The sequence below is a fragment of the Watersipora subatra genome, chromosome 11 (assembly GCF_963576615.1).
Source record: "Watersipora subatra chromosome 11, tzWatSuba1.1, whole genome shotgun sequence".
NCBI lineage: Eukaryota > Metazoa > Bryozoa > Gymnolaemata > Cheilostomatida > Watersiporidae > Watersipora > Watersipora subatra.
The window spans coordinates 30,665,664-30,809,842 of NC_088718.1; the positions used below are offsets into that span (position 1 = coordinate 30,665,664).

Sequence of the window (144,179 nt, forward strand, 5' to 3'; positions counted from 1 at the left end):
ATGGTCAAAATCGCAGTTTGAATATGTTGTGATCACTGTTGTGAATGTTGTTTATAGTGAGCATCTAATTGTGAATAATATGTAGTGCTCCACATGAACTTAGATATCCTTGATAAGTTTCTTCATTGTTTGCAAAATGCAAACTGCAAAAGTACTACGATGCCATTTGTGATTGAAAAAAGTCCAAAAATGTTCATTTGTATTCAATGTTAATGTTTCAAAAATGATCAGGCTGAATGTTTGGCCCTCACACATTTTCATTTTGTACCAAATCTGGCCATTTTTGCAAAAAGTTTGGACACCCCTGATGTAGAGGGTTTGTCTTTCGGAAGCACCTGTCGATCAAAGTCAGGAATCTTTTTTCTATGTTAGTTTTCACATTTGAATCAAATGGTGGGTTATATCATGTTATGGTTCGTTGTCTAGTTTGTCTTTTTCTTTTGTTAGCTGAGGTTGTATTTTCAAAAGTATGTGGTTGTATCCGCTGTTTATCAGGTGTGTCTGGTATGGTTGTAATGCCCTGTCAAAAATCTGTTTGCTAGAAGAAAGTCGGTTCAGTCTTTTATTAATGTTAAGTAGTAAGTTGTTAATTATGCAAAGGGGGTGGTTGCTCAGTCTATGTACATATAAAATAGTATTGTTAAGTTTGGTGCATGGGCCGTACGAGCCTTTGGCTAAGTCAAAAGTCAAGTCTAAAAAGTTGACAATTTGCATGTTAGCTTCGATTGTTATTTTCAAATTGTTAGCTTTAAATATATTGCAAATCGTCATTTTCATGTTTTCAACATATTTAGGTCGCTGTGTTGTTGCATATTGCCAGACCGTGATCACGGTAGAGTCCAGTATTACTTTTTAGTTTGTCTGGTAGTAGAGATACGATGTAAGTCCCCAAATGTTCACAAGTCTCGGCCCCGTCAAATCTACCCGTCGTCACGTCGAACCTGTTGGCAGAGTCCTTTTTAATTGTTGTTTTTTGTTATGGCTGAGATGAGAATTTTGTGTGTGCATTATTATATGTTGTTTATCATTGCTGATTTTGGCGTAATTTGAGGCAAAAGTTGGTGCGTTTTGTAGAAGTTCTGGTGTTATAGATGGGTAGAAGTCACAAACGTCGAAAATAACGGGGTGTTTGTGTTTATTTTTAATGTCTTTAAATCAGCTGGTAACTTCTGTCGTGTTTCGACATAAAGTTGCTTTTGTTTTAGATCGCAAAGAAAGGGTTATAATAGCTAGTATTTGTTTACTTATTTTTCCAATTTTGCCATTTGTTGGGTTTATAAGTCTATAAGCGGGGTTGTTGGGAAAGTTGGGTTCATGGCCTTTCAATGTTATAAATGCTTCTTTTGTTGCAGTCTGTTCAATTCTGTCATCAAGGTGTAATTTGCGCGCAATTTGTTGGCCAGTCAACCCTATTGATTCAATGCTGTCCGTTGTAGTTTTTTTTGTAATTTATGGTAATGTTATCTAGTAGTTTTTTGTAAAAGTCAGGTGTTAGTTTGTAGTAATTAGTGGTTTTGTCGGCTTTGACAGGTATGTTGTTGTCTTTATTTATTGCTTCTAAATCATTCTTCAGTTTCTCCTGAAAATGGTTTGTAGTGCTTTGAAATTCTAAATTTTGTATAACTTTAATAAGTTCTAACTCAAACTGTGTCATTTCTTTTACGGTTGGAGACAATAACTTCAATCTTGACTGGACTATACTAAAACACGCTAAATCCTACAGCAACTTAATTGAAAGGCGCAATTTACGTATTTCTGAAAAAATATTACATTATTAAAAAACCTGACATGTCAACACTTAATAAAAGAACAGAAATTGCTTCATCCCGTCCTTATTCTAAGAGTTATTTTCTCTGCAATTTTAGTAACAAGTTAATCAGAGCGCGGCAAAATCCACCAATCACGTAAAAGAGTGGGATGTTTGAAAAGTCATCATCTTGTTCCAGTTGAAGTCTACAGCCTGAGGAATACGCTAGCATGAAACTGTAAGTAGCTAAAAAAAGAAAAGTGAACTATTTAATTTTTTAATTTATACCGCTCCATCCTATGTTGAGCACTCTGATTTTAGTTCTAAGTATGATACATTTCAAAAAATATATATATATATACATAAAAGAATTGGGGTTTATATATAAAAATTATGGTCACGTTGTCTATAAAAGTTTTCAAAGTTTCTTGAGCTGGTCTAAAATAGACATAAAAAGTGTGTAAAGTTTCATGTGAAAACAATCTTTAAAAACAAGATCTAGACTCGCCCCTCCAGTAATACCAGAAATGGAGGGCTTTGAGAAAAGTCTAGGAGACCTAATAGGTGAACTCAAATTTAGACCAACCTATAATCACTCACAACAAAAGTTAAATGAAGAGATTGCTTATATACGATCATCAGACAAATTACTAATGAAAGCTGACAAAACGACCAACTTTTACAAATTAAATCACGAACAATATGATAGACTTTTCAATAAACAGATCACCGAAGATTACAAAAAAGCCACGGATAATACAACAAATGAGATCAACCTGCGCGCTAAAGATATAACCAGCAAGCTAAATATAGAAGACCGAGTTGCCAAGCTATTAGAAAAACCAGCTTACATTACCTTAAAAGACCATAAAAACAATTTCCTAAACAACCCTACCTGCCGACTCATGAACCCGACCAAACAAGAAATAGGAAAAATTAGTAAATTACTACTGGATAACATTATCTGCCAAGTAAAGATAGGAATCGATGCTAACCTGTGGCAGAACACTATTTCAATACTACAGTAGTTTAATAACATCAACAACAAGAAAGATCAGAGTTTTGTGATGTTTGACGTGGTGGAATTTTATCCATCGATTACTAAAGAACTGTTTGTAGCAGCATGAGACTTTGCGTGCTAATATACAGCCATCTCTCTATCTATCTAGCCATCTATCTATTTTAGCTGAGTGAAACAGTAGTTTAACTGCTATGTTCATACTGTATCTGAAGATTGTTTTTACAATGAAACTTTGAATAATACACTTTTATCAAACTTTCACACTTTTTATATCTATTTTATATATATATACACATACATGTATATATAATATATATACTTTTATATATCTACCTTTCAGATTTCTTGGAGGTGGAGCATCTAAGCAAATCAGACTCAGTCACAGTAATAAAAGCATGTAAAAAGACCTTCTCCAGATATGGAACACCACATCAGGTTCAGTCAGACAATGGACCTCAATTCACGTTGGGAGAGTTTGCTTCTTTTAGTCAAGAGTGGGGTGTCATTCACGCAATCAGTTCCCCAGGTCATCAACAATCGAATGGCAAGGCCAAATCAACAGTCAAGATAGTTGAAAGGCTGATGAGAAGACCTCAAGACCCTTACCTGGCACTACTAGAGTACACACACCAATGTTTAGCAGTTATGTCAACATCACCAGTTGAGGATGCTGGGCTGATCTACAAGGTTTATACTACCAACAGGAGTTGACAATGAGAACAGGGAGAAAAATGAAACAGTGCTCTACGACAAACGGAAAAAGAAAAGTTAGTTACCCAAACAAGTCATGACAAAGGAGTCAAAGACCTACACACCTTAAATCTTGGTGATACAGTACTACTGAAGGACTTCCAGGCCTCCAATTGGTGTCATAGAAGGATACTGGACCAGCTATCAGACAGATTATATACTGTCTGGAATGAGAATACAGACGCCATAGTTCGTAGAAATAGACTGGACCTCAAACCAGCCTTACTAGTTCTGAGATACCGGCCATCATGGCACCCATACCAGATGAGTTGATCCCTGCTACAGATGAGGAGCCAGTAGTGACACATGTACCAGCATCTGGTGACACGAGTAGCACAGTAGAAGTTATGCCAGTCGCATGCCCCAGAACACAACCAGTTAGCGAATCCAAACCCCCCCCCCCCCTCCGCAGACTCAAAGACTTTGATATGACTCACAACAACTAGACACACATATTTCAGCACAGACTGGCTTGGGGCCCACTGGTCCTTGAGGGCAGCTAATCCACACTCAACGGTTATGTATTTGTATAAACCGTATGTTGTTTATTATAGTTTTTAGTTGACTAGCTATGTGTCTCATTTTGGTTTGTTCTGAAAAAGCATGGAAACTAACGAGACCGAAATACATTGTTGAGTTTGCTTTTAACCAAAATACAAACCGATGTTAATTGTTGCATAACATCACATCAACGGCCCTGCAGAACAGCCCAAGAGATCAGGAGCAGCCACACAAAAGCAGCCACACAAAAAGACATTATATACTTTCAATTGACATTCTTTATTTCTACTCACAAACTCATTTAGTTGGTTAGTACAAATCCACTTAATAAAAATGTTTGATGTTGATGATATATAAATACTATGCGTATTCGTTGTCTGTGCGATTGTACCTTTTCATTTGTGATGGAAACGCGCGTTGCCATCTCCTTTTCTTTGGTGTCATTTGGAGTTGTATTCTCTTTTTCCTTTATGTAATCACGCCCCTAGAGGAGGCTGGCCTTTGCCACCTTATTTACATATTCGGTTGTATTTAAGGCAGAGCCTCGGCTCATTTAGATCGTTCAATACATGCTTTGCATTTGGACCCATACTCTTCTGTTACCTTGCGCAATAACAGAATCACACTGAGCACTTACTTTACTCCAAGCCTCAGTCTACGGACTGTGCTTTGGGAGTAGAGCTATAGAAACACTGTCGACCCCGTCGACATCAGGTCGACCTTGTCGAACGAGTATAATATCACTCAGGGAGCAATTCCTGGTGTAAGGTGGTTGAGGTAGACCGGTGGTGTAAGTCCACCTAGTCGCCTCCGCATATTGGTCACGGGCAACCCTTACACGGCCCCTGTGGAGAGTGAATGCAGACCGGTAGAGTAAGCCGACCCAGGTCGCCTCTACGTGTTGGTCGCAGGATCCAACACACTGGTGGCAGCGGTGGGATTTGACCACGGACTTCTAAGATAAACCTTGTAACCATGCCAAGCAGCCGACGGAGTGCTACCAGAGATCTGGCTGAGGCAGAGTTACACCAGGTCGACCAGATTGGTCAACTAACAGAGGCTATTACTAGAGCCTTACGAATACCCAGGAAGGAAGCTAGCTTCAAGCCTCCGAAGTTCGATGGGAGTGAAGATGTAGAGTTATTCATCTTCCAGTTCGAAGAGGTTGCGGAAGCTAATGAGTGGAGTGAGAAGGCCACTCTCCTCCACCTGCGTGAGACACTGAAGGATGGAGCCAGAAGCTGTAGTCGAGGGAACTCACCTGCCTCCATCTTCTCGGCTTTACACACAAAGTACGGGCTCTCCCCGAGAGAGGCTAAGAGTAGGCTCCACCTCAAGAGGGAACCAAAGACGAGCCTCCAAGAACATGCCACAGAAATGGAGCGTCTGGTGAAGATAGCGTACGCTGACCTTCCAGACTCCTACCAGTCCAGTATGGCCATGGATGCGTTTTCTCTGACCCTGGGAAACACGCCCCTCCAACGCCATCTGTTAGCAATGAAGGCCCAGAGCTTGTAGGAAGCAGTGCAGGCAGGGAATGAGTTCCTGCAAATCCAGCCCACTCTTCCTCGGCCTGGTGCCCGACCCCTAATAATGACGGTGGAGGAGGAGGAGGCTACCCCCGCTACAGTCGCCCCCGTCCATTCGGATCCCCCATCAGCCACCCTGAATGACGTCCTGATGGCTATAAAAGGATTAGCGGATGGACTAAGGGAAGGAAAGCTGTTGGGACAACGGGGAGTGGAGAAAAGGGGACCAAATTGTTGGGGTTGCGGCCAGACAGGGCACACCCAACGCCGGTGCCCCCAAGCCTCCCAAGGACAACCGCCTCAAGTCACGAGGTCTGGAAACGGTTACCATCCACAGCAGTAGGGGGAAGTACTGACTGTGGATCGAATATACCCCTGCAAGGCCAGTGGCAACGGCCACGACGGACTAGGCGACACAGGCTCCCCCCTGCTCGCCACCGGTCCCCTTGCATAACCAGTATCAACCCTTACCTGAGTGTGCAGGTCTCCCACCCTCAGAAGCCAAGGACGAAACGTACGTCTGGCCAAAGCCGTCTCGGCCTTCCAAAAAAGGCCCCCAGAGGATGAGCAAAGCCAGACGAACTCACGGAGACGAATCATGGAAGCCGCATAATAGCAGCTATTTCTTGCCAGGTCGCATCGGAGGTCAGCCCGTCCAGTTTCTCGTGGACACCGGATGCACCTCTAATTTGTTGGGACGACATGTCTTTGAGCGATTACCTAAAGATGTCAAAAGCAAATTAGAGGTTCGGGAGGACTATGGACGGATGGCAGATGGTACCCGGCTGCAGTTTCACGGACTCATCACTCTCCCGGTCAGAGTCAGGAGTGTCCAGGTTACTGTATCTGTCGTGGTGTGTGCCTTGAAGGAGGACGCCATCCTGGGCATGCTCTTCTTGGTCGACCACCACTGTGAGATGAACTTTCAGCAACCCACGTTGGTGTTAAATGGACAGAAGTTGACTTGCACTGACCGAGAGGGTCGACCTCTGACAAGCAGAGTTCAAATAATGCGAGCCACAACGCTTCCTCCTCGAACCGAGGTCCTGGTTGCCGGACGTCTCACGTCCTCATCCTATCAACCAGTCGGGTTAATCGAGGGAATAAGAAACGGGTATATGGTGGCCGCCAGCCTACACCAACCCGGTGAGAAGGGGAGAGTGGCCATCCGCTGTATGAACCCCACCGACCATCCCGTCAGTGTGACGGCAGGAACGGTCGTGGGACAATACACTGGAGTCGGGCCGGATGAAATAGGGGTCCCCTGGACAGCGAAGGGAGAAGCCGAGATTTCCAAAGAAACTCCCCCTCCTGTTTCCAACGTACCTCCCCACATGCTGGACTTGCTCCAACAGGCGGCACCACATTGCTCGTCCCCTACCGAGCACCGAAGGATGGAAGACCTTTTGGTCCGTTATGCGGATGTATTCAGCCAAGGAAGCGAGGACATGGGGCGTACCACCCTGGTACAACACGAGATCCCCCTCCTTCCAGAGGCACAACCCATCCGTCAACACCCATACCGTGTAGGACACGAGAAAGAAGCCGAAATCGAACGACAGGTTTCGGCCCTGGAAAAGCAAGGCATGATTGAGCCCGCTCACGGGGCCTGGAGCTCTCCGGTGGTCTTGGTGAGGAAGAAGGACGGGGCGTGGCGATTGTGTGTAGACTATAGAAAACTTAATAGTGTCACTCGCCAGGACGCCTACCCCCTCCCCCGGATTGACGAGAGTTTGGACGCCTTGTCCGGCAGTAGGTTTTTCAGTACCTTGGACATGATGAGCGGATACTGGCAGGTACCCCTCTCCGCCGAGGCCCAGGAGCGGTCGGCGTTCACCACACGCAGTGGGTTATGGAGGTGGAAGGTGCTCCCCTTTGGACTGACCTCCGCCCCGGCTACCTTCCAGCGGCTAATGGAGCGCGTCCTCCAAGGGCTACATTGGAAAACCTTGCTGCTGTACCTGGACGACATCATCGTCATGTCAGCAGACTTCTCTAGTCATGTCACTAGGCTGGCAGAGGTGTTGGAGCGATTGAGACAGGCCGGGCTGAAGCTAAAGCCCTCTAAATGCAGTTTGTTCCAGACCCAAGTCAAGTACCTGGGCCACATAGTCAGCGACACGGGAGTGGCTACCGACCCTGAGAAGATTCAGGCCATCAGTGGATGGGCAGCACCCCAGGACGTGACGCAGTTAAGGTCATACTTGGGTACCACTGGGTACTATCACCGATACGTACCTGACTACGCCTCGATCGCCAAACCTCTCACCTTGTTGACAAGCGAAGGGGTCCCCAGTAAGTGGGAAGAAGAGGAACAGGAAGCTTTCCTTAGGCTCAAATGGTCGCTGACACACGCTCCAGTACTGGCATATCCCGATCCCTCCTTGCCCTATGTGCTAGATACCGACGCTAGTAACGTAGGGACCGGGGCTGTGTTATCCCAGGTCCAGCAAGGCAAGGAGCGACCCATAGCCTACTATAGCAAGACCCTCTCCTCCGCCGAACGCAATTACTGCGTAACTAGAAGAGAGTTGCTGGCAGTTGTGCTGGCTGTCCTATATGGCAGAGAGTTTACCATCCGGACCGATCATGCCTCCTTGGTTTGGTTGCACCGGAGGAAGGAACCCTCTTGCCAAGTGGCCCGGTGGCTGGAGAGCCTGGCCGAGCACAAGTACCGAATTATCTATCGAAAAGGCGATAAGCACGGTAACGCCGATGGATTGTGTCGACGACAGTGCGTCGACTGCCGGCAGTGTGCGGCCATTGAGAAGCGGGATCAGGGGCCAACGAGGTCACAAGTGTGTGACTCTCTAGTAACCCCAGGGACAAATTGGGAAACTGCTGTGCCAGTGGACCAGGTTCCAGTACAGCGACCAAGAGGTACAGGAACATCCAGTCCCAACATCCGCCAGTTGGATGAAGATGAATGGCCTCGACTACCCGGCAGCGGACATGCCTCAGGGCCCAGCCTCCCGACTCCCACACCAGCCAGTCCAGTCCCAGTACGGCTGCCGGGCGGTGCGGGGTCACCAGGAGTGTTGGACGACCCTCCCAGAAGGCTTCAGGATCCTCGGTTACGGGCCATCAAGATGGCAGGTGAAACCGGAGTCGTTGAGGGAGCTGGTGAAAGCACGGTCCCAAAGGTCCCAGAACGGTTGACAGTGGTGCAGACTTCGCTGGATGAAGTACGGGCATCACAACAGAGAGCCGCTACCGACCTAGGGACCATTTACCGGGCCGTCAGGAACCGGAGGAGAATAGAAGAGGCCGTGCTGCAAGTAGGCAGCCCCGAGCTGCAGCGATTGGCCCGGATGTTCCACCAGCTCCAGCTCGACGAGTCAGGTGTATTGACCCTTCGTCTCACTCAGAATGGGCGAGAAAGGGTGGTGGTGGTATGCCCGCAAACGCTGAGACAGGAAATCCTGTGGAAAGCCCACGAGCAAACGCACTGCAGTGTGGAGAAGACCTTGAAACGCGTCCAATTGGACTGGTATTGGCCGGGTATGGCTGGAGATATCCGGAGGGCAGTTCTCTCTTGTGAAGTTTGCCAGAGGGCCAAAACAGGAAAAGGCCGGACCTCCGGGAACAGACAACGGCTGTACACCGGGAGGCCATGGCAACGCCTAGCCGTAGACTTGGTGGGACCCCTACCTCAGACCCCTCGAGGAAATAGCTGGGTGTTGGTGCTCACTGACCATTTCACTCGGTGGTCAGATGCTTTAGCCATCCCCGACGCTACGGCCCCAACGGTAGCTCAGGTCCTGGACGAGAGAATATTTAGCTACTTCGGTCTGCCCGAAGTTATCCACACCGACTAGGGGAGCCAATTCGAGTCCTCTTTATTCCAAGAGCTATGTGACTTGTGGGGAGTCGATAAATCTAGGACCACTCCGTACCACCCCGAAGGGAATGGTGTGGTTGAAAGAAATAATCGTGTATTGGGTGACTCCCTACGAGCTCTCTTACTGGGCAGAGGACAGGAAGATTGGGATCAGTTACTGCCACAAATCATGCGGACGCTGCGAGGGTTACCGCACTCCGCCACTAAGGAAACACCCAATTACCTGATGTTGGGTCGAGAGCTACGTCTTCCTGACCAGTTGCTGTATGGAAACAGGCTGGAATCATTTACAAGCATACACGAGTATGTCCAGACTGTCCACGACCGGTTGATGCAAGCCCACACTCTCCTCCGAGATAGACAGAAGGAAATTGTGTCAACCGATGTGAGAGAGCCTCCGCTATTCAATGAGGGTGACCTCGTGTGGTTACTAAGCAAGCGGCGGAGAAGAGGGGAAAATCCGAAACTAGCGGCCAAGTATGTGGGACCCTATCGCGTACTAAGGAGTCACGAAAATCATACTTACGAAATAGAAAGGTATGGACAGCGATCCATTCAAGCTGAAGGAAGGTTAAGACTCTGTCGCCCCAGTCCGGTGCAACAAGGACGAGCCCCAGTTGAAGTCGAGCCTGCCCGACGTCCTAACATGAGAGGTCAACCCCGAAGACGAGTCTCACGAGGAAACCATAATCCGGATGCCGCTATTCTAGAACCACTCCTGCCTAGCCGACTAACGGAGCTACCAATACCCCAGTCGCCGGGAAGATTGGAAGCACTTCGGTTTCCCGGCGAAGATTCCTTGGTCTCTCCAGGGGAACGCAACCCTAACTCGATGGCTGACCCCGACCCTGGCGGCGAATTGACAACCGAGGAGGAAAGAACCACGGGAAATATAGGAGCCCAGGCTAGTAATACCGGGGCTGGGAATGCATCACGGCCCCAACGAATAAGAAGGCCTCCCGCGTATTTGGCCGACTATGATACCAGCGCCGTCCAATCGGGAGAAGCCATCAGAGTTCAAGGTCAGAAGGCGGCCATCTTGGGCCCCAGACAGAGCGCGCTCATTGCTTGCTGTCAACTCGAAGCGCACGCACCTATATCTCTTCTAAACATGGAAATTACTAAAGAGACAGTAAAGAGGGCTTCACCGATCATCGGAGCCTTGCCCTTATTGTCCGAAGTGACGACCATTCCACTGGAGCTCCACCCAGCCCCTGACGAGACCCTGGACGACTCGGAGACGGACTCATTGAAGGAGAATCACTCTCCACACTCCCCACTGCCGACAAAATGGATCTCGGAGGATACGGCTAAGAAAATCTCAAAAAATGTCAACAGCTATTATCTACCCCTCGACGGCGCAGAATACATATAGCTCAACATTTCACCCGATTCTTCTGTAAATGTGGGAGAAATTCCACGTCCAGAGACACTATTACGAAGCATCAGTCTCGAATTAAAGATGCGGAGACACGAAAAGCTCACGGCGGAAAGGGCATCACCATCTATGAAGTCGACCGCGCTAGCTACCCAGCATGGAGCCAGAAGGTCCAACTGACTAATCCCCCGACATTCGAAAAGCCCACACCCTACGGGCCAGTTAAAGCCAAGCCGCCTATGCGAAGAGGGCCCCAGGCACCCTTTCCCTCTCCCCCGAAGAAGAAGTGGTGCAGTCCGCCCAAGATAGAACGGCTGATTCCAGCTTCCAGAAAATTAACCACGATAGGCAGCGTCCAGAGCCGACTGGGGGACATTCGACCCCGAGTCACGGTGGACGTCCTGCGGGAAGAGGCCTCCAACCTCCGACGGACGGCTCGTCGTCTGGAGGACCTGGCGAACCGCATGTCGACCCCATAGAAGATACGAACGACATTGTTTATCCTTATTTCTCTTGGTATGTTTTAGTTAATTGGTGTCTCTCATATTATTATATTTTTCTTGTTTTTGTATGTTGTAGCTAGTTGGCGTTCTCTTACATTACTTTTATTTTTTTTCTTTTCTTTTGGTTTTATATAGCCGATGGTCGTCTATAGGGGCGGCGTGTGTGATGGAAACGCGCGTTGCCATCTCCTTTTCTTTGGTGTCATTTGGAGTTGTATTCTCTTTTTTCTTTATGTAATCACGCCCCTAGAGGAGGCTGGCCTTTGCCACCTTATTTACATATTCGGTTGTATTTAAGGCAGAGCCTCGGCTCATTTAGATCGTTCAATACATGCTTTGCATTTGGACCCACACTCTTCTGTTACCTTGCGCAATAACAGAATCACACTGAGCACTTACTTTACTCCAAGCCTCAGTCTACGGACTGTGCTTTGGGAGTAGAGCTATAGAAACACTGTCGACCCCGTCGACCTCAGGTCGACCTTGTCGAACGAGTATAATATCACTCAGGGAGCAATTCCTGGTGTAAGGTGGTTGAGGTAGACCGGTGGTGTAAGTCGACCTAGTCGCCTCCGCGTGTTGGTCACGGGCAACCCTTAGTAAGCCGACCCAGGTCGCCTCTACGTGTTGGTCGCAGGATCCAACACACATTACATACCATAATAAACACCGGGCCGGCCTCTTGCAACAGCGTGGTCTCGGTCATAAAACATAATATTATCTTTACCACATTACTAAATCATAGTTTGTAACTCCTACTGAAAACATGAAAAACCACAACATGCTTGGTTACGCTTAGCTATAAAGTTACTTTGTAACGCTACGAATTTCTACATTCGTAAATTGGAGCTATGATACTGCCAATGTATTACATGTAGGCCTATATCTAAAATTGAAGTAAGGTCGTGATGGAAATTGTTGTTCGATGTATAATGTAGAACCATATTTCTGAACACTACTCCGCTTTACTTAGTTTCGTTGACGTTTATCTTCTTATGACCGACTCTAGCCCCAGACGACGTCCGATTTGCCTCCACTAACTACACTCGTGTTGCGATTGTCGCGCAAATACATTATAGGTAATGTATTGAATTAGTCGAAGCAAGTTTACCGGGAAATCTTTGACGCGTAGACTATGTAGTCAACATCATCGATTATTACCGCTTCATCGATTTCCATAAAGCAAATCATATTATCAATGGTTACTTTTTATGGCTTTATGATTTTAGTTTGGTGTTAAGCGCTAAGGCTGTCTAATTCTTCTTCCGACCAATGACCACAGCGTTGCTGTGGTTAAATGATTATAAACATTCGGCGCTTGGCAGTCGAAAGGGTGTCTGTCGGAAGCACTTCGCTACAACCGTTTTAAAGCATGTTCTGATTTCGCGTACGTTTGGTGCGATGACATAAACTACCGTGGTTGTGGTCAAGATATAGTTGGAAAGGTTTTGACCCAATTTTAGTAGTATTTTGGGTAATAAAGATGGTTACCACAAATTACTGTCAAAATCTAGTAACCACGTTTCAGATCCTATTATGTAAGTACATATCGCCTAATAGAACGCTGTCACAAATAATTTTTTAATTGTGACAAATAATTGTTGCTTCAAAACTAGTTCAAACAGGCTCCAATGATTAGTTTCAACGTAAGATGATAATTTAATGACATATTTCAAATGCAAAGCTTTTTATGTCCTAAAAAGGTGATAAGGCATATCGAACAGGAGGATGCTTACATTGTTCTGTAAGATTTTACACTGGTCGTAATTTGGCTAGCTTTATCGAGCTACTTTGACATTTGAGTGCAAACGTCTTAAATTGTTTAGTTCATTCAGCTTACTGTGCAATTTGAGCATATTTTGCACTTCTAGTCGCGAAGTTTATTTACGCATTACTCTTTTAGGTGTTGGAACTTTTCTGACCGTGGAAGTTGCTTGCCAAGGTAGGTGCCAACAATTTAAAAGTGCATGCTTTATTTAAGATTATTTTTTTAATATCTGCATATTTATGGATTAGTATATTTCATTTATTTATTTCGGAGGCTTTATTCATGCCTTATTGGTTCATTTAGCTATTCTATTTAATGGACAATGTTGGTATTGCTTGTACGAGTAGCAAATGAGAGGTATAATTTTGAAAAAAATACTTTTTTATACAATACTTGTATCATGGTTTTTTCTCTGCTTTTGGTTAGCCTTAAAAACTAACCACTAACAAACTACATATATTCACTTCTATTCAACTGTCTATGGCTAAGGCTTAATAAGCCCTAGCCCTAGGCTTGAAATGTTTTTTAAATATATGCTTCAAATGGTAGGCCACTCCGTCTGTAACAGTTAAAACTTGTATCAACATCACTTGGTGATAATTCTATGACTTATCCGTCTCATAGCGTTCTGCAGCAGCGTTTGATTCTCTAGTACTTTACAGCTAATACTTATAATAGTCATAATAATGGAATACCTTGTTACACCAATTATGTTTTTGCCAGGTGTATCATCGATAAGGTGTAATATTGGAACTGGTAACCTCTGCTCTACTAGTGGCCAGATTTATCCTGACACAAATACCTCTGTATTTCCGTTCCAATGGAGTGTCGCTCAGGGAAGCACTCCTACCCTGAATACCGGTCCTGATAAGGACCAGGATACCGGCACATCAGCTGGTTACTTTCTGTTTGTTGAAGCAACAGCGCAAGTAAGGACGATAATTCCGGTTCAACTATATAAGTAGATGTATTATGTACTATTTGTCTACATACTCCGAAGACACTCTTCATAGGAGTGCTTAACCCTTTAAAGTTTAACTGCAGACAGTTTTCTATACAGTAGCAGAAGATCATATGTAACCAGTTTCATTTTTTCACACTAATGTTTATGAATTAACAAACTGCAGAGATGCTCAACTTGTTTACTTACATACTCTTGTTTCTCAATATCGATTTCGATACCTTGCGACCCTTTCTCAGTATTTTAATCTAAAATTTTGAAATTAATTAGCTTTTATTATTTAAAAGCATGAAAACACTGTGAAATATCTGGCTAAAATAAAATTTCAGTAAATGCTAGTAGCGTGAACAACAATATTGTTTAAATGGATCAAGTTTTGACGGGTTGCGGCAAATTAGGAAATTATTTTAGATTTTGTTGTAATCTCAGGGTTAACTCATCGGATGAACTTAGACTAACATCCTGCTCAAATCACTAACTTATTTTACTAAAAGTGTTTCAAGTTACTAATATTGTCGGTGCTTTTACTACTTATGCCAGCTTTATAGTTGGAGAGCATCTGTGGTCTAGAAGGCCTGACCTAAAAACAACAGGTTTGAATTTTGATTTCTCAAAAATGACTTTTTTGGCTTTCAGCCAATTCCCGTGGTTACAGGAATGACACCCAATCTTAAATAATGCTCTATGCGACTGGACATGTCTCCAGTTGTTGAGATACCCTTGCTACTGGCCTCAGACATGTCTAGCCATGATCACAGAGCCATTGTTTGTACAATAATAGCTCTTAAAAACGCGCACAGCCTCAGCTTGCAGTCAGCTAAGCAGACATCATACTGATCTTCTAGAGTTTAAAGTAGTGCATAGAGACCACTCCTATCTCCATAAAGGTTTCGATTTCACCTTGACTTCATCCCTCTGATCAGAGAAATCAACAAAAATACCTCTATTTGTTGCACTGATGTGATATACGTGTATGCGTATTTTAGCAAGTCAATGATAAGGCGCGGATGTACACAGACAACCTCCGACCCGGTCGATACTCGATCGAGTTTTGGTTTCATGCCCGAGGCGATGGCATCGGAGGTCTCAATGTCTACACCAGGAAGGCTGACTCACAGTTCAATCGACTCATTTGGTATTACAGCAAACGGTTTAACGGTTCAGCCACTGAATGGACCTCAGCTTCCGTTGAAGTCAATCAGCAAACGACCTTTCAGGTGTGTAAGGTTTTTTTTACTTATGTTTATGTCAGCACATCCACTAATAAACATGGCGCCTACGTTCAGTTGGACTAGTAAACATTATCTATTAGCTATTTAAGTTTATTACTAGACAAAGCAAGTCACTAACTCAAACGCATGCAGCTGCCATTGATGTCTTTACTAACTGCTAGTATATCGCTCAGTAGTTAAACTCTAGTCATTAGATGCTGGTGCTTTGTACCACAATAATGAGAATAATATAATGAGAAACTACTTTTCAAAAGGTTTGCTACAATTGCATGCAGGCAGTTTGAAGATTTTTGAATGCAACGTCTGATCGGTTCATAAGAATGCGTCTTATACAATCCGGATAGTCTGATGAACTAATTTTTTTAAATTGGCTCTTTTTCAGTAAAATTCATTTTGTAGTTGTTTTCGCAGTTACAGTTTTATGGGATTTTCACTGAATTTAAATACGCGTCTAGTGTGCAGCGTCAATCATGGCTGATACATGCTTCTACATCATCACAATGTTTCCATGATGGGGTTAATCTGCAAGTTTGAGTCATCATCAAGCTGGAAACTATCAAAAATTCCCAAGTCAATCGAGTTTTGTTATTCCCAAATTTTTTATCGAATATTTCATACTTGCGAAAGTTGAAAACGACACTTAGGAATGATGTGCAAGAAACTGCCACGCATGCTGTTCCACACTTCAGTTAATCATAATTCAAAAGTGTACCGCTAAACGAGACAGGATTTTGTCGCTATGGTCTCTGGGATACAACGCCTCATATTTTTTAACCAACTCGCATCCCACGAATATCAACTGAAATACTTATCGAACAATCTGCGTCAAACCTACTAGGAAAACATAGCATATATTTTACTAAACCACTTGTCTTGCATTACCTGCGATAATAAATAAACTTCTTTGTGCAAAGCTCAAACTGGCCAAGTTTGAAAGAACTTTGGGCTTTAACGGATTTGTGAACTGTTAAATAGAATCTGCTTGAAATTGATGTACAATAGTTCATGATTCGTCTGAACATGTCGCAGCAGCCAGCTTGCTGAAAATGCTTGACCTTGTGAAGTTATTGCATAATCTTGCGGACCTACATCAAGTCTGATCTATTTCTTGGGGAAAATTATAGATCCTATTGGAAAACTGCTGTTTCCTGTTACAATAAAATTTAGTCGGCTCGCTGAAAACTTAGAAAACCTGATGTTGTTTGCGTGTTTGCACTGAAGTTCCATCCATCTACTTGTAGTACCGTCTAATAGTATATCCAACGACTATTAGACGGTACTACATGTCCTACTATAATATTCAATTCTACCATCCAACTAAACCTTTTCCAGTATCCATGAATGTATATATACTCCTGACCATAGGGCTCGTTAGCTATAGTTTGAATGTATGTATATACTCCGGACCATGACAGGGCTCGTTAGCTATAGTTGGGCTATAGTTGCGGTGTAGTATACTTTTAATTTTGTTAGGGAGATAGAATAATAAATGTTGTTGCTTCTTCCCTCATCATTCCCACTTTCTTTCATTCCCACATCCCTTAGCTTCAGAGTCCCTGGTTGGTTGTAAGGAATGTGCATTAGTTTATAATGCCACTTACCTAGTATCTATGTAACAATGACAACACAAGAAATCAGCGAGTCAAACCGGATACTTACTTAATCGGAAACAGCGGTTTTCCAATAGGATGTATAATTTTCCATTACTTGGACTGGCCTGACATTGGCATACTGATTAAACCGTGATCATATGCCATAGTGTTTTTATTAATTAGTAATTCCTTGTTGGTATGCTTTGTCTGCAAACGCTTTGCTACACTTGCAAGTCTCAAGTACAAGTATATTCTTGCATACAAATATACTTGTATACACTTGCATACAAGTATATTCTGCACTGCATTGCGGTGAATCCAAATCAATTCAGCGAGGTTTACCATCTCTAAAGATGTCACAGTTTAAACCATAACTTTCAATTTCTCTTAAGTTTTTAAAAAAAACCTGCATTTAGGCACACGTAGGTTATATAATTTGTATTTCGTTGCCTTACTGGTGGCGTGATTCCTAACACGAAGCCCTTCTCACGCTGTGTGCAATATTCTTGGAATCAAATTTGCCTGTAAAACTGTTTTGCATAAAGCTATTCAAGCGTTTGTCACCTAGCGACGCTGTGGTAGGGATCACAGGCTTTTGTTTTTACATAATGGGCTACATAATGTAATGTTGACCCTGAAAGCTAGACACATAACCTAAGTCATTATGTGATATGATGTTAGGATAGCTTTAGTCAGCACTACTTTGTCCTCCTTTTATCATTCATCATCATTCTAATTAACTCTGCTTTCTTTGCTCAGTGCCAATTTTACGCTGATGAAAATTTTATTTTTCAATGTTCGGAGAATAGCTATGTTATAATCAGTTACAATCTATAGAATCAGTTAACCAATTCCCGAGATGATAGCCGTTTTTTGGTAACATCTCCTATTTATTTAACGAACTCATTATTATATATGGACAGAACTTAATCGCGGTTAAAACGCTCGGAAGAAAAATATGCGCGAAATGATATCACTAGTTGCTATTATTGATCTAGCTTAATGGCAGCATTTAAGTTGCAGCGTTATGCGTCTATTCTGTTGGTCTGTTTGCTACTATAGTCATCATAGTTGCACTTTTACTTGATTTGGTCGATTTAATCATGATCAAGCTTTGTCCATTTTAATCTCTATGAATCTCGGCGCTCAGATCACCTAAAACAACAAACAAAATTGCACGGAATAGAAAAATATTTACAATTTCTAATAAAATCTACGAGAATTCGATGTGTTTACATCATTATGTGGCACCCTTGTCATGCATGTATGTATCATTCTGGTCTTCATTACCATGAGCTAAGTGGGTAGGCCTAGGGGCGGATTTACTATGGTGCATAGGGCGCAAATGCAACACCCTAAATATGGCAAAAGATAGAAAAAAGTTTTATTATCCATCAAGAATTGAGTGAATAGCATTTCATTTCACTGAGAACTTGCATTGGGAGGAAATAGTAGGGCTCGTTATAACGATCAAGTTTTAATAATCTTGACCTGAATCTGTTTAGTTTATATACAAATGAGGGTGGTCCCAATAGACACTCCCAATTGAGCCACAACTTTTGTGAAAGAAGTACTACAAGCAATTTTAAAAGCAAAATGTCTCAGAAGAAAGGCCAAAAACGAACTTTGGATCATTTCTTTCAACAACAAAACAATTCTAAAAAGTATGCCCTACTATGTCTGTTTTATAAGAGCATCGTTGTGTAGCTAATACTACAAAACATTTTTCATGGTGGTTTGCAGAAATGATAGCTTATTTCTGCAAAGCCAAACCAAATGGCTGTTGAGGTTTTGTGAGATATATTGCGCAAATTATGCACCACACACTTTTATTTTCCTGGATCCGCCCCTGACTTGCATGCTAGCAGTTGGCCTGGCCTACTGCTAGCCGCAAGTCAGCATTTGTTAACTAGTGTAATATTCCGTTTCCACAACCAACAAGTTCATGAATTGTCAGCCATGGGTTACGAAAGTAGTAAATTTTGAAAAAAAGGCTTTTATTGCATATAAAGTTTTGCTCTTGTCAAGATAATTGCTCTATTATTGAATATCTTGATATGATAACTCCAACAGATCAAATATTATTTTTTGTGATTTCCAAACTGAGTGTATCAGAGCGTACAATAGCGATGTCTGTGTGAAATATTTAATGTTCTGCTTTTTGCGTAAAAAACGATAATATGGATATATTGTTTGATTTGTATTGCTAGATGCTCATTTAAATAACCATTAAGATCTCTTTGTCATCATAATTTTGACTTTCATTTAGCAAATGTCTTATAACTACAGGTTTTGTGTGGCCGCGTATTATTCTCATAAGCTAATTCCAGACAATACTTTAATTAATGGAAACTGACTAGTCGAGCTCCTTGTGGGTTTCTTTTTGCAGCATCAGTATAATTAGTCGGCTGTTATGAGACTATTTTGTCAATGAAACTACTGATACTATACTCAATAAAGTAAAGGTATATTTTATGCTGTCTGTGATATGTTAAAATGACTCACTTGTTTGAAAGCCTCCCTGATTGCTTCTCTTCTTGCTAAGTTATCGTTTCTCTTTTTCAAATCATAAGGCAAATCATGCGTTGTCATTACAATGTATGTATTCATTATAGCTCAATTAACATAAGAATAAAATAAAAATTGACTTTGGCACTATTATAAGCTCACTGGTAGAGCATGACCGAAAAATGTATTGTTTTGCAATTATTTTTGTGAATAGGTATCTGTAAAGAGATATTCAGTGCTATTATTCTTTCATGAAGCTGTTCAGGCGGCATCATGAAACTTTATTTGAGCAGCAACTGTGTAAAGCACGGCCTTACACAGGCTATTGTAATGTAATACTGGTCGTTGCTAATCATGAATAAGCCACTATACAGAGTTTATATAATGGCTGACTAATGCTGAATAAACAGTTATGTGTATATAAAAGAGTCTATCGAGGCTGATCGTTACCCTGTACACCCTGGTACTTGGATACATATTGCTGCAATGAATAAATTTATGTTTTCATGTAGTTAGGACATAGTAATGTGTTCAGTCAACAAGGGAAAACCATGGGAGATAGGACAGGTATATCTTTGGTGGCGATTAGTTTACAGCTTTTGTTAAAGGAAACTCTAGCCCAGCGCTTCCCTATTCCTTTTCATTGCTGAACCCTCTACCGCTGACAAGAGCAATTTCGCACCCCCTTGTTTTGAATGAAACGAATAAGGCTCAAAATATATTAGAAAACAGATGTATTCGGAATATATGAAAGCATATTATTGAAAGGTCATTCAGAGGTCAATCTGGTCGACTCGCATCTAGTTTTAGCGGAAACACATTCCATTCAATTTCTGTGACTATTAGCTAAATTGTTCTGTTTGCAATGTGTTTCCTTTGTCTTCTCTCAGAATGGTTTACTGGCTCACTCATTTCAGACTAGCTTCATCCGACTATCGATTATTTCTAATTAATAAAATCATAGGAGCAGATAAAGAAGAGCTTGAAAATGTCTGCGTTTTAATGCAATAAGTTAAATTTTTTTATGTAACAGTAAAAAATATTATATCATTGCATTTATAATGATATATTTGGTTTACACACTTTTGCTTGAAACTTCAGTCACTTAGATAGTGAATGTTTCCAGCGCATTAGTATGTGCAGATTATAAACCCTTTCACGGTGGTTAACTAAATGCTTAAATGTCTATTCATTGCGTCTATGACAAATTAATATTGAACGCACTTTGTGCTGAAGGAATTATTTATTTGAAGAGCACAAACAATGAGTCATTTTCAAGAAGAGCGTTTTCATGTCTCTTGGTTCCTGAGTGAGGGTGCACCAGGGTTAGGGAGTTATGCAGCATGATAAACTTATTCAAGTTTAAGCCATTCTAAGGTTTTCGCCCATATCAAAACTGTCATATTCTGAAGGAGGTGTCCTTTGATATGACTACTATGTATTCCATTTAGGTTGTTCCACATCTAAAAAATCTAATGATAAATACTTTAAAAAATTACATATAATATATGTAATTTTATAACATATTTTGTAAAATATATAACAATATTATTGTTAAAATAAATACATTATATAAAACTGTAAACAACTGACTGTAAAAAGCCAATGTGCTTGTAAGAAATTAAATTAAAAAAGCTTTTAGTCAATAAAAAGATTTTTTTATTGTCGCTTTTCCACAAACCGTCCGAGGCCTAACCTTGGCGATACCGGAGATAGAGGGTGTCTAAATAGAGTGGTGATGGAGATATAGAGCTCGACTAACTCAAGAGGGTGTCTAAATAGAGTGGTGATGGAGATATAGAGCTCGACTAACTCAAACTGTGTCAACTTGAACTTAACGTAACTTGTTTATATTTGCATATTTAGAGTTGTTTCAATTTTTCAATTAATTTATGATTTATTTTCATCAACCATAGTAATTAAACAGAAGAAAAAACAAGCTGGAAGAGCGATGTGAAGCCCATAATACGCATTAGCATAGCTAGTTGTGGCGTCGGCTTGTCGTCATCGCGTAATCAAGGTCAATTTTTATGAGTAATTAGGTTTTATTCACTTGTTAAAAGATGTAGTTTAAGTTTTTTTTGAAACTGGCTACTTTCTGTTTTTTATAGTATTAGGGTGTTGGTTCCAAAAATGGTCTGTTGGTAATCCACCTTGTGATGGCCTGTTGGTAATCCACCCTGTAATGGTCTGTTGGTAATCCACCCTGCGATGGCCTGTTGGTAATCCACCATGTGATGGCCTGTTGGTAATCCACCCTGTAATGGTCTGTTGGTAATCCACCCTGCGATGGCCTGTTGGTAATCCACCATGTGATGGCCTGTTGGTAATCCACCATGTGATGGCCTGTTGGTAATCCACCCTGCGGCGGCCTGTTGGTAATCCACCCTGCGATGGCCTGTTGGTAATCCACCATGTGATGGCCTGTTGGTAATCCACCATGTGATGGCCTGTTGGTAATCCACCCTGCGGCGGCCTGTTGGTAATCCACCCTGCGATGGCCTGCACGGGAAGAAGATTGTGGGAGATTTAGACAGAAATTTTGTCTTTGATTATCATTTTTAGCCTCAACACTTTTGGACTTGATTTTGTTTCTCCGTTATAATAATGCCTTCATAAATCGTTAAAAAAGCATTTAAAAGATTTTGTCTATAATTTTTTTCAGTTCTAAAAAAAGCATAGCTTTTTTTACCAGATGCAGACTTTCATTAGTGTTCATGTGATTTTTGGTTTCAAATCAGAAGGTATGAAGGACTGCTTAAATTTATTTGAACACCATAAAGCCAAACTATGTGAACGAGAACCGTGTACATATGTACCTTTTGGATAAAACTGTGATGTTTTGCGAGTTTCTAAATGTAGGTTGGATATTACTTTGGCTTTGAAGAGGAACAAAAGATTTTTAAATTTTAGATTGTACGTTAGGAAATTAATACGTTGAGGTGATCAGGAGAGAGAGTTCAGCTGCGCTGGGACCGGCCCATTTTATTTGTTTAGATAATTATTAATTATTATTAGATGTTATTAAAAATCATTATTAGCTATCCAGAATTATTTGCATTAGAGAATAACTCTGGGTAGTTGAAGCATGTAGTAGATTTATTTCATTGCATATATAATTCAGTTTTAAAAAAAAATATTGTAGAGATTTGAAAACCAAAAGCCCCATTTTCGTTCAACAGCTTTAAATGTTGCAGCTGCAATCCAAGGCATGTACACCTTTTGCAGGTACTGTTTGATGGTTGGAGAGGTGAGAATGTGTTTAGCGACATAGCCTTGGATGCTATATATATCAACCGTCTGGGTGGAGCTGTCACGGAAGCAGCACCTGAGAACTTTGGTCTTCCAATCGCTTGCGCTTTCGAGGTATGCAGCATGAACTCTCCTTATTAACCACATTTATCTACAGGGTCATTAAGAAAAACATTATAAATATTCCAAGATTTGTTTATGCTATTCTAGTATGCAATGTTCAATGACTAACCAGGAGGGAATATAAAATGGTGGTTTCATAACCTCAAATAGTTCTATTAGGAGTTGTTGTTCCTTCCATTTAGTACTCGTTAAACAAATGCCCAGCATTACACGAGTAATATAGTAAATACCTAATGAATTTGAGTAACTTACCTTGAAAGCTAGATCTTTCCTAGAATCTTTACGGGAACAAAACCCGAGTTTTGGGCCAGCTTAAGAATTGTTCCATGTAAAGGTCAACAGTACTAGTTGTCAACTCCAAACAAGCTCTTCAAGTGCAAGCATCTTAACTGATTAATGACGGCTTACCCAATGAATATGTTGTATTCCTTCTAGTTTTTTGGTTAGGTTTGTTGCCCCTGGATCTGGATGTCCTGAGGTCAAATCTAGTGTCAAGCCAATTTTTCATGCTAGATTTCAATTCCTATATCTAAACACAGGGTTTAACCAAATGACAAACATCAAGACTCATATATATCGGAACTGGTTTTTCTTTTTTTTGAGATAATTTTAGAGCAAAAGACACTTTCTTAGCTGAGTCATTGATGGGCACGCATCAGAGTATTGGTGGCTGATTCTTGGGACACGTTGCTGCAGATTTATTTTGTTGATGCTGTTTGTGTTCAACTACCTACATTACATGTTTGCATTTTAGCATTAAGCTCAAACTATGTTGAAATTGTTTCAATTCCATTAAATTTTTTGATGGTCAGATTTATGTCATAGTTGAAATCTTTGAGTGAAAGATTTTATCCGTTAAATACATCTGGTATTTCACAGAACATACATCAAATGTAAAGCTTTTTAGAAACTAAATTCTTTCTAAATTAAGATATGATGGATCAGTATTTTGAACATTAAAAGAAAGTAAATGTATTTTTTTATAAAATTAATTACTTTGGCTGACTGAGATGATGAGATAATAAATGGTTTTACACTGCTTTTTGGGACAATTTACTTGATATCATGATCAGGCATCATGATCATTTGCTCACCGATTTTGTTAATCCTTCACAGGTCGGAAACTGTGGACTAGTCGATTTTTACTACAGTAGCCAATTCAACTGGCAGCGCCAGACAAGTGGTCGTCCTACTCCCAACACTGGACCTAGTATAGACCACACATTCGGGACCAATCAAGGCTATTGGTTGCTTATGTCAGCGATGAAGGCACCAACACCCAGGGTTTGTCAAAGCATTACTAAGTTATCTAGTTAGGAGTATCCTGTCATAGGCAGGTCCTCGTGGCAAGATCCTCTCCAATTGCTCGGATTAGACATCTCGTCAGTTTTTTGGGAGAATAGTGAGGTAGTTTCCTGTTGCCTGTTTTTATGGTGTAGCACAGAGGCAGTTAATGTTGGATGCCTACCCTAACAACACCAGCTGTTCTTGTCTGACTTAAACCAACTGATCAGCGACCTAAAGCGTCCAACCAGTGAACTGAGGCGGCTCCTCAAGCTATCTGTAAAGTTCTACTAGTACTCCGTCAGTACGGTGCCCCATGATAGATTATTATCTGTAATAGCTATGCGCACAATTATTCCACAGTGCTGAAAGGTGGTTGTGTGGTGCAGATGGTAATGCGCCTGGCTACTAGGTCGAATGTCCGAGTTCAAATCATGAGTGATGCTATCTTTTTCCCCTACATAAAACCGTAGCTACTGACGAACATGGTTCTTATAGTGAAGATTATGGTGGCTAAAAGTAAGGCCGCCATTGTGATGCTGCACTACTAGAATATCATGTGTAAATATTAATCACTAAAGGTAATTAGTGAAACTATTGGTTGCAGTAAGGTGCTGATGGGAATAAGGATTATTGTTCTTAAATTACGCTTGTCTCATTTATTTTTTGTATCTTATAGATAGTTCCAAGTTTTTAAATGGCTTATTTATAATTGATTATTAAAAGTAATCAAATAGACTCTCATAGCAATTGCGATACTTGTGGTGATTTGTTTAAAAATTATCTGATAATGCGCATGGGTTCTATACATAGAATTCTGCTGGCATCTTTTCTAAGTATTTGATGTTGGGGAAAGCATTTGCTTCATGGGCTATAAAACAGAGGTCACAAAAGCATTATAATATGTTGTAGCTTCACATTTCATGCTGTAGGTCAGATTTCAATGCATATCAAGCTGTGTCTGTTTTATTGCATTCTTCTCATATGCCAATCTGTAAAATTTGAGTAATGTTGTTAAAGGAATGTTTTGTTGAGTTTTTCGTAGTTAAGGCGGATGGTGTCTTCACACCTTCATTGATTTTAGGCTAACATGAGGGCTGTCATAGGAACCACTCGCTTCTGGTCGACCTGCGGTTGCTTTTACCTCGATTTCTACTACTACTTCTATGGATCGTCTCTGAATAGACTGGAGGTTGGTCAGGACTTTATGAATATGTGCAGAGTTTTGAGCTTGCTTTCTTTCTCACATCGCCATATTTTAGTCTTGACTAAAATATAGTCTTGACTAAACTTGACTAAAAAAGTTGCATTGAAATGCAACTTTTTTGTAACAATCCTATGAAAATAGGAGAGCCTGTGAGTCCCCCTCCTTTTCATCTCCAGTAATCTTGCGCATCAGGTAGGCAATACAGTAGACATTCCTTTAGCATAAACCTTTAACAGAGTTTCCACTTAAAGTAAAGAGTTTGTGGAAAGTTTTGTTTCTTAATAAGTTAAAAAATTCTAAATTTTAACCGTCAAGTCGGGCAAGTTATCAAATTCGATTTTAATGATAAAAATATTTTGTTTAGCCTTAAAAATATTGTTTTCTTTTATCATACCATGCTTTTCGGACTATTAGCCGCTACTTTTTTCTGATGATTTGAGCCATGCGGCTTATATCAGGGTGTGGCTATTCTGCAGCTTTTTCTTTCATCGCCAGGGCGCATTAATCAGAATCTCCGGCTAGTACGCCTCTAGCGGTGAAAGAAAATGGGAAACAGTGCCTAATGGTACTGTTCCGTTAGGCACTAGATTAAAAAGCGTCGATTAATACGAAACTGTGCCGTTAGGCACTGTTCCGTTTTAAACAGGAAAGTTGCTGCCGTGTTGTAAAGCACTGTCCTGAGTTCTGGGACCTATCCAAAGGTGCAGCCTATGTATTGTTTGATTATCATTTTTTGGAAAATAAAGCATATGCGGCTTATATAGGGGTGCGGTTTATAGTTCAAAAAGTACAGTACTTTGAGAGAATAGGATATATAGTGGTATCTCTATTATTTTTACAAGTACCTCGGCAGTTCTCTGGTAGTACCTTGGCAGTACCCTGGTTGTACCCTGGTAGTACCCTGGTAGTCTGGTAAGCTGTGAGAGATCATCATGTGTGCTGATAAAGCACAGAGAATAAGTATGTGCACAATTATTCAGAAATATCTAACAACAGTCGATTAGTCTGGATTTTAAAGTGTAGGAGCGAGGCTTGTACAACGCGACTTTGACTTTCAAGTCTTTATAACAGTTAAGTCTTTGCTCAGTGTAGGTTTCTATTTTACATAGAAACTATCTGGTTTTACTCCAGATACCTGTAGTTTTCTACTCACATAGTTTTCATCTGATAAAGGTTTCCATTCAGCATAGTTTTTACTCCGAATAGGTTTTTACCCAGTATAGGTTTTTTGCGGTATAGGCTTTTGCTTCATATACAGCCATAGCCAAAAATACTAACATCCCCCTTCCCCCTCCTCCATCATTCTGTGACATCAATTGAGTTTGGGCTCTTTTACCTCCACTCCGTGCCACCCAGACCATACGATATATCAAATGACTCCTCACAAGATTTTCTCATGATCATGGCAGAAATCTATAAATGTTTAATACTTTTGTCAATGGAAGCCCTAAATCTTTAAGTCTGATGCTAAAATTCTAAATTCAAATCAGTTTGTGCCGATGGAAGGGAAATAAAAGGTTGACTTTCAAACGAACTCTCGATTAAATGGACAACTTTTAGTGTGAAAAAATGACTGTCGGAGAGAGACATCCAGGTCAGTACTAGAGAGAATCTACACAGGCGTATGTAGAGCGAGTACCTTCATTATCATAGCGCTGTGTGTAAATGCTGCCTAGAATCAGTGACTGTGGCAGCATCTCTTGTTTTATTAAATGTGTTATAAATACATTCAGAAATTCTAATGCATTATTTTTTCAGGTTTGGATGGAAGGGTATGACACGCCACACCTTGTAATACAGCATGGGTCAGAGGACCAATGGAAACACATGAGACGTACCTACCATGCTGACGAGCCCACTGAGGTATGTTATTTAAAGGCCACATTAGACATCATGATCATAGATAACAAGGTTTGAAATGAGTATATCACAAGCTATGTAAAAACCTTTCTTTCTTTGTTGTAAATGCTATTTCCTTGTGAAATTTTAACACTCTATCAAGTTATTCCATGGATGTGTGTTACATCAAGCAGTTGGTGAATTCTTTACGTGTACAAACAACTGCCATAATTTCACAATTGTTCATCGTAGATTAACCATGAAACCACCGTAAGAATAGAATGCAGTCGACCCACATTAGGATGAACTAATATAGGTGGTGGGTGGTCAGATTTAGACGATTGTTTGGTTAAAACCAATATGCCTTTATATAGGTCTACATATACTGGAAAGAGTTACATATAAGGCCTTGTATAAATAGAACTATGTGCTGTGCACTATGCTATACTGTATCTATTTTAAATATTTTTGTAGCCTAGGAAAAAAATTACAGCCTAAATAAAAAATTAAATTAATTTTCTTTACTTTATGGTGATGGCTTCACAAAAACATTTTAAAAATTGAAGTATAAATTGTGTCTAAACACCAAAATTTTCGCTCAAAACGCAATATATAATACTTTGTATAATCAGAAATTTCTGCAAGATTACTTAGCTCTTGAAATGTCTAAAAAGCAATGAAGGTTAGACAACTCCTGTAATGGCAAATCTGTTACAAAAATTCCTGTTTACGTAACATATTACAACTGTTTTGTTTTACATGTTATAAAGTAAGTTACTGGTTTAAACTTATTCAAATTATGTTATTGTTTTCTTATAGATTTATAAATCATAAAATTATATTTCACCATCATGAAAGTCAAATAGCGCACAAATGATATGATTAAAAAAAAACGTATTCTAGTCTTGCGAATGATTTATATACACGCCTTCGAAGGACCATGATTTTGCACATTTAATAATTCTCTAATTCTTTTTAATAAAGAACATTATAAACTGATATCAATTGTTTGATCGTAACTGCACTTTGATTGCAACTGCTATGCTCAAAATTGTACATCTTAACCGATAGCCTAGCTTATGGATCCATTGCAATGAGGGTCAACTACATACGTTGTCATCAAATGCATTTGCTGACTTTTATTTACTGTCTTAAATGTTAGCTCTGCCCACTGGCAGCACCTGCTTCACACCAAACTACATCATAGTTTGTTATCTGTTTTGGGTACCTGTAACTAACATATGAGCTATCTGTAACTAACATCTGAGCTATCTGTAACTAACATATGAGCTATCTGTAACTAACTTGAGCCAACCTCATGTGATGAGCAGAACAGAAATACATTTTACATATTTTTTTCTCTATTACCTACGTTGGTGTTATAGGTGGACAATTGCTGATAATTTTGAGGTATTATCACACAATATAACAGTAAATACACTAGTAGTAGTATTGTTATTATTACTGTTATCTACCAATATATAATAGGATGCTATAGTTTACTATTTGCTATATAACATCCATAGTATCCACAATTAACATAATGTGTCGCTTTGTCTTTTCTCTTCAGATCTTATTCGCTTTTAGTTTGTCTGTAAATGGTCAGCCATTTTAAACCTCTCCGTGTTGGAGCATTTACAAATTCAGTTTGTGTTGACTTATTCTATGACTGCTCCTAGCTCATGCCATATTGATTCAAGTGTCCTTTGCTCAGCAAATTATGTTAGTTGAGGTATTTTGTAACTTCCTTCAAGTGCATGACAAATGTTTGTCAAACTATTATAATCATTGATCACAATGTCGTTTGTTTGCTTTTAATTTATATCAAGGCTGGTTGGCTCTCTGTCTTGTATGAAGATTATATACAGCTTATGTACTGGGTGCCATTTGTATTGCTATGCGGCGTTGCTTAGTGACCCCGTCTATATGTTACATGGAATTAGATTATTCGAGCTATATCTAGACATTCGTACAACGATTTCTCATCAAGATTTTAATTATATTTTCATAAATTATTTTATATATTTTTCATGTACATCACACTGATAGGTTTATTTTTATAGGGATCCAGCAGTCTCAACCATCCAATCACTAAAAATCACTAAACATAAAAACTAACCATAATCACTAAACATAATCACTAAACTAAAAATCAATAAATAATTTGCTCCTGTTTTATTAGTAGTTATCAATTGGTATGCAAGTAGAAACACTGGCTTTTATGGTTGCCTCTGTAGAGGGATTTTATTTATTAACTCTGAAGAGACTAAAACATTAAGTTATCTATATATAAATCTCAGAGTTTGTGTAGATGTATGTCCTTCGGTATGTCCAGCTACAGCTATTAAAATCTTTGAATGAAGAATCCGTGTCGCCGAAGATTTGATCTTGAAACCTAAAATTCTCCAGCCAAATCCCTTACCAATTTAGCTACGTGATATTGATGGATTCAATGGGCGATATATGTCACTATGTGGGTGAAAATGTGTTACCGCTCTCCGTTACGGCCGAACATAATTCTTGCTCTCCAGTGAGAGCAAGTAGTTAGCTCTTATTAGTAAGCTTACTCAAATTAACCAATGACAATGTGACAGGCTAATGACTAGTGGCAGGCAATTACATTACTTCTCATTGTTTATAAGCTGATTTTTAATACCCATGCAACGTCAGGCATTCTGCTAGTTACTACTATATTTCAAATCTAGTAACTGAATCAATAGTTGTGTAGCTCCATACTTGTTTGATTTACTTATGATGTGAAGAGACACAGTGCGGACACGCTCTTTTAGAAGTGCCTGTCATGTTGCAATAAACCATTGTTTTTATTCCGGTATGTTAATAGCATATTTTGCTAAAGCTTGAAAGGAAAACCGAGCACACATTATCACGGTACTGTACATATTTACCTTCTAGGCTTGGTTACACACGTGCCATTAACTTCACGAGTTAAATCCTATGCAGCATTAAAAGAAAATTACGTTATTTTTATTCATCTCTTTGATACTTTATTAAGACACAAATAACTTTAAAAATGACTAAACTCCATCCGTGACAATATTACATCTCGTTTACAGACTGAGAGAATGTCGGAGATTTTTAGATTGACTGAAAATATCTTTTGAGGTATGGTTACATCGCAGCCGAACCACTCTTAACGGTTGAAATGTCTAAAGCTTTGTGTGCTCCTGAGCTCGCTTTTTAGGACAACTTATGCCTGTCAAATCAAGTATTACAATATTTAAGCGAATGTCAGTTGTGTGTGAGTGATTCAAAACACACAACTGAAATTGCGTAACAATATAAGAAACTGAAAAAAACAATAGAAAGCAATAGAAAAATAGAAAGAAAACAATAAAAAAATACCAAGAAAATTTTTCATTTACTCATGTCTGTGGAGCCACCTCTTCCAGAATTCTGGTTCAGCATTTCTAGGATTTTCTGGAATGTTCAAATTAGAGGTTATTTCAAACACTTTTTCAACTCATGTAGTTTGGCATAAATTTTAGGCTTTATCCGCTCCATTCCAAAAGTTTACATTCACATTACGACGAGCATGCCAGAATCCACACGTGAACAGTTTGAATATTAGCTTGAGAAATTTACTTTGCTTCTACTCGACAGGTAAAACTCAGTCATAGCGACTGTGAAGTGGATCGTTGAGACCTAGTAGGGCTCTTGTTGGACTTTGTTTGCTTTGGTTGCTTATAGTAACAGACACTCTTTTGAGACATCTAATTGACTGCGCACACATATATTGGGAGTTGAACTGTTCTCAATATGGTACGGGATGTTGTCTGTTTGTTTTAGCTCCTGATCATTGGCTATACTCTTGAGTCAGAGTTTGGAGATATCGCCATCGATGACTTGTCCATAGAGGCTTGCAATGAATGCCCAAGTATGTAAAAATTTCATGCCTGCAACTATCAAGTTACAGAATACTTCTGTGTGCAGATGAAATGTTGGTCTCTACAATTTAGTCTACTGTCATCAGTCTTGGAAATAAGATTTTTTAATGTGGTTTTATTGCCTTGTTTAATTAATGCTCATCTGCTCTGTTTCAGATTTATGCTAGTATGCCATACTTTTGTTAGATGAATAGTGACAAAGTACTAACACAACTAATATTCTATAAGACAATATTATTCACGGAGTTATATTTCGCTAAAGTTGTCTTCTCATTTCTTTTCACGGACTATTTTATTTGCAGGGGAACACATACCCTAATAAATTAATCCGTGAATTCAGCTAGCAATAGAGTGCAACACCTTCACAGGCGTATAACTTTATGTATGACTTTTTATTCTATAGGTAGTAGTATCTGCAAATCATATGCATACCACTTCTAAATCAAAATCATCAATATCAGTGTCATCAACTTCAGTATTTGATGTTGTTGGAGGCGATTTCACAGTGAAAAACTGCTAGAGCGACTTTCGACGACTTTGAATTCTGAAGAAATTGTGGTCACAATTTCTTCAAAAATGATTGAAGGTTGTCAACAACCTTCAATAATATTGCAGAGAATTGTGATGCATTGGCAATGGGCGCAATTCTATCTCTCGACATTGACTCAAAAAAGGTTGGAACTCAGCTATTTTTACTGACAACGCCTGGCGACTGGTTTTTATTTTTATGCAATAGTTATTCTCCACTTTTTCTTTAAGGAAAAAGCTAATAAATCTGAATATCCACGGTTTTAGCCATTCACAGAATTTTTCGCCCGTGATTTCGCGAATTTTCAAATCTATCGATTGAGATCATCCTGTAAAGGAGTTTCACGCATAATAATTTCTATCTATGTTCTTAGAGAAGGTTGATGCTGAACAGGATTCCTAGGAAAGGTTTCACTTGCTAGCTGTTATCAACTGCATACAAGGTTTTAAGGCCATTTCAAGCTCACTTATTGGCTATTTTATGAATATCGCTCACAATTTTATGCTGTACAAAACCACAAAGGAAACCTCATAACTTGTAGTTTGTAGTTGTCCTCTCTCCAATCTTCTTTTTAACTGAGAACAATTTCTTTTTCGTACTCAGTAACTAACTTCCGTGAATTTATTGTTTTAAACATCCACTTCTGTCTAACAAAACCTTTTTATATGTGTTCATGTGATCGCCGATGATGGTATGCCGTGCTCTTCCACTCTGCTTTGCTGTCTGACACGTGTGATGTGTACTGCTTTTTAGACCTTCCATCTACTACCTCTAGTACATCCACTAGTACATCCACTAGTACATCCACTAGTACATCCACCACTACTACCACACCAAGTAAGTGTGTCTGGCTGTCATATAACTTCTGTCACTTGAGTGAAGTTTTGGTTACCTTTTTGTTGCTTGTTTTTAAATATTTTAAAGGTTGACTCGCAACAAAATTTACATTAAAGTTATTTGGTATCAAAAGATTCACCATGTCTTACTCTGCTGTGTTGTAGGTGCAAAATATGGGGAATTGTGATTACAAGATCTTATAAGCTAAAAACGAACAGTTAATTGCACCCATCACGCAAACGCCGTAGTTTGGAATCTCTTTATTTTGACGACGTGCTCAACTCGCCGCGGTTATTGTTTTGACAAGTGATATTATCACGTGAAATGAAAGGCCAATAAAAGGCTCAATATAAAATATTTTGTAGCACTAGTTTATGAAAAACACTTTGGGTTGTACCGAAAAGACATTGTCAAATATAGATGCTCTCTACTTTACAGTTTCGCTAAAGTTTGGTCTAATCATCTAGTCGTAATCTGATCATGTGACCCATACTTTCTGCCAAATAGCGGGAACAATTTCTGCAGCATTTTTCGACTATCATATCATAGGTGACCAACAGGCTTGTCGTGTTTATCAGAGGATGATATGCACTCCTTCGAGCTAAGGTTAAAAAATTAAACAAAATTTCACAGTAGGTTTTGAGATATCAGTGCTTAAAGTGACAGCATTACAATGATGATAAAACATATGGGTAAGAACAATAGACATGGTTTTCTTGAATGCGTGAATACATTTGTGAAAATATTTCAACGAATGAAGTTGCATGAAAGTGTAAAAGAAGCCATCGTGTTCAACTATGTCCCATTTCAGCCGTTTTGGGAGGGATACCAACCTTCGGCGTTTTCTTGATGGCTGCGATTAACTGTTCGTCTCTTTAACTTTTAAGAGCTTGTAATCACATTTCTACATATTTTGCATCTACAATACAGCAGAGTAAGACATGGTGAATCTGTCGATACCAAATAAATGTAATGGGAATTTTGTTGCAAGTCAACCTTTAAATATTAATTTGTGGTCATTCACAGCCTCACGCTAAACCCTCTCAAATGATTTTATTTGACAATTGCATAACAGACTAACAGACATAGAACTCACCTCTCTGTAGCTGTTCCTTTAAACGGTTTATAAAAAGTATCATTGATTTTTTAGTACACTAAAAAGAATGAAACTTTCAAAGTTGTACTTTTATGTAAATAACTATTGTGAATAGTTGCTGAAACATGTTATATATGGGCAAACATATATTAATGATCACGCTTAAGTTACAGAAATCCATTGTTACCAGCCTTTTGTGTTTTAGTGTATTTGATAATGCTTTAATCCTTTTGCTCCATTTTTAGACTTGGCACCCGTTTTTATCACTCGTTCATTTTACTAAAGTTAGCTTTGCTCTAACGAACTGCTTGTCAGTTTGCTTGTTTGAAGGAATGCGTTTGTATTTGTTTATGTTTAGCTACATCTACTAGCACCTCAACTAGTACATCCACTAGTACATCCACTAGCACCTCAACTAGTACATCCACTAGTACATCCACTAGTACTAGCACTACCCCTGCTGCCACCACTACTATAACTCCTACTACCCCTTTGTCCACCGCAATCGCAGGTATGCCCAGTGTGGTGAACTTTCTGTTTTATGTCACGATTATCTTCACTTCTATTGTTGTCCCGTTTTAAATGTATTAATTGTTTTGTCATTGGCCGGAAGAGCACTAACATATTGCTTTAATGTGTGTGACAATTTAACATTCACGGATGTTCCAAACCTTCCAGACATTTTTGAATTGTTCTCTATAAATTTACGACGTAAAAACATCCTGTCGAGGAATATCAATCTAAATTTTTCTGAGCTAAGACAAAATTGCTAGTTACAAAAACAGAATGTAGTAGGAAGCATCTAACATGGTTCCTTTCAAGTCTTATTATTCACTCTCTTTTCATGAGGTTAATTCGCAAGTTTGCCCCATCCACATGACGTAAACAGGAAATGGCAAAAACCCCGCAAGTCAAGTGAATTATGTTACTGGAAACAATAACATAACAGAGCTTGGTTAGATGGAAACAGCGCTTCCGAACGATGCACCAACAAATGCCGCATAAGCGATTTGATTTTAAACATTTTACACGTTTTGGTCGTTCTTATTTTGAAAGTGTGCTGCTAAGTGAGACAGGAGTGCGCCATTGTGACCTCTGATGTAGAATTTCTTATCTTCTTTAACAAAGCATTCACGTTAAGCCGTGGCATGCGAATGTTCATTAAAACATTTATTGCATAGTTACTCAACGTGCGCACAACTCCAAATCTATATAATCCGCGCAGTGAAAACATAGTGATTGTATTTGTTGGTCAGTAACAAGTTAGCACCTTTAGCATAGTTGCCATAGAATAGTAATAAACCAGATGGGTGCAAGGCAGCTAGTTGTTTGCTATCTGCGCTGTTTGCTTTCTGTTCATTATTAGCACGCCTGAGTCGGTGATTTATATCACCGACTCCCGAATCACTGATATTCATCAATGTTAGTTTCGCCAGTAACTGCTAATTTCTCATCTCACTGTAATGTCAATTAAGGATTGTTCACGCTATATCTCAGTATGTCTGTGTTAATCCCACAATACTTCGCTGATCGTCTGTAATAACACTGTTCACGCTATCACACGCCTATCCGCGGTTACATCGGCGAATAGTCTGCAGTTAAGTGTTTTCATCATACAATGTGGTCAACGAAACGATGAATTCTAGTCCCGCAGGAACTTTCACTAAATAAAATATAGATCTTGCAATCCGCTACAGCCAATCATCATTACTGAAGTGATGAACATTGCGCAATCTGTTGTGGATGCCCAGCGGGCTATCAGGAAAGTTTGCCAGCTGCAATTTTTCCCAATGTATCCACAATATCTGGTTCACGCTGCACATAGTCTAAGAATACTTGCTGAGAGGACAACTCCAACATACGGCGATTAAGTTTGAACCAGCTTTTTTTGCTCTAACATTCTTAATAAAGCATTGTTAAATGTTGTTATAAGGACTCCAGCAGAGGTTAATAATTTCTGTTTTGTTTTATCATTTTTCAGTTCATAAACGTCATTGTTAACAATTGATTAAAACATTTGCGCAGGATCTTCTTGATATTTTGTGTATCACGAAATATCTTTACGTTTGATAATCATTATTAATATACTTGATTCTAGAGCAAGCATGTAAGTATAAAATTTTAAACCAATGATCTAATTTTCTCGATGTCTGTTGCTGTCTGTATTTATGTTTATGTCCGTATTTATTTGCTGTGAATCCTTGTTCTTCTCTATTTGACTTCTGATGACATATCCCGCAACCGCTTTTTTATTTCTAAGCAAGTTTATTTTGTATTTTAATTTGAACATGTATTCTACAGTTTTCATCAGCAAAAACCGAGACTTAATGATGTAAACGTTTTCTAACAAGAATTTGTTTAATTTGAATTTGTTTTTGTCTGTGAAAGTTTTACAAGGTGTGAATTTGGCTGTGTGAGCGCTTAATAACCCTAAATACTTTTAGTAGTTGGTGAGATGTCTGTCTAGCTTGTTTGAATGTTGATAACGCTGTCTTGTAGCTACTACTTCCACAACCACACTGCCTCCTGCTACACAACCTCCATCCACCACAACCACTACTAGTAGTAAGTGATTTACTGTCCCTCTCGCATTCTTAGCTATCTTGTTTCTCTTAGTTGTTCATCCACTAGGTTCCTTTAGTGTGCAAAGTTGAATTATCAGTAGCCACCATGGAGAAAGCAGTCTAAAGACCAGAGTACGGTTGAGGTAGAATGGAGAGGCACTGCAAATTGCTAGAGCTGCCGCCTGCCTTGAGCCCACTGCAAAACACACTGCTGCAAAAGCAGCATTTATGCATACAAATTCTTATTAAATTTTGATATTTATTGTTCATTTTAGCAAACGTTTTCAGACATTTCAAAACCAATTCTTACTTTGAGTTGAGTATTGTGATTCTGCAGGGACTTGACTTTTTCTACAATGCGGATGACTTTCTTTCATCGCGTTTTGAATTTTATCTTAAAACTTACTTAGAACTAATGAATAACCACGACATGTAGTAGATGTAGATATCAGGCACCTTTGAGCATTCATCTCTGCGTCTGCCCCAGCATTCAGTGTCTGTGGGTGCTTCTACAAAACTCACTCGATATTTCTCCAACACACTTCAATTTCTTTTGCAAAAAATTGCCGTAACAAAACTAGCTTTACCTAACAATTTAATATTATATTTGTATTATTTGGTTTTAGGCGGTCAAAATTTAAGAAAGTTTGTTTTTCTCGCAACTATTTGCGAGACATGTACATTTAAGGATCATTTTAGTTGCACTGGATCCAGTAGTTTTGAACCTCGGCGAACAATTTCCCTGTTAAAGTAACCAATCAAAGATATTCCTGCACAATGAGAGGGAATATAATGCAACTGAAGTATCAAAATACAATATAAATGTGATGCATGCTGATGTGTCTGAGATATGCATACCATTTTCTTTTGGGTTAATTTGCATATCTACAGACAAGTAGTTCTTGATTTCTTTTTAATTTACCGTCTTTTTTGCTAAAATTTCACACCTCACGCTCAATTTTTCGATTAAGCTTTGACTTGTTGACGTTTTAAACTCTATCCACCACATTTTCTTAGCCGTCAGCAATTCTCCGAAAAAGCCAGCATAATTATTCATTCTCCGCACATGTCCTTGTTTTATATTTAAACACGTGAAATGGGCAGCGGTAACATCGCTGATATAGCTTTGATCTGCTTGCTGTTTCTAAGGGTTGCAGTGAGGTAATCAGATACCCGCTACTCTGTGTCTGTTATTCATGCGCCTCGACATGCAAACATAACAGCATTTTTATTACTTGATTTGCTGTTTGTACCGTTGTTTGTTGAAGTGTCTTCATATGCCAATCTGTCAATTGTAGTGAGAAGGAAGGTAAAAGCGCTATGCTCTGGGCAAATGTAGCTAAGCTTACATTAAAGGTGCTTTCTAATTCCCTATTTGTGGGGGGTAGGCCTATGCATAAAGGGTGTGCATATGAGGTGAGGTATGCATCGAAGGCATGCTCAGGGTATATCCATATGAGGTACAAGTAGAAGGTATCCGTAGGGGATATGCATGAGGTATGAGTAGAAGGCATCTATAGGGGATATGCAGTTGTTCAATCTCATACCCGTCAATAATAGAAGAGCTACAGTAGCTTTTTGCGGTACACAGCAGTACATGATAACAAAGCTGAAATGGTAACGGAGCTGGAAATAGATTTGGTTTCGTAACAATGAATAAGCGCATGTGTCACGTGTGTCATGGCCTAAGATCTATATGAGGACTTTTGATATTTCAAGGCTATTGGAATTGGTTATGCTAAAAAACCTTTTTAGACTCTTTTAAAGGTCGTTGATAAGTTGATTACTGCGCTGGTGATATATCGTTAGAAGGGTCATGTCTCAGCGACATGTAATAGGTTTGTGGTGCTGGACAAATTCTTATAGCGTAGCCTAATCTATGAAAGATATGTTTTTCGACAATTCGTTGCTCATATTCCTCTAGAGTGTGAGTTGGGAATCAGAAAGCACCTTAAGATATGCATATGTTTAGGCTAGATTAAGCTTTGTTGCTGCGGGCTTGCCTATTCGGTCATGACTGCATCGTGACCTCTACGGTGATATCATGAAGAACTGATGAAGCATGGCTTTTTGAATTTGGTAGATTAAACCATTTTGTTTTCACATTTCACACGATTAATATGAAAAAAATTAAGATAGTTTTTGTTACTGTTACAGCCTTTCACAAAGATACCCGCAATGGTTGATCACTGACAAACACATTGCTATGCCTAATATATATGTCTGAAAGAGAGTTTTATCGCTAAATAAATTTTTTTTTACAAAAATTTTAATCTAGTGACCTTCATGAAAATATCAAAACTAAATACAAATATTATTAAGCTGATGGCAGTTTTCCAGTCGCACCCCGACTTCCAATCACTTCAATTCATAAATTTTTTGACCAAAAATCGACTAAACAAATAACAACAATAACGGAAATATTGTTCATTAAATATAAAGCACTTTGCAGTGTCTGAAGTTTCTCAAAACATTGCAGTCTGGTAAACGAGTACACAGTTTAGTTACGCAGCTAAAAAAAGTTCAATCCTTCTTTTCTAGTTTTAATTCCGGGATTCTAAGAAGACTTGTAAATAGCTGTGATGAAAAAGAAAAGATAACTCTCCTCTTTGTATTGAAACAACGAATGTAAACAAATGTTGAACCGATCTGTTTAAATGAATAAAACTGTCCCGTAGCAAATGCGACGCGTTAAGGGATAGTGATGCGAATGAAATAAGTCTGAAGCTAATATGAATCACTGGTCTCGCTAATTAATGATGAAAATTACAGAAAATTTGACTCGAAAACCAAAAATATGTAAGTTATGTTAATTCCAAATTCACAATGGGTATGCTAGACTAGCTGTGTGTTTATGTCATGACCTCCCTCTTCGCACTGTCCGTCTGCCTATTTATTATTAGTATACATGTTTATTCTTCTTCTTATGTATCGTAGTTTTTAACATTTGATTTTTTACTGTTTTATGCAACAGATTTGTGTTAATGTTATACATGATTACTTGAAATATTTAGTATTCACATTTTTAAACTGAAATGAATCAAATGATACACTGTGTATCGAATGTGTATAAGAATATTTGTTCCAGCCTGCTGCGGTTTTGACTAAGCAAATATTGTCAGGGTTTTACCTTGTGTCAAGGTTGAACAATACTGTATAGGATACTCGATAGACATCTTATTAGAATATAAGCACTATTGTTGCATTTCGCTAGCATCTATTAGTCTTACTCTTGGGTGTTGTGCGTTTCTTTCCATAAGCTAATCCGATGCTGTCATTCTGTTATGACTATTGTAGCCTCCACTACCAGCACCTCTACTACCACCCCAGCATCCACAACACCTGTCCGTAAGTAGCAGCTCATCTCTGCTTCTCATTGTCTATAGAAGTTCAATATCTGAAACAAACTAGCGGAATGTCCGGCGTTGCACGGGTATTAAAAATCAGCTTATAAATGATGAGAGGTAATGTAGTTGCCCGCCACATGCTATTAGCCTGGCACATTGCCAATGGCTAATTTGAGTAAGCTTACTAATAATAGCTTTACTATTTGCTCTCACGATTGAGCATGTATAAAATTATGCTACCGCTCTTCATGACGTTGCCCTGTAATGGACAGCGATAGCGTATTTGCACCCTAATGAATCCGTCAAGCTCGTGTGGCTTAATTGGTAAGGGATTGGGGTGGTGAACGGATGGGTTCGAGACTATATCTTCTATGATACATATTCTTTATTCCAAGATTTTAATAGTTGTAGCCGTATAAACACACAGATAGACAAACTTTAAGAAATATATATATATAGATTTTTAAATATTCTTACAGTTTATTGTATAGTCGCTTGTCAAAATCTGCAGAGTGTGTTTAACCTTAGTTGACGGTTCTGATAAATTTGTGTAATGCATTATAATGTTCTTTACTATGATAAGAGCCATGTCTGTTTGTCCTATGCCACGTTTAGAGGTTAGGAAAAAAGATTGCATTACATGGGAATGGAACTCAGACATTCGGCCTAAAAGTCATGCATGCTACCATCTGGGCCGCTTGACCACCTTGCTGCATTTAAGAACAATTGTGCACATACTTATTACACCTGACGATTTCTCACGGTGTACTAGAATAGTATTAATAATAATAGTTGATAACTTTTTGAGCTCGCATTGCTTCCTAGCGAAGGAGGTGTGGTGGTAGAACATTAACAATTTTGCAAAAGAATAACGTGCCAATTCTTGTATTTACGTGAAAACCAATTATACATGTAGATACACTTTGTCTTCCCTGGTTTGATCTCTGTACAATGAACTGTTGAAGTGTCAGTAAGGGATTAGTAAGGGATTAGCAGCAGCTCCTCTTATATAAGGGGTTAGTGGTGACAATTTAAAGGGTTGGTCTGAGTTTAAGTGCAGCTAAAAATCTGTGGCTTTGCGTGTGCTGGTTGTTTTTTAAATGAGTTGACTAAAAACAGAATTACAAATATCAAACTTAGTAACTTTTGCCTTCCTGCTATAGCAGTAGTAAATTACTTGTACGCTCTGAGTCTCGTGTGCCGCGAGAGATCATCATGTGTAATAACTGTGGGCACAAATATTCTTCAGTGTGGAAATGTGGGTGAGTGGTGCAGATGATAGCATGCTTAGCTATGAAACTGAATATCAAGGTTTGATTCCTGTGTAGTGCAATCTTTTTTCTATCACTCTAACCATGGCTACGTATGGGCATGGCTCTTATTATTGGATAGATTGATAGGTAGTGGCTTATTATAGACATCAATTATTTGATTGTTGTGATAAATGTGGGTTATACATTATTATAATAATAGCATCTATATTATAATAATAATATTTATAACAATCATCATCAGCGGTAGTTTTGGAACTCGCATTGCTTCATAGCGTTATTAAAGGAAGTGGGACAAAAACATCTACAATTTTTATTATAGACTTCAAATACTTGACAGTAGAAATTTAAAGAGTTGAAGTCTGATAAACAAAGCCCACAATTATATCAGATGCTAAAGCTCCTTTTTAGTACTCAGCTAATAGTTTAGAGGAACCACTGATCATAATAACTATGTAATGATATTTAAAGATGAACTTACCCAACATTTTAGTAGGTTGTATCAGAAAGTATCGGTATTTTTTATCATTTGTGATTGTTTTTGATGTTTGAGGTGATTCGACTGCCAGGATGTTTTAATATTAAAATATGTTTCAAGAAGAAAAATACGTGTGAAATGACGTCACTAGTTGTTATTGTTGCTATAGTTGATATCGGCTATTGCGTTCAAACTAGAGTTGCCCCGATTTTGGAATCGGTATCGGTGCCCATATGGGTGTTAAGTATCTGAATCGGTATCGGCCGATCTTTTCTTAAAAAATCTGAAACTTCAAATACTTTTTATGAATCAACTATTTAGCAGAAAACAGTATCTTAGCCTGCTACACTAATAAAAATCATCAGCTGCAAGTTCCTTACTTTTACCTAATTATTTCCGGGCCTGCCACACAATTTATTTCAAGTCTATAGTCTGATATACATCAACACAGCCTAGGAACATTTTTGCTTTAGTCAGGAAGTAATTACAAAGTGTGGTATTTCCGCAATTACAGCGATAGGATTTATTGCAGCTAATCACGAACAAGATAGCAAAGATGGGGAACATGAATACAGTGTAATATTTCTATATACTAGCATTACGAAAGTAATTTAAGCAGTTGATGCTTTAAGTTATCTATCACTCTCTTGATCCTGACGATACAATGTATTGTTTGTATGGTACAAAATACGGTAATCCCAGTGGCTTATCGGTATTTAGCCTGTTCTCCATCATCTGTGGCAAGTGAGTCCCTCTTCCCTCTCCCCTCTCCCTCTTCCCTCTCCCTCTTCCCTCTTCGACTGGCTACATTTATAGTGATAGAAGAAAGAGGCTTCTTACTAAGAGAACTAAATCACTAACAGTAATTAAAAGAAACATTGATTTGCTCTAAACTTGTGCAGACGCAGCAATTCGTTCAGCAATAGAAGAGAGACTTCCTTATCACAAAGAGAGCTGTCCCATTAACAGTAATTACCTTTATTAATAGCAAATTACAAGAAACATGAACTGTTTTCGTTTTACATGTGCGGTATGTCAGTATGTGAATATATTTTTTTTTCCATAAATACAAACAAATAATTACCCTAAATTAATATTTATATTTTCTTTGTATTGTATTCATATTTGCATAATAAAATGAGCAATTATTTATTCAACACAAAAGATGTGAATCGGATTATTTTTCAATAAGAATCGGTATATCGGATCGGTCTCTGAATTGGCTCGCGAATTTAAAATCAGGGCATCTCTAGTTCAAACCAACGCTGTTAAGCGTCTCTATTCTGTCAGTGTCTTTTGAACTGCAGACGTCATAATTGCACTTTCGCTTGATCTGAGCATTTTAAGCGCTATCAAGTTTTGCCGATTGTCGCAGATGAAGCATGCTGACAGATAGGTCATTTAAACCAAAAAACAAAATCACAAATGATAGAATAATATATCAAAGTTTTTTGATAAAGTATTTTAAGATTTAGCTTGAGTATCCCTTGAAAAGATATAAAAATTAAATGTAGTAGTACTTAACATAGCTCTGCTGACAAGTACATTTTATTTTTCAGCTGTGGGTCAGAATGACTGCAATTTCGACAGCAGCTTCTGCAGTTTTGGGAGACCCACTTTTGGTACAAACCTAAAATGGAGGCGTGTGGGAACAGACAACTCCCGAGTGCCTGCCAGTGATACCGGTGGCAATGGAATGTTTGTGTTTGTCAACTCTGATGACGTGGTATGTTATTAAATTATCATTGTGTTTTATATCTGTATATATAACATAGACTGGTTGTCTACCTGTTTACAGTACATAGATTGGTTGTCTATCTGTGTTTAGTACATAGATAGGTTGTCTATCTGTGTATAGTATAAAGATAGGTTGTATATCTGTGTATAGTACATATATAGGTTGTCTATCTGTGTATAGTATATAGATAGGTTGTCACTTATTTTGGTTTTCGCTATTGGCTCAGATTTGTCTTTTTTCAAATATTTTAAAAAGTGATTCCATATGCATTATGAATGGGCAAAATCTAAATGCAGATGAAATCTGAAATTACTCAGGTCCACGTTTTATCGGCTGCAGCTCTGATAATAGCAGACGTATAAGACAGTTGATAAATTTTCATTAATTACTTTCTGCATTTTAGCACTCTTCGTAATTGTTTTACCCTTTAAATGTTGGACGTCCTACTCAATGCGTATCGCTCGGCAATGCATCAAAAAGTCGCACATTTACAAATTTCAATAAATATACCTAATTCCGCTCATAACCATTGGAAGTTGGTAAAGATGTTCAAAAACGGTACAAACTGGAAGTAAAACTTCTCGTCTACCATCCTATGTAAGAATTAATGTGATTGGTTCGTACTGTTACTTGAAAACATCATTTGAAAGCGGAGCTATGTGAATGCCAACCATAAGGGTTTCTGACAAACTACATGATGCCAGAATACTAGCTGTCAGGGTTCACAGGGTTTGTTTAATGTATATTTCATGACTAAACGAACAGCACAGTATGGTTGCCTAAATTTTTGTAGTTTTCTCAGTATTGTTGTTACAGTCTAATGATACAAGCAATAATTTGATAAGTTTTAACTACTTATCATGAATAATGTATTCAGTGTGGTTAATAACTGTCCACTTGATCAGTGTCAACAAGTTATATGTATATCAGTGGTTGTCTCACAGTCTTCACTGGAACACTTCAAGTTGATGCAAAATGGCTATTCTAAAGACCGTGAAAAAAGCTGCGTTCTAATTACGACAACATAGTCTTCTCTTCATTTCACTATTTCCATTAGTTTATATGTAATTCTTATTATTGTATAACACTATTAACTAACTCCGGATATTCAAATAGCCTTAGAGTTTCAACTCAGGCTTTTGTATATCAAACTTAAGGGGGCAGCGTTTTACCGCTGTATTTTTAAGTGTTTTTTTTTGCAATGCCGATTGTAGCTAAGTGTTTAGCGGAATTCTTGCCGCAATCGATGACTCTTTTAGAGATGCAAAAGTCAATTGTTAATTGAATCGTGACTATCAGCTAATTATGTATCATCTTACTCTGATGACAGGCAGAAATCGAGTTCGTCGAAAGTTTAGCTTTCACTTACTACTTGGACAAGTTGCCCACACTTTGGGTTTCTAACACAAGTTTCATTTAAGTGGTTCTATGCTATACCATTTATAACTGTTTACCATAACCTCGTGTCACTCACTTTATCTCATAGGCTGACACAGACTATGCACAGCTGCAATCCGATTCATTTGTGTACAATCCAAATACTTGCCACAGCGTCAGATTCCGGCATAGCATATCCGGTGAGTACTCACCTACTGAAAGCTATTAAAAGAAAATGACCTGTTTATGAGGTTTTCTAAAAATTATATTTGCAGTTCTTTTTTAGAGCTACACTCACCTGTTTCTTCCGCTTGTACTAGTGTAAGGCAAAACCTTCACACCTGTAGTAAAATGTTTGCTAATGGCATTGTATGAAGATTAGTATCATTTGGTAAGATGAGCCGAATGTAAATAGTATTACATGTTAAATGCCTGATAATATTCATCCTGCATGTGTGCTCATTGCTCATGAGCTGACAAAACAAAATATATTTAAAAGTTGTGGATTGAAAGGGTATTAATTCTGGTATAAACTTATCGTTTTATAGATATCACCATCATTCGGCGACTAGAAGCGATATAACATGATTCTTATTGTGCCCTCACTCCTACTCTGCTAATGTTACTATTTGTGTTTAAAGCTGGCGATCCTGGCACTCTCTGGGTTTGGCTAATGACTGACAATGGGGAGAAGATCCGGTCGCTATGGTCTAGCAGTACCGTCACTAATGGTTGGACTGATGAGGTTACAGTTTCATTCAGATACCATGACAGATTCAAGGTACGTGAACAATGGGCTTTTCATCAATAGTTCTAAATTGTGTTAGTTTCATCTGGACTATGATAAAGTGCTGAAGAAGCTAACTCACTGCAGCCTTGTTGTTCTTTTGAATATTTTAAGCACGCCTTACAGGCATATGCGCTCACGGGCTCTTGTCGCACTCCTCTCACAGTTGTATAAACGTTATAGTAGGTTTGTGATGATAGTAGTACTTGATGGTGAGCTATATCCAATTTGTAGAAGCCTCGTCAGCAGTCTGGAGGAGTACGCTTTTCAGTATATCGTTTATTTCATGTATTGTTTTAAACATTAAGATTTTTCTACTCTTACCTGTGGGTTTTCTTTTGGAGTTTTACTCTGCTCAGTGAATAGGGTTTATAAAATTATTCATACAGTTTTTACTTCACTCCCAGTTTTCATAAGTTGATAATAAGCAATCATTATTATTTTATTAGAAAAACAGTATAAATCAGTATAACAACGCATTGCTATAATCTAGGTTAATAGAAAACGTACCAGTTTGCTGAGTGGTTGCAAAAGTATACTCAATAACAGGCCAGCAAATACTGTGATCTTTCTATTGTCACATAAGGATTTCAAACCACCTACTTTGAGCCCTTTTGTTACCTTTTTAAATAAATTGCTATCATTTATAGGCTTAAACTTTGAAAAACTTCAAACAATGAAGTTTCATGCGTTTATGCCTTGGCTCGACTCTGTAGTACCATTAAGGACATTTCATCAATAGCTTCATGTCATTCATGGTAAACAATCACAGTTGAATGTCATCATGTTTACTGTTGTTTTATTATTGTTCAACGTAACTCTGTTTATTGCATCTCAAGTGACAAACCTAAATAGAGAATTGTACTTATTTTCATTTTTAATTGCGACTGTTTGTGTGTTTTCATACTGTCAAAGTTAGCGATGTGGCTTTAATCTGGTATAATATTTCTTCACACTTCAAAAATGGTTGTATGTTTAAAAAAAAACACCGTAAAAACTTCAATTGAAAGCCATAGCGCTCTATTTTATAAACCTTGTTCTTTAGTGGCGTTCAATTGGAGGTGGCGTTCAATTAGAGGTTTTACGGTAGTCTTGTAAATATACAATTTACTCAATTTAATTTGTTATAGAACCAAAAGAATAATGACAAATATTTTAAACAATTATTTAAAGATGTAAAACAACTGCATTACATAGTTTTATATATAACCAAACTTCACTTATATGTAAAAACTAGATTACTAAGGCAAATAGGCAATAATCATTACAAGCATGTTTTGTTCTTACATAACAATAATCATTACAATCATGTTTTGTTCTTACATAACAATAATCATTACAATGATGTTTTGTTCTTACATTACCTTGAAGACATTTTAACAGAAATTCAGATTCAGCAGTTCTAAAGTTCTGTGGTAGATTGGGTGATTATAATAACAGCATGCATTATATCTGCTCTCGCCTATTCTAGATATCTAAGTTAAAGAAGCAAACTTTATATTTTTCATTTAGTTTTACATTTAGTTCAAATATTTTTTTATGAATGCTTCAGGTTTTTACCTTTTGTCTTTTTTAAATTTTAATCGTCTAAACTGTAATTGTTCATGAATTGTACAAAATCATATTTTAGAAATTTTTTGTACGCTCAGACAAATGTTTACACAAATTTTACACTAAATGTCAAAAATTTGAATGTAGATGTGATTTTCAGTCATGGTTTGGCTGTATATATAAACTATAGTCAAATTATTTAACAACTGATCTGCTCGTTTGGAGCAGAAATTGAAGAGCATTGTCTCTCCTTTAAATTTTTATTGCTATAACACGCTGAAACCTGTAGTATTGAAGCAATCTTCTCCTACTTTGCCTTCTAGATTTTTAAACTAGATAGCTGTGACCTTGAAAATAAGCAAGTTATTAGACATCGTTGTAAACTGTAGCGTTAGTCAGTCTTCACCACTTTTTAGACTTTATTTACTGGTTATAGCTGATGTTTGAGGCAAAGCGCACAACACCCACAGGTGGTAGTGACTTTGCACTCGATGACATTGTGATTCCTGTCACTGACTGTACCAACTCCCCACTCTATCCTCCGTCTCCCGACAGCACAGCAACTGGTAAAATATTTCACATCTTAACCTTGCAATTACCCTTGAATCATATTTATTATGAAAAATGCCGAAAACTATGGAACATTTGCTGGTCTGGTTCAGCGCACAGAATTTGTGAGTAATAGTGAGTAAGTTATATCAAGAGTTTACAACACAAGAATAATTTTGTAGTTGGCTGAGCTAACCTACTGTACATCTGTATTTGTATGTTGAGCTAACTTACATCTGTTTTTATAACTTGAGTTAACCTACATCTGTATTTGTGAGTAGAGTTAACCTGCATCTGTATTTGTAAGTTGAGTTAACCTACATATGTATTTGTGAGTAGAGTTAACCTACATCTGTATTTGTAAGTTGAGTTAACCTACATATGTATTTGTGAGTTGAGTTAACTTGCATCTGTATTTGTAAGTAGATCTAACCTACATTTATATTTGTAAGTTGAGTTGACCTATATATGCATTTGTGAATTTAGTTAACTTACATCTGTATTTGTATGTTGAGCTAACTTGCATCTGTATTTGTAAGTAAATCTAACCTACATCTGTATTTGTAAGTAGAGCTTACAGTATATCAAGTTGAGGCAATATCAACATGACAGAAGCTGGTTTGAATACCAAGTATGATACGAATCCTTGTTTATGAACAGAGAACAGTAACGGTACTGTGACAGTTATCACTGGTGATGCCGGAGTTATTCAGTCTCCCAACTATCCCCTTTTCTACCCGAATGACTTCAGCCACAATTGGACCATATCTGTGCAGAATGACTCTACCATTAACATTGTCATTAGCCGACTCAACACCGAGCCTGTTAATGACGTCGTAGTTGTAAGTATTGATTCAATATGTTATGTAATTTCTTAGAATGAAGCAAAAAATGTCAATTGACTAGCAGAACAAGGCTCTCATTTCAAGGCAAATATTCCCTTGACATCCCTTTCCATTATCTCATTTAAAAGAACACTAAATGTCTATCTTTCCAGAAATTTAGCATTTCAAGCTAATAACAAAATTGGAGGAACAATAGTGATCTTTTAGCTTCTTTGAATGGCCAACAAGCTTCTCTTATTGAATAGGTTTTAATTTCATCTTGTAACTGTAACAAAATGTCAAAACCGTTCTTGTATTTTGTTTGAAATTTCACAAATAACGTATTTCTGGGCTAATGAATATATATACTGTACAAATGCTGTGTATTCTGATGTTATATATAAGTCGCAGTGTTTGTCTTTTTTAAGCCCTTTGTCTAGTTCTAGCAATTAAATTCTAGCAGTGAAAGAATCTGCAAGGCAGTGAATTTGATCGCAGGACCTAAAATCTAGAGTCAGCAAACATAATCAATAAGCTACATGGAATACAATGATTTTTTGGGCAAATAGTCATTACATTGGTTAAGATACTCACGCATAAAGCTTGGGGTTAGCAACTAGCACTGTTGACTGTTACGTGTAATGATTGTTAAACTGGCCCAAACCCAGTTATTGTTTTAGTAAAGATTTTAGTAAATATCTAGCTTTCCAGATAAATTACTCAAATTCATTAGGTAATTATTCTATTACACATGCAACGCTGGGAATTTGAGAAATATATACATATATATACTAGCTGTACCACCCGGCGTTGCCCGGGTAATAAAAAGGTCCTTGGACAAAAATTTGATTTGTATTTCACATATAACAAGGTTTCCCATTCTTACTTTCAAACTACATATCATAAGAGGTGTTTTGTGTAGTTGAAATAAATTAGGAGAAAAATAAAAGCAACTGTAAAGGTTTTAAAACTTTGTCAAACAACTGTACCTTTCAAGCTAGTAGCCTGGCATAGTGCCAATGGAAAATTCCACTAAGCTAGTTAATAAGGCTAGGCTTCCAATGACTGTAAGCCATGACTTTGCTTCTGCATTGTTGGCCAGCTCCGCTGTTCTAATAATAGCTTTAGCCGGAAAACCAACAGATATACAGATATACGACGACACATGGACATACTTTGAGAAATATATATAGAGATAGAAACTAGAATACACTGCATTTCAAATGGTTCCATCCAAAGCCTAATAGACACAAATAAATACTTCAAGTAGTTACATATAGCATAACGTAGTCTAAGGTTATAATATTGTATAAAACTAAGTTGAAGTTAAATTATGTACGAAACTAAATAAATAAAGTAATCATAAATAAAAAGAGTAATAAAGTAATAATCTTATTGTCACTTTATTCAAGTGACTCAGTAGTGGGAATGTGGGCTCAGCAGTATGTGTTGTATTACACCAATGGAGAGGATGGTTTAGATTATTATGTGAGCGATACAAGATCGTTCTCCTTTCATTTTGTATTCAACCGAAAGCGCATGTTAATCCTAGAACACAAATTATGTGCTCGTTAAATGCAAGAGTTGTGTACTCTTAATGAAAATGTAAACATGAGAGGATAACTCGTACTTGTACTAATATCACTACAACAGTATGTAGACTCAGGAGTGGACGGACCCAGCGTAAATTTAGTGATGGAACTATCTGGAGTATCTTAGTCTAATTTATGTATTAGTTATAAATTAATTTACATATATTTCACTATTTTTACATGATAACTTTTATTATTGTCTGCCTTTCTATTTTTATTTATAAAATTGGAATGCTTCAAGAAGTCTACAGAAGGAAGAATGTCTACATGTATGATCAATGTTACTTGATAGGCAAGACAACTATCGGTTCACATTTTTTGTTGTATGTCAAAAGATTTGTATGTAGAGTTAATAGTAAGTTGAGATTTGACTCCACAGCGTATTAATATTAAGACTTGGCAGAGTCGCATACAACATACATTAAGAATGCTATTTGATTTTTAGGTGATTGATGACACACCTGGAACTTCTATGTTTCTCTTGTCTGGCAGTGACCTACCCAGTACGGTGTCTGCTAACTCAATGGGCCCACATGTAACAGTTATGTTCACTTCCGATGGAAATACCAGACAGGAAGGGTGGGAAATAACATGGAGTCGAGTGGGTCCACCCACAACTTCCACCTCCACAACTACACCTCCACCAGACCGTAAGTTGTCATTTTGCTTCTTCTAGATTTTAAGCCAACCATTTTAAAATAAAAAGAACAGTGGCATAAGATTTTTGGATTATAAGTTTCATTGAGTAAACAACTCCTCATTTACTCTTCAGTTATAATGGTCCAATCATTTTTACCAAATAGATAATTCAATAATAATTAGTACTATACCGTGTTGATGCAACGCATGTGTAACACGGAGTCACATCGATTAAATCTTTCACCACCAAACTTATATTTTTACTAGGGCCTAATTGAATATTCAGTAAAACCTAATACATGATAAGGGCGCATTTTAAATTGTCATATATTTTTAATCATATGGTCTATGAAACTATTTTGATACCAAATTATTCAGCATCAAATCTTGAACCAGCTGATGCCATGAAAAGCTACAAGCAGCAGACTAGTAGAGTATTATAAACAAATTGTTGTTTCTGATCGTTCTTGTGATTCGCTGATGGCTGAACTGCTCTTTATATTTCTGATGATGTTGAGGCAGCTGACTCCTTGATGACTCCTTCATGCTTTCTTTGTCACTGCCTAAAGATTACACAAGAACTTAGACCACTCTTTACAATGATAGCTTCTTGATTATTATATTTGTCAAAACTAGTAAACGATTTTTCCCATTTTGAAGGATTATCCATTGAAATGCTACCAACAAAGCATCTAAATTTCTTATTTTCAGATATTTCAAATGACTATATATAGCACAAAATGTGGCTGTTTCCATGCTTTTCATGCAGCTAAAATACTTGGAAATGTTGAGGATTTCAATAGGATGTGTACATCTTGAGCAATCCTAGTCTTGGACAGTCAACATACATCCTCGAGATGAAAACAAATCGATAGAGATTTTACTCCGAAGCTTTGTTGTGTTTTCTGTCTTGGTACTACACACAGGTTTTGTCTCAAACTTGTTAAATATGTATTATTTGTTTGAGATATTATCAATCTTTTTATGAAAACCTAAAGTCAATAATGGTAACGTTCGAGCGGATATATATGAACAGTAAATCAATCTAAAGAACTTTCATGCTGGCCTATATGATGATTGGAAAAGTTTATTTTAACAACATGGTTTGAAACGAGCAATAGCTAAAGATGAATAATTCAGTTATTCATTTTCACCTTCATTTCACTCGCATTTCCCATTTATAACCAATGTTTTAGAATTTTTTTTAACAATTACGACTTCAATAGGTTTCGACTACTGGAAAATATTTTAAAACTAAAATATTTTTGAGATTCTCCATAATACCTCTTTTGTGTATGAAACAAATTTTATATTGTAATAGTAAAGTTATTTAAAAGTTTAGCTGATGCCGCTTACCGATTAGTGTATGTTTGTGCTTGCCGGCGTTTAACAGTGTAACAAATTGTTCAGGCCTCAGTACTTGGGATCTAGGGAATTCTTGATGGATAAGATTGTATAGGTGTGGCCATTTTGTTTATATCATACCCATATAAAATGGAGCAATAGATATTTATCTATAGCCATATGTAATACCTGTAGAAACTGGTTCCACTAACTACAATATAAAGTGACCAAAGAGTCTAGAGCACTGCACTTCATCAACTGATCATGGGTATGGGGTGACTAAAAGTTCTGTCAGGGCGGTTTGATTAATTCTTTAGTTCTGAAAGGTTCATGGGTAAACTATGGCCTACCCCCTTCAATGCAAATATTTTTGGTTAAAGTCAAGATCATTGATGAGTGACATTGTGTTTTGATTGTTGATAGCATATGGCTACATGATCTGCGAGTTCGACGAGAGCACAGATGCTTGTATGAACGATATTGAGTTCAAGAATGATACAGAGTTTTCTTGGACTTGGATGTGGATGGCAGGCGAGTCACCCAACTATCCTGAGACGGGACCATTTGGTGATGCAGACGGTTCTCTAACAGATGGCTATCTGTTCCTTGATAGTTCTCCAGAGGCTCAGGTGCGTATGTCAAAGATTCTCATAACTTTTCAAGTATCTGTGAGTATCCACAGATCGGAATTTTCTCATTAAGTAATTTTCCTCTTCATTGGTTTGGATATAACCAGATTGAAATTAGCCAATGATTAAAAGCGTTGCTTCACCTTCTTGGACACCCATTTGATGCCATGTCTGAGAAAGAAGGAACAAATGAACATCCTCGCAGCCACCATAATGTTTCATAATATGCGCAGAGCTGTATGCGAGTATTTCCAGCCTTTTTTAAAAAGTTTGCTTAGTATTCTCGTAACAACATCGTTACTGTAGTGTAATTTTTGAGATAATAAAATTTGTCACAGAAAATGTGTCATGGAATCTTAGTCGCAAGAAAAACTGATCATAGTTGCCCACGGTAGAACCTCCTCAAACGTAAAGAAATTATTCCAAGAAAGTCTGTGCTCTAGTGATTTTACGTTATATGAATAGTAACATACATGTAAATTGCCTAATTTATTCCAAGATTCTCCCTTTGAGAACTCATCCCTTTGGCCCTTTTAATAGAAAAAATCTAAACTTAACCTTTAATTCAATGACTATAAACTAACTGAGGTATTATTGGTTAGAATCGACAACTTTTCACTTTTTTCTTTTCAATCTCACTTGGTTTTTGGTTTATAATACAATAATTTTACGTTAATGATTGACTTGCAAGAAAATTTACAGTACCGATTATTGGTATCCAAAGGTTCACAATGTCTTACTCTGCTGTATTGTGGGTTCAAAATATGTGGAAATGAGATTACAAGCTCTTACAAGCTCCAAAACAAACAGTTAAAAAGATGGCCGTAGGTTGGAATTCCTTTACTTTGATGACGTACTCAACTCTATGTTGTAATTTTTTGACACATGATATCACGTGAAATGAAAAGCCAATAAAGGGCTCCATATAACACTTCTCGCAGGACGAGTTTGTGACAAACACTTAGGGTTCCATCTGAAAGCCCGTATCAAATATTGATGCTTGCTATGTTATAGTTTCGTTTCAGCTTGGTCTAATCATCTAGTCATAATCTGATCATGTAGCCAAAATTTCTCGCCAAATTACCCGAACAATTTTTGCAGCATTTTTCAACCATCATAGGTCACCAACAGGCTCTTCATGTTTACCAGAGGATGATATGCACCCTCTCGAGCTAAGGTTAAAAAATTATATTGATTTTTAGGCTAGGTTTTGAGATATCAGTGCTCAAAGTGACAACATTACAATGATAATGAAATAGATGCGTGAGGACAATAGACATAGTTTTATTGAATGTGTGTAGTATGTTTGTCAAAACATTTCGACGAGTGAGGTTGCATGAAAATGTGAACAGACGCACATCGTGTTCAACTACATCCCATTTGAGCTGTTTTGAGAGGGATTCCAACCTACTGCGTTTTTGTGGTGGCTGCGATTAACTGTTTTTTATCTTTTAAGAGCTTGTAATCACATTTTCACATATTTTGCACTTACAACACAGCAGAGTAAGACATGGTGAGCCTTTTGATACCAAATAACTGTAATGTGAATTTTGTTGTACGTGAACCTTTAAATTAAGGGAGCACACACACCTCCCATGTTAACTTAAATCAGTTCTTTTCACATTTTTAGGCAGCGAGGTTTATGCTGAAAAGTAAAAGTTTTTACATATCTAAAAGATAGTAAAACAAATATATTTATTATTGTAACAGCGGTGTCTGTTTGTCCGTACGTATTTTCCTAAGCCAGGGTTATAGGTTATGATAAATGATTTATTCAGTTTGGTAGACTGACACTCTAATACTCTAACACCTGCACCAATCGGTCGCCTTTAAGTATTTCTGAATACTTGTGCAGCGACTTATTCTCTGCTTGTTATTCATTTTTATTCTATTTAAGCTGTTCCATTGCTCGAACGGCACACCGGAAAATATATCACCGCTTGATACACTGCAAGGGTACTAGTACATGTTTATATAATAGAGATACCCTTATGCATAATTTTTCTCAAATGTGGCAAGAGAGAAAATGATTTCCAAGACTAACAATGGAATTTGTTATTCAAATTGAGTTTAAGAGCTTGTTCCAACTTCATGCTTTAAATTATTTGGAATTTTTTATGTGATACGAAGAAAAAACTTTACATAACTTCTTTCCGCAAATGGAATTTACGATATAGGAGGTTTAAGTTATATGACCGCCTACTGTACTTTGGTTTTAGTATGATATCTAACCCATGTTTGTGAAATATTGCTGCATAGATTTTAATGAACTGTCTGAAAACCTGTTTCCAATTATTTTTTTAAAAGAACATTGACCCCCAAAGAAGAATATTTTTGAAACATGGAAACAGTATATCTGTCGCCACATAAGTTGCTGTATGTTGTAGTGCAGACTTTACCCGCTTTCAGTTCAAACTAGCATCCACTAATCCTTTCGTTTCATTGATTTGTGTTTTTTCGGTTTGAAGGGAGGAGAATTGGGGCAGTTGGAGATTGGTCCAATCTTTCACGCGGATGGATTGCATAAAGTAGAGTTTTCCTATCATGCAAATGGTGACAACCTTGGTTCAATATCTGTGTCTATATTGTCGGAGAGCAGCAGACGTCGACGACAGGCTGTAGGGAGTGTTGAGCAGGTGCTCTGGACATCTCCTAATGTGCCACAAAATGATTGGCAGTTCATCAGCGAGTCATTCAGGATGACTGGTTTGTTTGCTTACCGTTTGCTCCACATTACATATCTACCGTTTAACGTTTAAATCTTATGCTAACAAATCAATTTATTTACCGAGGCATGATTAAATGTTCCGTCAAACATAATATTTGACAAGGACACCTATAAATTGTCATAGCTTTTGAATCACATGGTCTTTGAAAAATATTTCGATACCAAATTAATCAACATAAAATATTACACCGGCTGGTGCCATAAAATGACTACAATTGTGTTGCAGAATAAGCTCGGACATGTTTGGTCATTTTAGCTACTATTGTGAGCATGTTCTCAGTTGGAGTTAACAATATTATTATAGTTTACGACGTTATTATTATTATTGTTAAAATGAAATACTCACTCTCAGTAGTACTATTGCTCAATAGATAATCATCCAAAGCCCATTTATTTGCAATCAGTGAACCTTCCGTAGCTGTGATGTGTCTGACATGACTTATGTAGCTGTGATGTGTCTGACATGACTTACGTAGCTGTGATGTGTCTGACATGACTTACGTAGCTGTGATGTGTCTGACACGACTTACCATTGCGAAGAAGAAATTTTGATATAAAATGAAGTTTTCGCAAAGCAAAACTAAGCTCAGGGTCGCCTGTAAACATGTTTTTATTTAGCTCAACACAGGCAGATGGTTGTTTCTCTTCATCTATATACAGATATGATAGGCTAATTAATTAACTAATCACTAATTAGAAACATTTTGTAGGAAGTCTACTAAAGCTGCACCATGCGCTCTTGGCCATAAGCAAACACTGCCAAACCACACTATGCGACCCGTAGAATGCAAAGAGTTAATGTTCAGTTTTTTTAGATACATTATGCGTAATAATTTGAAAATATGCATTTGGGTCATGCGTAAGAAGCTCAGAGGTTTTAATCGCGTACGACTCTCAACTTTAGAATAATTTTTGGAGTTGTGTCAACAATATGGTGTGCAGTAGACACCCAGCCATGGAGCCATAAATAGTTGTGAATGAGTACCAATAAAAATATTATTATTAACTGTTGCTTAAGATTTTGGAAAATAGGAAATATATTGAGACTGTGACAACCAACCATTTGCAATAACAAATCCTTTTGTGGAGTAGTTCTTGGTTCACGTTATAATCCACAGAGTAATCACTGTGCTGTTGTTAGATTGCTTAAATATATGATTACATCAGATTCTAGTAGATTTTATCAAATGCTATAGATGTTTTCCTATCATTTGATATGTTGTTTGTCGTTTTAGGTTATCTGACTGTTAGGATGCTAAAGATTAAAATCGATTAAACTTAATCATTGGTAAAATGCTCAAATTAGGCGAAAGTGCGATTATGATGTCTATAGTTGCAAAAGATCGGCGGAATAGAGACGTGTAATGCTGCAATTTGAACCCAATTGCTGATATTTACTACATCAACGATTTTTTGAGCTTTTTAATCGCAATCAAGTTTTTTCGATTTTAATCTTGAAACATGTTGGCGGTCCGAGCACCTCGAACATCAAAAGCAATTGCAAGTGATAAAAAATACCGATACTTTCTGATAAAATCTGCTAAAATTTTTATAAGTTCGTCTTGAAGTCTAACCCTTTGCTTATCGTGTAGGTAACTCCAAAGCATCCTTGTTTAGTTTGTGTGCTTGGTACTTTTGCATATTACATCATTGGTTTTGTAACGCGATCAATTTACATGCCTATACATTTGTGTACCTGAAGTGTTGATGTAATTGCTATAGTAAATGTTTATTTGCTAGCATCATATGAATGTTTATATATATTGCATGTAAGGAGAATAATACCATAATCTAACATGTTGTTATATTAAGTATAAAGATGTACATGTTAGTGCAATTTGAAAGTTGAAGTTTTTGGGGAAGAAAGAGCTACTTGATTCGGATAAAATGTATATCGTTTTTGTAGTCACATTCCTGAGAAAAACCATAAAGCAAGTTGGCAAGATATTCACCCATTTGCACCAGCAGTTTGTTTATTTTTTAGGATTGCTTTATCAAGTCTGTCACAAAATGACAAAATAATATTTTAAAACCGATTTCTGTTAAGTCCGAATACATAGCAAAATATCATTATGCAGAAATGCTAATAAATATAAAATTAAGTATAAAAGTTTAGTGAATATTGCTGATGAAAATTGTGCAATTTTTGATTCGTTGTGAGATCAAGCATTTATTGTTTTTTTCCAGTATTAACTACCAAAATCACCCCTAAGTTTGCCTGTTGTAAAACACAACGTTACTTCTAACTATTTCCCATTTTATGAGCCAAAATACGGCAACAGGAACAGCTATAGTGAATAATTTGGAAAGTTTTATAAACTTTATTTTTTCCGAAAGGTTGAGTGGACAAGAGTTGATCCTACTAACAGAGCTTTGAAATATTAGAGATCATCTGAGTGATACTATCCTTTGCTTAAAGCAACCAATGATTGTTGAGTTCTCAAAAAAAATTTAACTTTACGTTGGAGCACTACAGATCATTGTTAAGCTATTTGGTTAGGTTGGGCAACTGTAAACCAGGATTCTTGTTTAGGCTTCTGCGTTAATTACATAGAATTGTTACTAATTACTATGTTACTCGCAGACTAGAGGTAAATGTTACTGGTTGCTATGTTCCTAGCTGACTACAGAGGTATGTTTCTAATTACTATGTTCCTAGATGATTACAGAGATATGTTACTAGTTACTATGTTACTAGTTAACTACAGAGATATGTTACTAGTTACTATGTTACTAGCAGACTACAGAGATATGTTACTAGTTACTATGTTACTAGCTGACTACAGAGATATGTTATTAGTTACTATGTTACTAGCTGACTACAGAGATATGTTGCTAGTTACTATGTTACTAGCTGACTATAGAGATATGTTACTAGTTACTATGTTACTAGCTGATTACAGAGATATGTTACTAGTTACTATATTACTAGCTGACTATTATAACAGAGATATGTTATTAGTTACTATGTTACTAGTTGACTACAGAGATATGTTATTAGTTACTATGTCACTAGCTGACTACAGAGATATGTTGCTAGTTACAATGTTACTAGCTGACTACAGAGATATGTTACTAGTTATTATGTTATTAGCTGACTATAGAGATATGTTACTAGCTACTATGTTACTAGCTGATTACAGAGATATGTTACTAGCTGATTACAGAGATATGTTACTAGTTATTATGTTACTAGCTGACTACAGAGATATGTTACTAGTTACTATATTGCTAGCTAACTACAGAGATATGTTACTAGTTACTATGTTACTAGCTGACTATAGAGATATGTTGCTAGTTACTATGTTACTAGCTGACTACAGAGGTATGTTACTAGTTACTATGTTACTGGCTGATTATTGAAATATTTTACTAGTTACAGAAACAATATGTTTATATTTAGGTGAATTTTATGTGCTGATTACGACAAAGCGAAAGAAAGATGCCAATGGACAGTATGGTGGTGGAGACTTTGGGCTTGATAACTTGAGCATCACATCAGGGAACCCTGAACCTCCAACTTCAGCTCCTGACCTTGGTAAGTCTTTCTGTGATGTTCCAGCTATCTGCTCCCTCTCTATCTTTGGGTCTTACATCTTCTCCCTTTCGTCTATTTGACTTTCAAACTAAATTCAGTTTTTAGAAACTGTTCCGGAATAAACATGAAGTTTTTCCGTTGTTTTTGTAGTCAACTGAAATTTGTTAACTGATTCAAGTTATTATTTTTCTAAAATTCAACTAAATTTATATATTTTTGAAAACTATAACTTTGCTGCAAGTATTGGCGTTTGGAAAATGCTAGGAATAATCTCGTGGTTTCTAGAATCTTATTAGAGCTGTAGTCGTAAGCTCACTAAATAGTGAGTGATATCTGTAAGTTTTTGATGATAAATTAAAAAAAACTTTAGTCAGTAGAAATATAACCTGTTCTTCTTTCTACACATTTAGCTTTTCTGCAATAGTTTAGCTTTTTATGGTGGTTACTGATACAAACAGATCTCAACCAGACTAAACCATTTCGGTCATGACTATTTACTTTATGATGGTTGTGTACTTACATCTGCAACTTCGGGCTACTAAAAATAAGAAATTTGATTTATTTAGGGTTAAAAAAAGTGTTTCTATAGAATTACATGATGAGCGTGTAAGAATGCTATGCACAGAAAATACAAGTAATAAAATTAGACTCACTACAGTGCTTCGTGAGAATGTGAAATTGTCAGAAAAGCAATCAAGCTTTTGGTATTTATTTGCTAATCTGATAAGCAAAGGAAATTAAATTAATACTTTTATATTTTAGTCCACTTTGCAACAATTTCAGCAGTTTTTGCTGTGTGATGTAGGTACTGTAGTAGAGGTTTACCTACTGCATTTTAAGCTGTGATTGGTCCACATTCTCCAGGGTTTTTGCACTTTGAACATGCCTGATGTAGGGTTCGCTTACCTCCTTGGTCTTCAATTTTCCAGTAAAAAATGTTTAATTTGCCTTTCACGGCTTCATAGAGAAGTGTCTTATATCCCTAACATACATATGACTGTAATCTTTTGCCGAGTCCACAGGTTAAGGATGAAAATATTTGCAAGGCAACCGTTAAGAATATCTTTATAAAAACAGTTTAACATAATTATTTATATTATATTATATTATTTATTTATATATTTATATTATTATATATTATTAAAATGAAGAAACAAATTTTGTTTTAAAAACTTTGAGAGAATTTCATGCAAATTGTGATATTTTTATATATTTCAAATTTGAAAATCTTGAAAAATATTTGATATATTTTGCCAGGTGTGCCAATTCCATACAGCTATTATAACTGTTTGAAGACATTTGAACTAATCGCTATAATATGTCTGTCAATCTCTACAATGTGTTAATTTTACACTGCCAATCTTGGATATTGCTGAATATCCTCAAACACTTATGTACTAGTTATTGTTTATTGAATCCAGTTTCAATCTCGTGCAACTCCAACTAATATAATCTTGTAGTTGACGGAGCTACGACTGTGCTCACCGCTGCCAAAGGAACTATATTCTCTCCATTCTATCCAGAGTCGTATGATAAAAACAATCGGGGCACATCATTCTCTCACATCTGGGACATCACGGTAGAGCCTGGCTTTGTTGTCGGGCTCTACTTTGTTTTCCTTGAAACCGAAGACTGTTGTGACATTGTAAAAGTGAGTACCCTGAGTTGTAATAACAAGAAGTAATGTTAACATGAATAGTGTTAATATACTGTAACAGTTGTAATAACAGGAAGTAATTTTAACATGAATTAGTGTTAACATACTGTAACAGATGTAATAACAAGAAATACGGTTAGCATAAATTATAATCTTAAAATAACTTAATATAACAGTTTTAATAACTGGATGTACTGTTAACATGAGTTAGTGTTAAGTTACTGTAACAGTTATAATAACAAACATATGGTTAACATAAATTACTCTTAACTTACCGTAACAGTTGCAATAGCAGGAGATACTGCTAACATCAATTAGTAGTATGTTTCTGTAGTAGTTGTAATGGCTGGAAGTATTTTTAACATGAATTAGTATTAATTCATGTTAAAATTATTATTATTTGTGTAACATATGTGATAGCAGGAAGTACAGTTAACTCGAAATAGCTACAACAGTACATCCTACTAGCTAGAAATTTTAGTCTACTATAAACTGAAAATTGAAATAAAAGAAAGTACTGCTTGCCATAAATGGTAGTAGCATGAATGCTGTTTGTTAGAAATTACTATAACAACTGGAACAGTTAATTGGGGTCTTACTAATGTAAAGTACTGTTTATGTAGAATTAACCAGAACTCGCAGTAACATCAAGTAGTGTTGACTAAAGATTACTTGATGACTGCACATCGCAATTACAGGAACTGTACTTTATTCAGATGCAAATACAAAACTGTGGTGTTGTAATGAAGCTTCTTTTGTAGAAATGTTTCTTTTACTCAGAAAGGGAAATTTAGAAATATAAAAGCAAACATTTTTCATTTGTAGGTCATTGACCCGATTACCAATGAAGTTCTGGTAACTGCCTTTGGAACCACACCATCTATACCACTTTATATTTCTAGCGGGAACAGGCTAAGGGTAGAGTTTAGCGGTGAGTCAGCATTAAATTTTAGGTTTCCAAAGCAATCCTACCTGTAGTTACTAGTGGGTGATTACTACTTTATTGGAGTTGTTCTTTCTTGTTATTTTTTCAGTTTCATTTCATGATTGGGCAACATTCTTGGTTGCCTCACTGATAACTGGACTAACCAGCTCCATGAATTCCTTTCAGAGACATCTCTAACATATCTTACCATTAAACCTGTCCTATGTCTTATTGATACTTTCATTTTGGGAAAATTTCATACAAAGTTGATTTAATGTTTTGTTCCAGCGTATTACAATTATCTGTTCAATATTTTCTCTGCACAGAGACATGTAGGAATACGCTGTCGACCAGTTATCAGTTTGTTGACTATATAAGCAAGGTACACTCGGTTTTTAATTGTTTTAAACAGTATCCAAGACTCAGTTGCCATATATATTAAATATTTATATATGTAGTAAATGTATATATATATATATTATATATATCTATAATATATATTATATATATTATATATATCTATAATATGGAATATATATATTTAGTATAGTATATATAATATATATATATATTTAGTATAGTATATATATTATATGTATAATATATATATAATATATATATATATATATTTAGTATAGTATATATGTTATATATAATATATATATATATATATACTTAGTATAGTATATATACTAAATAAATATTTATATTTAGTATAGTATATATACTAAATATATATATATATTTAGTATATATACTATACTAGCGGATTGCTCGAATTTTCATGGGTAATAAAAAAGTTTTTGCACAGAAAATTTATTTTCAATCTACATATACAATATTTACCATTGAAACTTTTAAATGAAGGCGTTTGTTTATTTCTGTTTGTCCTTCCAGTGCATAATTCAAATATTCGAATGCTCAAAGCACAGCTGACACAGATTGTTAAAAACATTCTTTACGTCTAAGGCTACGCATTTGCACAAGATTTGAAATAGCTTATAAACACTGGCAGGTTATGAGGTTGACATTGGCAAAGTATTTTTACCCAATAAATTTGGGTAACTTGAGCTAGTCTAAATCTTTACTGTACTAAGAGCCGTGTCTGCCCGTATGAAGTCGGAGTTAGGAAAATAGATTGCACCTAACAGGAATCGAACCCATACATTCGGATGCATGGATACAAGGCTAAGCCCATCCCCACTAAGCCACGCTGCCACTTCGCTACATTAGGGATTAATTGGGCATATAATCATGGGACAGCAATTGTTCTAGCAAGCATGCATATTTTAAACAATCGCTATAAACTAGACATATGAACAACATGTAAACACTTAATTTTATATACATAGATATACAGTAAACGCTCCTATGGCGTATACTTCCTAGAATGTAAATTCCAGATGGTATAAAAATTTTATGGAACAATTTTGCTTTGTAGTACGTAAAAATTCCATATAGCGTAAATTGTGAATTCAGGCGAGATCTAAAATTCGATTTGAATGTTAAGCTATCTCGCCGCCCTTGCAAAAGAAAAATCGACGTGCGTATAGTCCTATATCTAGTATATATACAACTTTCGCGACATTCTAGTTCATCATGATTGATCATAAGATATGTCAAAAAACAGAAAATAGGGTTACTGCGCATTTGCTCATAAATATAAAGGCGATCGATTGGTGCAGGTGTTACAGCATCGGTCAACCAATCTGAATGTCATGAGTTCGAGTATCATCAAAAAAAATTTTTTTTTGCTAACTTTCACCCCTAGATACAGGTAGACGGCAAACCAGTAGTACCACTTTTTTATAGTAAAAATATTTTGTCGCTGTGCTTTATGGTAGACTCAAAAAATATTTATTATTAGTGTAACTTTGCAGAATAGACTTTTAATAGAAATTTTGAGCATTTCGATCTTGCGGGTTCGGGTTTTGATTTGCGATTTCGGGTTTTGGTACAGGAATTCGTCGAGTAGAGTAGATAAAAACTTGGTCTATTGCGCCTTGCGCTCTAAGCACTCTTTAACACCCGCCTGTTAACGCTGCGAGCACGAATATCAGTCGATAGAAAACAGTAGAAAATAAACAAATTGAATATAATTATAATTGCATTGTAAATTTTAAGATATGTCTGATGTTTAGAAATTTTAGACATAAAACCGTATCAACAAACCCGATACCCGTGAAACCCGTTGGCCAAGAAGTACTCATGCCAAGCACTACCTGCTACCAGATACTCGAAAAACTCGAACGGAAGGGGGCGGTCTAACCTCGTTGGCCAAGAAGTGCCCAGCACTAATGCAAACCAATAATACTGCATTTACGGTGCTGCCCACAAATCAAAAAAGTTACATGAAGTTTTTCCTTTTTGCATAGACAAAGGGGTGAGTTTGAAAAGATCTTGGAACGGTTTAAGCAATTTACATGTATTTTACTGTTCTTATAACTTAAAATCCTTCTCACGTAAACATTTCTGGAAGATATTATTTAAGTCGTAGGAGCGCCAACTGTATATATACCTTGTAGGCCGTCTACTGCATTCTTTACCATCGCATTTATATGGGAATTATGTATACTATACAGCTGATGAGAAGGTTGCGATGAAAGGCTTTGAACTACGATGGTATACAACAGAGCCTGTAGCAGTTGCAACTACCGCTTCGACAGAAACCACAACACTACCTCAAGACGGCACAGCTGGAGCACAAAGTGAGTTGAGGAGTTGCCCTCTATTCATCTTCCGCACACAGATTTAGCGCTGTATTTACCCATTTCTTTTTGCTGATCTTTCTCTTTAACATTGCAGTGCCTTTCTTCTTCTCGTCGTCTTGTCATAAAAGTTTTAAAAGTTATGTTATTTGTTATCTGTGTCAGCTCTAAAACAGGGTAGGTACTCATGCTTGTTAACTTCTGTCAGCCAAGTGTCATTATTGATCTTCTTGAATGCCTTGTAACTTGACTAATCGATGCTGGATTGTCGTTGCATGAAGCTAATAGTTAAGAAATTGTCAACTGAATACATCAAATGTACATTTATAATTTTTTTATTGTTTATGGATGACTAATAGGGCCACCGTGTAAGGCTAACGGTATTATCAGTAACCTTTATGATTGGAATATCATCAAGGTTACTGCTGACTTCCCACAATCTAGAGAAAAGCAACCATTAAAACGGTACACAAACAGTTAAACATTCAGTGAAAGGAATGTTGATTTTTACTCATAAATTCCATCATAATAAGATTCATAATATTCCATCATTTTAGATAAATCGCTACACTTACCCTACTCTTTAACCTTAGTTTGCTATAGTAATTCATTATAGCTTGCTGTAAAATTTCATAATGGTTTACTATAGCACAATTTTATAAGTTGCTATGGTAATTAAACATAGCATGCTGTAGTAATTAACCCTAGCTTGTTATAGCCCAGCTTAATACTTCGCTATAGTAATTATATTTACTTTGCTGTAAAAATTAGTAATAGCTTGCTACAGCAGTTAACCATAGCTTGATATAGTACAAATAATCAATAGCTTGCTGTAGTAATTAGCCATAGCTTGCTATGGCACAAGCTAATGCCTTGCTATAGTAATTAGCCCTAACTGGCAATAGTAATGAATCACAGCTTGCTATAGTATTTAACAATAGCTTGCTATAGCACTAGTTAGTACCTTGCTATAGTAATTAAACATAGCTTGCTATAGTAATGAATCATAGCTTGCTATAGTACAAATTTGTAACTTATTATAGTAAGTAAACATTTGTTGTTAAAGAGAGTAAATACATGTATAGTTAGTGATAATTAATAGGAATAGCATATCTAGTAATGTATACTCGTTCATCAAGTCAGGTGAATTTTAAGTCTGTGTCTTCAGATTATGAGATGATTTTGCATATAAGATTGGCGATGTCATCAGTTACTGATTTCTATACATTCAAATAATAGCGCAATTACGAACTAGATAAGATTTAGCAGGCATTTAAACGACTATGAGCATTTTACGTCTACAGTTCTGATCTTCGCTTCATAGTATGAAGTTTAGTAGTTATAAATGTATATCTGTATTGTAGACGATACAACAGATGGCTCTATAACGAGTCGATGGGAATAGTTATAAACGTATATCTGTATTGTAGTGGATACAACAGATGGCTCTATAATGAGGCGATGGGAATAGTTATAAATGTATATCCGTATTGTAGAGGATACAACAGATGGCTCTATAACAAGCCGATGGGAATAGTTATAAATGTATATCTGTATTGTAGAGGATACAACAGATGGCTCTATAATGAGCCGATGGGAATAGTTATAAATGTATATCTGTATTGTAGAGGATACAACAAATGGCTCTATAACGAGCCGATGGGAATAGTTATAAATGTATATCTGTATTGTAGAGGATACAACAGATGGCTCTATAACGAGCCGATGGGAATAGTTATAAATGTATATCTGTATTGTAGAGGATACAACAGATGGCTCTATAACGAGCCAATGGGAATAGTTATAAACGTATATCTGTATTGTAGTGGATACAACAGATGGCTTTATAATGAGTCGATGGGAATAGTTATAAATGTATATCCGTATTATAGAGGATACAACAGATGGCTCTATAAAGAGCTGATGGGAATAGTTATAAATGTATATCTGTATTGTAGTGGATACAACAGATGGCTCTATAACGAGACGATGGGAATAGTTATAAATGTATATCTGTATTGTAGTGGATACAACAGATGGCTCTATAACGAGCCGATGGGAATAGTTATAATTGTATATCTGTATTGTAGAGGATACAACAGATGGCTCTATAACGAGCCGATGGGAATAGTTATAAATGTATATCTGTATTGTAGTGGATACAACAGATGGCTCTATAACGAGCCGATGGGATTAGTTATAAATGTATATCTGTATTGTAGTGGATACAACAGATGGCTCTATAATGAGCCGATGGGAATAGTTATAAATGTATATCCGTATTGTAGAGGATACAACAGATGGCTCTATAACGAGCTGATGGGAATAGTTATAAATGTTTATCTGCATTGTAGTGGATACAACAGATGGATCTATAATGAGCCAATGGGAATAGTTATAAATGTATATCCGTATTGTAGAGGGTACAACGGATGGCTCTATAACGAGCCGATGGGAATAGTTATAAATGTATATCCGTATTGTAGAGGATACAACAGATGGCTCTATAACGAGCCGATGGGAATAGTTATAAATGTATATCTGTATTGTAGTGGATACAACAGATGGCTCTATAACGAGCCGATGGGATTAGTTATAAATGTATATCTGTATTGTAGTGGATACAACAGATGGCTCTATAATAAGCCGATGGGAATAGTTATAAATGTATATCCGTATTGTAGAGGATACAACAGATGGCTCTATAACGAGCCGATGGGAATAGTTATAAATGTATATCTGTATTGTAGTGGATACAACAGATGGCTCTATAACGAGCCGATGGGATTAGTTATAAATGTATATCTGTATTGTAGAGGATACAACAGATGGCTCTATAATGAGCCGATTGGATTAGTTATATATGTATATCCGTATTGTAGAGGATACAACAGATGGCTCTATAACGAGCCGATGGGAATAGTTATAAATGTATATCTGTATTGTAGTGGATACAACAGATGGCTCTATAATGAGCCAATGGGAATAGTTATAAATGTATATCTGTATTGTAGTGGATACAACAGATGGCTTTATATTGAGCCGATGGGAATAGTTATAAATGTATATCCGTATTGTAGTGGATACAACAGATGGCTCTATAACGAGCCGATGGGAATAGTTTCAAATGTATATCTGTATTGTAGAGGATACAACAGATGGCTCTATAGCGAGCTGATGGGATTAGTTATAAATGTATATCCGTATTGTAGTGGATACAACAGATGGCTCTATAACGAGCCGATGGGAATAGTTATAAATGTATATCTGTATTGTAGTGGATACAACAGATGGCTCTATAATGAGCCGATGGGATTAGTTATAAATGTATATCTGTATTGTAGTGGATACAACAGATGGCTCTATAACGAGCCGATGGGAATGGATACTGGTCGTTGTTCTCTTAGCCTTGGCCATCATCATTATCGTCATCATCGCCATTGCTATATACATTCGGAAGAAAAATGCCAAGGTCAACAAGGTGTCAGATTCAAAGGAACACTTGAAGAATGGAGGAGGTGAGTAATGCAGCTAGATATTTACAAGTTGCTAACCATCAGCAAGATTACCGACTAGCAAGAACATTGTTACTAATGTTGGTTGTTTTTTATATAATTTGGGTTAGAGATGAATATACACAAAATTTTAGTGGATTTTATCAAAAAGTATCGGTGTTTTTCTATTCTTTGCGATTGTTTTTGGTGTTTGAGGAGATTTGACTGCCAGGATGTTGCAAGATTAAAATCAACCCAGTAAACTATCTCAGAAGATAAATCCATGTGAAATGACATAACTCGTTATCGTTGCAATAGTTGATGTAGACTAGTGTGTTCAAGTAGCAGCGGTACACTTCTCCATTCTGTCCGATTCCGTCTGAGTCTCTTTACAACTATAGTCGTCATAATCACACTTTCGCTTGATCTGATCATTTTAACCGCAATCAATGTTTTGTCAATTTTATTCTTGAAACATCCTGGCAGTCAGATCATCTCAGCCAACAAAAACAATCGCAAATCATAGAAAAATACCTACACTTTCTGATATAATCTACTAAATGTCTGGTAGGTTTGTATTTAAAAGCCTGAACATGTGAGCGTGAAGTTGTAAGGATTAAATTTTGTGTCATGGAAAACTTGATAGTCATCTGATAAAAGGTTTGCAAATACAGCTTTTCACATACAGGTGTCATCAATAAAGTGTGACCTGCCTAAAAAAATGTAGTAAGTATTTATTATTGCGATCAACAGGCTGTGGGCTGTTTATCTAAAGATAAAATGTAGTCAATGTACCTGTGGATTCATTAGAAGGTGCACTTTTTAACAGATGTTCGCTATCAAGCGTTATTAAACGCAATGCTAATTCTTTAAGCTGTATACTCTCCCGCATCATAAACAAAAGCATAGCTACACAAATTATTCCGGATGGTATGAAAATTGCAAGAATCAACCCTCTGTATAAAAAAGGAAACATAAATAAATGTGAAAATTATAGGCCTATCTCAGTTCTTCCGATATTTAGCAAAATCACAGAAAAACTTATAAATTTCCAAATCATGGACTATCTTGAACGCAATAACATTCTAGACTCTAATCAATTTGGTTTTAGAAAAGGTATTGGAACAAGAGATGCAATTATTTCCTTTACAAACAAAACATTCCAAGCTTTTAACTAGGTAAATTGTGTTCTTGGTATATTTATAGATTTCAGCAAAGCATTTGATACCATTGACCATGATATATTGTTATTAAAATTGAAGTCTATTGGTTTCAAATCAACAGCTATCAAATGGATAGAAACCACAAACTTTCAGCACCACAAACTATAAAATGTGGTGTTCCTCAAGGATCTGTATTGGGTTCAACTTTGTTCCTAATATATATTAATGACTAAGCATGTCAATTAAAAGTACTTTCACCAATATTGTATGCAGATGATACTAATCTTTTTTTAATCTAAAGACCTTCACAAGCAAATGCATTCGATAAATGAAGACCTAAAAATCCTTCAGAGTTGGTGCAACCAAAATAAACTAACGATTAATTTCAACAAAACTTGCTACATTTTATTAAAAAACCCACAGAACTCGCACCACTTTAATGAACAATCCCTACTAATTAATGGTCATGCAATAAATAAATCTGACAATATAAAATTTTTGGGAGTACTTATTGACCCTCAGCTGAATTGGAGCAATCATATATCCAAACTGTTAAAAGACTTTAGACCTTATGCTGGGTTGTTTTTTCGATTGTCTCAGTACCTCTCTAAGGATGTTTTGCTAATTCTGTACAATTCCTTCATCAATTCCAAACTCTCGTATTGTGTTGAGGCGTGGGGAAATGCTCCAGACTGCTACTTGAACAAAATTAAAGTTTTTCAAAACTGTTTACTCAGAATAATTAACAAGAAAGCTTATGACTTTTCAGCTAATCCGCTATTCAACCTAAATAGAATTTTAACTATTAAAAAGTTATACAAATACAAAGTACTGGTAAAAGCACACAACACATTTTACGAAACAAACAATAACAGGACGATAACACATTTAACTACTCGTCAAACACACATAAACCTAAAAATACCATTGTTTAAATCAAAAGCTGGTCAATGTTGTTTGGATTATCAGGAGTCATTGCTATGGAATCTACTACCGGTTACACTGCGTAAAATTGTAAATGCTAATTTTTTCAAAAATGAACTGAAGCGCTACCTCAGACAACCAGACGACTAAACCAACTAGACATACTTCTGCTGACTCTACTTTCAGGTTCCGCGCCTTGATTAGCCTTGCTATTGCGCACAGGGACCTCATCATCACCTTCCCTGGAGTGACATTTTTTTCTATTTCCCTTGTCTTTTTATACTGTTAGAAACACTCTTCATGTTATTTTTGTAGTTATATTATAGATGAAAATAAACAAACAAATCCAAAGAAAACTAATCAGAAATGGTTGGTGCAGAATTTCTAATTAAAACAAACCGACAATGTCATCTGTACCGCTGCAGATTTTGAAGTGCCTCAACATAGCACTGCAGATTAGCATCATCACTATCTATTAGGATAGACCGGTGCTAAATCTCTTGTCTTTGCTATAACAGTTTAACTTCATTTACATTAAGTGGTTTTACTGTAGGTGCATAACTGCTTTTTGTTTGGTTAACCTACTTAGATGCAGTGTCTAACCAACGTATTGCAGGTTGATCGAAACGCACCTTTATTCTGGTTGGATATTTAATTATCAGGGCTACAAGCTTGAGCTATTTGTAAAATATCTCAGGCTAAAGTTTCAATGGTGCATCAAAAGACCCGCCGACAAGCGACTGCTCACTGCGACTAACAATATTCTGTTATCACCGGTCATCCTTATAATCTCAATCATGACAAAACCTACTATAATTCCCCTACAATTGTTTGGGTACACGATTTGAGTCTAAATACCACATGTGTGGCCCAATTGTGCATCCCTTACCAGCAGGAGATCCGAAAGTACCCTAAAACTAAAGTTACATGCCTATAGGGTTTACCTCCTTTTGTCACAATCAAACCTGTTTTGTAAAGGCTGTCCAGAAATGCAGGTGAATATTAACCACAAAAGTTGTTGGTTTGAAAAATGTTGTGGAGACACCCTCCTCAGTTCTTTGCTTCAGCTTTGAATGGTTATTTTATTGATAGATTATGGTTAGTTTATTAAACCTCGAATGGAGTCTCTCTAAAGTAAGGACCAAATGATCGTAAGTATGTTTGTAGGATGTTTAAGTTTAGCAAGCAAAACCGACTCAATTCACTAATTGAAAACTGTATGAAAGACTCAATTAAAACGATGCGAAATCAACTTTTTATTTATCAGAAAATGTGTACGCCCTTGCTGGTAGAAAAATCTACAAAGAAACCGGATTATTTTCTTATAGCGCTACAAGTCTGTAGGTTCACAGATTTTGGTTGAACCCACATATTCTTCTCACATTAGACAACCATTGGATATCCATGTTTCGATTCGTTATCTGTTAGGAATTCTAAACGGATATTTACCGCTACGTTTGTCCTGGGTATCCTAGATACTGGAGCTATGGCTCATTCCGAGGACCATCATAGTTTTATTACCAGTACATTATCACATTTTAGTATTGCGTATTGCATACTTAACGCCTTCAATAAATGTTCTGTCTGACTCAAACAAGATTGATAAAGTTGAGATTATATGGTAACAAGTGGCTTATATTTGTCAACTTATCAGTGGAACCGGCAACTGCACATTACGGCCCTGGAGATCTGAATGTTCACTCTGATACAGTGTCTGTCTCGCAAGTGCATTACCCCGCAAAATATTTCCGAGCAAGTGGCTATCAGACACCAAAAACAGGTCAGAAGCGCCTTATCCTCCCACCTAGGGAGGTCACTCATTGGTCAACAGACGTTCCCCAATTCAGCTATGAAGGACAACATGAAAGACCACAGTCACGCTCGGGTAACATCCCTGACTACTTTTTCAACAAACCAGAACCAGAGTCCAAGCAGCTGGCTTTGCCACACCACCATTACTGGGATGACGGAAGAGCTGCCAACGGTTAGAATCTGGTGTGAGAATGTTTCCCTCTCACTGTCTAGCCGTGCACCTTAGTCGCTAGCCGAGTGTTGTTCATCAGTTTGTTGAGTGAGCTGGAAGATAACCACATATACATTCGCTGTTTGCTAGTATGTCTAACCATAGTATTATCTCTCCCTATATCTCTCTTTCACAACACTTTTGTTGAACTGCAACAAACTAAAACGGAACGAGGCCTCACACGTTTGTGTAGATCAATGAATCTATGGTGTAGTAATCCAAGCAGTACATGAAATAGAATTTGATAAAAAAAAGTTGTAAATAGTATGACATTTATTCTGAGTTGTTTCTACCATTTCTAGAAGCAAAAGCTTGAACATTTTAGTTTATGTGGAATCGCTATATTTTTGTGTGTACAGTGTTTTTATTTTTATAATTCATATACCTGTTTCCCAACTCAAGACGTTAAGTATATATGTTTTTCCTTTCATGTACTATAAGCTTTTTCTACGTTGCATTAACTTGATATTGTGGACTATACTAACACTAATAATGTTTCAAGTGTGTTTATTCCACCCTAATGTGTGTAAAAAGATGAATTATCCCTTTCATACTCTATTATTGTTTTTTATCATATTCAAAAAGGGTGTAATTTAATAATGTAATTTTGTTTCCTTAAATATTCATCAGAATATATGGCATTATAATGCGATTCAGTTATTTTGTCTTATTCACAATGGCAGAATAGTTTCTATTTTTGTGTGTTATATGTTATAATTTACATTTTTGTTTTATGCTGCCAGCAAATGAATGGGAAAATAGCTTTAAATCCTCCATTTGGTACATGCTACAGATCTGGAATCATGTGAATGTGTCATTAAATTCTTGCCATAGTGATTGTACTTTTCATTATCAGTAGTCATTTTGCGCATCCTGCATTTTTCATTTGTCTGGAATCCAGAGTATTTTAATACTTGGTCATGGTGTTAATGGTGGTTGTATTTTTAGGTCTTGCCGAAACCGGACCAGATTACACACCACCTGTGGATCAATACCCTGGTTACTATTATCGACAACCTTACATGGACAATTTCAGCACCGGAGGTAGGAATTGTGGGTTTGGATATTATTACATCTACTGCCAATAAATTAACTAAGAAATTTTTTTACATGTATCTATGTAGTATATATTGATGTCTCCAAATGTTGGGCAGTCATAGGTAGACCGTATGTGTTATTGTCTATATGAACTAACATAGAGATACTGACAGGCCTTTGATGTAGTCTATGTATATTTGTAGCGCACCTGAAAAGTTCACTAAAAGTAATTAGGTGCTAATCGCCTTTACATCGCCCATTTTTACACCCAAATCATTTCAACCAGGGAGCATCCTAAATAATTCATTTTTTAAACGATCAGATGCCAGTGATTTACTACTGCATTCGTCCTAGGTATGATCTACGACGAATGCAGTGGTTCTCGATATCTTTTGGTCGATCTTTAACTTTAGTCTCCCCATTTTACTTACATAATGTTGAAAGAAGTCATGCTGTTTTATGGTCAAGTCTATATGCTCTTGCCTTAATTTAACCTCAAGTACCATGACTCTCAGTCATGTTTTGGATACAAGGAAGTACAGAGTTAATTTATAGGTACTCGTGAAGAATTGGTTTCAGAAGCTTACAAGCTATTACATTTATTAGTGTTGCATCTTTTGCTTCTGTAGTGATGTTTCTTTGTTCCAGCTAAAGTGATTTTAGTCTCACTCAGTATTATCAATCCAATGCATCATTTTCGCTAATTCAGTATTTATGTTTTGAATTTAGAACTACATTTCCATCAAGTTGGTGGTGATGGAAATTTGCTCAAACTTCCTCTTGTCAATTTGGTGGCGTGTCACTCGCCTAGAAGGGGGTCTAAGTGTACTAGAGAGGCAGCTCGTATACCTAGTGAGGCGATTCAGCCCTCCCATAATCAAAATCAAGTAACCCATAAAGAAGAGTGTGTTATAGTTAGTGAACAGAGTGAACGACATGATTTAGGTCAAACACTGAGCTCTGTTCAACAAAAAAGTGATAAGATGTCTTCGGGCGACGAACTAACTTATTCATCTAGAAGTATTGAATTGGACAAAACTAATATAGAACAACAGCAAGGCAAAAGTAGTTTCAATCAAGATACTAGTGACAAGGAAAAAGTTCATGTCACAACAAATAATGTTGACTTCCTAGGTGATAGCAGTAACGTGAATGCTGAGTCCCACTTAGACGAACAGCAACCGAGTGTATCTGGAGTCTTTAAAAACAAATCAGCCACCCTTGAACACTCTTCTTCACTAGCTTATCTGACTCAACAAAAATCTTTGATATCGGGCTTACCAATACCTTCCAATAATGGATCAATTACCAAAGATAGGTCATTCCAAGATTTTGGAGTGATAAATAAAGACACTAGTCAGAAGACTATTTCAACGAGTACCAATTATGGTGCTCAGCAGCAAGATAAAGTCTTGCAGGATGATTTAGAGCTTAAAGAATTTTCAAAGTCTCCGAGATCAGCTATTTTGAAGTTGGGAGAGTTAGCCAATAAAGATAACAAAGAGCATCAAATATACAATATAGCAAAATGTTCAGATGCAGTTGCTAGTCACAGAGAAAGTGATCCTCCGAGTTCTGCTCGGTTAAGGCTCGGGGGTTCATCTAGTTCAGAACATGATTCGAGTGACTGGGATGATTTTGAGCTTGTTCCAAATCCACCACTTGATGGCTCGGGGAGAATTATAGAAGGTTTGACTAGTTATTTTATTTTAAATATTCTCTCTTACGTCACCAGCCTATTAGTTGTACCTTATGTACTTCTTTTCCTATTGCCACCACTTCCGTTACTCAGCTTACTCTCATTTGGGTTTCACACGCACACAAGTTTATGCCAACCCTTTGATGAGAAACTATCAAATTTTCTCATTTATAGACTTCGTTTCGGCTTTTACTGTCCAGTTTGGTACAGTAGTAGTCTATTCGTATGTCTAGATTACAAGTTTTGAATGGATAGCTCTGAGAATTGGTAAAGTCTTCATCATAAGAAAGTGCTGGTCATCCTTTAGAGATCAGTTTGAACATTGTGTATTACGAAACCTCTTTTTATTTTACGGTATTTTTCTTGAGCGGGTTTGTTGCTCTGTGTATTTACTATGAGTAACTGACTTTCACAGCGTGTTTGTTAAGGATTTTTGCAAAGGGTGTTCTTTGTAGAAGGACCTAGAAACCATTTGAATATCTTTTTTTCAGACTGGTTGAAAATTTGAGCTGTAAGCAGAGAAAAAGGTTTCTAGCCACTTTGTTTGTCATGGTCTGGCTATTTCATTTTGTCTTTTTTTTGCTCAATGGAAGTGTGCTTAGCTGTTTGTTTATGTTTATAATAATTTTGTTTATGACGGTTTTTGGTAGTGGCAGTGTTTATATAGGCCTAAATATTGATATATCATATTTCTTCGACTACCAATCATTTTTTTTTTCAAAGTTATGTTTTTCAAAAGTTCTAATCTACAGCGTTTTTTTTGTGATGGCAGTGATTAGCTGTTTAATTTTGAGTTTTCAAGAGCTTGTAATCAAATTTTCACATATTTTGCACCTACAACACAGCAGAGTAAGACATGGTGAATCTTTTGATACCAAATAACTGTAATGTCAATTTTGTTGCAAGTCAACTTTTATGCTAGGAGTTGCTCACTCTCAAGCAAGGAGTTGCTCACTCTTAACCTGGGGGTTACTAAATTAAAATAAGGAATGTAATCATTTGCTGCCATCTCAGCCTCTCAATGTTGGATAAAATTGATATAACTTGTTTGGTGTTTGCAGGTAGTTGTTTATAGATTCTATTAAGCAAAATTAAATAGCACTTTTGACAATCATTAATTCGTTACTGTATATCAATAAGCTGACTACATTTGAATCACGCTGAATGACATGATATTGAAGCATATGCGTGTCACATTGTCATGTCACAAATGGTGTCATACTGACCGGTTGAAGGTCTGACCTTCATATTGTTGCCATATGTTGAAGGTGCTACCACAACCACTGCTCTCCATCACAGCGGTGCATATGAGAATGGGTATTTCAGCCAGTTCAATGATGTGACAAATCCTAGAAAGCACGCTGGAAAAGGTTAGTTCGCTTATCTGTCTCCCTTATGTCACAGTTATTGTAGATGAGTAATCGACCTACATAGTCCTAGCATTTATTAACTAGTGCAGTTTTGCTATGTACTTTTGCACTTTTGGGTTTCTACTGCACTTCTTCAGAACAGGGTTATTATGGCAGCTTATGGTTATCAAGTTTGTATTAAATTTTAGTGCGTTTCATGAGAGAAAATGTGCTATTTGAAAGTTACTTTCATTCTTTTCATATCAGCGGGGTGTATTAGCATGTATCTGAACTGGAATCCAAACCGGTTCAGATGTATGCGCGTACTATAAGTGTCGGTAATGTGAAGTTAGGAGAAGACAACCTTGAGTTTGGCTCTTTTGTTAAAGAGAAAATCTGCATGATGGTAGGAAATATAATGAGTTATATTATTATTATGAATGGTAATCGATATAATGATAATGTTAGTGATGATTCATCGCTTGAAACAAACTTCAACAAGGATGGTTGTCACAAGTATATAGTATGTAGTATGATAGTATATCTATACGCCCGAGGTTATCATTGGTCATACAGAACACACTTCAGATGCTCATATTTAATGTTTTATATATTCTATTTCATAATCGTATTTTATTTATAATCATGCTTATTGTTTTTCTTAGTTTATTGTTTTATTGTTGCTTTTTTAAATACATTTATCCGTTAGTTTTCAAAAAACGGAGCATTTGAAATTTTAAGTTACTTTTGTAATGCTGGTAAAAGAAGACCCTTCGTTCCTGGCTTGGGATTAGTTATAATTGTATTAATCATTCACTTATATTGGAGGCTTTACAATAATTATATTATATTTCTAGGATCCAAGAAAACCAAGAGGTCAAAGAAAGGTGACAAATCTACCAAAAGTAAGCTACATTGTGTTTTATGTTTGCGGTATAACATTTCTTGTAAATTAAGACATACGGAGCTAAAACCTTGGTTGGTTTTTTATTAAAATAATTATAAGGAGCTTCATGTAATTTAGCGTGCCAATAAACAGTAAACCTCTAACCAACAACTTATCTTTATAAATTTAAGGAACATGTTACTATTAACGACCTTTCTTTTTTAGTTAAAACTTAAAGGTTGACTTGCAACAAAATTCACATTACAGTTATTTGATATCAAAAGATTCACCATGTCTTACTCTGTTGTGTTGTAGGTGTGAAATATATGGGAATGTGATTACAAGCTCTTAAAAGCTAAAAAACGAACAGTTAATCGCAGCCACACGAGACCGCCGTAGTTTGGATTCTCTTTCCAAAACGGCTCAAATGGGCTGTAGTGTTTACAGGATGGTTTCTGTTTACACTTTCATGCAACCTTATTCGTCGAAATATTTTCACAAATGTACTTCACGCATTCAATAAAACCATGTCTATTGTTTTTACGCGTCTGTTTTATCGTCATTGTAATGCTGTCACTTTTAGCAGTGATATCTTATAACTTATCGTAAAAATTCATGTAATTTTTTAACCTTAGCTCGAAGGAGTACATATCATTGTCTGATAATCATGACGAGCCTGTTGGTCACTTGTGATAATCGAAAAGTGCTGCAGAAATTATTTGCGAATTATTGGGTCACATGATCAGATTATGACTTGCCGATTAGACCAGGCCGAAACAAAACTGTAAAGTAGTGAGCATCTATATGTGATACGGGGTTTTCGGTAAAACCTGAAGTGTTTGTCATAAACTAGTGTTACCATAAGTTTATATTGAGCTTTTTATTGGCCCTTCAATTCACGTGAAAACATCACGTGACAAGACAATAACCAAGCTGTCATGACTACGTCAGAGAAATAAATAGATTCCAATCTATGGCGGCTTTTCGTTTTTGAGCTTTTGAGAGCTTGTAATCACTTTTCGACACATTTGGCACTTACAACACAACAGAGTAAGACATGGTGAATCTTCTGATACCAAATAACTGTAATGTGAATTTTGTTGCAAGTCAACCTTTAAACTTATCTAATATGTGAAGACATACTTTATGTTCAGCTCTCTTATTTGTTATTTTATGAAAGATGTGTTCGTATGCATTTCTACCTCCCATGAGCTACCTCTTATTCGAATAGCTACTAATTAGCCTTTTTATCAACCTAAAATGGACCATTGTACATGTATTTATTTAGGGTAAAAAGCATGTTAGTTGGGTGTTGTCTGTTCTTGCCAAACTTATCATTCATGTCATAGCATTTTTTGTTATCTTTGTCCATCAAAAATGTACCTAAAAAAATTTATCGGCCAACTCTGTTTTATTTTAAGACTAGCCCTAGAATGTAACCTGGAATTTTACATTATCTTCAATCCACAGGCTATCAGATACAGTGATTCAGCACTAACATGGTAAATTTCCTATTCCTATTTCCTCACACCTCTGGGACTCCGCACACTCCTATCATAATTGTATCATTGAATACTCATCAATACTCTTCTACACTCTTCCACTTTTGAGACACTCTAATATGTTTGATATCACACTCAGTTAAATATTTTATGTTCAACAATTGGTCTGCTCATAGATAAGGTAATATTGACTTGTCTATAATAACTTTACTAGGCGAATGCTTGACATTGGTAATAAAAAGGTTTTTGCATTGACAATTTGTTTTTATTCATCATATATACAACATTTACCATTCTAACTTTTAACTTGAGGTATTTGTTTATTTGTGTGTGTGTCTAGCCATTGCATAGTTCATATATTTGAATGAAAGCTCAAGACATACCTAAAACAGATTGTTGAAAATGTTTTCTTTTATCTTATGCAACATTTTCGTTCAAGATTTAAAATGGCTTATAAACAGTGAAAGGAATTTAATGTAGTTGCCATTGGCTATGTTATTATTATTAATTTAATTAATAATAAATTAATTAATTATTATTGTTACTACTATATGTACTAGATGAATGTCCCACGTTGCACGGGTAACCAAAAAGCTTGTACAAAGAAAATTTATTTTTATTTAACATATACAACGTTTACCATTTCAACTTTAAAATGGTGTTTGTTCATTTCTGTGTCTGGTCGGTCAATGCATAATTCTAATATCTGAAGACTCGAGGCATATCTAAAACAGACTGTCGAAAAACGTTTCTTCTTGTGCTACACATTTGTTAGATTTAAAACAGTTTTAAATTTACTAATAATAATTAATTAGTTAATTTTACTATAATAAGAGCCATGTATGTCTGAAGCCAACTAAGAGCATTAGGACAAAAAATGTTGCAAATCATGGGAATCAATCCCGTACATTCGGATGCGCAGATATGAAGCCAATCGTGCCACCACTATTACATGCAAACACCTTCCCATGTTTCAGCATAATTGTGTATGTAATCATTACACCATGATCTCTCACGGTGCAGTGGACTGTCAGCATGCGTATTTTAATCCATCGTTATCAACTGGACATACGAACGATGACACCTAAACACTTTATTTTATATATATATAGATTGGAAGTTATTTAGCCCAAAATTAAACAACCATGATATTTTTATTACAATTATCAAAGCAAATATTTCATTAAAATAGAGAAACCTATTTACTGGGTGCTGACTATATCCAACGGTGTCAATTTTTCTGTTCTTTTTACCCAGAATTCTATAAGCACATGTATGATCATATTAGTGATCTACTTATTTTGGTTTTGCTTCTCCGCATGTACCGGTAAGTAGTAACTTACATGTACATGCGGAGAAGTTAATGTTGTAAATTACTACTTGCAACCTTACTGCTTCTTGAAATATGGAGAGCAGCCGAGGTGATATTTTTACTGTAGATAAGCGAGACGGGGGAATGGTTGCATTGCCCAATGGACAGAGTGAGAGAGTTCCAGAACAGTACATCTGCAAGAAGCATGAAGAAAATCCTCCGGCTTATGATATTTAGAGACTTTCAATTTTAGATCAGCTTTTCGTTTTAATAATTACTAAATATTTGAAATGATTTCTTATAGATAGTTCGTAATTTTTATTTCGCAGTTTCAAATACGTTTCTACTGTATTCCAAATTTATATAGCGATAAAGCACAGGTTTGTAGCATGGATTGTTTTAATGCAGTAATTTTACAGATTTTCAATTGCTGCGGGATTGATTCTACATTGACTGAGCCAATAACAGCCTTGTACTATATTTTTCTGTGCCTTTAGTTCATCACATTCCTTCCATTGTATTTTTTAAGATATTCATTGGATTTTTAAAGCTTTGTATTTTGTGTGCAGTTACACGTTTTCATTCCATCCATTAGCATCATTCACAAGTTATAACTTAGTTACGGATTTAATATATTTGTTGCTAATTTTGTAATAAAATTAAAGTAAGATCGCACGATAATTGTAATGTTCATTATAGTATTTTTGTGCCTGCAAGTATCAGCATTCAATAGCTAGTGATGCTGTTGGTATTGTGAGACAAAATAATGAAAATTAACTATGGTACAACTTAGTTTCACATGCAATAGACAGTAGAGACTCCACTCACAAGACACTCGACATAAAAAATTTCCAAGTTATGAACTGTCTTTTCGTAGGAATATTTCTAGGACTTTTGGAAGATGCTTCTAAATCTGCAAGGCCTTGCATATATTTGCAGGAGACAACCATAATGCCGTCATCCAAAAAAGTGCATCATTGAAAAATTACATAAAATTTCTGAATACATCGAAAATAATTGCTCAGAAATTTTTTGCCATTTTTATTCTCCACTTTGATATTATTTACTTTATATGCTTTAAAAAAGACAAAACAAATATCAATAAATTGATCATTTACAAAACAGTCTACCACCACTGCTGTTAGTGAACATGGACTAAAATAGGCAAGCGAAGACAATGATACATGCAGCAGTTGAAACAAATGAAAACAAAATTTAACAACAAACAAAAAATAATAAAACTTGAAAATCGAAACAAAAATAGCATAGAAAAAGAGAAAAGATACATTTTAATTTTAGTAGTTGCGTTCATTTTGAATTTGATTTCCTTTTTCTATTTATTATTCAGTACTACAACTCTAACATGTAATTTATTTTCTACAGCTTTAAAATTCCATTTATGATTGTGGTGCTGGGGAGTAGGTGGTGCTTATGAATTCTCATGATAAGATAACTCCATGGATACTTGCAGGATGATGTCCATTCACTCCTTTTATTTAGTGTTAGTAGTTCTGATTCCAATATCATGTACCATTTTTCTAAGCGAAATAAATTGCAGCATTTTGTTCAGTTGTTGTAGAATCGGCAAATTTTGCGGTTTCTGTATCAAGATTTAAATTCTGTTGCGCAGTATTCAATATATGATTCTGTTTTCTTGTCCGTTTTATTTATTAAGTTATGTTTAAATTATGTGTTGGAGATGCCTTTGTTTTCTAGCGACTGTTTGTTTTTTGTCTGCAATTGCATGTTATGTTTGGTTTACTATATTTTTCTTTGACGAGTTTGTTGTTCTGTGTACTTACTATGAGTAGCTGACTTTCACAGTGTGTTTGTTAAGTATTTTATGCAAAGGGTGTTCTCTGTACCTGGAAACCATTTGAATGTCTTTTTTCAGACTGGTAGAAAATTTGAGCTGTAAGCAGAGAAAATGGTTTCTAGCCACTTTGTTTGTCATGGTCTGGTTGTTTCATTTTGTCTAATTTGTTCTGCTTGCTGGAAGTGTGCTTATCTGCTTGTTTATGTTTATAATAATATTGTTGAGGATGTTTTTGGGTCGTGGCTGTGGTTATATAGGCTTAGATGTCGGTATATTGTATTTTTTCGACTACCGGTCACATTTTTTAAAAGTTACATTTTTCAAAAGTTTTAATCTATGGCATTTTTGTGATGGCTGTGATTAACTGTTTGCTTTTAAGCTTTTAAGAGCTTGTAATCAAATTTCTATGTATTTTGCACCTACAACACAGCAGAGTAAGACATGGTGAATCTTTTGATACCAAATTACTGTAATATGAATTTTGTTGCAAGTCAACTTTTAAACCAGGTGATGTCGCTGCAGTTGCCAACTCAAACACGTTGTGAGGCAAGTACTTCATAGTCTAAGTACAATAAGTGTTTCTGGATAAAGATGGTTGCATGCACAGGGTAGCTTTACAATATAAAAACTTCAAACTTGGGAAATAAGTTCATCAGTACGCGTGCGTCAGACATGTGTTTGCTTTTAGAAGTGTTCAAAGACTAGCTTTGTTAGTTCCCGTTAATGATTTCCCTCGGTGCACATTCACAAATCAATTATTGGTTGTGCATCCTTACGAGTTTTGTTAACAAACTCCATCATCCAGCATAACTATCAATCTTATAATCATTATTCTTATATATGTTCTTTATCTTATATATGTCCTTTATCCTATATATGTCCTTTATCTTATATATGTCCTTTATCTTATATATGTCCTTTATTTTATATGTGTCCTTTATCTTATATATGTCCTTTATCTTATATATGTCCTTTATCTTATATATGTCCTTTATCTTATATATGTCCTTTATCTTATATATGTCCTTTATCTTATATATGTCCTTTATCTTATATATGTCCTTTATCTTATATATGTCCTTTATCTTATATATGTCCTTTATCTTATATATGTCCTTTATCTTATATATGTCCTTTATCTTATATATGTCCTTTATCTTATATATGTCCTTTATCTTATATATGTCCTTTATCTTATATATGTCCTTTATCTTATATATGTCCTTTATCTTATATATGTCCTTTATCTTATATATGTCCTTTATCTTATATATGTCCTTTATCTTATATATGTCCTTTATCTTATATATGTCCTTTATCTTATATATGTCCTTTATCTTATATGTGTCCTTTTATTTGCACCCCCATTTTACATTGTCAATCTTATACTATTATTTTACCTCAACAGCAGGCTGTTTTTCAAGATTTCAAATTGCGTTGAATTGGACATAAATGAATTGTTCCACAGTTATTTTAAGTTAAGTATTCAGAGTTATATCATATTTGCTATCAAATTTAGTCAGAAATTGGTCGGTGTTTAGGATTTGCGACAATCGGGGGGGGGGGGGGGGGGGGGGGGGGGGGGCCACAATCGGTTCTATTGTCCGTCATTGTGCTAACGACCTTAGATTTTGAGGTTCTTTACAAACCTTGATATTATCCATCATTATAATGACTTTAGATTTTAGCACTGATCACTGATTGGTTTGTAAAGCCACCTTGAGGACTATTTTATAGTGCGAAAGTTCTTTAACCTCTCATCAGCAGGCATCATAAAGAAGATCTAATTTTACAATAAATTCATCTTTCTCTGCTTTTACCACAGGTGTTTTGTGGCATGTTCATCATGTTATTTTGCATTTTTATCAATGTCTTTTTACGCATGTATTAAGATTGGGAAGTTGAGTTTATATCAAATAACTTATAAATAGGTTCGCTTGTTGTTTCTGTCAGCGCTTGAAACATTGGTTTTTTCTATAGTTAATTTTGCATTTTTAGCAGATAAACTCAGGGGCCTATTTGCTCAACCTGCAGTTTTATATAAAAAAATAAAACAAATACATGTATTGCTTTGCGATTCAAAATTTAAATTTCTTTATTTTAACCAAATATGCCCTAAATGATAGCATAGATAGAAAATATCGCCAGCCAAGTATGAAGAGATTTGTCAAATAGCTCTTCCGTATGAAGAAAAATCCTGTAGATTGTGCTTAATACTATGTATCATGACAATGTGTCTTACTATGAATGATTGTTAAAAAGACATGCTTATGTAAACTTTATATATTAATGTGACTTCTGTATTTTTATCAGATTCAGTCAGAAGCTGACTTGACTAATCTTGATATTGATAATCAGTGTGGCTTTTCCAACTAGTTGCGTAGTTGATCCAAAGCTTAAAGGTTGACCTGCAACAAAATTTACATTACCGTTATTTGGTATCAAAAGATTTACCATGTCTTACTCTGTTGTGTTGTAGGTGCCAAATATGTGGAAATGTGATTATAAGCTCTTAAAAGCTCAAAAACGAAAAGCCGCCGTAGATTGGAATCTGTTTATATCTCTGACGTAGTCATGACAGTTTGGTTATTGTTTTGTCACGTGATGTTCTTACGTGAATTGAAAGGCCAATAAAAAGCTCAATATAAAACTTATCGTAGTACTAGTTTATGACAAACACTTCGGGTTTTACCGAAGACCCCGTATCAAATATAAATGTTTGCTACTTTACAGTTTTGTTTCGGCTTGATCAAATCGTCAAGTAGTAATCTGATCATGTGACCCAATACTTTGCAAATAATTTGTGGAGCACTTTTCGATTATCACAGGTGACCAACAGGCTCGTCTTGATTATCAGACAATGATATGTACTCCTTCGAGCTAAGGTTAAAAAACTAAATTAATTTTTACGGTAAGTTATAAGATATCACTGCTAAAAGTGACAGCATTACAATCATGATAAAACAGACGCGTAAGAACAATAGACATGGTTTTATTGAATGTGTGAAGTATATTTGAAAAAAATATTTCGACGAATAAGGTTGCATGAAAGTGTAAACAGAAACCATCTACCACAACTACGTCACATTTGAGCTGTTTTAGAAAGAGAATCTAAACTACGGCGGTCTTTGTAACTGCGATTAACTGTTCGTTTTTTAGCTTTTAAGAGCTTTTAATCACATTCCTACATATTTTGCGTCTACGATACAACATAGTGAGGCATGGTGAATCTTTCGATATCAAATGACTGTAATGTGAATTTTGTTGCAAGTCAACCTGTAAGAGCTTCTTATGGCATAAACAGAACTACAGTTCATTATAATCTATTCTCTTTCATAAAAAGTCATGAAGAATTAGGTGGAATGTTGAAGCAAAATCTTTCTATTGCAGCAGAATTTGCAAGATATTTACAAAATTTAAAGTGATGATTTGTTTTAAAACAACACAAAGTTGATCACTAATAGTTTATTTCCTATGTGGTTCTAAGTTAATCGCAGTGCTGGTGTGTTCCCCTGTTTATCTCAATCTAGGAAATTTTTCTCTTTATAAATTGCTGAAAAATTACCAGTATACAATACAGAACAGTTTACATTTTTAAAATGGAGGGGATTCTATACATTATACATGCAACAATAACAAGTGTCTATTGACTATCTTGTATAATATCACATACTCTGTGCTACTGGTCTACGTGTTTAGAATATAAATATTGTAGAAGTGGATATTGTGTGTGCATTTACTATATTATATATTATATTATAACATATTACTATATTATATTACTTACTATATATATATTTTGTATCAGATCATCTTTATTACAACAGGAAGTATCTACACAAGGTTCAGTCATTGTATTAAAAGGTATCTAGCTTGCACTTATTACCGTTGTTCTTCTGAAAATCATAGGGAATGCTGCTAGACTGTTTGTGTAAGATTTAGTATGTGAAATAAAATTAGCTGAATTTTGGTTAAAGATATAATATGAGAGGGTGTTTAGGCAAAATAAATTATATTACTATGTTATCTTGATGATATACCGTTTAACATATATTTTGCTTAACAAATTTTGGTTGAGCGTTATCCTGGTGAGTTGACATGTACTTAGTTTGGGTTGAATAATGAACAGGAAAAGACATTACTAGTTATGAACCCTTGTCTAACAAATCTCATGGTTTAATTCCTATGATTTAGTGAAACAATAATCTACTATATAAACGGCAATCGTTGTCTGTGTGTGTGTGTGTGCGTGCGTGCGTGTGCGTGTGTGTGCGTGTGTGTGTGCACACGTGTGTGTATAGAGGTGTGTTGTAAACTCTCAACTTTGGTCAATGCATAGGATTATACATGACGTGATTTCACTGGTTATTAGGCAGGTCCCAATTTTTAATGAGTACCGTGAAACCTAAAAGAACATCTCAGTTCTATTTCCATACCAACTCGTTTAGCACAGTATTTATGAATGCAATAAAACATGAAAAATTACAGTATGATAGCAAGTAAAAGTACCGAACATCAACTGAAATGTTACAAAAGACAATATAACATGGTATAATAAAATAAATCAGCATAGGCAACTGACCTGTAATCTCTAGTAAATAATCCAATGGTAATTGACAAGTAGATGTTTAGATTGGGCTGCCTTCTAATAAAGCTAGTGAAACGTACAGCTATGAGCTAATCACAACTTTAGCTTATGACTCAACGCTGTTCAAGTATCATTGGTTAGCACGTATTAGGCCATCCTGACTCAGCATGAAATCTAGGAACACTAAACTAATAAACTTTAGCTGCAGTGTATCTGTGTGTACGCATTTGTGCGCATGTTTATGTGTGCGCATGTGTGTGAATGTGTGATTGTGTCCGTGCATGCATGTGTCAATTTGTCTCTGTAAGCATTATGCATGCCACGTTTTTGGCTGATTTTGCTCAAACTTCATGCGCATATGCTCCATGCCTTCAATAAACTCTTCAAAAAGTTTTTATTTCAAAACTTCACATGGTTCTTGAGAACCTGCCTCTTAAACAGCGATTTAATTAGAAACTCATAAATGTGCCTTCCCATGCATTCAGAACAGCTGCCTTTAAAGAAAGCAATCGTGGATTGTTGTTATGAAAGCACCGTAACAATTTGTATTGAAAGTTTGCAATCGGGCTGCAGGCTGTCTGGTTAAAGCTGAAAGAAATCCTGGAGATGCATACAGTGATACTAGTAATAATCAGTATAAAGTACAGGGATACTAGTGTAATAGTCATTATAAAGTACAGTGATAGTAGTAATAGTCATTATAAAGTACAGTGATAGTAGTAATAGTCATTATAAAGTACAGTGATACTAGTAATAGTCATTATAAAGTACAATGATACTAGTAATAGTCATTATAAATTACAGTGATAGTAGTAATAGTCATTATAAAGTACAGTGATACTAGTAATAGTCATTATAAAGTACAGTGAAGCTAGTAATAGTCAATATAAAGTACAGTGATACTAATAATAGTTATTATAAAGTACAGTGATACTAGTAACAGTCATTATAAAGTTTATTCACAGATATTTATATAATTGAAGATATGGGGTCAGCAATAGTAGCCGCACACATCTCTAGATTACTTCTAGACAGCTGCCTTTTTACAACCATTCTCTCAAAATAAAAGCAGTTGCTAAAATCAATTTGAAATGAAAAATAAGCAACTATTGTTTTTGGTGTCTGTGTTAAAATAGTACTGCTACTACTTGGATCTCATAGAATAATAGGACTTGATAAGATATATATATATATATTTCTTTATTGAATTAAACAAAGAGCCTCTTTTTGCAGGCCGAGGAAAGACCTTAACACTATTTAAAAATATAGATATAAATGTAATTAAGGGATAAATGATAATGACAGATTGTCTTCTTAAAATATCCTTGAATTTGCGCGTCAGTGTAGATTGCGGTGCCCGGCCCCAAGACCCACCCGAGACAAGCCTGCAGCGCAGCAAGGTCCAATACGGGAGGACACGAGACCAACAAACGACGAGGGTCGAACCATTGCACTGACTCCATGTGTGCCTGGATGTCTGGCACAAGTTATATCCCTGTTACACATCCATGCGAGCGCGAAAACTCGATACTTTACTTGAGTAAATGATCTTATATAGTATGATTTGAGAAATCATATTAACCTGTAATAATGATTGTGTAAAGAGTTACTCTACACTTGTCTCTACTGATAGGACATGTACATTATTTTATTTTATGTTATTTCATGTTGAGTACTCAAGATTTGGTTTTGCCCGGGAAGGCCATCCTTGTTAAAGGAGTATTTTGGGAGCACCAAGTAGCATTTGCACGCCCCCGTCATTCCCCGGTCACAGTCCAACCGCAAAGGACAGCGAGCAGCGCCCCAAACCCGCCACGAGTCGATCCTAGCACCAAGCCCCGCCCCAACTTCTGCACCCTATTGGATATATATGTGGATGAATCTAACTATATAGTTTTTTCTGCAGTGTAAATATATATATATAATCTAATTTCTAGAGAGTATATGTTATGTAAATGTATATGTATATGAGATGTATATGTATATGTATATGTAAATACTTGATAAGAAAATTTCTTCAAGTGTAAAAGATATTTTGGTGGCTTTTGTTAAATTTTTAGCAGACTAATACTCGTTTCTTAAAGCGATTTCTCAGATTTCTTTTCCCAAGTCAACTCATTAAACCTTCTCGTGTTGTCACGTTGCAAGCAAAACTTTCTGGCATTTTGTATTGGCAATTTCTGTCATTATTATGTTCACTCTCATAAGGCCTATGCTGCTCTTGAAACAGTACACTTCACAGTACTGATAAAAAAATCTTATGAAGTTCAGGATTTACTGATTACAGGCAATCACTAGCTGCCATTGTGTAGTAGTGAAACAACAGGAAGATGTTTTTTTAATAGACATACTTTGTGTAATTTGTTGCTTTTCTAATCCTGCCTAAGTATTATCGATGATTATATTTCATTAATTTTGAGAGACCAATCCAAAACTGCGTGAGCTGAGTGCACGATGATGAAATTACAAAAGAAAGTTATGATTACTACAGGTCAACAATTGTATTATTTTTTATTTTGATTTCATAATCTTGAATGCTTCTAATATATTGAGCATTTAAAGTTTTATCTGGTTTGGCAAAAGTATGGTGATTTCTCAACAATTATGAAAGTTAGGGAGCCAGAACAAAATCAAAATCTCAATAATGTGTAGCCATATATAGCCAACTGATCATACGAGTTTATTTGGATTGATGACTTAGAGTTATTACCCGCTAGACTGAATACTTTTATAATACTTGGGCTAATCTGAGCGATATTGTCTACAGTTCCATGTGCTTTAGCTACAAACTCATTACACTTGACCTGAATTATGCTTCGTTAAAAGAATTACAGCTGACATATTATTACAACTTATCAGTAAAGTGTTCAATGAATACCTTCTAACATATGATATCATCTGTACTTAAATAACAACATTGCTTCTACTGGCAACATGCTTTAAATATAAAACTCATACAAGGACACTTACAAAATTATATAAGGTATTGCAAATTATTTTTGAAGAAATAATTTTTGACTTAGATATTTGAGATGTTTTATGTGAAAAGATTGCTCAAATACATATACCTAAAAATAATGTTACCACCATAAATAACTGCTGATTAAGTGACACATTCCTGTTTGACAAGTTCTTACAGGTGCTCTGGTCATTCCATTCGTCTGCAAAGAGGTGACTCTGGGCAGTTTGAAATGTCTCAGGATGATTGATACGTTCACAAAGACTACAAACAGACTTCTTGTTGGTTTCTCTGGTTACTGTGTAGTTGTGGCGCCACTCATGGTACCTGTTATAGGCAGCGTCATCATTCATTAGATATTGGAGATATTTCCCTAAAGCTTCCATTGATGAGAAGTTGTAGGCGTGAATAAATGAATTGGGAGGTGCAACATCAGTATACTCTTCAATTGATAAACCACCGAAAGCTACAGGAATAAAATAACCTTTGTTTTCTAAAGTCTTCCAAAACTTTTCTGTTATGTAATCTTTGCATAAAGAGTTCTCAAACGCTAAATAAAACCGATATTGTGAGTGCACCTTTGCTTCACATGTATTATCACCTTTTCTTGGACAAGGCCTTTGATTAGTGCAGCTTCCGAATATGTCTCCATTTACATATGTTAAAAAAAGCCTCATAACCTCCAGTCTATTATACTGATGAGAGTCACAGTTTGAGACGTAAGCATACGCCCCTTTTGTCTTATTTTTAGCGTAGTCAACAACATCCTCTGAAGTATTGTCAGCTTTTTGTTTCATAAAACCATAAGGAAAGTGGGCCGGAATGGAATCTCGTGAGTAGGTCATGCTTCCATTAAACGAGTTGATGACTTTGTTGAATCTGTTGTGGGAAAAGGCTGGTGATTCCATGCTGAAAACAAACCAGAGTTGTCGCTGCCGTACTTCAGCCGGAACTTGCAGAGTTATTTGCTCTAAATTAGGACCAAAGATGAGAACATCAGCTTGCTGTGCATAATTGGTGTTATTTAAACTGTGTCTGAATACACAGTTTGAATATTGACAATCTTTAAAGTTCAACATCTCACTCAACGATGGTCCACTCTGATCTATGCTCAGTATTAGCTTCACCTGCTCTGTCCTCTCTATTTCCTCAGAGCTATTTGACTGTGTTTCCATTGTACTCATCTGCTTTATCACTTCAGTTGTACTCTGAGTTGAGAATATTTCACTTTTTTCCCGCTGATGGCTTTTTACTAAAGCCTTGTACATGTAGTTGTTAGTATGTCTATGTAATACAACAGCAAGGCAGATGAAGAATACTACAGCGATACAGAACTTTTTCACTAGCTGATCCATTGTAGACAACTCTCATACAGCTATACCTGTAAAAGCAATTCTTAAAATTATTACTATGATAGGAGCGATTACTGTCTGTCTATCCATCCGAAGTCATGTTTAGAGGTTATGATATAACATTGTTTTGTAATCATATTCACAGTTATATTCTTTGTAGCCTGACACATTGAAACCTGCACCAATCAACAACCTTACATAATTTATCTATATTAATCTCAGTGTATGTGTGAATGTTATTCTGCGATTCTGTAAATCAGTGTGTCCAGCTATAGGTATTAAAATCTTGGAATGAAAAGCTCACACCGTGATAAGTTTGAACTCACGAAGATTGCAACCACATATTTGTAAACCAAATGTCTAACCACAAGTCTACAAAGCTCTTACGATATTATAGCTTTTACTATATACTTTATACCCTTTTCTCGATTTCACTCGCTAAATGATATATTAATTGATACATAGCGACTACGGGTTACGATGCCCCAGTTATAAAACATTTTTCCAGCAACACTAAGTTTTCCTTCAATCTGATTATAGCACATTAATTTATAGCGAGTTTTTGATGCTTACTTTGTGTTCCGCAATCATTAAATACGAACGTTTTTTTAAGTGCTTTTAATTTTGAAATGTGTTGTTTCAATTTCAAATGTGTGATTATAACGACACATTTTCAAATTTATTTTCCAAAGGGCATTCACTTAAAATTGCAAAACTAAAACCTTTTCACATGAAAACGCTCGAGTAGGGTTTGCGGCATTTGCCTCTACATTCTCTCCCCATTCAGTCAGACAAAGTACCTTTGTGCGCTTTATAGACGTGTGTAATTTCAATATATTTTACCTTATCTTATATGAAGAACAATTATCATCGTATTCAAAGTTTTGATGGATAATTTTTGCTGCAGCAGGAACCTTTTTCATACACACTCTTCTATGTAATAATACTAATTGATATTATTACTTTAACATGATCATGATCTTTATTTTATTTTCTTAGTTTGTAATAACTGCAACAATATCAAACAATTTTTTGTTGTACTCGTTGCAGCAAAACAGACTATTTAGCCATTATTAGAATTATTTCCCATTCTAACACTTTTATAGCTGTTTCATTTTTTCTTTTTAGTTCATGTTTAATTTTAATGTATTTTAACTGAACAAAGCACTTTACACATGATATGAAGTTTAGAAGCTAGAATGGTAAATGTTGTAAATGTTAAATAAAAATAAATTTTCTGTGCAAGGACCTTTTTTTACCCGAGCATTCTTCTAAATAAAGAATAACTATTATCATCAGAGAGTAATTACGTAAATATTTATTCTCTCGTGCCATACACTACACGCTGCCTATCAGCAGCCTGATTAGATACGTAGCCTGGCACGCAGTCACCAGCCACTTTGCTTACATTTTAGTTACTTTGAAATATAGGGGATTTATCAGATAAATTTATACAGTCAAAGTCTGTTGTGAACAGTTGAACCTCAAATTTTGTTAGACAGTTTTAGGATTGTCATGTGAGCCACAATTTAGGACACTAGCAGATGTTTTAAGGAAGGTTTACCTACATTTATGGTGCATGTGGCAAACGAGACTTGGTTTGTGTCACTTGCTTGTTCCACATAAAGTGAAACTGATAAAGAGGTGAGAAATAATAAAACTCGGCAATTATTAAAGTTTTAAGTTAAAAATAAAATAATAAAATTTGGTAATTTTTCATCATCGAGTCAAATCAAAGCTGTTAGCTCGCATCTTACATAACTATGCCTATTTAATTTCTAAATATTTTGATCAAGTTTTTGCTTTCGATCATTTTGAGTTGATATTTGAGTTGATATTTGAGTTGATATTTGAGTTGATATTTGAGTTGATAATAATTATAAATTAAATTAGTTTGGACTCCACCGGGTTTATTTTAGAAAAAGCTATGCCACTTATTATTGTAATCATTTCTATCTCCAAACTCACGCAGCACAGTGCCTTTTTATGTAGCTACAATAAATTATTAATATAAACCTTTTTTGTTGATTATTAATATTTTAATTATTACGTTTAGAACAAATAACTTGTTTGTTTTACATTTATTCGGTTATGTAAGCTTATAAAATACATTCGTTTGAATGCTATCTAAAATTATTAGATTTTTAGATTTTAGAGAGAATGAAATGATATACAATGTATTTTCATTGAATTACTCTCTTTGACGCTGAACAGTTTTAACATGTTAAGTAAATATCAAAAGAATTTAACTATGTATGAAAAGGTTTGACCGTACCTACGTACATAACGACTTACCTATCTACTAATATACATGACTAGAGAGCGGTATGATGAGTTAACTGAGTGCCAGCCTCAGTTGTTTATAAAACAATCAAATAATTAGCATCAAACCCAGAATCAGAACTCTTTGTGTTGTTTATTCTCTTCCTAAATATTTGTAGGTAAAATCGTAAAGTTCTGACTGCAGGTTTGTAATAATTCAATTAACTTTTGTTTAGACAGCCTTGCTGATAACCAGATCTACATAAGGGCTATTGGTTAAAGGTCATGTCATGACTTTGGCAGCAACCAGTTTTGGCCAATGAGTAAATGAGGAACGATACAGCAAAATGAAGCTTGCCTTGACTATGCTGGCAGCAAAAAAGTGAGTAAATGTACCTGCCATAACTGAGGAGGTAACCAGATATGGTTTTACAGAAAGCTACTCAGATTGCTGTCCACTAGTATATAATGGCCACAATACCTAGTTTTATATCCGTAAAAATAGCGAGTGAAAATGTTAAACTACTAAATCACTTTACAACACTCACACAGAGTGTCACTCCTTTTGGTTATGTTTGAGTATGTCTTATAGGCTTTGCATATTTTGTTAAAATCTTTATGGTTAATAATAAGGACAAACGGAAATTCAAAACATAGCTCCAATCATCCTCGGGTTGTTCAAATCTGCTGATGATGTTAGAAAAATGCTAAATAAAGTCAGTGTTTTTGCATTTTAAATAGGAAGCTATGATTACTGATTTAGGATTATCACAGATTGTAGTTGTCTTTCCTTGAGATCAATCGCATTTTGCGTAAGATTTTAAGCTCTTTTACTCTTCCTCTATTCTATGTATTAGTTATTGTTGTTATCAAGTCTTTTAGCTTTGCAAGATAATTGTCTGCCTAGTTAACTGTCAAAGACTTAGTAGTAGTAATAGTTGTTGCAGTAATAATAGTAGTAGTTGTAGAAGGAGTAGTGGTAGTTGTAGTAATAGAAGTTGTAGTATAATTAGTAATAGTAATAGTAATAGTAATAGCAGCAGTAGTAGTAGTAGAGTAGTAGTAGCAGTGGTAGTAGGAGTAGTAGTAGTAGTAGTAGTAGTAGTAGTAGTAGTAGTAGTACCAGTGGTAGGAGGGGTAGTGGTAGCAGCAGTAACTATGGTAGCGGGGGTAATAATAACAGTAGTGGGAGTGTGTGCGCATGGGTGTGCGTGTGTGTGCGTGTGTGCGCGTGTGTCTGTGTGTGTGTGCGCGTGTGTGTTTATATGTCTGTGTGATTGGGTGTGTGTTTGTGTGTGTGCTTGTATGTGTGCTTGTATGTGTGCTTGTGTGTGCTTGTGTGTGTGTACTTTTGTGTGTGTGTGCGTGCGTGCGTGTGTGTGTGTGTGTGTGTGTGTGTATGCCTGCATGAATGCAGAATGTGTGTGTTGGCATGTGTGCGCGCATGTGTGTAGGCATGTTTGCATGCGCACATGTGTGCATGCGTGTGTGTGTGTGTGTGTGTGCGTGTGTGTGTGCGTGTTTGTCTGTGCAAACACGTGTGTATAGAGGTGTGTTGGTAACTCGTACTTTTGTTCAATGCATAGGATTATACGAGACGTGATTTCACGGGTTAGTAGGCAAGTTGCAATTTTTGATGAGTACCGTGAAACCTAAAAGAACATCTCAGTACTGTTCCCATACCAACCGTTTAACCTAATAATTATGAATGCAATAAAACATGGAAAGTTACCTTATGATAGCAAGTAAAGAACTGAACATCAACTGAAATGTTACAAAAGACAATATAACATGGTATAATAAAATAAAACAGCATAGGCAACTGACCTGTAATCCCTAGTAAATAATCCAATGGTAATTGACAAGTAGATGTTTAGATTGGGCTGCCTTCTAATAAAGCTAGGGAAACGTACAGCTATGAGCTAATCACAACTTTAGCTTATGACTCAACGCCGGCAACTATCATTGGTTAGCACAGATTAGGCCATCCTGACTCGGCTTGAAATCTAGGAACACTAAACTAATAAACGGTTCCTACAGTGTATGTGTGTATGTGTATGTTTGTGTATGCGCTCATGTGTGTGAATGTGTGATTGTGTCAGTGCATGCATGTGTCAATTTGTCTCTGTAAGCATTGTGCATGGTCACATTTTTGGCTGATTTTGTTCAAACTTCATATGTATATGCTCCATGCCTTCCATAAACTCATCAAAAAGTTTTTATTTCAAAACTTCACATGGTTCTTGAGAACCTGCCTCTTAAACAGCGATTTAATTAGAAACTCATAAATGTGCCTTCTCAAGCATTAACAACAGCTGCCTTTAAAGAAAGCAATCGTGGATTGTTGTTATGAAAGCACCGTAACAATTTGTATTGAAAGTTTGCACTCGGGCTGCAGGCTGTCTGATTAAAGCTGAAAGAAATCCTGGAGATGCATACAGTGATACTAGTAATTGTCAGTATAAAGTACAGGGATAATAGTGTAATAGTCATTATAAAGTACAGTGATAGTAGTAATAGTCATTATAAAGTACAGTGATATTAGTAATAGTCATTATAAATTACATTGATAGTAGTAATAGTCATTATAAAGTACAGTGATACTAGTAATAGTCATTATAAAGTACAGTGAAGCTAGTAATAGTCAATATAAAGTACAGTGATACTAATAATAGTTATTATAAAATACAGTGATACTAGTAACAGTCATTATAAAGTTTATTCACAGATATTTATATAATTGTAGATATAGGGTCAGCAATAGTAGCTACACACATCTCTAGATTACTTCTAGACAGCTGCCTTTTTACAACCATTCTCTCAAAATAAAAGCAGTTGCTAAAATCAATTTGAAATGAAAAATAAGCAACTATTGTTTTTAGTGTCTGTGTTAAAATAGTACCGCTACTACTTGGATTTCATAGAATAATAGGACTTGATAAGAAAATTTCTTCAAGTGTAAAAGATATCTTGGTGGCTTTTGTTAAATTTTTAGCAGACTAATACTCGTTTCTTAAAGCGATTTCTCAGATTTCTTTTCCCAAGTCAACTCATTAAACCTTCTCGTGTTGTCATGCTGCAAGCAAAACTTTCTGGCATTTTGTATTGGCAATTTCTGTCATTATTATGTTCACTCTCATAAGTCCTATGCTGCTCTTGCAACAGTACACTTCACAGTACTGATAAAAAAATCTTATGAAGTTCAGGATTTACTGATTACAGGCAATCACTAGCTGCCATTGTTTAGTAATGAAACAACAGGAAGATGTTTTTTTAATAGACATATTTTGTGTAATTTGTTGCTTTTCTAATCCTGCCTAAGTATTATCGATGATTACATTTCATTAATTTTGAGAGACCAATCAAGAACTGAGTGAGCTGAGTGCACAATGATAAAAGTGCAAAAGAAAGTTATGATTATGAACAGCATAATCATTACTACAGATCAGCATTAGTATTATTTCTTTATTTTGATTTCATAATCTTGAATGCTTCTAATATATTAAGCATTTAAAGTTTTATCTGGTTTGGCAAAAGTATGGTGATTTCTCAACAATTATGAGAGTTGGGGAGCCAGAACAAAATCAAAATCTCAATAATGTGTAGCCATATATAGCCAACTGATCATACGAGTTTATTTGGATTGATGACTTAGAGTTATTACCCGCTAGACTGAATACTTTTATAATACTTGGGCGGATCTGAGAGATATTGTCTACAGTTCCATGTGCTTTAGCTACAAACTTATTACACTTGACCTGAATTATGATTCGTTAAAAGAATTACAGCTGACATATTATTACAACTTATCAATAAAGCGTTCAATGAATACCTTCTAACATATGATACCATCTGTACTTAAATAACAACATTGCTTCTACTGGCAACATGCTTTAATTATAAAACTCATACAAGGACACTTACAAAATTATATAAGGTATTGCAAATTATTTTTGAAGAAATAATTTTTGACTTAGATATTTGAGATGTTTTATGTGAAAAGATTGCTCAAATACATATACCCAAAAAATAATGTTACCACCATAAATAACTGCTAATTAAGTGACACATTCCTGTTTGACAAGTTCTTACAGGTGCTTTGGTCATTCCACTCGTCTGCAAAGAGGTGACTCTGGGCAGTTTGAAATGTCTCAGGATGATTGATACTTTCACAAAGACTACAAACAGACTTCTTGTTGGTTTCTCTGGTTACTGTGTAGTTGTGGCGCCACTCATGGTACCTGTTATAGGCAGCGTCATCATTCATTAGATATTGGAGATATTTCCCTAAAGCTTCCATTGATGAAAAGTTGTAGGCGTGAATAAATGAATTGGGAGGTGCAACATCAGTATACTCTTCAATTGATAAACCACCGAAAGCTACAGGAATAAAATAACCTTTGTTTTCTAAAGTCTTCCAAAACTTTTCTGTTATGTAATCTTTGCATAAAGAGTTCTCAAACGCTAAATAAAACCGATATTGTGAGTGCACCTTCGCTTCACATGTAATATCACCTTTTCTTGGACAAGGCCTTTGATTAGTGCAGCTTCCGAATATGTCTCCATTTACATATGTTAAAAGAAGCCTCATAACCTCCAGTCTATTATACTGATGAGAGTCACAGTTTGAGACGTAAGCATACGCCCCTTTTGTCTTATTTTTAGCGTAGTCGACAACATCCTCTGAAGTATTGTCAGCTTTTTGTTTCATAAAACCATAAGGAAAGTGGGCCGGAATGGAATCTCGTGAGTAGGTCATGCTTCCATTAAACGAGTTGATGACTTTGTTGAATCTGTTGTGGGAGAAGGCTGGTTATTCCATGCTGAAAACAAACCAGAGTTGTCGCTGCCGTACTTCAGCCGGAACTTGCAGAGTTATTTGCTCTAAATTAGGACCAAAGATGAGAACATCAGCTTGCTGTGCATAATTGGTGTTATTTAAACTGTGTCTGAATACACAGTTTGAATATTGACAATCTTTAAAGTTTAACATCTCACTCAATGATGGTCCCCTCTGATCTATGCTCAGTATTAGCTTCACCTGCTCTGTCCTCTCTATTTCCTCAGAGCTATTTGACTGTGTTTCCATTGTACTCATCTGCTTTATCACTTCAGTTGTACTCTGAGTTGAGAATATTTCACTTTTTTCCCGCTGATGGCTTTTTACTAAAGCCTTGTACATGTAGTTGTTAGTATGTCTATGTAATACAACAGCAAGGCAGATGAAGAATACTACAGCGATACAGAACTTTTTCACTAGCTGATCCATTGTAGACAACTCTCATACAGCTTTACCTGTAAAAGCAATTCTTAAAATTGTTACTATGATAGGAGCGATTACTGTCTGTCCATCCATCCGAAGTCATGATTAGAGGCTATGATATAACATTGTTTTGTACTCATATTCACAGTTATATTCTTTGTAGCCTGACACATTGACACCTGCACCAATCAACAACCTTACATCATCTATCTATATTAATCTCAGTGTATGTGTGAATGTTATTCTGCAATTCTGTAAATCGGTGTGTCCAGCTATAGCTATTAAAATCTTGGAATGAAAAGCTCACACCGTGATAAGTTTGAACTCACGAAGATTGCAACCACATATTTGTAAACCAATCGTCTAACCACAAGTCTACAAAGCTCTTACAATATTATAGCTTTTACTATATACTTTATATCCTTTTCTCGATTTCACTCGCTAAATGATATATTAATTGATACATAGCGACTACGGGTTACGATGCCCCAGTTATAAAACATTTTTCTAGCAACACTAAGTTTTCCTTCAATCTGATTATAGCACATTAATTTATAGCGAGTTTGTGATGCTTACTTTGTGTTCCGCAATCATTAAATACGAACGTTTTTTTAAGTGCTTTTAATTTATAATCATTATCTTTTTATTTTGTAATTTCGAAATGTGTTGCTTCAATTTCAAATGTGTGATTATAACGACACATTTTCAAATTTATTTTCCAAAGGGCATTCACTTAAAATTGCAAAACTAAAACCTTTTCACATGAAAACGCTCGAGTAGGGTTTGCGGCATTTGCCTCTACATTCTCTCCCCATTCAGTCAGACAAAGTACCTTTGTGCGCTTTATAGACGTGTGTAATTTCAATATATTTTACCTTATCTTATATGAAGAACAATTATCATCGTATTCAAAGTTTTGATGGATAACCTTTGCTGCAACAGGAACCTTTTTCATACACACTCTTCTATGTAATAATACTAATTGATATTATTACTTTAACATAATCATGATCTTTATTTTATTTTTTTAGTTTGTAATAACTGCAACAATATCAAACAATTTTTTGTTGTACTCGTTGCAGCAAAACAGACTATTTAGCCATTATTAGAATTATTTCCCATTCTAACACTTTTATAGCTGTTTCATTTTTTCTTTTTAGTTCATGTTTAATTTTAATGTATTTTAACTGAACAAAGCACTTTACACATGATATGAAGTTTAGAAGCTAGAATGGTAAATGTTGTAAATGTTAAATAAAAATAAATTTTCTGTGCAAGGACCTTTTTTTACCCGAGCATTCTTCTAAATAAAGAATAACTATTATCATCAGAGAGTAATTACGTAAATATTTATTCTCTCGTGCCATACACTACACGCTGCCTATCAGCAGCCTGATTAGATACGTAGCCTGGCACGCAGTCGCCAGCCACTTTGCTTACATTTTAGTTACTTTGATATATAGGGGATTTATCAGATAAATTTATACAGTCAAAGCCTGTTGTGAACAGTTGAACCTCAAACTTTTGTTAGACAGTTTTAGGATTGTCACGTGAGCCACAATTTAGGACACTAGCAGATGTTTTAAGGAAGGTTTAACTACATTTATGGTGCCTGTGGCGAACGAGACTTGGTTTGTGTCACTTGCTTGTTCCGCATAAAGTGAAACTAATAAAGGGGTGAGAAATAATAAAACTCGGCAATTATTAAAGTTTTAAGTTAAAAACAAAATAATAAAATTTGGTAATTTTTTATCATCGAGTCAAATCAAAGCTGTTAGCTCGCATCTTACATAACTACGCCTATTTAATTTCTAAATATTTTGATCAAGTTTTTGCTTTCGATCATTTTGAGTTGATATTTGAGTTGATATTTGAGTTGGTATTTGAGTTGATATTTGAGTTGATATTTGAGTTGATATTTGAGTTGATATTTGAGTTGATATTTGAGTTGATATTTGAGTTGATATTTGAGTTGATAATAATTATAAATTAAATTAGTTTGGACTCCACCGGGTTTATTCTAGAAAAAGCTATGCCACTTATTATTGTAATCATTTCTATCTCCAAACTCACGCAGCACAGTGCCTGTTTATGTAGCTACAATAAATTATTAATAGAAACCTTTTTTGTTGATTATTAATATTTTAATTATTACGTTTAGAACAAATAACTTGTTTGTTTTACATTTATTCGGTTATGTAAGTTTATAAAATACATTCTTTTGAATGCTATCTAAAATTATTAGATTTTTAGATTTTAGAGAGAATGAAATGATATACAATGTATTCTCATTGAATTACTCGCTTTGACGCTGAACAGTTTTAACATGTTAAGTAAATATCAAAAGAATTTAACTATGTATGAAAAGATTTGACCGTACCTACGTACATAACGACTTACCTGTCTACTAATATACATGACTAGAGAGCGGTATGATGAGTTAACTGAGTGCCAGCCTCAGTTGTTTATAAAACAATCAAATAATTAGCATCAAACCCAGAATCAGAACTCTTTTTGTTGTTTATTCTCTTCCTAAATATTTGTAGGTAAAATCGTAAAGTTCTGACTGCAGGTTTGTAATAATTCAATTAACTTTTGTTTAGACAGCCTTGCTGATAACCAGATCTACATAAGGGCTATTGGTTAAAGGTCATGTCATGACTTTGGCAGCAATCAGTTTTGGCCAATGAGTAAACGAGGAACGATACAGCAAAATGAAGCTTGTCTTGACTATGCTGGCAGCAAAAAAGTGATTAAATGTACCTGCCATAACTGAGGAGGTAACCAGATATGGTTTTACAGAAAGTTACTCAGTCTGCTGTCCACTAGTATATAATGGCTACAATACCTAGTTTTATATACGTAAAAATAGCGAGTGAAAATGTTAAACTACTAAATCAATTTACAACAGTCACAACAGGGCGTCACTCCTTTCGGTTATGTTTGAGTATGTCTTATAGGCTTTGCATATTTTATTAAAATCTTTATGGTTAATAATAAGGACAAGCCGAAATTCAAAACATAGCTCCAATCATCCTCGGGTTGTTCAAATCTGCTGATGATGTTAGAAAAATGCTAAATAAAATCAGTGTTTTTGCATTTTAAATAGGAAGTGACGATTACTGATTTAGGATTATCACAGTTTGTAGTTGTCTTTCCTTGAGATCAATCGCATTTTGCGTAAGATTTTAAGCTCTTTTACTCTTCCTCTATTCTATGTGTTAGTTATTGTTGTTATCAAGTCTTTCAGCTTTGCAAGATAATTGTCTGCCTAGTTAACTGTCAAAGACTTAGTAGTAGTAATAGTTGTGGCAGTAATAATAGTAGTAGTTGTAGAAGGAGTAGTGGTAGTTGTAGTAATAGAAGTTGTAGTATAATTAGTAATAGTAATAGTAGTAGTAATAGCAGCAGTAGTAGTAGTAGTAGAGTAGTAGTAGCAGTGGTAGTAGGAGTAGTAGTAGTAGTAGTACCAGTGGTAGGAGGGGTAGTGGTAGCAGCAGTAACTATGGTAGCGGGGGTAATAATAACAGTAGTGGGAGTGTGTGCGCATGTGTGTGCGTGTGTGTGAGCGTGTGTGCACGCGTGTCTGCGTGTGTGTGCGCGTGTGCGCTTATATGTCTGTGTGATTGGGTGTGTGTTTGTGTGTGTGCTTGTATGTGTGCTTGGGTGTGCTTGTGTGTGTGTGTGCTTCTGTGTGTGTGTGTATGCCTGAGTGAATGCAGAATGTGTGTGTTGGCATGTGTGCACGCATGTGTGTAGGCATGTTTGCATGCGCACGTGTGTGCATGCGTGTGTGTGTGCGTGTTTGTCTGCGCAAACGTGTGTGTATAGAGGTGTGTTGGTAACTCTTACTTTTGTTCAATGCATAGGATTATATGAGACGTGATTTCACGGGTTAGTAGGCAAGTTACAATTTTTGATGAGTACCTTGAAACCTAAAAGAACATCTCAGTACTGCTCTCATACCAACTCATTTAACCTAATAATTATGAATGCAATAAAACATGGAAACTTACCTTATGATAGCAAGTAAAGTACTGAACATCAACTGAAATGTTACAAAAGACAATATAACATGGTATAATAAAATAAAACAGCATAGGCAACTGACCTGTAATCTCTAGTAAATAATCCAATGGTAATTGACAAGTAGATGTTTAGATTGGGCTGCCTTCTAATAAAGCTAGTGAAATGTACAGCTATGAGCTAATCACAACTTTAGCTTATAACTCAACTCCGGCAACTATCATCTCTTCTACGAAATATTAGAAAAAGAGATCGTGCTTACCAAGTTTACAAAAAATACCCAACACAGCAGAACTTTGAGTACCTTAAAGGAATGAAAATCGCCGTTAAAACGGAAGTGAGTAATTCAAAGACCGATTTTATAGAGTGTCACATCACCAATGAACTAAAAGTTGGCAACACCAAACCGCTTTACAATATGATTAACAAATCTAGGGGAAAATCAAACAATATCAGCTGTCTAGAAAACACAGATCCAGAGGGAATTGCTAATTCTCTAGCAGACTTTTTTTCTTCTGTGTTCAATGAAACCACCTTTGCATGTCCAGACTTCTCTTTAAAATCACCGCCAGTTCAGCCGATGAGTAAAATTTGCATAGATATTGCGGGTGTAAAAAATCTAGTTACAAATCTCGATGTCAGAAAGGCAACTGGACCGGACAAAATATCATCTTATTGTCTTAAAGAGTTCAGTAAGAACGTTCCAAAATTTTTACCCGTGTTTGTTTCGGTGCTGAGGGCCAGTTTAGAGCAATCCCATGTGCCTCTCGACTGGAAACTGGCTGATATTGTCCCAATTTTTAAGAGTGGTAGGCGGGACCTACCGCAAAACTACAGGCCAATAAGTTTGACCTCAATAACCTCAAAGATAATTGAGCACATTATCTCTAGTTCTATGTGGCAGCATTTAAGTAGTTTTAACCTTTTAAGTGACAATCAGCACGGCTTTCGCAAACATTTTAGCACTACCACCCAATTATTGGATGTTACACATTTTGCTTCTAAAGCACTGGCAGAACGCCGAGAGTATCACATAGTCTCGTTTGATTTTGCAAAGGCCTTCGACAAGGTGCCCCACCAACTTTTAATACACAAATTGAAGGCTTACAGATTTGATACAGGTACCCTCAAATGGATAGAAGCGTGGCTCAGAAACAGAGCTTCTGTAGTTCAAGTGAATGGTTATACATCACATAATTTTAGTATTAAATCAGGAGTACCTCAGGGCTCAGTGCTGGGACCCCTATTGTTTATTCTTTACATCGATGACTTGCCACTCTGTGTGAAAGACGCTGACTGTCGACTGTATGCCGATGATACTCTGCTGTGCATGGATTTGACAAACACCAGCCAGCTGGCTTTGCAGACTAACGTTACAGCATTACAGCATTGGGCCACACAGTGGGGCATGACATTTAATCCAGAAAAGTGTATCCACATGCAGGTGGGCAGGTCGACACCAGATTTTAAACTTTTTATGAACGGAATTTTTATACCACAGGCGAATGGTCTGAAATATTTGGGGGTTTTCATACAAAGCGACATCAAGTGGCACGAGCATATTTTAAACATTACTAAGAAAAGTAATAAGGCACTCGGACTTATCCGACGCTGCCTTTTTAATGCAAGCATATCAACAAAAATTGTCGCCTATAACACAATTGTTCGACCATTACTCGAATATGCCTGTCAGGTATGGTCACCGCACGCAAAAGGCTTAACTGACAAATTAGAAACAATTCAAAGACGGGGGGTTCGATGGATTTTCAGACTCGGGCCTATGGATAGTGTCACAGAGTGCATGCGTGTAAATAACATCCAAGAACTAAAAGATAGAAGAGAAGATTTGGATTTGAAATTTTTAAAAAGAATTGTGTTTGGTCTATACGATCTAGACCTCAATAACTATATCTCTTTTAACCCATCCCACCAAACCCGTCATGGAGTAGTCCACCCACATTTTAGGATAGACCAATATAAGCACTCTTTTTATAATAGAATGGCACCGAATGTTGTGGGTCAGGGCGTTGATGACTCCCTCAGTTTTTAATACGATCTTGGTATTGCAACAAATTAGGTTTTAGCGTTCTTATCAATCATTTTATCTCAAATTTTATGTTCATATAATGCCCTCGGGCGTATTGGACAGATTCGAATATATATATAGCACAGATTAGGCCATCCTGACTGGCTTAAAATCTAGGAACACTAAACTAATAAACGGTTCCTACAGTGTATGTGTGTATGTGTATGTTTGTGTATGCGCTCATGTGTGTGAATGTGTGATTATGTCAGTGCATGCATGTGTCAATTTGTCTCTGTAAGCATTATGCATGCCACGTTTTTGGCTGATTTTGTTCAAACTTCATGCGCATATGCTCCATGCCTTCAACAAGCTCAACAAAAAGTGTTTATTTCAAAACTTCGTAAGGTTCTTGAGAACCTGCCTCTTAAACAGTGATCTAGCTAGAAACTCATGAACGTGCCTTCCCATGCATTCAGAACAATTGAGGTTAACAACCTTGAGTTAAAAATACTTCTCTACAGTAATACTAGTAATAGTCATTATAAAGAACAGTGATACTAGTAATAGTCCTTATAAAGTACAGTGATACTAGTAATAGTCATTATAAAGTACAATGGTACTAGTAATAGTCCTTATAAAGTACAGTGATACTAGTAATAGTCATTATGAAGTACAGTGATACTAGTAATAATTATTATAAAGTGCAGTAATACTAGTAATAGTCATTATAAAGAACAGTGATACTAGTAATAGTCCTTATAAAGTACAGTGATACTAGTAATAGTCATTATAAAGTACAGTGATACTAGTAATAGTCATTATGAAGTACAGTGATAATAGTAATAATTATTATAAAGTGCAGTAATACTAGTAATAGTCATTATAAAGTACAGTTATACTAGTAATAGTCATTATGAAGTACAGTGATAATAGTAATACTTATTATAAAGTGCAGTAATACTAGTAATAGTCATTATAAAGTACAGTGATACTAGTAATAGTCATTGTAAAATACAGTGATACTAGTAATAGTCATTATAAAGTACAGTGATACTAGTAATAATTATTATAAAGTGCAGTAATACTAATAATAGTCATTATGAAGTACAGTGATACTAGTAATAGTCATTTGAAAGTAGAGTGATACTAGTAATAGTCATCATAAAGTACAGTGATACTAGTAATAGTCATTATAAAGAACAGTGATACTAGTAATAGTCCTTATAAAGTACAGTGATACTAGTAATAGTCATTATAAAGTACAGTGATACTAGTAATAGTCATTATGAAGTACAGTGATAATAGTAATAATTATTATAAAGTGCAGTAATACTAGTAATAGTCATTATAAAGTACAGTTATACTAGTAATAGTCATTATGAAGTACAGTGATAATAGTAATAATTATTATAAAGTGCAGTAATACTAGTAATAGTCATTATAAAGTACAGTGATACTAGTAATAGTCATTGTAAAATACAGTGATACTAGTAATAGTCATCATAAAGTACAGTGATACTAGTAATAATTATTATAAAGTGCAGTAATACTAGTAATAGTCATTATGAAGTACAGTGATACTAGTAATTATAGTCATTATGAAGTACAGTGATACTAGTAATTATAGTCATTATAAAGTAGAGTGATACTAGTAATAGTCATTATAAAGTACAGTGATACTAGTAATAGTCATTATAAAGTACAGTGATACTAGTAATAGCCATTATGAAGTTCAGTGATACTAGTAATAATTATTATAAAGTGCAGTAATACTAGTAATAGTCATTATAAAGTAGTGATACTAGTAATACTCATTATAAAGTACAGTAATACTAGTAATAGTCATTATAAAGTTCATTCATAATTATTTATATAATTGTAGATTTATGGTCACCAATAGTAGCAGCACACATCTCTAGATTACTCCTAGACAGCTGCCTTTTACAACCATTGTCTCAAAATAAAACTAATTGCTAAAAACAATCTAGAATGACAAGTAAGCAACTATTGTTTTTAGTGCCTGTGTTAAAATGAAACTGTTGTTACTTGAGTTTCATAGAATTATAGGATTTGATAAAAAATTTTCTACAAGTTTAAAAGATTTTTTGGTAGCTTTTATTAAATTTTTAGTAGACTAGTACTCGTTCCTTAAAGCGAGTTTTCACATTTCTTTTACCAAGTCAAGTTATTAACCCTTCTTGTGTCATCATATTGTAAGCGAAAATGTTTGGCATTTTGTATTGGCAATTTTTGTCATTGTTTTGTTCTCTCTCATAAGTCCTATGTTGCTCTTGCAACACATTACAGTATTGATAAAAAATCTTATGAAGTTCAGGATTTACGGATAACAGGCCATTACTAGCTGCCAGCGTTTAGTAGTGAAACAACAGGAAGATGTATTTCTAATAGACATATTTTGTGCAATTTGTTGCTTTTTTAACTCAGCCTAAGTATTATGGATGATTACATTTCATTAAATTTGAGAGACCAATCAAAAACTGAGTGAGCTGAGTGCATGATGATGAAATTACAAAAGAAAGTAATGATTACTACAGATCAGCATTTGTATTATTTTTTATTTTGATTTCATAATCCTGAATGCTTTTAATATATTAAGCATTTGAAGTTTTATCTGATTCGGCAAAAGTCTGGTGATTTCTCAACAATTATGAAAGTTAGGGAGCCAGAACAAAATTAAAATCTCAATAATGTGTAGCCATATATAGCCAACTGATCATACGAGTTTATTTGGATTGATGACTTAGAGTTATTACCCGCTAGACTGAATACTTTTATAATACTTGGGCTAATCTAAGTCAGAGATATTGTCTACAGTTCCATCCGCTTTAGCTACAAACTTATTACACTTAACCTGAATGATGATTTGTTAAAAGCAATTATAGCTGACAGATTATTACAACTCATCAATCAAGTGTTCAATGAATACCTTATAACATATGATACCATCTGTACTTAAATAACAACATTGCTTCTACTGGCAACATGCTTTAAATATAAAACTCATACAAAGACACTTACAAAATTATCAAAGGTATTGTAAATTATTTTTGAAGAAATAATTTTTGACTTAGATATGTGAGATATTTTATGTGAAAAGACTGCTCAAATAGATATACCCAAAAAATATTGTTACCACCATAAATACGTGCTGGTTAAGTGACACATTCCTGTTTGACAAGTTCTTACAGTTACTCTGGTCATTCCACTCGTCTGCAAAGAGGTAACTCTGGGCAGTTTGAAGTGTCTCAGGATGATTGATACATTCACAAAGACTACAAACAGACTTCTCGGTTTCTCTGGTTACTGTGTGGTTGTGGCGCCACTCATGGTACCTGTTATAGGCAGCGTCATCATCCATTAGATGTTGGAGGTATTTCTCTAAAGCTTCCATTGATGAGAAGTTGTAGGCGTGAATAAATGAATTGGGAGGTGCAACATCAATATACTCTTCAATTGATAAACCACCGAGAGCTACAGAAATAAAATAACCTTTGTTTTCTAAAGTCTTCCAAAACTTTTCTCTTATGTAATCTTTGCATAAAAAGTTTTCAAATGCTAAGTAAAACCGATATTGTGAGTGCACCTTCGCTTCACATGTAATATATACCTTTTCTTGGACACGGCTGTTGATTATTGCAGCTTCCGAATATGTCTCCAATTACATATGTTAAAAGATGTCTCATAGTCTCTAGTCTATTACACTGATAAGAGTAACAGTTGGAAACGTAAACATACGCTCCTTTTGTCTTATTTTTAGCATAGTCAACAACATCCTCTGAAGCACTCTCAGCTTTTTGTTTTCCCCTAATTGAAAACCAAGCTACAATTAAGTTTGATGTAAAGTAAGAGTAATACTCATTTTTAAGTGTGTGTTTTAATAAGCTAAGTTCATTTAAGTTACTTTTAATGCTTACGCCGTGTAGTGTCACAAAAGTGTAGCGTATTGAAGTTTTTGCCGTCTCTCTCATCCCCATTAGCTGCCACTGTCTGTCTCAAAAGTAAGAACTCCATACAGTACTGTACATAGTAGTATTACATTTGATTTCAGATCATAACCATAAAATAGGTATGCTACTTTAGTGATGTCTACTACTATGGTGATGTCACATTTTATTGCAGAACATAACCACTAGATAGGGACTTGTTACTTTGTGAGCATAGGTGGTAAATTAGAACAATTAAAAAACATGTTGCTCGATTGTAATTTCCCGTCTTGTGATATGTTTTTAGAGGATGAAAGCGGATTAATTTTTATTTACATGTAGTTGTTTTATATAGAAAAATCGATTTTAAATACAAGTGAATTGACTTACAAGCTCAGCCCTAGAACTCATTAAGCCCGTATGTTGAGGTATGACTAAACAACAATTATGTTCAATAGAAATCATTGAATGATATTGGTTATGGTTGTTGGAACATCTGGAAACATATTGCCAGGTAGTATCGACCAGATCAATGACACAGTAACAGTATATTGGCATTTCTCATATATAAATGCATGTGCACGCATGTGTGTGCATGCATGTGTGTGCGCGGAGCCGTGTCCTCGCATGTGTGCATACTTGTGTGTGTATGCATGCACGCATGTGCATGTGTGCGTGTGTGCGTGTGTGTGAATGAGTGCGTACCTGCGTGTGTGTGTACTAGGTATCTAGGCCGCATTAACGAGAATCTCCGGTTAGTGCGCCTCTATACATAACCTATTCATCGTTTTTACACAAAAGTCACGTAATCTCCGGTTAGCCCGCCTCTTTACAGTGCCCAATGGCGCTGTTCCCTTTTCAACATCAAAGTTGCTGCCGTGTTAAAAAGCACCGTCCTGAGTTCTGCGGCCTATACAAAGGTGCCTATACAGCTATAAAAATGTACTGCTCATTAAATAAAATAAATTAATGAGTAGTAATTTACCTGCAATTAATATTTACTGCCAATGTGTACTGAGAAGGTCATGTAAACGTTTGTTTTTTGGGGCCACTGGAAAAAACGCAGTTCTCACCTTCTAAATTTCCGCATCAAAAAAGTAAGTGCTTCTTATTCAATTTTGTATTGTCTATGAACTGCCACACTTCCACTACATAACCGTTCACTTGCGTCCATGTACATATTTAGCTATCACCCTACTGCCAGCCATTTTGCCAATATTGCTTAATATGTATACAATATTTTTTTAATTTCAAACTCTATCTGGAACGTTTGTTTTGGTTATATCTTAGATTTTGCCAACATGTTAACAAACACTGTGATGCAAAAAATTCATTGTATCTATACTTTATGCATTGATAAAGCGATGTGAAGCTATGAAGCTAAAACGATCCTCTACAATGTTCCTTATTCTTACAAAACCATTACTTTCACCAACATCAGAGTCAGTGCTGCTATTGCTATTTTAATTATCTGTGTAATCACAAAATTCTGAATCGGCTATAATGTATTGTTTTTTTTAAGTTGAAAGTTCTCAAACAAAAATTTAAAATTATATTTTAGGCTAATTTTATAAATAAATCTTAGGACAACACTGTCACTAACATAAAAGTTTTAAAGATCGTTGGTTATGTTATTAACGAATTATAAAGTTCAGTTACTAACAATTGCTGGGAAAGTTGCAAAAATATGTCTACGGCAGTTGACCATAAAAATGCATGAGTCTACTTCAGTGAAAGGGTTGAAAACAGTGGATTTGCCACTGTTTGTGATAGTAAACATTTTCATTACCTTTCGCAGCTGAGTTACTTTTACTTTTTCTCCAGCTGTGGGTACTACAGAATTGCAGCTACTACAGAACTTGCACGGGTACTGCTACTGCGTTTTACTTACTAAATTTTTACATCGAAAAGGTTAGTACTTCTTGTTTAATGTTCTATTGTCTATGAATTGCCACATCTCTACTACTTAAAAACGTTGGATTTGCAACCGTTCGTGATAGTAAGCATGTTTACTTCCTTCTGCAGCTGACTTACTTTTACTTTTTTACCAGCTACGAGTACTACAGAACTACAGCTACTACAGAACTTGCACTGGCACTCCGAGCGTTGCAATAAGCAACGGTGAGAAGAAAGCGAGCAGCGTATTTTACAAAAAAGCACACCATCTCATTCACTTTTAGAAACGCTTGAAGCAGTACAATGCATCCCAAAAAGCCTACTGCCCAAACGCTAGAACATATTGATTCTCGCAGAGAAAGAGACTGAATTTGCAAAGCAGCAGCTAGACAAGCAGAAACTGCAGAGCAAACACAGCTACGCCCACAACAAAACAGAACCGCTACTGCAGCTGCTGGAAGTGCAGAAATTGCAGAGCAAACACAGGTACATCGAGAGCAGGCCAGAATAGATGCTGCAGCTGCTAGAAGTGCAGAGACTGCTGAGCTGACACAGCTGTGACTCAAATGGCTCAGAGCGGCCGTTACAGCGGCCAGACGTGCAGAAACCTTCAACAGATGCAGTGGCAACAAGAACATGATGCACTAGCTATAACAGCTGCTCGGCGAGCTGAATTTTTAGAGCAGATGAAACGGCGACAACAGCAAGATGCACTAACTACAGCAGATGCTACCAGGTGTTGTGTATGGGCAGAAAACTTCGCATTTGACTACAGTCCTGCAACACTGCATAGGGCCGCATTTTTTTATGGGACGAATGTCCAAAAATGCTCCAGATGTAATGCATTATGCTGGAAAGGCGAAAGGCCATATATGTAGTTTATATAGTAGATTTTATTGATAATAAATTTTATCAACACAACCACACTACTGCTGCACTGTTTGTATATACCATGTCAAAACACAGGCTATAGATGAAGAACTGGTGAGTCATTACTAGTGTTTTAAGCATGTAGACGTCTCAATTCAATAAATGCTAGCGATAGCTTAGCAGTTTAGCTTAGAATTTTTTAAAATATGTAAAAATTTTCAATACTACCAGTTTAGAGAAATTCAGTTTGCCTAGCAATGTCAATTTCATTATCAGTTCTATGTACAGAATTAGGACCATTCCGGTTTGAATGGTTCGAGACTGATGCATTGTAGACTAGCTGTAAAACACATTGCATATCTCCATTGTGTTCTCCAACATAATTGACACATTCAACGACATATGTGTATGCAGTCTGGTCATTACAAAAAATTTCAGTAGATTGCATATTTGGAGTTGTTTTACAGTATGAAAGACAACTTGCAGTAAAACTATTGCTTTATGTAAATCTGCTCCCAAACACGGGTCATGCAGCTAGTAGAGTCTAAAATTATGGTGCCCAAGAATTTTGGTGCTCAACATACCAACTTTGTGTCAAATGTTTTAGTTGTTAGCAAAGGGTCAAAGATTTTTCTTCTAAATATTAGGATGATGGAGAGCTAAGTAAAAGGCAAAAAATCAGTTAATGCCATATATGATGAGTGCCAGGAGGATTATTAGATTAAATAACAAAAATGTTAATTTCTCACTAGAAGCAGGGTTAGTTTTTTTCAGCAAATAAGTGATGCAATTAAAACAATATACCTATTGACAAAATAAACATTGTTTCATTTTGAAGTGCCTGAATTAACTGCAAATTATCCAAACTTGAGACATTATCCAAAATCATGATGTGATTTTTAAAAAAAGTCATCACTTCATCTCAAGCTTCTAATCTAGCTTTTAGTTTTGAGTTAGGAGAGCAATCTATTTAACTTTGCTTAGCCAAACAGCTGACATGCACTTTTTAGTTTTAATTTTTGTTAAAGTTATGTTAGAAATGTTTCAATAGTATCCAACAATAGCCAAAATAGTTTATATAAAAATGGCTCGCAAAGCAAACCAACTTTACCAGCAAGCAGCTGATGACAAAGACATGTATGCTGAAACTAAAGAAGTTTTAATGTTGTATATATGGTACAGGTAAGAGCTGACATATGTCATTTTATCTACACTGCAGTATAACTTATCATATTGCTATTATTATAAAATCATTTAGTTTAAAGTTAGTAAGAATCTGTTTAGTTGTTGGTTGCTCGATTGAATTGTTTGTGTAGAAATTGAATTTTCTTGGCCAATGCTAGCAGTTATTTTTGTGTACTACATTTATTACAAAGATTTTTTGAACCATTTAGCAAAGGTGAAATAGGAAAACTTATTTTAAGCCTAGTCATATGGCATGTCAAGCATTCAAGAAACAAAAAACATGGATAGCGGACCAGAATTATAAATGAATAGTAACCAAATAGAAAAGATAAATGGAAAGCAATAAACTCCTTAAAATTAATACTGTAGGCTGATATCTATAACAATGTGCAAAAATATGTTACAAGTAAAGTTAAATGTCTGGGACTGAATTTTGTAGAAATATTTATTCATGGTATTTTTCTGATTTACATTGCTGAGGTCAACCAATCTATGTAAATAGGTATGATGCGTTGGGAGTTGGGAGTTTCATTGATTTTGCCAACAGTGATATTTGTGTACCGCAGTTACTAAGATAACTTGAAAACCTATACAACAAATAAAAAAACATGTAAAATGTCAATAGTATATACATTTAAACACACAACAATCAAATAAACTTGCGGACTATGAATGAAAAAATAATTTTTGTGACATATGTGACCGAAACAGTTACTTCTCTTTTGTGAATTTATTCACAATAGTCAATGGTTTGTGGCTATTTACTTTTGAATGTATGTATATGATAGAAGGTTAATAAAAGTGCTATTATAAATACTACATTATCTTAAACCCATAACTTCTCAAACATAACTAGTTCTTGAGCTGACTCTATGTAGCCGTGTACGCTGTTGCAAGGACTTGTCATTGGCTGTATTAATGTTGCTTGCCAGTCTTTGTTATGCTTAGCTACCTGCTCCCTACATATGGTCTTGGTGCATGTATGAAAAATGGAATTAAGATTTTTAATCTCTCTTAATCGATTATAAGCATGACAAAGAGTAATCTGGAACAAATTTGTTTCTGTACGCCATTTACTTGCGAAAATGCCTAAAATTGAAACTTTTTTGACAAGGTGGTCTGCACAATTTAGTTGAATATTTTTAATGTTAACAAAACTGCTAGCTCCCTCTAAACTTCCCAATAATAAATGAATCAAGTGCATTAAACACTAGAATATATATAAACATTTAAATATAGATTTATATGTTTATATAGATATATACAGGCAGTTAATGTGTGTGCGATGAGAACCATCATGCCGAGAAACTGCGCTAGCTCTGATCTAGCTCTACCCGCTTCCTTATGGCTGTGTCCTATCATCTTTTTGATCTGCAACTCAGCTTGCAGAGTCAGCTCACTGGTAGTCAAGTCTGCTATTGTGATAATGAGACTCGGCCGGCTGCAGCGACGGTCACACGCTTGGCCTTGCTAGCTTCGGTAATGACGCTTTTCTGTTACACTATCTCCCCAGTAAGGGCCCTAAGGGCTGTTCATTCTGCGCTGGCCAGCAAGAGTTACTGTGACCAGAGCTGATACTGTTTTGCTTCGTACTGTGCAGGCGCTGGTCCTTTCAGTAAACAAAGGCACGGTCGTCTCCCCTCAACTGACAAGTCTGAATCAGACTAGCCCTTTGGAGGGCCAATGCTTGCAAGTGCTGGCTATCATTTAATAGCTAGCGACCTTTTTCTTCCTGCTAATGATAGATTCATCAGCCATGAGGGCTTTGAAAAGGCAAACCAGTCGCTTGGCTCATTCAGATGATTCTCTGGCTCTGTCTTTTTTGGCTCAGCGGAGAGCTGCTCTAGTCGATCTTGTGAAAGCATTTTTTGGGCGCACACCGGCAGCCCGAGACTCGAGATACTCTGGCATGCTTGGTCATTCCGCAACAACCTACGTAGGTCCCCCAAGTCAGCTTAAGCTCTGGTAACACTCTCTTCTGTCAACGGGGGTAGACTGACTTGACACAGATCACAGTGCCACTGACTGTCTAGACTACAGTGGTTCTCAACCTTTTTTCACTCCTGCACCCCTGAAAAAATTTTGCTCTAACCTCGCATCCCCTAAAAAGAAAATACCTCATAACTCACACTCCTGTAAAATAAATAGCAAGTTTGTAAACTACGAGATGTTGAAGCAACAGATATATTTTGGTAACGTAGATAATCAGTACAAAAATTGCCAAAATTCAAAATTGAGATAAACCCTTAGCTTTAATGAAAAAAGACGAAGAAACATCGTGTTGCATATACTTAGATCTCAAAATATTTCAATGCAATTGTCTGCATGAGAAGAATTGGCCTTGACCCTGAACTGCAGAGCGCAGAAGCAAATGGCCTTGACTTACTAATCCCGCCAGATTCTCTCTTTTCCTCAGCATCTGATTTCCTACAACTGTGGCATTCCTGATTGGCTGTTACTACCAATAGCCCTGACCGTTCACTATAGCGGTTGGATTGTCAAGTGAGCCGGGCCAGCCAGAAATTATGCCTGGGGCTCCAAATGCTTTTGAGTCCGAGCTAAAAAGATTTTCTAAGGTTTCTAAAAAGCCGGTTGGGTTCTCCAAGAACTTCACACTTCTTTTTTTCTAGCTGCTTCAAAGCTCCTTTAGCCGAGCTTCGAAATATTTGCTAAACTCAGGTTGGTGGAATTCTTTTCCCTTTGTTATGCAAATATTAGCCCAATTTTACATTCAGCCACAGCCTTTAGCTTTCCGGAACTGGGCCTCTCATGTTAAGCCCTCTAAGGGACTCTGTTGTAGCGAGTGATTTTTTGAGCTCATCCAGGCACACATGAACATATTTCAACCAGCGCTCACTCTGCACCAAAAACTGGCTTTGACACTTTATCAGGTAAGTGTGGTTTGGGCAAGCTTTTTATGGCCTGATATTATGCCTCAAATGTGGCTTGTAGCTTACTGTTGTCTACCATCCTGCTTCTCTTGTTCGGGAGCAACACACAGTCTTCCGTTGCATGTGGCGGGCTTTTTATTAGTCCTCTTGATGGATGACTACCTGAGCTTTTTGTAGGGTCATGTGCACCTCCTCTAAGCTAGTTGGCATCTCCACTACATATTCATGCAAAGGATGTACCTCAGTGAGTTGTTGGTTGAACTCTAGCTACCCAGGTAGTTGCAGCGCCAGTCTCTGGGCATTAGCAAGTGTACGATCTCTCCGGTAGTCAAGTAGGATGCACTTTGATATGCTTAAATAAGCTGAAAAAGCAACCTGTCCCATCCTTCTTAATCCAAGGTCAAAAGCATGTTTGAAGGTAGTTGTCTAGTAGTCTGTTGTTGCCAGTCTTATCCGCAAGCCGGTTTAGGCACAGCTTGGTTATCAGTTGACTCTCAAACTGCGCCTTTCAGTTGATGATTATTTGCTCCGGCAGGCCTGTTTAACAAAACATCCGTTTGTTTAATGCATTGGCCACCCTTGAGTTTGTGACATTGAGGAAGGCCAGGGCATTCTTCCGTATCGTGTAATGGTCTGTGAGTACCAGGATGTATTAATACCCTCTTGATACTTCTGGTGTTGACCACACCTGGTTCATGGCCACCTTCTGCTATGGGCGTCAGCATGTAGCATACAGTCTATGACTACCGTCGAATGTCTTAGTCTCCCACCTCCTTGTAGTTTATCACTTGGCAGACTTCATAGTTCTTGATTAACCTTCCTGCCATGGCTCTCATCCTTGGCCAGTACCTGGCCACTCGCAGTTGGTTGATTGTCCTTCTCATGTCAGAGTGAGCAATGCTGTGAGTCTGCCAGACAGTTACAGCCCTGATAGGTAGCAGGCAAACGGAGTACCATCAAGGCTGGCCATGGGAAAAGTTCAGGCTTTCAGTAACCCATCTGATCGTAGCCTGAGGAACGGTTGGATCCAGCCCCGCTGCAGGAGTTTTTGGCCTCCCAGCTGTAACTGCTTTTGTGTCAGCTCCACAACTCCAGCGATGGTGTGGTGCATAGTGACCACCAGTCCTCTGCCAGTGGCATCCTACATTGCATGCAACAGAGAACCATTATGCAGAGAGACTGCGCTATCTGCTGAGTCGATTTTAGCAGGCTCCTTATATATCGATAAGCTCAGCCCCTTTCTTTATCGCTGTGATTGCTCTTTTTTATTATGCAGCTCAACGTGTCTAGCCAGCTCTCTGATGACCAAATCTCTTACTGTGATAATAAAACTTAGCCTTGCTGCTGCGTTAGCTACCTGATCAGCCTCACTCTCCCTAGTCATTCTGCTCTGGGTTACCCAATATTGTTTATCATTTACATTGTTTTTTATCAGCAACAAATTTGTACGAGACTGTACCATGCTCTGAGACAAAATGTGCTATGTGTATATTTTATGTTTAATGCTGCATTTTACTAAGGTGGATTATCTTTTTGTTACTAAATAATAATTCGACTTTGTTGCTAATATAGCATATTTGTGAAAAGTTCGAAGATTACTGCATAGTTGGAAAAACTCACTTTTTCTACATTGTCGATTGATAGAAATTATTGTTTGTATATGAACCTGTTGGTAATAAGAAAATATTTACTAAAACGAATTCTAGTTTGTTTACAGACACCGAGCAGTTATAAAATAAAATCAGGTCATATCATCTGGTTGTTAGCATGATGGTTTAAGGTGGCTTAATCACTGGGGGTTTAAACAGGTGGCAACTCAGCAATCATGAGAGTATAGCCAAGTCAAGTTAAAAATATAGATTTGCTGTCCACTTTAGTCAGTCTTCAGTTAGCTCAACCGAAACACCCATAGCAATTAGTAAGATGTTTCATACATTATTATTATCTTAATTATATTAAATTATCTTTAAATTAAAATCGTGGAAATTATCTTTTTGTTGCAAAAAATACATGACTATGAAATGTTCTTCTCCTTTAACTTTAATGGCGTTTTTGACAACTTTTTGTCTTATTGAAAAACCATTGTAAACATTTGTTTACTGAGCTTTTTAAAATCTTTATACATATTAAAATGTAAGTTTTAAAAATCATCTCAGAGAAAATTAATATACAATTACAGCTTTTAAAAAATTAGGATGGCCCACAAATAAAACTGTTAACTCAACACTTCAATTTGCCATTTTTTTTCAAAATGAAAAGCGCTACAACAACTTGTTCGCAGACAACAGTTTTTGTATTTTTTATATACTTTGATACTCAGGATATAATTGACAAATTAAATTTTGTTTCCTGTTTAAGGCAACGGAAAATATTCGATGACAAAATATTTGAAATCTTATGGCTCTGCGTAGGTTACAAAAAGCAACTTCAAAAGCTTATGAACAGAACAAAGAAGAAATTGATCAGTTTTTATTGAATGAAAGAGAGCCTTTGAAACATCAGGAAAATTTTTTAACAAGCCTTATGGCTATAGGTTTGTATTAAATTTTATTTATAGTTGCTGTATACATTGCTTATGTCCAATACAATATGTTTACACTATCTATTATAGTAGGTCATTAAATGATCATACTCCTGATATGTATGCAAAATGTTTAAGTTAATTTTATAGCAACATTATTGTTGGAGGCATAAAATTGCTCCAAAAACTTTAAACTTCTTATGCTTACCATCTAACAGACCGTTATTAAGGAAGTTTGACAAAAATGAGTGAAAAAGTGTTTTTGTAAAAAAGTGTGACAGAACTACTTTAGATCTCCAAAGTATTATAAAGTGGAAGAAAAAACATGATAGTATTTGCTGTTAGTTTTTAATTCTTTAATCTGTTGATTTTATTTTTTTTGACTTTCAAAGCTGAAAATTCAATCTTCATTAGCAGATTAATTTACTTTCCTCTTTGAAAATTTTTAACCTTTACTTATGACCACAATATTTTCATATATAACATGACATTTACTATAATATATATTACATGATATATATTACATGATAAATGTTGTAGCACAAAGCAGCATCAAAATTTCTGATGAAGAAAAGAAAAAAGCTGTGGGAAAACTATCCATATATTTCAACAGCAGTGAACTTGCAGAATGTTTACATGAATCATACAAAACTATATTTACAGATGGAATAGTTTACTGGGAAAGAATTATTGTGGTAAGTAGTCTACATACAGTATAACTTTTTTTCAACAGTATTTCAACAGCAGTGAACTTGCAGAATGTTTAGATGAATTATACAGCACTATATTTAAAGATAAAATAGTCTATTGGGAAAAAATTATTGCGGTAAATATTCTACAGACAAATTTACTGCATTTACCATAGTTAGATGCTTGGAATACATCATATTAGATTTGTTTTAGATTAAATCGTCACTAGCATGCTGGCAATCTATCACGAGGTAAGAGATCATCATGTCTAATTGGTATGTCCCAATGATTCCTGGTGCAGCTACCTTATTGAGCGGTGCAGTTAGTAGGGGGCTTATCAGCAGAGCTAGTTAGATGTGTTAGATGCTTTATGTGATAGATTCCTGTGTGGTATAGTTTCGTTTCAAACATTTCTAGTATGGCTCCAGACAGATGGGAGGATGGATAGAAATGAGTTTTATTATATTGAACATTACTTATATTCAATTATGTACTATATCATTAATTTATTATATGTAATACAAAGCCTTAACGAAGTTTAGATTACATATAGTTGTCAAAGTTCATATAGTTGTTTTCGACGTAATGGATATTAACCAACTTGACTACTGATCAATGTGACTAATTGCTGTGATGCTCCAAAGATGGCCAAACATATTTTGAAATGATGTCACTCTGGCACCAAAGTATTATACATGATACCCTAAATTTGGTTATAATTTAATTTTTTTGCAAATAATAGATTACTTGAGCTCTACTTTTTTAGCTTTTTGAGTTGGCTGGAGCCATTGTCAGTGCTCAACCGCTGCATATGAAGGTAGTGGTAGACAAGCTAGCAAATAATTTTATGTGTACCAAAATAAACAGCAAAGGAAGCACCATCAATAAGAGTATTTTACAGACAGGCTCATGGGTAAATATCAGCATGTGACCATTAGGGTATAACTATAGTCTTTGTTATTACACTAGCAAGTAAGGAGAACTTTACAATGGTTAATAAGAAATATAGGGTTTTCTTATACAATTCTAAGGTGGTCAATAACACGCATTCGTTTTATTAATTATAAGGCACTTTTTTGTATGAGATGACTCAAGTCATTGAAATAACTATTCAGAGAGTATTTTAAATCGATAACATAATGATGTCATTTTAAAAGTGCACGCTAATATATTTTGGTTGGACTGTAGACTAAAACCGAGTTTTTTTTCTAAAAGCATGTAAATATTTATTCACTGTTATGGTTTGAAACTATGAGAAATAAGGCTGAACATTTTTTAAACCATTGATTAAAGACAACTCAACCACATACTTGCCGGAGCTAAAAAGGTTTTGCATTTGATTTCAAAGATATTGCACCAAATGTGACATAACTATAACATGATACCATTTTCAGCAAAAAACAAAAAGTAAAGTTTCTCTGTTAGGCAAACTTGAACCATCACATGCAGCCGTTTCCACCAGCAGCGGACAATGAAAAAAACATTGGTATCACCAGAGTTGTCCTTTTGCGTAATGGCAGTTATGCTGCAAAAAAGTGTAATATCAAAAGAATGTCGGTGCGAAACTGTTACAGAAAGCACATATTGGTACGTACAGACACGCAAAGTTTGCACCATACTGATCTGCATGTTTCCAAATTGCAAGTTTGTTGCAAACTTGAGTAGGACCGTTTATACTCATTGTCATTTTAAACACCTACATGCTGAAAGAAATATACTTTAGAGTGCCAACGATCTGACTACCCTGGTAAAATCAGGTACACAAAAAATATGTTCGTGTGGCAGCACCTTTCCTATTACTAACCGAAAAGCGTTTTGGTGCAATAATTGCAGAAACTATATTTGCATGTACCCTAATTGCACTAAAGAGGGAAAGCGTAAAGCTGTACAATCTCACCAAAGGCGGTATCATGATAATGATGTGCCTTATGCATCGACAAAGAGCAATACTGTGTTTGCAACCAACAAAAGCACAGAAAGCCTAGAATCTCTCATATGAAATGCCCAAACCCCGAATGTAATTACATATGGTGTATAATAGACCAATGTGAAAGGATATTTCTAACAATGAAACTTCTACAGCGCCACTGTCGCCTCGACTACATAGACGGTTCAAGAAAAAACATACAATTGTGTGGAAACTATAAAAAGGTAACTAAAGAGAGAGATGGAAAAAGTTCAAGAGGAGTTTGTCGAAACTGCGGTTATTTTTGGTGCCTCATAAGCACCTGCACAAGAGTGTTTGAAAAAGGCGTTAGTTTAAGGATTCACCAAACGAAAGGTCACAGATACTTTGATTAAGGTGTTTGTTTTGCAATCTAATAATTTTATTTACGGTAACTAAAATTTTTAATTGCCTAAAATACTAAAGGTCACCTGATAACATGATTACTTATAAAAAAAAATATATGCAAAACACAATTCATTCCACAAACAAAATTTATTGCATCATCAATCACTTGCAGCAAAAAAATCTTTTGGCCCTATTGCAAAGGAAACTGCAGGTTCCATTTAATCTCTACAAGACGGTTAAGTGTTAAACACACCAAGTGGTAGCCACCAACAAATTTAACTTTGTACAATATATATAAATATGCAAGAATGTTAATGCCATAAAAATAAGCATACATGCGGAGAGCTCATGCGCAAGACAACTCCTCCATAATGATGGCGTCTTGCTTCTTTATGTGATTGAGTGTATTTTGTTCGGCTTTGTCCAAATCTCTGTTTATTTACACTCAGTCTTTGTTTCTTCCTTCAAGCCTTCCCTGACGGTAAGAAGGCTTGATCTGGTGACCATGGTAAATGGAAAGTTGATTTCTACAGCCCTGGCCACGGAGCTCAGCCTCAACTATGTTACCTAACACACTAACGCTAATGTTTTTACTAGTAATAGTGTGCTGGATTCGATTTCATAGATATACTGCCTTGTTGTGTATTTAATGCTTATTAAGAGTTTTGGTGAACTATTCAATAATTATGAAATATGAAACGCACACAAAACTTTTGACACATAAATGCAACACATCACAATAACCAACCTGGAAAGACAGTTATGATTATGGTTAAGTGAGTAATTTATGCGGAGGTTACGAGCATTCGATAAGAAAACTATTTTCCCACACTGAAAAATAGAAACAAATACCTCTGTCCAGCAAGTTAATACACAACCATAAAGGACCAGTAGCTATCAGTTCTGACAATGGCCCTATCACACTTGCCAACAGCAGCTGAACAATGATTCACAAAAGCATGGGTAATGACATTGTTCAAGGATCCATTTTTTCCTGTATACTTATATAAGATGGCAAGTCTGTAGTTTTTAAATACTGCTTTTTATTGTTGAACTGAAACCTTGTTTTTAAAACTAATCATGATAGACTAGATTGGTTTATTCTAGTGTGATATTGCTAGGCATATGTTATAAGCTTTTTGCTGGAACATAATATCCCATAGTTATTTGTCTTTCATAACTGAATGTTATAAAGAATACAAGGTTATGAAAATTTTCCCTCATTATTAGACAATGAATAATAATGTGAAATGAGTATATATAGATATCTGCATTATTATTTCAGAGCAGAAAAAAATGTAATAAGTGTCCATGAAAAGGTTATGCTTTAGTTTTCCATAACATTTCATAGATTCAATATCACTTGTACCGTATATAAAAGTTTAGGACTTCTCTAGTTTCCGCATACAAGTGATTGTGATCAGCTGCTTGTTGCTGAACTTGGAGCACTTTGAGTGTCATTTTAATAAGTTTTATTTTAACTTTCGCGGGATAACACTAAATTAATATTAGAAATTTATTACCATAAATTATTTTAAAAGCCAATGCTTTTTATATAGTAAATTCTAAACAGCTAGTTAAATTATTTTTAAGGCAAACTTAAATGTAGTTGTTTAGCAGCTCAAACTACCAGTTGTTTATCAATAGGTGAGAGGCCTGAGAGCGAATACTGTCAGCAGTGACAAAAACTTTTCACTATCTAACACTGTCATAAGTTTTACATCATGTACTGCTGCTTCAGGATCTTTCAAATAAATTTTTTTTGTGTCAACCATAGTAAAATATGTTTGCTGTATTAACTATATCTGCTTAAAATTCAAAAATTACTTCAATTAAAAAAATATTTTTTATGCTATTTCTAGAGGTAGAAGCAATTTAATGCATTATATTTGCCTTTGTTGTCTTTCCTTTGGTCTCAATCACTATATCGACCACAAGATGATATTGCCAGGTTTGGTCACTAGCTAATATAACATCTGTCAAACAATCTGAAGATTACACATCATGGTTTTTAAATAGATCTGTATGATTGAGACTGTTACATGAAAGATAGAACAACGTCTCAGGTCACAATATTTAGAATTAGTCATACTAGTTTTAATACGTTGATGGCATATTAATGGCACATAGTAGCTCTACTGAATAATGCACAACTTTATAAAACATCTTATGAAGGTAACTCAGTCTATAGTAATCAACATGGCTCAGTTCAAAGAATATTGACTTGACTTAGTTTACTAATAATCTTAAGTTACAAAACAATGAATATACACCAAATAAGTCAACTATTATTTTATGAACATACTGCTTAGAAAATCAGTTAAAGGTGCAGTGTAAAAAGTTTCTGAACTAACGAGATTTCTGTTTCAGAGTGTTATACGGTTCAGCTGGTTCTTTTGCTAAGTTTTTGCTAATCTATTATGGTAAAAAATGTCTAGTTGTTCTGGGTCCTTAGCTTCGTGAAGCCCCACATATTGCAGTACTATTTACGGGTAAATATTGATGCTGGTAAATTATTGCTACATTTTGTAAGGCCTTGTCCTTGGCTTTTATTCATTAATTAGCTGGGCTACCCGGCGTTGCTCGAGTATTAAAATCAGCTTATAAACAAGAGAGGTAATGAGAACTGTCTGCCACTTGCTATTAGCCTGTCACAGTGCCAAAGGAAAAGTTTAGTAAGCTTACTAATAAGAGCTACTATCTTCGCAAAAAGGCGCTAGCCTATTTGCTTCCATATACCGACATATAACGTTCCCCTAATCGACAAGGCTGTATGGCTTGAACAGGTGAACAGGAGGGTCTGAGATCAAATATTCAGCAATATGAGTTCATTATTGCACTTAATATATGACATACAACTAAATTAAAAAAAATATGTATGTAGAGATATCAGACGATGTCTTTTCAGAAGTTATCGTCACTTTAAAAATAGTAAGCCAGTATTCATTGGTAACAAAGTTAAGTCGAATTTCAAGATTTGTATTTGTATTAACATTAGCTTAGATCCAATCAAAGCTACAGTCAATTTACTGTTTCTGTTATTAAAACTTGTCTAACAATGAGCAGTGAACCAATGAGCAATGAACCAATGAGCAATGAACCAATGAGCAATGAACCAATGAGCAATGCCAGTGAGCAACGCCATTACAATGACCATTCATCTGTTCTAGTTTTCTCAACAACAATTTTTCTCTGACGATGCTGTTTCTAATGTAATGATAATAGGAAGCAGGTCATTAATGTTCAGAGACTTGAGAAAACCAGAGGAAAAAAACAGTTTAATTAACATCTGCTATTAAATCAACTCTGTTTAGAGTCAAGTTCTCACCTGTTAATCTGTAGAAAATGTAGTGATTTGCTTGAGCATGGCTTTATTTCTTGTAGTCAAATATTTTTCTGAAATATTTTCCTAAGATATGCAATATATTGCCTAACAATAACATGTTACCCATGACATCACCTAATATTCAGTTGACCGGCTCAAATATGTACATGTATTGATGACACATAGGAGCTTTGAGTGAAATTATTAATTGTTCATGAAGTACTATATAGCCAGTTGCATAACACGGTGATAGTTTGCATGTTGAATTACAGTAAATAATTATTGGCAAGTTGAATAAGGAGTGAGCTGTGCAACCAATTTCAGATGTGAGCAGCACTTTTTGATAAGGTTGTAGCTGACCCAATAAGTTTGTTCTTACAAACAGAAAACAACAATTTCCTTATCAGAAAGGTACATGTACCAAGTGGTACAAGTACCACTTGGTACAAGTTAAAATATCAAAAACACTTTCATTTTTATCGATTATTTGTTGGATGCTTCGGAAATATTTATTTTTTGGTTGTTTGTTATGCTTCTTTATCTTAAGCATTAGTTTTAAAGTGCACTATGGCATCGTGATTAGCAGCAAGAAGCACAAAGGAATAGTTTCTACTCTCGTACCATGTGAATTTATTATCCAAGTTGTTGAGCAAAATATTTATGTGGTATTCTGGATGCTACTTATTTTTGGAATGCTTGCTGCTAGCTTTAAAAATATATCCACCAATTGGAGTGGTGTAAATCTTGTTCCTTTCAATTGTTGTTTTTATTCAAAATTATCCTTTACCAGATTCATCAATCAAAATTTATGTCTAAAAGTCTCAGCCGTTGATGGTCAGCAGCTTATCAAAATTGATTCTCCATTTTTCTTGTGCAGTCAAAATCTGATATAAAACATTTTACATGGTGATAAGAGAACTGTCAATACTCGTCTAATTGCTGCCAAAACCTCTTCCAAATATTTGATTAATTCTACCTAGTTTTGTTCAAAGTATCTCATTAATATTATGAAAGAGATAACAAAAAAGAGCCTCTCTTGTTAATGAAGCTCCTCCGACCACACTTCCAAACCACACTTCTTTCTCTTATCGGTATGAAACTTTTATTACAACCTAGATCATGTTTGAGTAAAAGCCGACAAAATCCTTTATACTGGTAACAACAATAGGATTGTGCCAAACCGTACAGGCACTATCTAGAAGTAAACTCCGTCGGACCTCCTGCCCTGGTTGCAAAAGCGGCCTCAGAGGAAAACCATAGTAGTACGGCAAGCACAGGGTTTCAGAATCTGGCCAAGATAGCTTTACAGCTATCCATGAAGGTGGGATTAGGAGGTGATTCAGCACTTCTAGAAAAGGGTTGATGACTAGCACTGTGCCAGCCATCCTCAACTCTGTTGAGACGCTCGATACTACCAAAAGAAGCTTGAGAATTCCGAGTCTAGCCAAGATTGTTTATAACGATTTCCTTTACTTGGTGAGAATCTTGGTGTCTAAGGAATATCATCTCTCAAAAGAGGGCAAGAAGTGCAGACCAGGACACAGACCAATTAGCTGTCACTATAGGGCAATTTTTTAGGTTAAATCAGAACCTGAAACCAGCCTCCCAGCTCAAGGTGCCTAAGTATAATGGCGTTGAGGGACCCAGAATATTTTATTAGCCAATTTAAAGAAGTCGCAGCTGCAAATGAATAGATTGAAGAGGCCAGCATGCTGCATCTCAGAAAGGCATTGAAGAAAGAAGCAGCGTTCTGCAGAAGGGCGGTCAGGGTGCCAGCCATCTTTGAAGCCATCCAAGCCCGATTTGGATTAGCTTGACAAGCCTGAGCAGAACTGAGCATTTAAAAAAAGAAAATCAAACTGCCCTGCAGGAACACGCGGCTGAAATCAAACAGATAGTTCAAATAAAATATGCCGAGCTGCCTAAACCTTTTAGAACTGACATGGCCAAGGAGTATTTCTCAAACTCTCTAAACTACCCTGCACTACAGCAGCACTTCCTAGCAGTGCCCACAGAAACAATTGCTGACGCAGTACTAGCTGGATGAAAATTTCCCATTGACCCTGGGAACCTGACCTTGGGCAGGGCCAACAAAGCAGTGATAAAAGAAGGGGAAGACTCAGAAGTCGGTACATAACCTAGTGCAGTACGCGACGTTTAACAAGATACCCTGAAAATGCTTCTATCCACAGTAAAGCAGCTGGCGAGACAGGTCAAACAGCTGCAGAACAAGCAAACCGAGCCTCAAGAAAATAAGCTTACCCTCTGTTTGGGTTGGGGGAGGGGGTACTGAAAATCTCTAAAAAAGTGACCTAGTCAGAAGGAAAAGGATTGGGAAACGAAAAAAGACTGCAGCAGTAGCACCCACTACTAGCTGCAAAAAGGCCCTGCGATAACTAGAAAGAAAAAGAATACCAATTCCTCTTTAGCAAAGGCCTCACTTATATGGACCTATCCAACCAAGAATCTTACCTCAAACCACTCCCACAATTACCCAGAACACATTCCAGCCACTGCCCTAGGAAGAATCAGGCATGAATCCCTCTGCAATGAGTACTATGCCTTCCCTTCGTTTACCTTGGCGCTCTGTTCCACAGAAGACAGCCTCCCACCACTACCCAAAGAAACCTCCTCTCTACCTACACAGACAGAGCAGTTTCAGGCAGCTCTCTTCAAACACAGAGAGCCTGCTAAAGCACACCTGATGGGACACCCACACTTCACAAGCCACTTTCTCACTTGTAAAATTGAAGGTCGAGCAGTGCAATTCCTGTTGGATACCGAATGCACAACCAACCTGCTGGGAAACGGGTGTTTCACCAACTTCTCCGAGTGATAAGAGACCAGTTGGAGGAGAGTGACAGTCATGACCTGCTTGGTGATGAGACCAGGTTGCTTTTTTATGGCATAATCCGGCTCCCAGTAAGGCTTGGCAAACTCAAGAACAAAGAAGTCTTCATAGTCAGGCAGATTAGTGAAGGTGCCATTCTAGGCATGCCCTGCTTTATGGCACATCGATGCTCAATGGAGTTTGAACGACTTGTGGTAAAGGTAGATAGGAGGCCATTAGCTTGTACTGACTGAGCAAAAAAACTCCTCCAGAATCAAGTCCAAGTAATTAGAGACCTAGTGGTGCCAGCTAGAACAAAGGCCATGGTGCAGTGTAGATTAGCTACACGAAAGTTCTGTCCATCATGAATAATAGAATTGTACCCCAAAAGCCTAACAAGACTAATCCAACTAGACACAAACTTGATCAAGCTCGGAGCTTATAAAAAACGGTTGGTTAAGTGTCTCAACCCAATCTCACAGCCTCTGACTTTCCGCTCTGGAACTACTGTGGACACGTATACCAGCATGGAAATGCCTCCTCTGTCACCGGCCCCTCCCTTCATGAAAGGCTCTGCCGTGCCAATCACCTGAGTAGAATCCTGTTGCATCTCTAAGGACCGTACAATGCTGCAAGACTTTTGTGCCAGAGCACAGAACAAGCCAAAAAACTTGCTACCTTGTTGACTAAGGGCGGGTCAGTATTTAGCACTAGAGACAACGATATGGGTAGAACTTTACTCATGGTAACTTTCAATACCCATAAAAAATAGAACTCGACCTATTCGTCAACCCTTTCACTGCCTAGTTCTCAAACAAAAGGCACAAGTGCAGAACCTGTTGGCCAGATGGCTGATTGAGCTGGCCCGGGGAGCATTGAATTCACCTATTGTGTTGGTAAAGAAGAAAATGGAATTTTGAAAGAAAATGGTATGTAAATGGAAAATGGCAGTTTTGGGCAGAGTATCGAAGGCTCAATGTGGTAACAGAACAAGATGCCGATCTTCTTCCCAGTATAGACCCAAGTCTGAATGCCTTAGCCAGAAACTAATATTTTAACGCCCTCGATTCGTCAGAGAATACTGGCATGTTTTGCTGGGCAAAGGTGCCAGGACAAAATCAGCACTCGTCTCTTACTCAGGATTGTGGAAGTGAAGAGTCCTTCCTTTTGAACAGACCTCTGCTCTAGCCACTTTTCAGCGCCTGATGGAAATAGTGTTAGATGGGCTCTATTAGCGGACCATACTATTGTATTTAGATGACGTAACTGTTATCACTCCTGAATTTGAGACTCATCTCCGGCAGCTGGAGGAAGTGTTTCAACGGCTACAACAAACCGAACTCAAACTCAAGCTAACAAAGCGTGAACTGTTACAGTCCCAGTTGCATTACCCAAGCCACATAGTGAGAAGCAGAGGTGTTGCAATAAACCTAGCCAAAGTTGAAGTGGTTGAGCAGTTGCCTATCCCACGTTGAGGTCGAGAGATGTGAGGGTTCCTAAGTACAGTTAAATATTATTGGCAGCACATCTTGTTGCTTGCCCTTGCCACCATTGCGAGGCTCTTCCACCAACTGGTTGGGAAGGCAAAGCCCAGTCAATGAATGGAAGAATGTGAATGGGAAAAATGCAATGAATGTGCTGGGGTATCCAGATCTGGAAAGCGCATATACCCTGGACACAAATGCCAGCAGGTGTGGGAGCTTTACTATCACAACAGCGTGGCAGTTAAGAAAGGATAATTGCTTATTACAGCAAAACACTCAATCCCTCGGAAAAAATTACTGCGTGACACCCAGAGAGCTGTTGGCAATAGTAAAAGTGGAAACACATTTTTGTCAGTGCTTATATGAACAGGAGTTTTGGCTGCACACAGACCATGCCTCCACGTGATAGCTCTTCCGCAGGAAGGAACCCTCTCACCAAGTGGCCCGTTGCCTTGAAGTAATAGCAAAATTAAAATATGCGTTAGAGCATCATATAGACTTAAGAATGGCAACACAGATAGCTTAAACTGACAGGCCTACAAAAATTGTCGGCAGTGTGCCAAAAGAAGTGCTGCAACGCGTGTCCAACTCGTCTGAAGTTGGGCCAACAAGACCAAAAGAAGACTAGAGTGGTAGGGAAAAACCATGTTCTGTCAGAGGTTAACAGGTCTGCAAACGAGGCAGCTGATCAACAAGTGCGACCCTTTGCCTGAACTGTGACAGCCAAGGTCAACTTGGGACTGGTCAAGGCCATCCTGGAATTCCCTGACATCATCACCCCTGAAGCACTACTCGTTGCTACCGGGAACCACACGGCTGTTGGGCGGAGGTCACCAAAAATGCACGCGAGACCACTGGCCAGACTGGCTGCCACCCTGTCCCTATGAAGGCACGAGCCGATTCAAGATTGGTCAAGACTACCCTGGGGCCTGAGGCATTAGCTCAGCTAGCAAACCAGTTGACTCGGCGACAAAGCAAAGGCAAGAGTGCCACGGCAAAAATGTACTGAGCGATTCGCAGCCACACTGAAGTGCTTTTGGAACAATTGGAGTTGGGAGGTCAGGATTTTGCATAGCAGAAGGAAATTTCTGCAAATCAGGAAAGATGACGTGATGGAAACCAGAGTGGCTTCTCAAAGTCAATCTCGGTTGTGTGCCCTGTGCCTCCCAGCCATAAGGAGCTGGTTACTTGGCAGACACATGCCATGACCCGTTCTGGTGTAGAGAGAATGGCAAGCCGCCTCCGGTTTACATGGTGCTAGCCCAGACTGACAACTGCTGTTTGCAAGCTAGTACGTCCCTGTGAGGTGTTTCAGGCTGCCAAGCGCAGCGGGGCTAAGCTGGCAAAAGGTCGGCAGCGGTTGTATGCTTGCTGACCATGGCAGAAAGTTGCCACCAATTTGGTAGTTTTCTCATCACCCCTCCAAGAAGCAATAAGTGGATCTTAGTACTCTTAGATCATTTTACTTGATGGCAAGATGCCATTGCCATCTTGAAGGCCATAGCTCCAGTAATGGCTATCACTTTCGATGAATGGGTGTTCTGCTACTTAGGACTTACACAGCAAATCCATACAGAACAAAGTACTCTATGTGAGAGTCAACAAATGGAAGAGCTCTGTGAGCTCTGGAAAGTGAGAAAGACACACACTACTCCTATTATCCTCAGGCAAATGGGATTGTGAAAAGACCAATCGGGGCCTGGGCGACTCATTGAGAACTACATGTATGTTATTGGCACAAGGACCGGAGGAATGGAATGATCTCCTTCTCTAGGTCATGCGGGCATACCGATGTACATTCCTCACACCGGGACAGGTGAGATCACAATTTTTTTGATGTTTGTCAGGGAGTTGTAACTGCCTGATCAGTTGGAATCCCAGCTCCTTCCCACAGAGATGCAACCCACTAGCGAAAACGTGCTGCAGAGGCAGCAGAAGCTAGAAGATGCCCACGAGGCTTTTAGAAAGGCTCAGATTGAAACTTGGCAGACAGATCAAACGGAGCCACAGTTGTTTGCACCTTGGGATTGGATGTGGTTGGTAAACAGGCGGCGATAAAGGGGGGGGGGCAGTGCTAAGCTACAAGCTAAGTTTGTAGGCACCTACTGAGTCAGAACTGCCTGGCCCAATCATACTTATGTGGTGGAATGACAGGGTCAAAACTTCGACTCAACACGAGTATAGCCTAAAACCTTATCATGCTTGCCCAGAACATCTTAGAAATGCTTGAGCAACTATTGAGCCTCATAGATTACCAAACATAAAAGGAGCGAGAAGGGCTCGGCGCTCATGCAAAGCCAGCGTAAAAGATAACAAAGAGTTAATTGAGGTTCCTTTTCAAATGAATCCAGCTGTTAAGCTTAACAAAATGGGTAAGACAGCTCTACAGGTTGACACAGAAAATAAGAAAATTGCATGATAGTTCAAACTCCAACCATTCTGCAACACACCCCAAAGCGAATCTGGAGATGAGATAAATCCATCTCTCATAGAGAGCCACAATGAGTGGGCCTGGGACCAGGACATTGGACACCTAGCAATGCCCCCCAGGCCAAGAAAAATAATCCTATTCCCAATACAGTAGAGTCAAACCATCATTTATCTCGTATTACACAAAAGCCTGAACGATACAGTGACTTGGTTTATCAGACAATAGTATGTGCATAGGAACACGATATGGTGAAAGGACCAGATTCTCAGTTGCTACAGAAAAGACAGGAGCTAACAGAGGCAAGAGCACAACTACTCGACCTTGCAAGCATGCATACCGACCACATAGATTTTATTAGCACACTACAAAAGCTAGGACCAAAGCTCCAACAGAACTGGATGGCTGCAATGGAACCAATTAATAATTAAAGAGACTACACAAACTGCACGAGACGTGGACTCGTCTGGTTGCTTCGCCATTTTATTATTAATTTAATTAGATATAATTTCCGATGCAGAGGAGTGTGTGGCAGACGCCTAACCACGAATTTATACTTGATGTTCTATATTTTTGCATATAATTACTTTTATACATACTTTGCACATTGTGTCTGTCTTTATTAGGTGTCTCATCACTAATACTTTGTTAAATTGGCCGTAACTAAGCCAACGTGTTAGCGACTCTATAAATTGTCATTCTTATACAGCTTCCTACCCAGTTTTGTTGTAGGGTCCGGAAAAATATATGTATACATATTTGAATCTTTTTTGATAGGAGGGCAGAGTAGCTCCACGGCTATGAAGAATTTCCTTCAAAACAAAACAAACAAAAAACCACACTAAGTTCTTTTACATTTATGCAACATCTATTACAATCTAGATCGCGCATGAGTGAAGGCTGACAAAATCCTGTACACGAGTGTATATAAAAACATTTAATCACAGGGCTCTACTCTTAAATAAAAAATTTAAAGAGTCTCTGCCAAACCTTTGAAGCTCCAATATAACAACAAATTTCAAAGTTAGTTAACTCATCATCTTCAATAAGTTAGGAAAATCACCGTGCACATGATCTCGTTCTTTATAAAAAAAAATCAATTGCCTGATCACCTAATCGGTAAACATAATTATGGAATTATTAAAAAGTTTTTGCTGACATAAACTATTTAATTAGGATATGTGCATGTTAGTGTAGCAATAAAAATGCATTATGAGGAATATTGTGGGAGTTATCGGCATGAAATGTCCTCTTATCAACTTTATACTAGCTGTAAACTCACCGTGTGCAAAGCTTCTATGACAATATTTTGGGTATTATTAAAAGTATTATTAAAGATGTTATTATTTTTTGAAAAGTATTAAACGGGACTGAACTCTATTAATTCTAGTTTCTGGGTTAGCTCTTGCTTCTTTTGATATCCATCTTACAGGGTGAACTTTAGTTATGTCTTCAATCTGGCTGTTTGTTATATGTCCTTTAATCTGACTTATCAGGTGTTGGACGCTCTGCAAAGACAACTTCATCAATTTCTTGTCAAGTGCCATGATGATGTTCAATAATAAACAAAAAAATGACAATGAGGCAACTCCCTTTTCAAAAGATATATTATTTTTAACATTGGCAACAATAACTCCAAGAACGCCAGATTCTTACCATGTTCTAAGTGTTTTTGCTTTATTTTATCGGCTCTTACATTTGGGGCAGCTTGGCATGTAGCTGCCTGGCAACAAGAAACAAACAAAATCTGGTCATGGTGAATTTTGTGAAAAGATTTAAATCGCACTAGGCTTGCAAAATTGATTTAGCAAGTGCTTTAGCACTCTTAAATTGTTTAGCAGCCCAATCTATATATGTATGAATTTCAGTATTTGTGTGTCTGTTATTTTGTGATTCTGTGAGTTGGCGTGTCCAGCTTTTGCTATCAAAATATTGGAATAAAAAGCTCACATTGTGCAGGACTTTCACCCACATGTTTAAAAACCAATTATATAATCACAAGTCTACAAAGGCTTTTACGACTCTATTGCTCTTACTGTATATTGTTTACTCTTTTCCCCCGATTTCACACGCTAAATGACATATTAATTGATACATCGTGCCTATGGGTTAAGATACCCTTATTATAAAATAATTTTGCCTCACTCTATAAAATCCGATCTTTATTACACCATACTAAGGCAAATTTGTTTTCCCTCCATGCGGTATCAACAAAAGATCCTCTCGAAATTAAAATTTAGCAATTGGTGTATTGATTATTTACATTAATAAAATATATACATTGCTCTAGATGTGCATATGCTGCGTATACATTTCAGTTTGGTCTTGTCTGACACGGTAAAAACGTATTAGCAAACAGATAAGTGATAAAAGTTTAGTTAAAAGTTTTAAGTTTAACGAAATACCGATTAAAACCTCCTGCAAGTGTTTAATTAGCTGAAGTCAATTATGTTAGATTCAGTATTTATGTTACACGCCTCTACCCGGTAAATTTTGCATATAGTACATTGTAGTGTTACATTTTCTTGCGGATCATAAATAGAAAATGCCTAAAAGCATAGAGTTTACTAAGTGTAACTGAAAAAAACCTCATAGTCTCAGATTTTGATGATTTTTTAATATGTTGTTGTCCATGTTGAAAAACACTTAAATCCAAAATTTGGATTTTCTAGGGTGCTATGAGGTTGATTCAGGTGCTATGAGGATTTGAACATTGACCATTTGTCACCCGAGTTTGAGGGCATAGCCCATCTAGCTGACTTTAGACTCATATAAATTCAAGAATTTACAAGTTAGAGTTCCAATTTTTTGTGTCCACACACAATTTCCATATTTACACAAACAAATAGGTTTGAAATTTTTCGGATGAATAATGTGGGAGATAACTTCAACCAAAAATGACCGAAAATGCTAATTTAGTGGTTATTCAAAAGCAATTATCAACCCTAACATATAATTTGCCATTGTTTCTGTTAATATTTCTAAATTTCTCTAGGCCTCAGCTATTTTAAACTAATTTCATCTTCTCTGTAGATGCATTGGGTCAGCGTCTAGAAGCCATACAAGATTAATATATTTGTCGAAATACTACAAAATTAGAGGTCAAGGTCAACCTGTGGTTTCAACAAAATCACACATTTTTTTCCTTTTTTTCCACCAATTAACATAAGCAGATTTCATTACAACTATCAAAAGTTTGTGTTTCAGATTGTAAAATGCTTAAAGTTGAGTTCCAAATGCTCTCCAAACACCTTTGTAAATCTACTCAATGAAATGAGATTATCCCCCCATGTCAAGCTTTAACTCGGCTGATTATTATCCTATCAAGTTCAAGTATGCTGTGTTCTTGTGGTTTGTGATTGTGATAGTAGTGAGCCTTAAACTATTTTCTTAATTTACATTCCTCAATGTTATCCATTGTTGTAGCTTCAAATGCATATGTTTTGCCTGAGTTAGTGGTAAATGGCGGCGCCACAGCTAATAGAACATACTCTTGTGGTACCCAGCAGATGTCATCTCGCTTTGGCCATGAGAAACTGTTTGTTGAGCCTTTGTGCATTAATCTCACATTAACATCATTGATCTCTTGATCATAGCCAATCGCCATCCCCATATACCACCGACCATCATATATACAGGCCAGATATTGTCCAGGTTGAGGTGTTAAGGTATTGCTGGTAACATGTGAGTCATCAGTCTTCCCAACTTTGTATCCTTGTAGCATACATTTTTCATCAACCAGTGGTGAAAGTTTGCAAACTTCAATGGCTGTTCTACAGAGTGGCTTGAACCAGTGCTGGTCCCGACAACCAATGACTCGTTGTGCTGCTTTGAACCTTGGTTCCAAAATCGCTGCTTGTTCTGCGACTACTTCAGTGGGTACATAAAACACTTCTACTCCAACAGTGTTTTCCCTAGCATATTTGTACAGTTTCTCAGCACTGAGTCTGAGCACTGAGTCTTTCTTTCACTGACATAACTAACTGCTTGGAGTGACAGATGGCCAGTCTCTTGACTAACCCGCCAATCCCACCGCACGGACTTTTTTCTATGTGAGGTGGAAAAGAGGCTCCAATATGCTGTAAGATTGAAATCAAGCTCATGGCGACATAAGTTGGCAAAGTTCTTGTAATTCTTGTATTGGGCGCCAAATCCATCACTGAAATAATTCACATGAGTCATTAGTGATGGGTTTTCTTTGATGAATCTGATGAGCGTTTTCTGGAATGTATACATACATTCCAGAGAACGCTCTCTAGAATTTATACATACATTCCAGAGAACGCTCCCACGAATGTATACATACATACATTCCAGAGAACGCTCTCTTGAATGTATACATACATTCCAGAGACTGCTCTCTAGACTGTAAACATACATTCCAGAGAACGCTCTTTAGACTGTAAACATACATTCTAGAGAACGCTCTCTTGAATGTATACATACATTCCAGAGACTGCTCTCTAAAATGTATACATACATTCTAGAGAGCGTTCTCTGAAATATATGTATACATTCTAGAGCGCGTTCTCTGGAATGTATGTATAAATTCTAGAGAGCGTTCTCTGGAATGTATGTATACATTCCAAAAAATGCTCATCAGATTCATCAAAGAAAACCTAAAATAGCATTAAAAATAGCTAAAAATAGCATTAAATAGCTAAAATAGCATTTTCAGTAACTTTTGGTCGGAGTTATCTCCCACTTTATTTATCTAAAAACTTTCAAACCTATTTGTTCGTGTAATTATGAAAATTGTGTAGACACAAAAAATCTAGACCTCTAACTTGTATATTCTTTAATTTATATGAGTCTAAAGTCAGCTAGATGTGCTATGCCTCCAAACTCGGGCGACAAATGGTCAAAGTTCAAATCCTCATAGCACCTGAACCGATGACCCTAGAAGATCAAAATTAGGGATTTGAGCGTTTTTCAACATGGGCAACAACATATTAAAACATCATCAAAATCTGAGAGTATGAAGTTTTTTTCAGTTACACTTGATAAATTCTATGCCTAAAGTTTTGGTAGGTAACTATAGTTACTAAGGTTAGCATATTGTTTTGTTATTATCATATAATGACAATGATTTTGACGATTTTAACGAAGGGTTTGCATCAGATTTTTTGCATCGGTTTCTATAAAACTCTCTATGATATGTTGGCCTTATGATGCCAACACTGAGGGAAATTAAAATAATGTACTTGTAAACTATTCATTATTAACTCTGATTGAGTCTACAACATACATGTATATAAAATTTTTACCAAGGGGTGTTTCCTAAAGATATTTATTGTGGGTTCTATACTCCTCTAAACAACATTTCTGCCTTATAATGCCAACCCTGAAAGAAAATAAATTTGTATGGAAAAGGTCTATTGTCTTATCTTTTGTGTTTGTAACTTTTGAAATTTTTTCTAAAAATTTTTTTTACAATTTTTTAAAATGCACTTTTAAATTCTATCGTTACAAATTCAAACGTACCGTTGCAAATTCAAAAGTATCGTTACACTTTTTTTAAAGTTTGATCGCTAAATTTGTAATGGCCGAGTATTTTTTATGTGGGAAATTGTATCATCTCGAGTAAGAGTTGCTTCTATATTCTTTCTCTGCTTGGTCAGACAAAGTACGAGACAAAAGGCAGCTTGCCATCTCATTATTACGTTGGGCCAGTACCAAGATGTACTAGTGTCATTGTGTGTGTGTTTAAATGGATAACTTTGGCTGCAACAGTAACCTTTTTGAAATGCACTACTATGCACCAATTGCTATTATTAATTCAATGAACTCTTAGTTTTTATTTGTTTTCTCATTTTGCATTATTTGCATCATTAACTAATCACTTTTATTGTAATTGCAGCAGGCTCATGAAACTTGTAATCGTTGAAACTTATAAAACTTTTAAAAAAAATTTATTGCACACCAATTTGAGTATTACGCTTCTCACTGAGTCATTTATTTCTAATCAAACTTTCTGATACTTACACTTAAGCATTGATATATTTTAACTTGTTTTTTAATCTCCTAAAATAGTAAAAAAATCACTATATATGGTTTGAGTTACACACACAAAAACTGTTTTTTTTTATTTTTACTTTGGCTATTTATCCAATTTTGTGAATAAATATAGAGAGTGTTGTTTTGCATCAAAAAATACAGCCAAGGTCTTCCATAAACTTTACGATCTTTACAACAAATATGAGTAGATTATTGATATAGAAAAAAATCATACATATTTTACATGGGCAGTTGCTCTCCTTAATTGTATTTCCTATATCATTTTGATAAAAACAGTAGCTGACTTTTGGAGATTTTTTCATGGTAAAATTATTTGAGGAGTTTTAAGTGAACAATACATGCATGGTTTTTAAAATGGCTCTAAAGCTATTTTCACGCAAAAAAAGTTTATTCTTATCGAGATAAACCTTCTTATTGAGTGCAACCTTTTTTCTGGTCTATAAAAAAAAGTTCATCAGTAACATGACTATCAAGTTTATAAAACAGCATCAAGTAAAAAAGGCTGTGTAAGACTTAGTTTTCTTATGACCAATCAAAACAGCTTTAATTTCTTTAAATTAAAAAGTTAAACTTAAATATTATAGTGTTCAATTGTTGTTTAAAATATATGTTTTATCACCAGTCATATTATTGTTCTCATGTTTGTTTTATTCATGATTATAGATTTTTTTTACAAAATTCTCAGCAAGCTGAGAATATTTTAGATAAATAAATCACAATATACACAATATTTCTATTGCCTAACAATTCCCCCATAAACTATAGAGCAAAGAGTTTCAGAAGTGTTAGAACAAGCCTACTAGCAAAAAGGTAAGCTCTAGAATAAGGTAACATCTATACCGACACCATGAATATGTGATGTCAGCTTAAACAGAGTGGAGAGTGACTTTATAGCCTTTATCAATACATTTTATCTCTTTCTAAAATATAATCATATTCAATTTTGTTATTTAATGTAAAAAATTACTTTATTTTATTTCATTGCGTTATATTATACTTCATTATCATATACCATATTATAAAAGAGCCTTTACTTTATTATGCTATATTGTGCTGCACATAAAACACCAATTTAAGACAGCATTGTTTTGTAACTTGGTAAACTTGAGAGAGGAAGTTTTTTTTAGTTAGGTTTCTATAAGGTTTAATTCATTATCTTCCTAGATTTAAATATTGCGTGTTGCCTTCTCATGCTATTGCTTATAATGCTTTCTCTTGGTGACACACCCCAGACTAGTTTTTCAGTGAATCCAGTTTCCGGGTTAGCATAAGCATTTTCATGCAAGTGTAAGGTAATTTGGCAGCACCATAAATATTTTTCGACCTCACAAACATGGGTTAATACTCAAAGAGTTCTGCAGGTTTGCCTTTCACACTGACTCCCTTTTTCTATGACTATCTTTTTGAGTCATTTTGTTTCTTCATTTTGTCTGTTATGTTTGAAATTCTGCTTTGGTAAATTTCATTAGGCAAAGCAATTTTTGTTCCAAGCTGAAAAATGCTACTTGTGCTTGTCAGTTTTGACTATTAAGTTTGAAGAACGGAGATATTTAATGTTCTTATTTGGTCTAAGCGTCTTTAAATGGTTTGCGCCTAAAAGCCAATATCTCTACATTTCAGATGTCACATTCAATTCATGGAACCTGGATGTAAATTCGACAAGTTGTGTTTTAATATTATTTTACTATTCTTTTCACATCAGCCAAATGTTGATTTTTCAATCTCTAAATTTGCTCTAATACTTTAATCATCTTTGCAATAATTGTAGTCAAATAACATAAATGTTACTACTTACATATCAAACAAAAAGGGTATTCGTGTTGTAGATAATCTGTGGCGTTACTAAAATTTGAGCTACTTAAGTATCTGAAGCTTTTCATAAACTGACGTGGATATTATTTTGGCATTGCCTCAGTTGAATCCAATGCTCAAGAAAATCCAATAGTATATTCTGAGTTTGTTGTAAATGTGTGCAGATTCATAAGATTTGACTTATGTGGCATTTATGACTTTTTTGCCAGAAACACACAGTGCACAGAAATATGAAATGGCACCTAAAGTTTTGTAAACTCATCATTATACGTACATTATAGTTTTCCACTAATACAAACGCAATAGTTTCCTTTAGTTAGTTTGTAAAGACCATGATAAAAAGTGTTAAAATCATATTCAATTACAAAAATAAAAGACCTATCAATGGCTATAACAACTCTTTACTTGATATTAAATCAGTAGCAAAAAAGTCAAGACAAGTCAAGCTATCAAGTCTCCTAACAGACTCAGTCAACTTGTGTTGGTAGATAAGTAATTTAATTAGATTACTAGCTAAACGTAAGTCAAAGGGTAAAAGATCATGGGCAAGGGTAGGTGGTGATTAAATGTAGTCTTAAAAAGATTTTTTAAAATTAAAATCCTCGTAAAGGCTTTAGTAACTTTTTTCACAATAATAGATATACATAATCATTGATTGCAAATATTCATATAGTCTTATCAAATATACCTGAAAGTTTCAGAATAAATCTCTAACTAAAACCACTAATCCTCCTTTCTAATAAACACAGTTTTATGTACCGGCCTTCGATGTGTCCTCAACCATCAATTTTGATATTTCAAACCAAAATTCATATGGTCTTATCAAATACAACTAAAGGTTCGAGCCTATTACTAAAACTATCAATTCATGTTTCAAATAAGCAGAGTTTTATGTCCCAACCTTTGATGTGTTTTCTACAACTGATCAATTTCTAATTCTGCAGTGCACTTACCTACAAAACCCCAGTACCATCTAAATGTTGGACAGTTTTCTTTAGGTTTACTTTTCTATTTCACTTTTAATACTTTGTCGCAGTTTCCACACTTGCAAAGTATGTATTTCTGTCCTTTGTTTTTGAGCAGCTTCTAAAGGGCCAATCTTTGCTCACATTTGTTACCAAAACCAAATGTGGTCACAAGTGCTGTTGGAACACCTAATGTGTGTTAAATCCGATTCTCAGCACTTTGCTTAGTTGAATACACAATGAACGTAATTGTCATGATAATTGATGTGAAAAACGTCCTTTTTGACCGTTGAAAAGAGTTGCAACTTTTATACATACATACATATGTACATATGTAAATATGTGTGCGTGCGAGCACACATATTTACATATACGTACATACATACATCTGTACATACATGCATACATACATACGTACATACATCTGTACATACGTGCATACATACAAATGTACATACGTACATACATACGTACGTACATACATATGTACGTACATACATACGTACGTACATACATACGTACGTACATACATACGTACGTACATACATACGTACGTACATACGTACGTACATACATACATACGTACGTACATACATATGTACGTACATACATACGTACGTACATACGTACATTTGTATATACGTACGTACGTACATACGTACGTACATACATACGTACATACGTACGTACATACGTACATACGTACATACCTACGTACGTACATACGTACGTACATACATACGTACATACGTACGTACATACGTACATACGTACATACATACATACGTACGTACATACGTACGTACATACATACGTACATACATCCATACGTACGTACATACATACGTACGTACATACATATGTACGTACATACATACATACGTACATACATACATACGTACATACATACGTACATATGTACATACATATGTACATACATGCGTACATACGTATGTACGTACGTATGTACGTATGTACGTGTCCTCTTCTGCACTTGTCAGATGACTTGCATTATATTTGGCAAGTCACCTGAATGACAATGACCAGAATGACAAAACAGACATGTAGTGACCCCACAGAAAAACAACCTCAAACGTAGAATAAATAGCCTTAAACTCTTCCAATAATCTAGTAAGTTATGACACTGGTAATAAAAGAAAACAGTTTGTCTAATTATTACAAAAAGTTCCATGAAATGTAGCAATTTTTTTATGACCAAAGTCTTTCCAAGTCTATGACTGCGCTACTGCTCCTGTGTGATAAGCGCATTCAGAATTATTTAGAAAACAACTACCACAGTTATTTTTGTTATGTATCTTTTTATTAAAATTCTTCAGATTTTTCTGGATATGCTATGACAAATATGTAATAATACTATTAAATATTGGCTAAAGGTACTTTATATAATAATGGCAAAAGAAGGAAATGAAATCCTGCAGCAGGCAGCTGACGACAAGTACATGTATGCTGAAACCAAAGGAGCTTTAAAGTCTTATATATATTTCAGGTATGCTTTCAACTCATGTAATGTTTCCAACCTATTAAACTTGAATACATATTGATATGCATTTTCAACTATTTTCCAATCTGTTCAAAAGCCTCAGTGTAGTTTTCATACAATAATGTTATTATCAATAGTGAGGTGCTCAAGTAATAGACAACTAATGGTGCTCATTACTTGTCTATTTCTCATATTTATTTGTATATTCTGTTGTAATTCACTGTAAGCTTGTTATTATGATATTAAAGTTGTCAAACTACTCATTAATTTACCATAAAAAGAATAGGAAATTATTTTGCCTTAATACGGCTTAGCTATAAAGCACCAAATATTTAGTTTCACTGTAAACTGTTTCTTGTGTTATAAAAACTTTTTTTGAAGCTTCTATTTTTGGAACAAGGTTCATTTTGGCAAATTTGATATGATATTTTATTATATTATTATAAATAATAATTTTCGAAAAAAATACGTTACAATTAGAAAATTAATTTTTCCACATTTGAAATTTATACTCTTCCTTGTTTACCTGAGAATGAAATGTTATTTTAGACAATATCTGATAAACCAATGTTCCAAATCAGTCTACTTACAACATTTAAATGTACATCAATCTAATAAGTAATCTAATCTTGTCAGCACAAATTCAGGATATATTATCCTTAGCACCTTCTAACAATTTTATACAATATCCTTAAAAAGGAGAGAGTTAAATGAAAATATATGCATGCCATCATTAAATTCAGAAGCATTTGAATGAATAGTCTTCAACGGAAAACAATTTTTTCATTTCAATGTGAAGCTACCACAACGTTGTCACTAGATTGTCACTAAAGCTTTGTATAAAACCTTTGTGCCGATTTTGACTGTTTTTTGCGGCATTCAAAATCATTACAAAAATGCTATAAGGTCGCTTGCCTAAATCGCATTAGAGACTTTAGTACAGCTGTGACAAAACTTTACATAAAAATAGCCTAAAAATAAAATAAACATATTTGATCTGAACAAATGTTGGCCTATGTAATGACTTAGCTATTGACCGTTTCTGTATCAGTTTACTTGTAGCATAAACTGTTGCATATATTATTTTTGCGATTTCTTTCAACATGTTTTAATTTTTTTAAATTTAAATTGATAAAAAAAAGTATTTTTTCAAGTGTTTGTAAACAAAGCGACATAATTAAGTTGTGCAGCACCAAGCTGCAATGATGGCAAAATAACGTTCCCTTTGCAACCAACTCTCAACATTAACAACTCAGCATTACACCCCAGTAGCGCAATAGCCACCAACTCCAGGCAAATGCGAGTCTCAACTGCCAAACTTTGCAATAGTGAATTAGCTGCCTTGCTGATATACAATAGTTTTTATGCCCAAAACAGCACACACTAAAGGTTTATGGTTTATGGCCTTAGTTTGACTTCCTTAACTGACAGTTAAGCTACGTCACCTCCCTGACTTTCTACTGCCTCGACATCAGCTATGCCTAAAAGTCTAGCAGACAGTACTATTTTCTAGGTTGTGTATCAGCTACATTCACTTCCAAGAAGTGGTTGCCACCTAAACCTAATAGTCTACTTAGGTAGAATTTCAGTGATAAACCCATGATCGACATGACTGTTACCTCTGTCATTGTCATCACATCATTACCTAATATCCCTCACATCCACACACACTGGGTGATTTGAACTGGTGCTGGTAACCCCACCGATCGTCCAATGTTTTGTGCAATATATTGGTGCAAGTATGGGTGGGTATGGACCCACCCATACTTCATTGGCTACACTAAAATATCTTTTGACATATTGTTTAAATGCTTTGCTATTAATAGTAAAAGGCATATCTTGTCATTGATATTGAAACAGCACATTCAATAAAACAAAACACTTATTTTTTGAGGTGTCAGATTAGACAAGAATTTTGCATCTTCAGAGGTAATTTCTCTCTTTTGAAAACTTTCTTGGCTGTGGTGTGTTTTTTATGATTTTATGGGTTTTCGGAAAACAGGTGGCCAAAAATCTAATGCAGATACCCCACTTGTCAGTGAAATGCTCAACAGCAGCTGACCTATAAGCTGCTGAGTAGTCCATTAACAACTCATCACAAGATTTTTGCTCAAACACAACAATATGTAGTAGAGCCACTACGCTTGTTGCAAATTTGGTTTGCAAACATCGCCAAATAACAAAATGCAATGAACAAAAGTCTACCATTAAAATGATTACCTGGTCAGCATGATAAATCATGTCAATTGCAAATCTACGTCAACTCTTCGCGGCTGCCAAACTTTCAGCGGCCACAATGTTGTCAACCCTTTTTGTCGGGTTCCTTTGCTGGTATGACTCACATCCGGCTAATGCACTCCTTGCCTGCTTGCACGACAGTCCACTTCAAATCTGCAGAGCAATATACAGTGGCTGTCAACACCCAAGCGTTGAGGCGAATGAATTGCTCGTATGATTTCTTTCATATCCTCTCAAGTAGAAAGTGCCGCAGTTATTTATACAATGAGAACATCTGTCTAACAGTGCTTAACCCAGCTTTTAAAAACCTAATCATCCAATCAGCCTTTTTTCCACCATCAGTACAACATATACTGAAATTTTAAGACCATGCTCATTGGCTGTGTCACTGATATCAACAATTCGATGCTTCACTAGCACCTCTGTACCCCTTTCATTCTAATACGACTGCCCTTGTCGATGGTGTTAGGCATCCAGTTGACAATGCTGAAGAATTTCAGGCTAACGAGAAAACTGTAAAACCTCATGCAAGCGCTAAAACGTATTGTGCCTGAGCCTGCAACTGAGCAATATTGAACTGCAAGTAGCCGATCTCCTTAGAAGACTATGGTGCATTAATGATAACATGTCATCAACCTCCACTTTCCTAGTCATACCAATAGAACTAGCAACTGTCCAAGCCGTGTCCTTAACAGGATTCTCATGGCTAGCCTTATTCAAGAGCTTTCCAACTAAATCTTTAACTGTGTTCAAGACTTGAGCATCCCATTTTTGCTACATCATATGCTACCGCTTTTATGAACTGCAATTAGGAAACAATCGGCCTTCAGGCCGTGATTAACCAGTTTTCTGTACAGAGAAAGATGCTTTCGCTTCATCTATTTTGCTGGATTACAACTGAATTTTTTGACAGCCATACTTCTCAACATTTGCAAATGCCCACTGAAGTTTTGCTTGAAAGTGATCCCTTTTAATGGATCAAATCTCGTTATGTCGGCTTTTTTGTTTAAAATTCGAACTTTGCAAAAGTGTCAGGATACCTCATCAGCTAATACGATCACTGCACACAGCAATTTTGTTATTACCTGTGTGTCACTCGACAAAGGTATTCGACTATCAGTAGTCAATAGCTGGGCACAATTTGTCTTTTGATGGCTGAAAAAATACCATCAATCTGATAATGCCTTCAACAGAACTGTCCTACGGCTTCATCAATTTTTTAGATCCAACTTTTAATTTTAGCTGAGAAATGCTCATGGATTCGAAGCACCTAATTACACTTGTACTCACACACTATACTTGGTAGCCACGTAGGCAATTTCCAGACTACTGCTAGCTAACAATTCAACAACTCTGGAAAAGATGGCAACAAAATTTGAATCCACAATTTGCAGTGCCTTACTACTAGATTTCAATGTTGTTGCTATAATTGCCCCACCTGCAACTCAAAGCAGTAAAATTTCCATTTTAAGCAATACCAATGCACCCAGTTAAATGACGCTTCCGTCAACTATCTGATTTCTTGGAGTTCAAGTGATTTTTTACCACAGTGCCACTCATGTGATCTATAACATCATTCCAAAGACTTCTGCATCACCAAATCACAGACACAAAAGCTGTGCTCTTGTATCTCAATGGTTATGCGGCAGCTGCTATTTACGTAGGCAGTTTTTCTATCACCCACTACTAACAGGTGGTTTGATCGAAAGCTCAGCACTTCACCAGTTGTAGATCTGCTAATTTTGATTTGCTCCTAGTGTCAACCAGACACTACAAACAGTAACCATTTAAAATGGCTCAAACAACTGGCAAGCGGTAACTGCTGGTGACCCAACAGCTAACCCAAACAAGCAAGGTCTGTTCCACAGCATACAAGCTCTACAGAAAATATCTTCCTCGTAAATGTGAGAAGAATATCAAAAAGCCTACCTTACCTTATGTCCTAGGAAAAGACACA

At 36.3% G+C, this 144,179-nt stretch overlaps 2 protein-coding genes across 2 annotated transcripts; one reads left to right on the forward strand and one right to left on the reverse strand.

Annotated features, from left to right (window-relative positions):
- Nucleotides 1-4,994: 4,994 nt before the first annotated feature.
- On the forward strand, nucleotides 4,995-79,638 carry LOC137407968 (uncharacterized). The gene is made up of 34 exons (XM_068094356.1): nucleotides 4,995-5,340; nucleotides 5,448-5,533; nucleotides 8,284-8,940; nucleotides 9,937-10,719; nucleotides 10,833-11,233; nucleotides 13,142-13,212; nucleotides 13,762-13,967; nucleotides 14,986-15,216; nucleotides 22,560-22,697; nucleotides 23,823-23,990; nucleotides 25,075-25,182; nucleotides 26,956-27,060; nucleotides 30,844-30,931; nucleotides 32,224-32,307; nucleotides 35,903-35,968; nucleotides 39,265-39,315; nucleotides 42,623-42,789; nucleotides 44,288-44,378; nucleotides 44,820-44,959; nucleotides 46,953-47,082; nucleotides 47,726-47,907; nucleotides 49,927-50,131; nucleotides 51,888-52,093; nucleotides 54,562-54,799; nucleotides 58,225-58,359; nucleotides 59,820-60,010; nucleotides 60,842-60,947; nucleotides 63,524-63,661; nucleotides 66,994-67,167; nucleotides 70,885-71,214; nucleotides 72,202-72,297; nucleotides 75,259-75,360; nucleotides 76,197-76,244; nucleotides 79,167-79,638. Exons 1-34 carry the CDS (start codon nucleotides 4,995-4,997, stop codon nucleotides 79,274-79,276), a joined length of 6,378 nt encoding a protein of 2,125 aa, XP_067950457.1. The 3' UTR covers nucleotides 79,277-79,638.
- Nucleotides 79,639-96,070: 16,432 nt separating this feature from the next.
- On the reverse strand, nucleotides 96,071-97,105 carry LOC137407969 (glycoprotein 3-alpha-L-fucosyltransferase A-like). The gene is made up of 2 exons (XM_068094357.1): nucleotides 97,008-97,105; nucleotides 96,071-96,809 (listed from the first exon to the last, which is right to left on the reverse strand). Exons 1-2 carry the CDS (start codon nucleotides 97,103-97,105, stop codon nucleotides 96,071-96,073), a joined length of 837 nt encoding a protein of 278 aa, XP_067950458.1.
- Nucleotides 97,106-144,179: the final 47,074 nt, after the last annotated feature.

Excerpts from the sequence above, each read along its gene's own strand:
- LOC137407968 (XM_068094356.1), top strand. The coding sequence starts at position 4,995 with ATGCCAAGCAGCCGACGGAGTGCTACCAGAGATCTGGCTGAGGCAGAG. Across the intron at positions 5,534-8,283 it reads GCAATGAAGGCCCAGAGCTT|TGCGTCGACTGCCGGCAGTG; the intron begins GTAGGAAGCAGT and ends TGTCGACGACAG. Across the intron at positions 71,215-72,201 it reads TGACGGAAGAGCTGCCAACG|GTCTTGCCGAAACCGGACCA; the intron begins GTTAGAATCTGG and ends TTGTATTTTTAG.
- LOC137407969 (XM_068094357.1), bottom strand. The coding sequence starts at position 97,105 with ATGGAAACACAGTCAAATAGCTCTGAGGAAATAGAGAGGACAGAGCAG. Across the intron at positions 96,810-97,007 it reads GGACCATCATTGAGTGAGAT|ATTCAACAAAGTCATCAACT; the intron begins GTTAAACTTTAA and ends CTCCCACAACAG.